At 43.3% G+C, this 144,179-nt stretch overlaps 2 protein-coding genes across 2 annotated transcripts; one reads left to right on the forward strand and one right to left on the reverse strand.

Moving 5' to 3' along the window:
- Window positions 1-7,239: 7,239 nt before the first annotated feature.
- Window positions 7,240-73,089, reverse strand: LOC115478741 (glutathione hydrolase-like YwrD proenzyme). Its single transcript, XM_030216310.1, has 12 exons — window positions 72,978-73,089; window positions 72,645-72,782; window positions 66,853-67,006; window positions 64,732-64,885; window positions 60,640-60,846; window positions 54,818-54,970; window positions 42,032-42,119; window positions 40,399-40,570; window positions 34,123-34,285; window positions 15,399-15,569; window positions 10,978-11,062; window positions 7,240-8,031 (listed from the first exon to the last, which is right to left on the reverse strand). Exons 2-12 carry the CDS (start codon window positions 72,742-72,744, stop codon window positions 7,787-7,789), a joined length of 1,692 nt encoding a protein of 563 aa, XP_030072170.1. The 5' UTR covers window positions 72,745-72,782; window positions 72,978-73,089; the 3' UTR covers window positions 7,240-7,786.
- Window positions 73,090-89,082: 15,993 nt separating this feature from the next.
- Window positions 89,083-123,510, forward strand: TM4SF4 (transmembrane 4 L six family member 4). The gene is made up of 5 exons (XM_030217074.1): window positions 89,083-89,558; window positions 98,918-99,007; window positions 104,384-104,520; window positions 118,389-118,575; window positions 123,194-123,510. Exons 1-5 carry the CDS (start codon window positions 89,385-89,387, stop codon window positions 123,209-123,211), a joined length of 606 nt encoding a protein of 201 aa, XP_030072934.1. The 5' UTR covers window positions 89,083-89,384; the 3' UTR covers window positions 123,212-123,510.
- Window positions 123,511-144,179: the final 20,669 nt, after the last annotated feature.

Raw genomic sequence — 144,179 nt, forward strand, 5'->3', positions numbered from 1 at the left:
GGATCAAAGGCTGTAGACAGCTATTATACACGCAGCTTGTCTGCGTGTATGAAGCCATCTGTGGCATGCGCAGAGCAGCCACGCTTAATGTATGGCTGTTCTGCGCATGCTCACCTGACCGACTAGCTGGAAGGAAATCGCATGCAAATGTGCTAACAGCGAGCAGCTCATTTGCATCCCCGCTGTTTTCCAAATCGGTAAGCAGCAACCGGGGGGGGGGGGGGGGGGTTGGTAAGGGAAGGGCTTTTAGCGTGTAGTTAGTGCATCTAGCTCACAGAAGGGCAGCATGTATCAGAACATTACAAACCACCCTTTCTTATCTCTGTAATCTATATTATCCATCCATGAGTAAGAGTTTTCCTATACCAGTAAAGTACACCAATGATACCTCACCAGGTGAAGCCAGCTTTTCCCTTACTCATACCATAATGTATATAATCACTGCACTGCTTCAGTGGCCTTATAACTGCAGTGAACACATCAATGAAAGGCAGCTAGGTCAACCCTTTTCTGGAGGCACACATAGCCAATCAGGTTTTCTGAGATACCACACTGAATATACATGAGATAGACTTACATACAGTAGATCTCCAATATCTGCTAAGTTATCTCATACATATCCAGTGTAGTAGTCCTGAAAACTCAACTTGCTAGGCGTGCCTCCAAGAAAGGGTTGAGAAGCACTGAGCTAGGTTATATACAAAGGGAAACAAAGTCTCATTTCTCCAACAGGAGTCCAGTTCTATTTCACCAAGGGGCCGATGTAGTAAGCCCACCTCTTTAACATTGCTTTTGACTCGTAACCACTTGTAACCACTCGCCTCCACCTACCCTCCTCTCTTCCTTCCCGTTCACATTAATTGATTTGATTTGCTTACTTTATTTTTATTTTTTGTCTATTAGATTGTAAGCTCTTTGAGCAGGGACTGTCTTTCTTCTATGTTTGTGCAGCGCTGCGTACGCCTTGTAGCGCTATAGAAATGCTAAATAGTAGTAGTAGTAGTAGTAGTAAGCTGTGCTATCCTTACTGGTCTACTCCTAATTTTCCTATTCTAATCTTACTCCAAATAGCCCCAGGGAGAGAGAGGGAGGTCTTTTTTTCCGCCTTAGGTAGTCTAGAGGTTAGACCCTGCCATTTTGGAAGATGGCGACACCAGAGGCAGGAGCAAGTGGGCACTGTTCCTGTTTTCCAAATCCAGAGCTGTGTCAAGAGATGAGGGAATCAGGGGCCCGCTGGGCTACCAGAGATGTGTCAGGGGTTGGAAAGGGTAGGGATCAAGGGGTCCAGGGCCCACTGGGCTAGCAGGGAATGTCTGCAGGATTGGGGAGTGGGGATCTGGGGCCCAACGGGACTGCCAGGGATTTTTTATTGGGCTTTTTAAAGTCTCCCTTCTTGTCAGTGCATGAGCCACTCACACACTGCTAAGGAAGGGAGACACCTTCACCTGATACAGGAAACCATGGCAGATTACTGCAGTGATGTGTGCTGTTTTTAATGTCAGAGTACATTTTTTAATACTACAGTAACCTACATGTCAGTAATTTACTGCATAAGGGGAATTTTTTTCAGTGTTTGCATCAGAATTCTGTATGCTGAAGCTCAGTTCACTGTTCTAACACAGGCCTATTACGTTAGCCCCCAATTCTGTAGAACTTCCTGTGGAGAAGGCCCACCAAATCTAATTTCATTCTGTCCTAATTAGATTGTAAGCTCTGTTGAGCAGGGACTGTCTCTTTATGTTCAAGTGTACAGCGCTGCGTACATCTAGTAGTGCTATAGAAATGATAAGTAGTAGAGTTCTGGCTTTAGCTATGCCAGTTCAACCAGCGTCTACTACTACTACTACTTATCATTTCTATAGCGCTACAAGGCATACACAGCGCTGTACACCATACACAAAAAGACAGTCCCTGCTCAAAGAACTTACAATCTAGATAAGACAGGTAAACAGACAGAACACAACAAGCTTTCAGGATATCACTAATGAATATACATGAGATTTATCAGCAGGCATTCTATCCCCAGGGTATGCAAATCCTGAAAACCTGCCCTCTTTGTGGCTCTTACGTACTGAACTTGTGCTCCCCTGATTTAGATACTTGTGTACCTCACCTATTTACCCAATTAGATTGTGAGCCCTCCAGGGGGACAGGAAAATGCCTCCTTTACCTGAATATAACTTGACTTGGGAAAAGGTGTGAGCTAAATACTAACATATATTCTGAGGTCTGTACAGGGATACTGCACGAGAGACATGAACAAACTAAATGGCACATCTGGAGATACTGCCACCCATTCCTCCTTCCAACAGGATGCTGATCACTGAGAAAGAAATAAAAAAAAGGATACTTGATGTTCCATACTGGGTCTGACCAATACTCCACTGAGCCCAGCATTCAGGGCCAGTGAAGGGGTTTTAGATGCGGCCTAGGCAAAACCTTCAGTTTTGCACCTCCTCCATTTAACTTCCCCCCCCTCCCCCACAAGAATTTGATAATTAAACTAGCATAGGACATACGTAATGAGGTTAACAGGCAATTTGGAATCCGCCCATTTTCCCTGCAGGTACAATTACAGGTAGTTGGCTCTGAGTGTTGTGTCAGGCCTATTATTTTGCTTTGACTACAGCTGCTCTTTGCCACCCCTTAGAAGCTGCTTCCCTGGGCAACTACGTGGTTTGCCTAATGGTTAAGCCAGCCCTGCCAGCATCTTGTGCCTGACAGTAGCCCAATGCGCAGGTTCCAAGTGCCCACCAGGATCCCAAAGAGTAGATTTATTTTATTTTTTATTACATTTGTACCCCGCGCTTTCCCACTCATGACAGGCTCAAAGCGGCCTACATGGGGCAATGGAGGGTTAAGTGACTTGCCCAGAGTCACAAGGAGCTGCCTGTGCCTGAAGTGGGAATCAAACTCAGTTCCTCAGTTCCCCAGGACCAAAGTCCACCACCCTAACCACTAGGCCACTCCTCCACTCCTTTTGCTTTTAACTGCACCAAGTAATCACAAACAGATGTGGCTTTTTTAAATGCCTGTGATGCGCATGGTACTAGACAAAGAGCTGCCTCTTTCTCATTATCTGACTGGGGAAACCTGGCCAGCAGCAGAAGCCAGAATCCACCTACCTGCCTGCAGCTGCTCTGGAGATGATGCGAGGACACATTATTTTCCTGCCCTACCAAATAAATCTGTCTCTGCCCTGAATATCTTCCAAATGAATCATTTTATAACGTCAAACATCTGCTGTTATTAGCCAAAGGGAGGCCCAAAGTAGCAGGTAAATTGAGCCCAGTGCTTTAACCAACCCTTTCCCAATATATACAACTGACAGTTGTGTCAAACAAGAGGCAGAAATGACAGTTAAAGTTGCCTAATGAAGGGCAATACACATCTCCAAACTTTTTGTCCATTTCAAAGGTATGTGAATGGACTTGTCCATTTCTCGGTAAGCACCTAACAAACATGAGCTCACTACATCTGCTTGTAATGGTACATTTATGTATCAGATAATTCCATGTCTTTAACTTCATCACCTGGCTGCAGAATTAAGGCTGTATTTGAGGAAAATAGTGAATCCCAAAAGAGCCTTAAATAAACTTAAAAATTAGGAATTAGCTCAAAGTACTTTAACATAAAAATTAAGTTGCAAATTTTTAAAAAGTATATATACATAACTCCATCTTTAATCATCATTCTACAATGAATGATGACATTATCTTCTGCCGTCACACTATTTAGGAGGCAAATAAGAACAGAAGAATAGTCTGTTTCCAACAGTGGCCAATCCAGGTTACAAGTATCTGGCAGAAACCCAAATAGTAGCAACATTCCATGCTACCAATCCCAGGGCAAGCAGTGGCTTCCCCATTATCTCAATAGCTGACTTTTCCTCCAGGAACGTGTCCAGACATTATTTAAACACAGACCAAAAAAAAAAAGCAACACTGGGCCTTCAAGATAGAGATAATAGCCATCCTTTATTCTGAAAAAGGATGGCTATTATCTCTATCTTGAAGGCCCAGTGTTGCTTTTTTTGGTCTGTGTTGCAGTGGCGTTCCTAAGGGGGGAGGTGGGTGCGGTCCGCCCCGGGTGCATGCCGCTGGGGGGTACCACGCACCTGTCGGCTCCGCTCGTTCCGTGCTCCCTCTGCCCTGGAACAGGTTACTTCCTGTTCCGGGGCAGAGGGAGTATGGAACAAGCAAAGCCGACAGGCGCGCGGCACCCCCCCCCCCTCCCCAGCAGGTAAAAATGCACCCGGGGGGGGGGGGGGGAAGTGTTGTTTCGCTGGGGGGGGAGAGGTGTCATTTCGCTGGGAGGGGCGCATCGGCGATCCGCCCCGGGTGTCAGCCGCCCTAGGAACGCCACTGCTGTGTTGTATACTTGTATGCTGTATTACCCTCTCTTTTGTGACTGTGCAGACATTTTTTAAACCCAGATATGCTAACCACTGTTACCATATCCTCTGGAAATGAGTTTCAGAGCTTAACTATTTGTTGAGTGAAAAAATATTTCCTCCTATTTGTTTTTAAAGTATTTCCATGTAACTTCATTGAGTGTCCCTTAGTCATTGTACTTTTTGAAAAAGTAAATAATCAATTTACTTTTACTCATTCTATACCACTAAGTATTTTGTAGACATCTATCATCTCTCTCCCCCCCCCCCCCCCCAACCATCTCTTTTCCATGTTGAAGAGCCTTAACCTCTTTAGTCTTTCCTTATATAGGAGGAGTTCCATCCCCTTTATCATTTTGGTCGCTCTTTTTTGAATCTTTTCTATTTCCACTATATCTTTTTTTGAGCTATGACGACCAGAATTGAACGCAATACTCAAGGTGGGGTCATACCATGGAGCAATACAGAGGCATTATAATATTCTTGGTCTTACTTTGCATCCCTTTACTAATAATTCCTAGCATCCTGTTTGCTTTTTGGCTGCCACTGCACACTGGGTTGAAAATTTCAGTGTATTGTCTACAGACACCTAGACATTTTTCTTGGGTGCTGACTCCCAAGGTGGACTTTCTAGCATCAGGTAACTATGATTTGGAATATTCTTCCCAATGTGCATCACTTTGCATTTGTCCACATTAAATCTCATAGGTCTTCCTGCAATCTTTCATATTCCGCATTTGTTTTAACAACTTTGAAAAGTTTTGTGTTGCCTGCAAATTTAATCACCTCACTTCTTGTTCCGATTTCCAGATCATTTATAAATATGTAAACAGCACCAGTCCTAGTATAGATCCCTTCTGCACTCCACTATTCACCCTCCTCGATTGAGAAAAATGGCCATTTAACCCTACCCCCTGTTCAATAACCAGTTCCTAATCCACAACAGAACACTGCCTCCTATCCCGTGACTCTAATTTTCTCAGGAGTCTCTCATGAGGAACTTTGTCAAAAGCCTTCTCTGAAAATCTAGATATATTACATCAACCGGCTCACATTTATTGACATGTTTATTCAAATTGGTGAGGCAAGCCTCCCCTTGGCTGAACCCATGCTGAATCTGTCACATTAAACCATGTTTGTCCATGTGTTCAGTAATTTTATTCTTTATAATAGTTTCCACTATTTTGCCCGGCACTGACGTCAGGCTTACTGGTCTATAATTTTCCAGATAATCCCTGGAATTGTTTTTAAAAATTGGCGTTACATTGGCCACCCTCCAATCTTCAGGTACTACGGACAATTTTAATGACAGGTTACAGATCACTAACAGCAGTTCATGCTACAATTTAACAATTTGGGGGGGGGGGCAGATTTTTAATTGCACATAAAGGACCAAATTCTATAAATGGCACCTAAAATATCAGCGCTGACAAAAACCACAGCGCTATTCTATAACGGCTTAAGGGTGTGCCTAAGCCGTTATAGCACAAAGCTACATAGGTAAACCAAAAGGTAGGTATTTATTTATTTCCCACATTATCCCAATGACAGGTCAATGGCTGGCACAAGTGCACCATGTAATACACACAACTGACAGCATTACATAAATTGAGTGTGTTGTTTGGCAATGTGCTCATGCATATGCTCCCTGGTGGTTGCACTGTTTATAGAATCCCTGTGTTTATGTGTGTTAACTGTCAATTATTGGCACCAATCATGCATGTAAAGGAAAAGGGTTGGAACTTGATATACTGCCTTTCTGTGGTTACAATCAAATCGGTTTACATATTATATACAGGTACTTATTTTGTACCTGGGGCAATGGAGAGTTAGGTGACTTGTCCAGAGTCACAAGGAGCTGCAGTGGGAATTGAACCTAGGTTCCCAGGTTCTCAGGCTGCTGCACAAACCACTAGGCTACTCTCTCACAGGTCTGCTGAGAGACATAGCTGGGCAAGAGGCAGAGCCAGACCGCCGCAAGCCCCCCCCCCCCCCCCCCACACACACTCACGTCACCTCACTACTTGCACTGCACTCCCACCCAACCACCCCCTTACCTTTCTGTCTTTGCCTCCAAGGGGGTGCCTGGCAAGCCGGTTCCTGTGTGCCTGCTCCCACAGTCTGTCCTCTCCTGCTGCTGTCCGTGCAGGGAGTCAGGACCCAGATGACTGCACGAACGCGATATCAATTATCTGGGTCCTGGGCTGCATGCAGGATCAGGGGAGGACAGACCTGGAAGCAGGCAGTAGGAAGAAGTTTGCTGGCACCTTGGAGGATGGGCCTGGGGAATTTTGCCCCCACCCCTTGGCGGCCCTGCTCCTCAACTCCATGTAAGCACTACTGTTTTATAAACTGGCTGCACCACTGGCACCTAACTTTAGGCACCAGCTTATAGAATTGTCTTTCATATCTTTATTTTTATATGGTGCTATTCCCAAACCAGTGGCATAGCTATAGGGGCCATGGGGGCCTGGGCCCTCCCAAATTGGCTCTGGGGTCCCTGGTGTGGCTCATTGGGATTGGGGACCCCACCAGCTGAGGCATTTGTCCAGTACTGGTCTCTGCCACATTGCCTGCCCTGCTCTTCTACTCACGTCATGTGCACGGTTGTTTTAATAAAATTGAGCATGCGCTAAGTGTCGCACGTGCGCAGTTTCACTACAACGAGCATACATGCGCCATGAGGGAAATAGCAGGGCAGGCAATGCGGCAGAGACCAGTGGTGGGAAAATGATTCAGCTGGCGGAGGTTGGGGATCCCCGCCAGCCAAGGTATGTGAGGAGGTGGCGGCGGGAGGGGGCAGTGGGGAGGTGGGCCAAAATATGTCGTCGTCCCCCCCCTCTGACTACACCACTGTCCGAAACCAAATTAAGTCATGTACCAGCGATCAAAGATCCGTTTCCGACTTGTTATAGTACAAACTGTCTCACTGGTTCTGCAAATATCTACAATGTTAATTGGCTCATCAGACCACTGCTGAAATTTAGGCTGTAGCTCACAAAAAAAGCCTACAGCTCCCAGAAACCATACCACTCTTCTTGCAGGTGAACACACTGCTTTGAAACATGCTCTTTGTCCCTCAATTGTCTGGATGAGTTTGCAGCATCTGGAGATTGGCTACGCAACTTATTAGTATATGAGCGCATGAAGGGACTCATAAGTGTCCCAGGTACTGTTCATAAATCTCCCTCACACCTCCAATCTCCACCCCAACAACAGTGAGACAATGTCACCAGAAGAACAAGGATATTTGGATGCTGCTGCTTCATATCAAGTAAGCGGTGGGCATGATTTTTTTTAGGCCTTTTTCATTATAACCAGAAAATCTTCATTGGGACTGTTTGATTCATTATAAGTGAAAATCAGAGTCTTAATCATATCATATCCACCACGTTAATAGCCCATAGCACATCCATCTCCTCGAGGATCTGATCCTGCCCACAGCGTACCACAAATCTTATTAGTCATTGGGGGACACCAGGACTCCCACCAGGCTCCATTTGTAATGATCTGGGCACGTCCGAATTTGCTCCTCTCAAATCCAGTTACTGGCCACTGGACCACGTGACCTCTAGCTTTCAAATCTTCTGCCGCTTCCTCAGAAATGCCATCTTCTACAAACAACCGCCAAACATCTTCTGCAGGGAATACAAAGGTTGAAATTCAAAATGATTCACCCTGTTAATGGAGTTGATCACATCAATCTTTATGTTAATTGGGGCCAGTAAACGTGAAACTATTGGCTGGACATTTTGATGTCTGGCAGAAAGTTAATCAGTTTGGAAAAGGCATTCTGGGCCTATTCAGTGCTGTTCTCTTCTGTTCTAATCAATTCTCCTTTTGTTTCTCAGTAGGTACCACTTGAATACACTCCTGTTCCCTGCTACTGAACCCTACCAGTGCCATATTTGTTTATTTTCTGTTTCCCTGGAATTCCCCAGCTTTTCGATACCTTTTTCTCTGTTGAGACTTTTCCTCTTGCCTTCCCTGAATCTACTATGAATGCTGGGGTCATAGATGACCGTTCTCACATTCTGTATTATATTTAACCTTTAACTGCATAAAGCTGCTCCTTGTGATCTTGGGCAAGTCACTTAACCCTCCATTGCCTCAGGTACAAACTTAGATTGTGAGCCCTCCAGGGACAGAGAAATACCCAGTGTACATAAATGTAACTGACCTTGAGCTGCTAATGAAAAAGGTGTGAGCAAAATCCAAATAAATAATAATAATAATATTTAGGATGTTCATTCTTGCTTTCTGACACTTCTATAGAATCCTGTTGGCAATTTTAATAAGGCAGTATGTCCCTGTAGCAAGGTCATACTGAGAACCATAAAGAAGAAGATTTTACCATCTTTGGGAAGTTGCTGACGTTGTTGATTCCTGATTCCATATTAGCCAAGAGACACACTGGGTCCAATATTCGGTGGGATTATCTGGATAGTAATGACTCTTAATTGGACAAATCAGCACTTTCCTAGATATTGCCGCTGAAAAGCTGGAAAGGCCACTTTAACACTATCTGCCTAGAGCCCTTAGATCTGCACAATTTCATCAACTCAATGTGCCATCTTACACAGAGATCCATCATGAACAGGTTAGGCATGCCGTTTTTTCAGTACAGGCCCCAGAACTCTGGAATTCCTTGTCAAATGACTTGAGACATTCTCAGTCCCTTGACACGTTTAAAACTGACCTTATAACATTTCTTTTAAGTACATAAGTATTGCCACACTGGGACAGACCAAAGGTCCGTGAAGCCCAGCATCCTGTTTCCAACAGTGGCCAATCCAGGTCACAAATACCTGGCAAGATCCCAAAAAGTACAAAACTTTTTATGCTGCTTATCCCAGAAATAAGCAGTAAATTTTCCCCAAGTCCATTTTAATAATGGTCTATGGACTTTTCCTTTAGGAAGCAGTGCAAACCTTTTTAAAACCCCACTAAGCTAACTGTCTTTAACACATTCTCTGGCAATGAATTCCAGAGTTTAACTACACATTAAGTAAAGAAAACTTTTCTCCGATTCATAGTAAATTTACTACTTTGTAGCTTCATTGCATGCCCCCTAGTCCTAGTATTTTTGGAAAGAGTAAACAAACGATTCATGTCTACCTGTTCCACTCCACTCATTATTTTATAGACCTCTATCATATCTCCCCTCAGCCGTCTTTTTTCCAAGCTGAAGAGCCCCAGCCTTTCCTCATAGGGAAGTCATCCCATCCCCTTTGTCATTTTCATCACCCTTCTATGTACCTTTTCTAATTCCATTATATCTTTTTTGAGATGCAGCAACCAAAATTGAACACAATATTCGAGGTGTAATCACACCACGGACCGAAAGAAAGGCATTATAACGTCCTCATTTTTGTTTTCTATCCCTTTCCTAATAATACCTAATATTTTATTTGCTTTCTTAGCCGAAGCAGCATATACTCTTACTCCTGAAATCCGGTAAGATCGCTGCAGAGCTGAAAGGCAGTGTGGAATACTTTTCATTTTTACCTATCCCTATTTTACTATCATAAAAGTGTTCTCCCTCCTTTCCTAATGTATATAATAGGTTTTTGTCTGGAAATTGTCTACCTCTTTTCATTTTATATTGTAAACCACCTAGATGGAATTCCTATGTGTGGGATAGAAAATTTTAATAAACTTGAACTTGAACTTTCAGGGCTGTCCGAGGGTGCAGTCTGGGCAAAGCCAGGCATTACTTGGTTAGCAGCAACATTCACTTTGGTAACTGGGTATCTAGATAAAGTTAGGACAGCCATTAGGACAAAAAAAAAAGGTTGTCCTAACTTTATCCTGGTAGTTATCCGTGTACTGACCTGGATATCACCAGTATCCAGTTAAGTGCAAAGGGTCACATTATCTCCCTAATTCTATAAAAGTCACTACAAATTGCGTGCATGGGTACACGTCAATTTGAACCCACAATTTTAGTGAATAATGAACTAATTAGCACCAACAATTGGCTTTTTAACGAGCAATTATTGGCACTAATTAGATTGAATTGGGATAATCACATGTAAATTTAGGGCAGGATCCATGTCTAAATTTTACACATGAGTTCAAAGAAGGGGTGCAGAAATGGGAGGCTTATGGGCAGAACTGGGGCATTACTAAAATGAACATGAATAGCTATAGAATAAGGGGGAACATGCCTAATTTAGGCACAAAGATTTGCATCACGTTTCAGTTGGTGCAATGGCTGCGCCTAAAGTTAGGCACAATTCCCAGGTGTAAGCACTATTCTATAAACTGCACCTAACTTTAAGCTCGGCTTATAGAATAGCGCTTTGCTCTTTGCCAATTTTTTCAGCACCATAGATAGAATTCACCCCTGTACCCGAATATTCAGCGTCAATATGCAGGTGTGGCTTGGCACTGAATATCCGAGTACAGAAAGTCCACGGTGGTTGGCATTTTATAAAATGCTGACTGTCACGGTCTGAATTCTGACCTGCTAGTAACTGTGTACACATTTTAGATTGATTTGGTGGAGGCAGGATCTCTTTTCTGTTTCCCAACTTCAATTCAGAGTGAGCATTAATTTAGTTTGGAAAGGAACTATTTACCTCTTATGGCATATTCCACACAGAAGCGTGGCGCATCAACAGCTTGCTGGGGATTCATCCCAAACTCAGCCATATTTAAAAGCACCTATTTTAACAATAAAATAGAACATGGTTACAGTCAGAATCCAATAATGCCATAATTTGAATTCACATTGTATCTTTCCAAAAACTGAAACATCGGGTGATACTCGAAGTATCTTGATCATAGGGCCATTAATGTCGGGGGGCTGCTCCAAACACGTGCCCCACGGAGGTGTTGCCTTGCTGTTCTTTAAGATGTGTTCTGGCCTATTTCATCCCTCTTCACCTTATCTTACTCATGGGGGAATTCTGCACAAATGTTTTGAAAATTCTGGGCACGATATTTTAAAACTCTGCAAAATTTGGCATTGTTTATTTGTAGAGTTTTTGCTCAAAATTCCCCAGTCATTAGGCCACCCCCTCCTGCCTTTTCCCTCCTCAGGCTCCAGTCTTCCAAGTTCCATCTCTCACTCAAGCTGCAGTTCTCCTCCCTCTAACTCCCCAGCAAGACCCCTAATTCTGTCTGCTCCCAAAGTCTTCTCCTACGTGCAATACCCCCACCTCTTATTCTTCCTTCCTCCTGGCACACACCCCCACCTCTCATTCTTCCTCCTCCCCTCTCCAGCTATCATTGTATATCTGGCACACCCTTAAACTTGATCTCTTCCCACCCTACCCCCATGGCACAATCTCAGTTTTCTCTGTCCCCCCATGCCTCCATGGTGCAGACTCTGTTTTCACTGCCCCCTTCCCCACCCCCATGGCATTCTCAACATTCTCTGGCCCTCCCAATCCCCATGGTACAGTCAGTTTTCTCTGTCCCCCTCCCATTCCCATGATACACTTTCAGCTTCCCCCCCCCCCCCCCCAAACCCTATGGCACACTCTCACCTTGGATCTGCCTGCCCCGAACCATTGCATATTTTCACCTTGCTCTGCCTACCCCTTCCAATCCTCATGGCACAGACTCACCTCGCTCTGCCCCCTCCCCCAACTCCATGGCACACTCATCTTGCTCTGTCCCCCTCACCCAATCACCGTGACACACACTCAACCAGCATCAGGCCTCTTCTCAGACTCTCCCCCTCATTTGCAGAGATCGAGCGGATAGAGAAGCAAGAAGTGAACCACTGCACATCGGGCAACTTCCTCCTCCTCTGCCAGCCCTGACTACTTATGTGAACTGCAGGACTATATGGAGGCCCGCGTGCAGTGGTGTGCTGGAGCAGGATTGCACTGGCTCATGCGAGCCGGTTATTGTTTTTTCTCAAAATTTTGCGAGCCAGTTGTTGCACTAATCAGCTGGGGCAGGAGCGATCCTCCTAAGCTCCTGCCCATGCAATCTCCACTCTCCTCCATACTGAAAGTGTCTGCCATAAGTTTCAGCAGCAGACTCGCGAGATTGCCACGGGAACTTGCAAAAGTCTCGCGAGATTGCTGTGGGAATTCATAGCAGCCATTTTCAGTATGGAGGAGAGTGGAGACTGCTTGGGCAGGAGCGTAGGCGGATCGCTCCTGCACCAGTTGACCACTGGACTACCATGGCTGTGTAAGGTAGGAGCAGGGAGCGGGAGGCAGTAGGGGGAGGGGGTTTTGAGAAACATGATGTGTGAGGGAGAAGACAAGCTGCGTGGATGAGAGGGACAGCGAAGAGGACAAGTTGCATACATATCTACAGGTGGGTTTTTGTGGGGGGTTTTTCTTTTGTCAGAAAGCCTGTTGTTACATTTAACAGCACACCACTGCCTGCATGGTTCACATAAACAGTCGGGTCTAAGCCACACAAGGAGGAGGAAGCGGCCTGATATGTGGTTGCTCACATCCTGCTCCTCTATCTGCATGATCTCTGTGGAAGAGGGGCAGAAAGACTGGGGAGATGTTGGTCGAGTGTGTGTCATGGTGATTGGGTGACTGGGACAGACAAGGTGAGTGTGCAGCGAGGTTGGGGGGAGCAGAGAGAGGTGAGATTGTGCCATGGAAATGGAGGGGGGGGGGAAGAGCAAGGTGAGTCTGTGCCATGAGGACTGGAGGGGGCAGGCAGAGCAATGGGGTTGGGGGGGGGGGGGCAAGTTGGCCTCCTTGCAGAGTTCTGCTACTCAGCACCCATAAGGCACAGAAAAAGAATGTCCCCCAGCATATAAAAATATTTTTGTGTCTTGGTCTATGAAAATCTGACAGCCTTTAGCACTAAAGAATTTGATGTAAAGCAAAGTCCAACTACTTGGAAACAAAAAGCATTTTGCAAATAATTACATAGATCATTATTCAATAGCACTTATCCAACTAACAGCACCTGTGATTGGGTATTTTTATTTATTTATTTTTTGCTCACACCTTTTTCAGTAGTAGCTCAAGGTGAGTTGCATTCAGGTACTCTGGATATTTCTCTATCCCAAGAGGGCTCACAATCTAAGTTTGTACCTGAGGTAATGGAGGGTTAAGTGACTTGCCAAGATCACAAGGAGCAGCAGTGGGATTTGAACTGGCCACCTCTGGATTGCAGGACTGGTGCTCTAACCACTAGGCCACTCCTCCATGTATGCAGAGTCAGTATCCGGATAGTGCCTCTGAAAATCTTTACAGATTGCTTCTGCGCTATGGAGGTAATTCTATAAGCGTGTGCTTAGAGTTATGCGCCACTTATGCACGTGTAAGGCACTTTAAATTGGTGGTGATGTTAAATGCATGGAAATGCAAGGGGCTGCATAACTTTCAGAATACTATCAGTTATGTGCGTTCTTTGGTGCACTTACGCATGGCCATTTACACCTGCCACTGATATAGCGTAAGTGGTCGCACCTAAATTTTGGCACACCAATAAAGCTTTGTGCTAGTATTCTAAAATGACTGAGGCATGCCCAGTGGTGGTCCTACCATTAGGCCACCTGAGGCGGGGGCCTCAGGCGGCACTCTTCCGAGGTGGCATCACCCCCCCTTTCTTTCCTTCTCCAACCCCCCTTCCCCGAACTTACCTTTTTTTATTTTGTTGTTTTTTAAAAGGCGGTGGCGACAGTGGCAGCAGCGATTCCCTTAGGTTGCCCTGCTGCCAGACCCGGCTCCTTCTCTCTACAGCCCTCCTCCGAGGTACAAGTAGAGAGAAGGGGCTGGGACCAATGGCAGCCTATGAGAATAGCCGCAGTCACCACCACCGCCTTTTAAAAAACAAAATAAAAAAGTAAGTTCAAAGAAGTGGGTTGGAAAACGAACAGAAGAGGGGAATGTCAGATACTGGCAGGGGGCGGCAGAGGAGGAGTTGGGGCGGAAACTCATTCCTTGCCTCAGGCAGCATACTGCCTTGGGCCGCCCCTGGGTGCACCTATGTACTGATAGAGAATTGGTGCTCAGCATGCCCCATTGTAGCGCTTACAGCGAGGTGCCAAATTCTAGAATTGCCTCCTATGGTCATAGTGCCAGGGCAGAGGGTGGCAGATATAAGGCAGTCTCAGAACATCAGCTTCAAGTTTATTAACAGCTTGATATACCGCCTAAGAGAAAATCTACCAAAGTGGTTCGCAATACAAGAATCAATAACTAATAACAGGGGTGGAAAGGAAGGAATTTCATAGAAGCCATAGACAAAAGCAGGGAGAGCGCCATCATGTGGCCACAACCAGGCTGACAGGTGAAGTATGGCAAGGGTCAAAGGCCATGGCAAATAGATATGCCTTAAGTTGAGCCTTAAAAGTAGGTGGAGAGGTTTCTAACAGAAGGGCAATTTGGATATTAACAATATTTTTTTTATTTTGGATTTTGCTCTCATCTTCTTCAGTAGTAACTCAAGGTGAGTTACATTCAGGCATACTGGGTATTTCCCTGTCTCTGGAGGGCTCCTGAGCTAAGCTTGTACCTAAGGCAATGGGGGGGGGGGGGGTTAAGTGATTTCTGCAAGCTCACAAGGAGCAGCAGTGGGATTTGAACTGGGTACTTCTGGATGTTAAGACCAGTGCTCTAACCACTAGGTCACTCCTCCCACTGCATGTATCATGACAAAAGTCTGTCCTAGGTTATCCAAATGGCAGACTAAATATTGCCACCATCCAGATAAGTTCCAGTTCTGACCTCCTTATCTGATTACAGTGCCAGTACATTAACCCAATATTGTTTTATATCTCAATGTCGGTTGAGGTGATATAATTTATGGCTAATTCTCAGGGACAGAGACTCAGTGCATTGCACTCTCACCATGGCACAAACATCACATCACACTGCAAACAGCAAGAGCAGTAAAGAAATGGTCCATCGCTCTCCTAGGATTCAGGATTATTGACAAGCGTTCAGCATGTTCTATGGCTGTTTCATTAACAGATTTTAATTATGGCTACCAAAGATTCTAAGCCGACAAGTACCCACAGGAGTAATGTAACATCTGTCAGCCTGCACTAGAGAAGCTCCTACATTACCTGCACATGCCCTTGAGGCTGCATGAAGCCGCCCATCACTCCGAAAGAACACAGAAGGTCCTCAGTATCCTCTGCAGTAGCCATAGAAGGGATGATGGTATGGAAAGGGCGTTTTCCAGGTGCTAGACAATTTGGATGGCCAGGAGACAGGGAGAAATTAGCCCCTCTGCACTGAAAATGCAATTTTTATGGTTGTTAATAAATACACACCATAGTTTCTTTAATTACAGAGCTCCCATCCCATAACCAGTGGCATAGCCAAAAGGGAATTTTTGGGGGGGTGTCAACAGGTAACATGGGTGGGCACTCATTTCCTCATCCCTCCCCCATTCCCCACCAAACAATTAAAATGCCTTAGTTGGCGGGGATCCCCAAACCCTGCCCGCTGAAGACATCCAGAATCTGCTGCCCCCACTTAGAAAAGCATGGCAGTTAGCAGTAGAATTTTGCAACTCTGATGCTGGCTTTGCAGGAATCCTCAGTTCTCATGTGCTTGTGCTGGTGCTGGTGGTTCAAAATGCAGCTGCCTACTGTTGTGCTTTGCTGATTGAGGGCAGCGGACTCTGAATGGTGCACCAGTTGTGGGGTGAGCCTCAGGCTCACTGCCCGTAATAGAACTATCCCATCAATGTTTTAATACAATATCCCTCCCCCATAACTATTTGTCCCACCTGTTAACAGTAGAGATTAGTGGAAATATAAGCTGTTTGATTTCCCGGGTATGTATCACGTAACCCTGGTCTCATCACAGTCAAGGCACCAGCTAGCTCATCGTGGGTCAGCACCTCAGACCATGGTAGGGTTACCATATGTCCGGATTTACCTGGACATGCCCTGCATGCATCCTTCCTGTTCATGATCTCGGTGCCGATTCAAAATGGCCGCCGAGAGTTGAAGTGACCTCGCAAGACTTCAACTCTCGGTGGCCATTTTGAATCGGCGCCGGGATCACGAACAGGAAGGATGCATGCAGGGCAGCGCTCTGGCCAGGAAAGAGGGGGCTCTTTCCTGCCCCGAAGAGGTCACTAGACCACCAGGGCAGTAGTAAGATAAGGGGAGGGGGGTGACGGGGAGGGGGAGTGACAGGGTGTGTGACAGGGGGGAGGGGAAAATGTGACAGGGGGCGGAGCGAGGGCATCAAAGGGGGCAGGGCGGGGTGTGAAAGGGGGCGAGGTGGGGTGTGAAAGGGGCGGGGCATGTGTCCTCCTTTTTGGGGGACAAAATATGGTAACCCTATGCTATTTTTTGCTTCCACACTCAGAGTTAGTAGTCTGGAAGGTAGTCTGCAAGATTGTCCAGTTGTCAAAGTACGGTCATGCTGAGGGTCCCCCCGTTTGCCCCTGAAGAAGCCCTGTGGTGGTGAAACGGGTCCGTTGGGCAGGGAAGCCCGATGGCGACCGCTTTGCAGCTAAGTGATGTTTAACATTATGGGCAATGTAGCTTTTGATATTTAATATTTGATTTGTTTGTTACAAAATTTGAGCACATAGGAGGATGGTGAGAAAGTGACCAGTGATTGATTTGTAGTGACGTTCATGTAGAGCACAACTTGTTCAGCATTATTGCTGTATGTCACTTATCTGAGGTCCTTTCCACTTTTCCTTATCACTGTTTTTGAACAGGGTTCCCATTCATATAAACCCGCTCTTTTCTTGTTTGATATTTTGGATTTTTTGAGCGGTAGTTCCCCTACTGTGTATTGTTAACCCTAGACTAGGGCCACAAAGAAACACAACCAAAATCCTTCTTCCAAAGTGCTGCTGCTTTTCTAGTCACACACACACACACACACACACTGAACTTGGGTGCATGCTGGGGCCGGATAAAGATTCAGAAGGCTGTAGGGCTTTATTTCTTCTTACTCTCTAGTCTCTTTTCTTTATCAGTCTGGGAGTAAGTAAATTTCACTCTCGCTCAAAGAAAAGAATCCAGTCCAGAGACTTATGCAAAATAACCAAACATTTACTAAATATTCTGCAACAGGCAGTTCAAATCCTTCTTCAAACAGTCAATTTGTATTCTAACTTGATAGCAATGCAAACTGTAAAACCAGAGCAAACTTAGGCCCCTGTTTACAAAGGTGTGCTAGCAGCTGCCAATGCAGTTATGCATTATAGATGGGGCATTACATGTCATTTGTGAGATAACACAGTTTCAGAGATAGGAAGGGCCTCTATTTCAAGTCACGGATGCTGCAATTGCCTCATATAAATAAATGGCTACCTGTCTTTAAGCCCGATATTTGGTAGACTTGTCTGTTTAAGTCAGAGGACTGAATAAGCAGTCTTAAATTTAAATCAGGTCTGCTATTTGTTAGAGTTCCACTAAACAGATATAATTATCTGCACAGCAGCTGAATCTCTGAATACCGCTGCTGTATGGATAAATTTTGGCCCCACTTATGGAATGCCCTGGTTCCTCATTTTACTAAACAGATACATTCTGTACATATACCCCGGGATTCTATACAAGGTGCCTTAATTTTCATGCAGAAATTGAAACGTATTCTATAGCAACGCACATAATTTAATTGGTTAACTAGCTAACCAGAGCTGGTTCTATTCTATTCTATTTCGATACTTCTATACCGTCTCTAATAGGGTCTTCAAGGTGGTTTACAAGCAACAGAATATCCTAGATGGACATGACTGACATTAATACAATAGACTACTAATATACAGTTAGTTACACAGATAAGATTTTAATACTTTCTGAAATAGAATATAATTAACTATTGTCCGTATAGAAACTGGAATAGTATTCCAAACCTTTGGACCCTGGAAGTGAAAAAATGTTCCCAAACTGATTTCAACTTCAAATTCCGTACAACAGGGATATCAAGCATCAAATTTTCCAAGCTTCTTAAGTGCTCTCTAGCACCCACAGGTGGTAGCAATAGTCCCACCATAATAAAATTCTTCCCATAAACACTTTTATGAACTTGGCATGCGATTTTAAATTTAATACGCACTTATATTTTTAGCCAATGTAGTTGCTATAATAAAGGACTAGCCTTGTTATACTTTCTCAAGCCAAATATCAAGTGAGCAGAAGTTTTGCACAAGCTATAAATGGTTCAACTGCTATTTGCTAATATTAGTAACATGGAGGGGCATAATTGAAAGGGACGCCCAGGTTTTCCTGAGGAAGTCTTTGCAGGAAGTCGTTTCGATAATACGGTCGGGGACGCCCAAATCGCAAAATTTAGGTCGACCTTAAAGATGGTCATCCTTAGAGATGGTCGTCCCCAGATTTTCTTCTAACTCCAGACTCCGTTCCTTTTATCTTGCTGCACCATATGCCTGGAATAGCCTTCCTGAGCCGGTAAGTCAAGCTCCATCTCTGGCCGTCTTCAAATCTAAGCTAAAAGCCCACCTTTTTGATGCTGCTTTTAACTCCTAATCCTTATTCACTTGTTCAGAACCCTTATTTTATCATCCTCACTTTAATATTCCCTTATCTCTTGTTTGTCTGACCTAATTAGATTGTAAGCTCTGTCGAGCAGGACTGTCTCTTCATGTTCAAGTGTATAGCACTGTGTACGTCTAGTAGTGCTATAGATATGATAAGTAGTAGTAGTAGTAGTAGTAGCAGATAATGGAAACCAAGGATGCCCATCTCAGAAACGACCAAATCCAAGCCATTTGGTTGTGGGAGGAACCAGCATTCATAGTACACTGCTCCCCCTGACATGCCAGGACACCAACCGGGCACCCTAGGGGGCACTACAGTGGACTTCAGAAATTGCTCCCAGGTGCATAGCTCTCTTACCTTGGATGCTGAGCCCCCAACCCCCCCCCCCCAAAACCCACTACCCACAACTGTACAACACTGCCATAGCCGTTACAGGTGAAGGAGGGCACCTACATGTGGGTACAGTGGGTTTCGGGTAGGTTTTGAAGGGCTCCCATTTACCAGCACAAGTGTTACAGGTGGGGGGGATGGGCCTGGGTCCGCCTGCCTGAAGTGCACTGCACCCACTAAAACTGCTCCAGGGACCTGCATACTGCTGTCAGGGAGCTGGGTATGACATTTGAGTCTGACATAGAGGCTGGCAAAAAATATTTTAAAAGTTTTTTTTAGGGTGGGAGGGGGTTAGTGACCACTGGTCAGTTCAGGCACCTTTTTGAGGCTTGGTCGTAAGAAAAAATGGACCAAGTAAAGTCGTCCAAGTACTCATCAGGGACGCCCTTCTTTTTTCCATTATCGGTCGAGGACGCCCATGTGTTAGGCATGCCCCAGTCCCACCTTTGCTATGCTTCTGACACACGCCCCGTGAACTTTGGTCACCCCACGACGGAAAGCAGTTGAGGATGCCCAAAATCGGCTTTCGATTATGCCGATTTGGGTGACCCTGGGAGAAGGACGCCCATCTCCCGATTTGTGTTGAAAGATGGGTGCCCTTCTCTTTCGAAAATAAGCCTGATAGTAACATAGTAGATGACGGCAGAGAAAGACCTGTATGATCCATCCAGTCAGGATACAGTAAATTGCAATAATTGAGTAGAGGGATCAGAATTGCCTGTGCAATAGTTCTAAAACCAGATGGGCTCAAAGAGGATTTTATAGCTCATAATTTATTTAGATGGGGGAAAATAATTCCTTACTAGAACATTAATCTGGTACTTATAAGTGAGGTTAGAATCTAATGTTATTCTCAATACTCTGGAGTTTGATTCAATCTTTAATGAAGTTCTTGAGGAAAGGGTAATTGTCTCTGAAGCAATTATCAGAATTGGCATTCATTAAGATTTACGAGCACAACTCGCTAGTGTATTCTGTAATGTGACGCACTTAAATTCTAAGTCGCATAGTTGAAAAAGGGGTGTGGGCATTTCTAAAATCTTTGCACGTTGTTATACAATACATCCACTCTGCGCCTAATCTAGGTGTCAGAATAAAAGGAGGGGGAGAGATAGAGGCTATGGGCTGGGGGAGAAAGAAATAGGTGAGGAGGGGCAGAGAAACGAGGCAAAACTAGATGAGAGGGGAAGGAGAGAGAGAGAGAATGACAGAGATATGGGGCAATACTGGATAAAGGCGGAGGGCTGAAGAGAAAAAGGCTATGGGCTGAGGAGAGTGAGAGAAATTGGGCAAGACTGGATAGGTGGAGACATAGGAGTAAACTTTTCAAAATGGTTGGGGATGCTAAACCCAATAGAAATTACCATTCCCTAGACACACAGGGTTTGCTCAATATTGGGGGTGCTCAAGCACCCACAGCACTCACAGAGCTGGAACGGATCAGTGTTGGAGTTGGTTATAGTGGAAGAGGTGAAGAAGGCAGACGAAGAGAAAAAAATGACACTTGAACAGGAGACCCTTGGAGAGAGAATTAAAAGAAGACAAGAAAGCAGTAACCAGAGGTTGGGACCAAAAAATTAGAAAAATTAAATGACCAGATAGTAAAGGTAGAAAAAAGAATTTTATTTTTAAATTAGGATAAAGTAATGTGGTAACCATATTAGTCCACTTTAGAAGTTAATAACCTTAACCTTTATATTAGACTATATACATTTTTTTACTAACTTTCGGACAGCAAAACCTACTTCTTCAGGTCGGAACAAGTATACTTGTCCTGACATAAGGAGGGAGATTTTCACCTCCAAAAACTAGTCAAAAATGTAATGTTAGCAGTAGTTACTACAAAATGGTGGTCAACATCGGGGAGACTGATAAGACATGCTGACAAGCTAAATACCAAGGTTTTTGAAAATTTGAGGAAAAATCTTGAATTAAAACCTTAAAACTGAATTCTAAAAAAATGAAAAATAGGAAGGTGGAAGGTTATTTAGCCAATGATTGATGCTTACCGGGTATAAAAAAATTAGAACTCGTGTTTTATCTGAAGCTTTTCCTTCCTCTTAAAAAAAGTGTTTAAAAATAGCTATCTGTTTGGGAACTATTTAACTGAACACATTTGGTTGAGGTGGAGCATTTTGTTGGAACAATGCAGTGGAGGTAGTGGATGCAAATCTCACTCATGGATATTCATTATGGGTATCCTGGAAACCTGACTAGCTAGGGTGCCTCCAGGACTAGGTTTGGGAACCACTGTGTTAGTAACATTTTGTAAATAACTACTACTACTACTACTACTTAACATTTCTAGAGCGCTACTGGGATTACGCAGCACTGTACAGTATAATAAAGAAGGATATTCCCTGCTCAAAGGAGCTTACAATCTAAAGGACAAAATGTCAAGTAGAGGCAGTCTAGATATCCTGAATGGAAGTATAATAGTTACGTGCCGAAGGCGACATTGAAGAGGTGGGCTTTGAGTAAGGATTTGAAGATGGGCAGGGAGGGGGCTTGGCGTATGGGCTCAGGGAGTTTATTCCAGGCATAGGGTGAGGCGAGGCAGAAAGGGCGGAGCCTGGAGTTGGCGGTGGTGGAGAAGGGTACTGAGAGGAGGTAATGAGGGGCTGCAGATCGAGTGCATTTGTAATCACAATTCAGTCTGATATCGTTTTGTACCAACTTTGAAAGGGTTAAGTACAAAGAGGCCAATTTTGAGCTGGTGCAATAACCAGGTTACATTAAAAAAAAAAACAGCTGCGGCATTTATTTTTAACTGTATATTCCCCAGGCCTAAATTAAATGTATAACTTATCCAGACAGTAGATGACTATCAACTCTAGCTATATATTTGTTTTGCCTGCCCCCACCCCTTCCTGCCCCTTTTTTACATGGATATTATCAGGTCGTTTATCAATTTAAATGATAAGCACGTTCTATGTTCACCAACTGCTAGTAAAAGTATAACTTGCATTGCATATCGGCCTGATAACAACTAGGAAACTGACTCAGAGCAAAGTTTTAATTATCCCGGTATCCTACATTCAACAGCAGAAAAATGCAGTTTGTGCTCACTGGAAACTTGTTTAAAAAAAAGCATTGTGTACCGTTGTCCAGCCACTGTTATATCCTTCCAGTTTCTAGTAGTCATGATTCAGTGATACATTGAAACTGGGATGACATCCTAAACCGTTATGTTGAATAAGCTAGGGTTGGACCTAGCTTCTATTAATTTCTCTAATGCCCTGCTGAATCCATTCATAGATGCCAGCTCTGTGGGTGCCAGTGGGTATTGAGTACCCCCCAACATTGAGCAAGCTCCTTCAATGTGTTGAAGGAGGAATAATTTGCATTATATTTGCCACCCCTAATCATTTTGAAATGTTGGCGCCTATGACACCTTATTATATTACTGACCCTCACATCATTTTGTGCCTGTGAGTTTTAGATGTTAAACACATTGTGTGAAGACGACCTTCTGTGTTTGTGTTAAAGTGGCAGAACTGACTGACAATTTTATCACATGCTCACTATAGTCTATCCAATCTACATTCCACTGTCTCTTTCCAAGCTAAAGAGGCTTAGTTTTTCTCTCAGATGGAATTTATTTGATATCCCTAATTATCTTTGTTGCCCTTCCAATTATGAATATACTGGACAGCACTGATCCCAGCACAGGACCCTGTGAGACACCACTGTTCACTTTTAGTCCTACCCTTCCAATGAATGGACAGAAAAAAAAAGCCACAGGGATAGTCTAGGTAACTAGGTTCTTTGTCAGAAGTGGAGGAGGGAAAGGGAACTTGATATACTGCTTTCTGTGGTATTTTGCAACTACATTCAAAGTGGTTTACATATATACAGGTACTTATTTTGTACCTGAGGCAATGGAGGGTTAAGTGACTTGCCCACAGCCACAAGGAGCTGCAGTGGGAATCGAACCCAGTTCCCCAGGATCAAAGTCCGCTGCACTAACCACTAGGCTACTCCTCCACTCAGTAATCTAATGGTTAGAGACTGGGGAAGCAAATCACCTTCCATTCTCTCTGGTACAAGTTTAGGTCATGGTTTCCCAAGTTCTGTTAATGTTTTAATACATTTTGTCTTAATTCAAGTTAGTAAATAAATTTCATTGATTATAAGTTGGGTTTGTATGATTAAATGTGCATTAAATCACATTAACCACTGTTCCCGCTAAGGTGAGCGGGAGTCCTCCACCTATGGTCCTGGCCAGTGGGCGGTGCTGTTTCACTATCATATTTTTAATAGTAAAAAACAGGCAAGCTCTGCAGGACTCCAGGGAACCTGTCTGTCACTAGCAAGTGAAAACACAATATTAAAGCACACACCCCTCCCCCCCACACACACACACACACTGGCAGCAAACAGTGACGATAGCGCAGCTCAATAAATGAGGGCCTTAGACTGTAAGCGTTCTGGGGACAGGGAAATCGCTACTGTACCTGAATGTAATTCACCTTGAGCCACTGATGAAAAGGCATGAGCTAATTCTAAATAAATATGTCTTTATTTTGAGATCACCTTGAATGATTTACTTGATAATGGTGGTTGTTTCTTTGGCCACCACATCTCAGGCAGGTCTTATCTTGAATCAGAGAACCCTTTCATTGAATATAAAGTAATGATGCTGCCCAGGGAAACGTTTTACAATCTGAAGACTGTGGCTTAATGCAATAGAGGTAAACAATGAAATGAAAGATGGAGAGCAATGGGCAGGTTCCTGCTTGGTAAACTACAGAGCAGAACCATATGCTAGCTCATGCATCAAAAGGGATAATAACCTTAACCTTGCAACCTGACACATTGTGATGATCTTAGGTAAGTCTTGTTTAGAGAACAAGGGGCCCAGCATCCAGCATTTGATGTTTGCTTAGTTTAGGTACAAGTTGGAATGTTTCCCTGACATACAGCACAATAGGTGTCTGTTAAATGCATCAATGGTCAATCTCATGTGTTCTTTCACCATGCTAGTCTCCTTTCAACGGGGTGATTAATGAAGGTCCCCCCACCTCCCCAGTGCAGAAAACATTTTTTGATTTGGAAAAACGAAAATAGATTCATTTTTTCATTTAATACATTTAACTTTCATAATTTTCAGTTGCTACTGATAGTGTGCCTTTTGCAGTGGCGTACCAAGGGGGGGGGGGGGGGGGGGGGGGGGGCGGTCCGCCCCGGATGCACGCCGCTGGGGGGTGCCCGTGGTGCGCGCCTGCTCTGAGTTCGCTGACTTCGCGCGTTCGCTGCAGCTCCCTCTGCCCTGGAACAGGTTACTTCCTGTTCCGGGTCAGAGGGAGCTGCAGCGAACGCGTGAAGTCAGGGAACTCTGAGCAGGCGAATGCTGCGGCACCCCCCCCCCCCCCTCAGTAACATGCCCCCGGGGGGATCCGCGCTGCATCGGGGGGGTGCTGCACCCGGGGGGGCGGGGCGCCGCCCCGGGTGTCTGCCCCCCTAGGAACACCACTGGCCTTTTGGTGTGGTGGGCATTTATTCTTTTATCATTTATACTAGGGATTTAGGGCCCTGTTTACTAAGCCATGTGGGAGTCACCCTCTGGCAAATCTAAGGATTCAAATTCTATGCTCTCAACATCCAAGCCATGAGGGTCAGGGATTGGAGGTTGGGATGCAGAAGGGATACCTCGTTCTGCTTGATGAGGGTTGGAAATATTCCAATCTCCATGGACCTTCGGCAGACAACTCCCAAAGAAGAGGAAACCAGATCTGCCTCAGCCAGTATGGGGCAATTAGGATCATAGTTCCTTGGTCCTGCTTGAGTTTCAGCAAAATCTTCTCTATGAGAGATATTGGAGGATACGCATATAGAAGACCCTCCCCCCAATGTAGGAGAAAGGCATCGATGCTAGTCTGCTGTGTGATCTGAGGCCTGGAACGGAACTGGGGAACTTTGTTGAGATGACTAGAAAAAAGATCCACTGAGGGGGTGCCCCAATCTCAGAAGATCATATGGGCTATGCCCATGTTGAGAGACCACTCATGCAGTTGCAAAACCCTGCTCAGTCTGTCCACCAGGCATTTGTCCTTTCCTGCTAGGTATGTGGCTTGGAGGACCATTCCATGAAGGAAAGGGTCCACTGCCCTTTGCCTTCTGACACAAGGGGTAGGATCCTGTACCCTACCCCCTGCTTGTTCACATAGAACACTGCAACTTGGTTGTCCATTTGAATGAGAATAATTTGGTTCTGCAGCCAGTCTCTGAAAGCTTTTAGAATGTTTCAAATGGCCCTCAGCTCAAGAACGTTGATATGGAGATGTTTCCTGAGCAGACCAAGTTCCTTGGGTAAGAAGCCCATCCACATGAATTCGACATCCCAGATTAGATGCATCCATCGTTAGCACCTTCTGAGGAGATGGAATTTGGAATGATAGTCCCACAGACAAATTCAGATGAATTGTCCACCAGAGAAGGGCATGAATCAGCTCTGGAGAAATCTGGATTACATCCGATAGATTTCCAGCCACCTGAGACCACTGGGAAGCTAGAGTCCACTGGGCCTCTTTCAAATGGAGATGTGCCAAGGGAGTGACATGTGGCCCATCAATCTCAATATTTGTTGAGCTGTGACCTGCTTGCTGCTTCGGACCTGTGAGGCGAGTGTCATCAATTTCTCTGCTCTCGATTGTGGAAGAAAAGCCCGAGCCTCTAATGTATCAAGTAGGGCTCCTATGTGCTCCAATCACTGAACCAGGAGAAAGTGGGACTTAGGGTAGTTTATGACAAACCCTAGTAACTCCAACACCTGAATAGTTAGGCACATTGACTCTGTCACTCCGTCCTGCAATGTACTCTTGACCAGCCAATCATCCAGATAAAAGAACACATATACTCCCAGTCCACGCAAATATGAAGCAACTACCATTAGATGCTTGCCCCTGATATTCAGCGCTATTTAACTGGCCAGAGTGCCTGTTGACCAGTTAAATAACGTTTAACCAGTTATCCACCAATATTCAGCAGGGGATAACCAGATATTCCTCGCTGAATATCCCCAGTTAGCGACCAGCATATAGCCAGTTATATCCTTGTCCTCGGAGAAAATGGCCTATGGGAATTATCGGAGGACAAATAGAGAGGGTAATACAGCATACAACCAAAGTATACAAACAAAAAAAGCAACACTGGGCCTTCAAGACTAGGACAACAGGAGTACTTTATTGACGGGTCACCTGTCAATAAAGTACTCCTGTTGTCCTAGTCTTGAAGGCCCAGTGTTGCTTTTTTTGTTTGTATACTATGGAAATTATCCTCATTAGGTATATACTAAATAAATTTTAATATTTAAATGCAGGATGTACGACTGTGCAATTTTACAGGATTGTTCTGGGAAGGGTCACATTGAGGTGATCGTGATTGTTGAGTTTATCAAAATCTGAGTGGGGTGCCTAGTAAAAGAGGGGAAAACAAGTGACTTGCCTTCAGAAGTATCACTAGCGCCACATGTGCCCTGTGTGACATGCCCCTAACCCAGGGGTAGGCAACTCCGATCCTTGAGAGCCGCAGGCAGGTCAGGTTTTCAGGATATCTACAATGAATATGCAGGAGATAGATTTGCATACCATGGAGGCAGTGCTTGCAAATCTATCTCCTGCATATTCATTGTGGATATCCTGAAAACCTGACCTGCCTGCGGCTCTCGAGGACCGGAGTTGCCTACCCCTGCCCTAACCGATGCGGTGCACTCTTGCCCCACCTATTTTGGTGACATCAACGCAGGGGAAGTCAATGGACAGCTTCCCTTGCATTCTGTACAGCCACATCGGCCGCATATTGCTTTGCTATGGCCCTGCTTACTACTACTACTACTATTTAACATTTCTATAGTGCTACAAAGAGTACGCAGCGCTGCACAAACACAGAAGAAAGACAGTCCCTGCTCACAGAGCTTACAATCTAGTAGACAAAAAATAAAGCAAACAAATCAATTAATGTGTAGAGGAAAGAGGAGAGGAGAGTAGGTGGAGGCGAGTGGATACAAGTGGTTACAAAAGCAATGTTAAAGAGGTGGGCTTTCAATCTAGATTTAAAGATGGTCAAGGATGTGGCAAGACGTAGGGGCTCAGGAAGTCTATTCCAGGCATAGGGCGCAGCAAGACAGAAGGAGCAAAGTCTGGAGTTGGCAGTAGCGGAGAAGGGAACAGATAAGAAGGATTTATCCAGGGAACGGAGTGCACGGGAAGGGGTGTAGGGAAGGACGAGTGCTTGCCCTCTTTATCTTTTTCCTGCCTCTGCCTACCCACCTGGCAACAAGCAGGTTAGGCTGCCATACTATAAGGGGATAATAAAGAAAGAAGAAAAGGATGGAGTTATACCAGAGAGGCAAAGACAGGTACCTGAGCCAAGAAGCACTTCCACGTGGGAAGAAGAGCTGGACAGAGTAGGAAGAAGCAGCTCAAATCAATTTTCGTCAGCTGGGTTAGTTTTATACTATAGTATGAGAAGGACCAAAGTGAGCACACACATACACAAGCTTGAAGAGATGAGATGAAGGTAATGCAGAGATGCCAAGTTACCCAGTTCCAGGCTGGAGATTTTGGGCCAGTCCTGGATTTCTAACCACCCCATCCTGGTGCATTATGGAACTTGCAGCACTGATTTCAATGGGCAGGGTCAAGCACTATAAATCCCACACTGCTTTGGAATGTAAGTTCCAAACCTGGACTGGCCCAAAATCTCCAGCCTGGAACTGCATAATTTGGCATCTCTGGTAATGGTGACATACTATATACTCTTTTTACAATTTAATCTTGTAATTTATTTTTCCGTACAAGTACTGTGGGTCTACCCTTTGAAAATAAACAGTATTAAAAGAGGGGGGGAAACGTGCATTACAGTGTTAAGGGATTGGAATAAAGAGCATTAACTGTCTAGTAGTGAGAACAATCATCGCAGGAGTGAGTCATGAGCAACAGGTGAGCCAAACCTGCCTGGCCGGTTACTTCCCCAAAGCAACTGAAAAGTTTTCCACTATGAAACCTCTGAAAAGGAGTTTGAAAACCCAGGCCTAAATCATCTGTTCCTTATGGCTCAAACAAGCCTTCTTCCTGGTACTGAATATTTCATAACCAGTGCCCAATATACTCTACAACTTGTTCTAGTTATGAGATGCGAAACTTCCTTTGCACCATATCAAAAATTTGACTACTTCCTGTTACATGTCTAAAAGATTTTTCATGTTACTTCATGTCTGTCTTTTCATTCATTCATTTCTTCATGTAGTTACATGTATCAATCAGAAGCACTGTAGATCTTATTCTATAAGGCAGCAAAACTATAAATTGGCCCCAAGATGTAAGTGCTACAATGGAGTGCGCTTAGCACCAATTCTATAATGGCTTCAGGACATGGTAAAGGCGGTTAGCTTAGCGGAGTTTAAAAAAGGTTTGGACGGCTTCCTAAAGGAAAATTCCATAGACCATTCTTAAATGGACTTGGGGAAAATCCACTATTTCTGGGATAAGCAGTATAAAATGTTTTGTACATTTTTGGGATCTTGTCGGGTATTTGTGACCTGGATTGGCCACTGTTGGAAACAGGATGCTGGGCACAGTGGACCTTTGGTCTTTCCCAGTATGGCAATACTTATGTACTTATGTACTTAATATAGAATACTACTGTACAGGTACACTGGCCTATACATAGAAAAATGTAGGCGTAGAAAAGATAAAGACCATATGGCCTATCCAGTCTGCCCATTCATGTCATCTACTCTCCCCATCACTCCCTCAGAGATCCTATGTACTTATCCCAAGCTCTCTTTGCTATTCTGCTTATTTCATTGTAAACAATCCCAAATAGATAGCAAAATGTACACCATCCAAAAAAGTACATAAAAGCAATAACAATTAAAAGGAAAAATAAAAGCATGAAACAAATTTCACTTTGACAATATTGGCAGAAAACATCCCAGTTATCTGTCTGCCCACTGAATGTTCTAAAATGGAAATGGTTAGTAGATCTGAAATTACAGGTAACGAAGTTGATAAATTCCTGTAGCAGATTTTCTCTGAGGACAGCGGGACACATTCTCACATTTGGGTGATGTTATCTGATGGAGCCCTTGGCAGACATACCTCCCAGCGCTCCAACCCCCAGAAGCCCCTGGGATTGTCAACCATGCATGTGGCAAAGATATTTCCGCAGGGGGTTACTCGGTAATAATCGGGCAGTGTTGTGCGCTGCCCAGTTACTGCCGGGTTAGCACGTGAGCCCTTACTGTCAACCTCAATGGGTGGCGGTAAGTGCTCCCTCCGAAATGGCCGTGAGGCAAGGACAAACTTGCCGCACAGCCATTTCTTTTTTTTGGACTTTTTACCCGCTGCGGCATGCGGCAAAAACAACCACTGCCAATAATGCAGGGCCCCTTTTAACACAGCTTACTAAAGGACCCCCTAATGCATTAAAAAAAGCCTAATATGGGACATGCTAATGTGTTCAACATTAGTTTTGGATGTGCGCGTGCTAATTATTTTTTTGTATTTTTTTAAAGGGGGAATTGTCAGAGGCAGAAAGTGGTCATTTCTGCAAATAAAATAATGAGTGGAGTGGAACAGGTGGATGTGAAGCGTCTGTTCACGCTTTCCAAAAATACTAGGACTAGGGGGCATGCGATTAAACTACAGTGTAGTAAATTTAAAACAAATCGGAGAAAATGTTTCTTCACCCAACGTGTAATTAAACTCTGGAATTCATTGCCGGAAAATGTGGTGAAGGCGGTTAGCTTAGCAGAGTTTAAAAAGGGGTTGGACGGTTTCCTAAAGGACAAGTCCATAAACCGCTACTAAACGGACTTGGAAAAATCCAAAATCCCAGGAATAACATGTATAGAATGTTTGTACGTTTGGGTACTTGCCAGGTGCCCTTGGCCTGGATTGGCCGCTGTCGTGGACAAGATGCTGGACTTGATGGACCCTTGGTCTTTTCCCAGTATGGCATTACTTATGTACTTATGTAACCAACATAGGAGCCCTTAATGCCTACAAAATTGATGGTAGTAAATGCTCCTGCAGTAGTTTTTAAAAATGGCCATGTGCTATTGCCAACTTTAGTGCATGGCCATTAATGAAATAACTAGAAAATCAGGGTTTTTATGGCTGTGGTAAAAATGCCTTAGCACACGAGAATGACCCATACTTCATCAATAAAAAAAAAAAAACTTTACACATCTGAGGTGTAAGTAACTTTTGCAGTAATTTCTGTGTGAAATTAACTTTGCTCAAATTGCAAATGAGCTGATTTGCATGATTCTTCAGCTTACTAAAAATTTTGCATAAGTTTTGTTTTTGTAACCAGTAAATAATATACGGAAAAATAACAAACACAATTATGTGCACTATTTGAAATGGCAAACACATGTTGGCCTCCTCAAATAGAGTACAACGTCGATTATCTGGATATCCAATTATCTGGACCAGTTTGGCCAGAGTGGAACATGTCCACCCGCATCACCCCCATTTCATTTCCTTCGCCTGTGGCCCATTATCCGCCCCCCCCCCCCTTGTAAGCCTACCATATAGAATAGTACAGTATCTTCTCAGCCCATCATCCTTGTGGTCCGTGCAGTCTGCTGCAGGAAATGACGTAAAAGGGAGCGAGGACAGCAGCAGAAAAAAGCCGTCTTTTCCTTTTCCGGCTCTTTCCTTTTCCTCCTGACTCACACACACAGCAGAGAAATTGTAAGCTCTTTGAGCAGGGACTGCCTTTCTTCTATGTTTGTGCAGCGCTGCGTACGCCTTGTAGTGCTATAGAAATGCTAAATAGTAGTAGTAGTAGTAGTAGTAAAAGCCTTGTCCTTTGAGATTCACACAAGAATGAGAGTGGGGACGCAGCACTGTTAAAAATGGAATCAAAGCGAAAAAGGCATGTTTTGTCATTAAAAGACAAAACTGACATCATGGTGAAATTAACAAAGTGAGTGTAAGGGAAAAATTTGAGAGAAGAATATGGTGTAGGAACATCAACAATATTTGACATAAAAAGACAAAGCGATGTTATTGTAAACTACGTCTCAGTTCTTGAAAAAGAGGAAGGGAGTTGTTCCAGAAAAGCCATGAAAAGGTCACCTATTGAACAGGTAGATAAAGCTCTATATACTACTACTTAACATTTCTAGAGCACTACCAGGGTTACGCAGCGCTGTACAAATTAACGAATAAGGACGGTCCCTGCTCAGAAGAGCTTACAATCTAAAGGACGAAATGTCAAGTTGGGGTAGATGAGATTTCCTGATTTCCTGATTCCTGCAAAAAAGATTGTTGGGCCATCCAATTTCTGGGCCGCTATTAGCCGAAAAGGTGATGTTTTTCAATAAGCAGGGGGATTCAGACTTCAAAGCCGGCACTGGATGGCTTCGAAATTTCAAGCACTGCCATGGAATAAGACAAACTGAAATCCATGGTGAAAACCTTTCTGTGAATTTACCAGAAGCTAATGACTTTCTTGTTCAATTTCATGACCTTATCAAGAACTATGACCCTGATTGTGTTTATAATGCAGATAAAATGGGTCTGAATTGGAAATCACTCCCCAGTAAATCACTGGTTAGTCGCAAGAAGCAATCTGCTCCGGGATTCAAGTTATCTACAGAATGTCATACTGTTGGGTGGGGGAAATGCAACCGGTAGTGGAGGAGTGGCCTAGTGGTTAGGGTGGTGGACTTTGGTCCTGAGGAACTGAGTTCGATTCCCGGCACAGGCAGCTCCTTGTGACTCTGGGCAAGTCACTTAACCCTCCATTGCCCCATGTAAGCTGCATTGAGCCTGCCATGAGTGGGAAAGCGCGGGGTACAAATGTAACAACAACAAAAAAAAAAATTGGAGTTATTGCTGATTGGTAAATCTAAAAATCCACATGCATTCAAAAACATACATAACTTTCCACTGTTGTACAGAAGCCAAAAAAATCCTGGATGAGTTGCAAGGTTTTCCTTGATTGGTACGACACTTGCTTCATACCGGAGGTGAAAAGATGGAAATGTTGTTTGACAATGCGCCTTCACATCCTACAGGAGGAAGGCAGAGCCAAAGTACTTTTATTGCCACCAAATATGACATTTGTAATGCAACCAATGGATCATGGAGTTATCGTTTCATTGAAATGACATTACAGAAAACAACTTCTACAAAAACTTATTTTGGCTGACACAGAAAACAAATGTGGAGGAGTGGCCTAGTGGTTAGAGCACCGGTCTTGCAATCCAGAGTTGACCAGTCCAAATGCCACTGCTGCTCCTTGTGATCTTGGGCAAGTCACTTAACCCTCCATTGCCTCAGGTACCAACTTAGATTGTGAGCCCTCCTGGGACAGAGAAATATCCAGAGTACCTGAATGTAACTCACCTTGAGCTACTACTGAAAAAGGTGTGAGCAAAATCTAAATAAATAAATGTGGCATGATCCAATTCATAAGAGAATTGAACATAAAAGATTGTTCCTACATGGTTGCTGACGCTTGGAATCAGGTTAAAAACCAAACCCTGAAAAATGCATGGAACATAATTCTAAACGAATCAAAAAGACACGGAGAGGGAGAAGAAGACAATGATGTCCTTGAAAACATTGCAGATCTTCTACAGGCTCCTGGTTGCTCTGATTGTGACATTGAGAATGTCAGTGAATAGAGATGCAAATGATTCAGGGTATCAGATCATAACAGATGATGAAATCATCGAATCAGTACAGGACAAGGAGCACAAAAAATCAGAAACTGATGATGATCACCAGATTAATGCTGATGTGGGACCGACACTTGCAGAAGCCTTTGAATGTTTAAATATAGAGATGGCTTGGTTGGAAAAGCAGGAAGAAAGCAGTGGGATCCAGCTCTTTTGTCTGAAAAGACATATGTGATCTTGCAGCAGAACAACGAAAATCAGCCTTGAAGTAATTAAGAATCACTTCCTTTTTTAAACAGAAATACAGTAGTGTATATACAAGAAATACTGCACTGTACTTTACTTTTAAATACTTTATTACAGCGTATTTCCCTTTTTAAATACTATCCTGCTTATAATCGAACGAGAAAAACACCCAAGTTCCGACCTAAATCGGGAGATGGACGTTTATCTCACAAAAACGAATAACAAGGTTTAATCGAAAGCCGAACTTGGACGTTTTCAACTGCACTCCATCGCGGAAGCGTACAAAGTTGACGGAGGCGTGGTGAAGGCGGGACTGGGACATGGTTATCACCCGAACAGAGATGGTCGCCTTTCGCCGATAATGGAAAAAAAGTATGCGTTTGTAGCTAGAATTTAGGGCACTTTTCCTGGACCCTGTTTTTTCACGAATAAGGCCCCAAAAAGTGCCCTAAATGACCAGATTACCACCAGAGGGAATCGGGGATGACCTCCCCTGACTCCCCCAGTGGTCACTAACCCCCTCCCACCACAAAAAATGATGTTTCACAACTTTTTATTTTCACCCTCAAATGTCATACCCACCTCCCTGGCAGCAGTATGCAGGTCCCTGGAGCAGTTGTTAGGGGGTGCAGTGGACTTCAGGCAGGTGGACCCAGGCCCATCCCCCCCTACCTGTTACAATTGTGCTGCTTAATGCTTAGTCGTCCAACCCCCCCAAACCCACTGTACCCACATGTAGGTGCCCCCCGTCACCCCTTAGGGCTATAGTAATGGTGTAGACTTGTGGGCAGTGGGTTTTGAGGGGGGTTTGGGGGGCTCAACACACAAGGGAAGGGTGCTATGCACCTGGGAGCTCTTTTACCTTTTTTTGTTTTTGTAAAAGTGCCCCCTAGGGTGCCCGGTTGGTGTCCAACCATCTGGATTTGATTATCCGGAACACCCCCCTGCAGAAAACAGTCTGGATAATCGGTGTTGTACTGTATTGTAAATCTGCTTGCTTCCTGCCTTTATATTTGTAAAATATTTTCTTACGTGTAAGCTAAATCCGCAGCCTTCTGGTACCAGCCCAGTGCCAAAGGATATGTAGTTGCTATTAATGAAAGAACAGGCGTTGCCTTCTGCATCCATCACTGTGAAGTAAACGGTGTCATTTCCTGTGTGAAAAGGGTCTCCGCGATTATATTTAACACTGGCTCTAAAACAGAGAAAAGTGGTGGAGGGAATGGGGGAAGGGGCAAGAAAAGTAATTAGAAATAACCTAAGTAGCAAACGTGCCCTTACAAAAAGTTTTGAGCAACACGGGAGTCATATTTATCTAAGTTATAAATAGCACAAACAAGTTTTATAAAGGCAACATGTGACATTACAGCTGAAAGCTTCTAATGGTTGTATGTTATAATTAATTAATGATTACATCAAGAAGTAATTTCCATGATACACGTCATGTATAATTAGGTCTATGTGCAATACTGCCACCAAAGCTAAGTCAATATTGTTATCTAAGGTACACAATGGATGAGGAACACACACTGGTACTAAATGGAACTTTATAAAGCTATGATCAAGTCAATGGCATTTTAGATCTGGCAACCTTGCTGTTCAGTGCTAACAACAAAGGAAGGAATGAATTTAGAGGCGAATTTAAAGAAAAAAAAAACACACTGCAGCTATAATTTCTGCCTATTACAACGGGACCGATTTATGAGCTCCCTGTCCTAGATCAGGAGAAAGAAACTGGGAAAATATTGCAGTCCCAGTCACTGCTTCCAAATCCCAGGAGAATTTGAGAAAAATAATCTCCTTTAATTGGAGAAATACTGATGATCATTTCTGACACTAATCTGAATAATCTTGAACATTGTTTAGGCAGTAGGGGAGATCAAGGCTGGATATACCCTCTTAGCACCCCTAACTATGCGGTGGGGGGGGTTAAAAATAGGGCTCAATAAATAAATAAATACATTTATTTTCCAAATTTTTATACTGTTCCCTTCTGGGATGTAGGATCAGGTGAGGTTCCTTCCACATAAGCCCCTTTGTTCAAATAGCTGCCTCCTCTTCTGTTGGCATTTTTCACCAGCATCTTTCAGTAGGAGGGGCAACATTTCACTGGCTCCAACCCCTTAAAGGGTTCACTGAGGCTGGGGAATGTTGCCAGCCTACAAGTCACAGGGGCGTAGCTATGGGTGGGCCTGGGTGGGCCCAGGCCCACCCACCCACCTGCCAAGTCTGTCTTCCACATTCAGCGGGAGACTTCCGCTTTGGCGGGTCATCTCCCGCCAAAGATGATCCTCTGCCGCTACATCTCTGTGAGCACTCAGAAAAAGAAGAAAATGAAGCGCGGGGCCCAGGCATGCGCTGTCGGCTCTGCTGTCCTCTGCCCCCACTGACGTCAATTTCCTGTTCTGAGGGCTGAGGACCGGCAGACTAACAGCACATGACAGAAGGCTGCTGCAGTGGCGGCCCCGCGCTTCTGTGTGTGTGTGTCTCGTGCCCCTTTGGAGTTCAGTTGCCTCGCACAGTCTTTGTCACCTTCTGTTGAAGTGGGCTGGCGCACGCAACCGCTTTTCAGCAGGTGTCGCGTAGGCCTCGGCCCCAGCCTGGCGTTACGCTCTCGGGGCAGGCGGTAGTGGCGTTACCGGAAGATGGCTCCGCGGCTGCAGCTTGAGAAGGCGGCCTGGCGTTGGACGGAGACCATGAAGCCTGAGGATGTGGAGCAGGAGCACATCGAGATGGCCTACAGGATCTGACTAGAGCCCTGCGTCCGGGGGATATGCAGGTAACCGCGCGCAGCCTATACAAATGCGGAAAAAAAATCCCAAGGCAGAGACAAAAACTAGCCAGTGCAGCAACCCAGAGTTCCATCTATTCACTTTTCAAGAATGCAATTGAATGAATAAAGTTGACGTGGATGCCTTGTGCATCCAGAGAACCAGGGAGAGAGAGAGAAAGGGGACATGCTGGATGGAGGTGAGAAGCTGCATGGAAAGAAAGAAGAGTTGGGATGCTGGATAGAAGAGGGGTACAGAGAGGAAGATGAATGGAAAGATGGTGGGAGAAAGAGGGGACATGGAAAAGGGCAGGGGAGAGACAAGCTGTTGGGGAGAAGGAAGGGGAGCAAGGGGGGAGACCCTGGTTGGTCAGATGGAGAGAGAAGCAGGAGAAATGCTGGATGAAAGGAGGGAGAGAGAGGAAAAATGCTAGAAGTAAGGCACACTACTCATGCCTATATATATATATATATATTTATATATAGTGCCCACCCATATTAGCTCTGGGCCCAGCCAAAATGTCAGGTCTGGCTACCCCACTGCTACAAGATTCTACACCTTTAAAGGAGCAGGTCTGAAAGGACATTGCTGTACAGGCAGAGTGAAGCGTGTGAGAATGCGGGAACCTTTCAGCTGCCTATCCTGCTAATGGGCGATATGGGACTGATGATTGAGGATGACATACAGTTCCTACAACTGGCATCCATTTTCTGAGTCAAAGTAAAAAAAAAATGAAGTATTCTGATAAACCATTCTATCAAAAGAATCACAATTCAAATAATTTTTTAACTTTTAAATTTATTGAATTTTTACTAATTGTTTTTAAGACAAAACACTTGAAATTAGAAATCAGTATCATAGGAGAAAGTACAGAATTATACAAAATTGAAATAAACTATAAACATATCTATGACATCTAAATTCAAGTCCACAATAATGAGGGCAAGAGAACAAATGATAGTAAGGTAAAAAAATAAAAAAATATACCAAAAGAAGTAGAAACCTAGGGGTCCTTTTACAAAGGCGAGCGGAAAAATGGGCTACGGTAGTGTAGGCGCATGTTTTGGGTGAACACAGAATAATTTTTCAACGCACCTGTAAAAAATGCCTTTGGGGGGGGGGGCTAAAATGGACGTGCGGCAAAATGAAAATTGGCACGCGTCCATTTTGGGTCTGAGACCTTACCGCCAGCCATTGACTTAGCAGTAAAGACTCACATGTTAACCTTGCGGCAATGGTCTACGCACGTCCAAATGCCGATTACCACCCGCGCGCCAGAAAATAAAAATATTTTCTGATGTGCGTATCGGACGTGTGGAAAAAATGAAATTACCGCCCGGACCATGCGGTAGCCGGGTGGTAACTCAGAATTGGCGCACGTAGGTGCTTACGCGGCTTAGTAAAAGGGCCCCCCCTAGAGTTTGCGATTTTAAATTCTTAATACGAGGAAGACGATGTTCAACTTGGTGAGGCCTCTTCTATTTGGATAGGATTACTCTGGTCAGCTGCAACTCTTTTATTATTCAAGAGCATTATTATCTGTGAAAGTACAAAAACTTACAAGATTGATTCTGATATTTAATCACACATTTGTAAGGAAATTTAAGAAGAAATAAAGCACTCAAGGCTAATATTCTAGGATGCACCAACAAGCACTGTTTGCGACACTTTTGCAGAGCTTTCACTACATCAGAAAAACATTAACCTTCAAAGTACAAAAAGGGAAATTTTGGTGTCTAAAGTAAAGCTTTAATAACTAATCTCTGTCATAATCCAAAGTCATTGTCACTAGAAGAGGGGATGGAATAGCAGGCTCTACTTTAGAAGATTCTAGAAATGCAATCAAATCCAAACTATCTTGTGAAATAGGGGACAAAACATCAATCCACTCTCCTACAGATTTCTTTTTAATAAGATGGTAAATAAAAAGCCCTGGAAATTGGTAATAAGGATTGAGTAAGTAATTTGAACCCAAATAAACGTCACGTAACACTTTGCATAATTGACCACTAGAACTTGTTGCTTACTAAAGTTTTCTACTATGCAAGAGTGATATCAGTGTGATGTCATTGTTTACACTAAATGTGAAAATAGTTGTTTTATTTTATTTACACATTTGTTATACCACCAAATGAATAGAAGATATCAAGGTGGTTTACAAAATGAGATGAGGGGTAATTATCCCGTAACATTAATCAGACACAAAGACACAGAAGGGAGCGGTGTAGATCAACAAATTATTACCAAAATACAATACTTAAATATAAAAAGACATCTGAACACACAAGAGAACAGGAAAGGAGAGGTAGAAACAAAGAAATACAAAACAGGCATATCATCAAAGTAAAAACTCAAAGGCCTATTGGAAAAACTTAAATTTTGGGTGAGAAGAAATGGAACGTAGATCTGGGAGAAGAGCATTGTTATGAAGTTTTTGCGCCAAACTAAACATTACAGTACAATATGACTTCTTGCTGAATTTCCATCAAAGAACTGGACAATGGGAGTCTTAAGTTTCTGAAAAAGACAGAAGAAACTAGTAAATCAGAACTTCACTAGGGTAATGGCTGGCCACATGCCCCTCGTATGGTCGCAAACATCAATTGTGTTCAAGATCTTGTGTCAGGAACACCAGCCACAGACTCAGAGAACTCAGCGTGAAATTGTATGAGATCTTGGAATTTCATAGACATCAGTGAACCAAATTGTTCACCATGACCTTCACTTGAAATGCTACAAAAAGCACAAAAGAACTGAATTAACCAAGGCGAACAAGCAAGCTCGGCTGCAATTGAAGAAGATACTTCTGAGACGTTTTCCACCAAGCCTCGTCAATTTCTTCATCTTCATGGATGAAAACAGATTTACTGTTGCTCATCCAACAAAAAGCCAAAACAGTATGTCAAAGAAACACATTCTGGCCATTCCTGCATATCCTTCAGCAGTTCAGTCATGGTGTCTGTTAGAGCGTTGGCGCTCAGCAGAACATCCATTCTCTTTGTTGAACCAGGTGTAAAAATAGACAACAAATATTATTGAGATATGTTCTTGATGCAGGGCCTACCTGATATTAAACTGTCTGGATATTCAGCAAGACAATGCACCAACCCACTGAGCTCAAGAAGCAGTGCAGCTACTGACATAACAACACTGGACTTAATCTTGCCAACACTCTGGTCACACAACTGCCCAGACTTAAATCCGGTGGACTACAAAGTGTGGGCAGCAATGCAGGAAAAGGGGTACAAGATAAAGATTAGAAACATAGATGAACTCTGCAAACACATCGTGACCGCATTGGAAGAATTTGATGAAAGTTTGATTGGCATGCAATAAGACAGTGGCATACATGTCTTCGTGCTATGTGTCTGCTCAGGGAGGAATTTCTGAACAAATTCTGTGATTGAAATTAACTTTTTCATTTACTTTGCAGGAGTAGCTTGTGTTTGCTACTAATCTAAAAAGGTCGGATAAGTTTTTGCTAACTGTACGCTGGACAACTGTATCGCTCCATGGTGCGACCGCACCTCGAGTGTTGTGTTCAATTCTGGTCGCCGCATCTCAAAAAAGATGTGGTGTAATTGGAAAGGGTGCGGAGAGGGGCAACGGAAGTGATAAAGGGTATGGGACGACTTCCCTATGAGGAGAGGCTAAAGCGGCTAGGGCTCTTCAGCTTGGAGAAAAGGCGGCTGAGGGGAGATATGATAGAGGTCTATAAAATAATGAGTGGAGTTGAACGGGTAGATGTGAAACGTCTGTTTATACTTTCCAAAAGTACTAGGACTACGGGGCACGCAATGAAGCTACAGAGTAGTAAATTTAAAACAAATCATAGAAAATATTTCTTCACTCAACATGTAATTAAACTCTGGAATTCTTTGCCAGAGATTGTGGTAAAAGCAGTTAGCTTAGCAGGGTTTTAAAAGAAAAGTCCATAAGCCATTATTAAGATGGACTTGGAGAAAATTTTTTTCTATGATAAGCAGCATAAAAACTACTTTACTTTTTTGGGAACTTGCCAGGTACTTGTAACTTGGATTAGCCACTGTTGGAAACAGGATACTGGGCTTGATAGCCCTTCGGTCTGTCCCAGTATAGCAACACTTTATGTTCTTAATTTTTGAGTCTTCTATTTAACAAAGGTATGTGATAACAGCATTAGGGTGTTTAACGTATATTGTTATTGCCTTGTTTTCCATATATTTCTACACGTTTACTGAAAATTTGACTTAAATAGGTGCACAGTAACTTATTTTATGAAGTAAAATGCGTGGCTTCCCTTTTTTCTAATAAAACAACAAAAGGACATCCTAGCCTCACAGATATGCAACAGCAACTGTCGAAATAGTGAGGCAACGAAGAAAACATTCATTCATTGAATCTTGTTTTCTTAATTGCCTCACTACTTCCCCTGTTGCTGTTCCCTTTTTTCTATTCATCCTGTATATATAAGCAACTTACAACTGTCACATGCTTACAATTATAAGGGAAAGAGGAAACAAACAGAGGAAATTTTTAAAGAAAAATCACATCCTACCTCTTCATATTAATAAGCTCTGAGCGTTTTTTGCAGTATGTCTTGGAAAGCATCTCCTCTATTGGTACTGGGATGTAGCTCGGGTCAGCGCAGAACCATAAGGTATCAGAGAAACTGAGTTTCACAGCTTCAGTGAGAATATGCAAATAGTCCGCACTATTATGGGCCAAACCTAGGGTGAAGATAAGAAATGAACGCTGAGCAAAGAGTTCTCACTTGCTGTTCATAAACTTTGGTATATTATAAACTGGTAATTTTATAAATCATTTTCCATATGTAAAGCACAATTTACATGAAGTATTTGACTGTTATTAGATTGCATGCGAGTGTGAACTCATAAAAAATAGGTGCACCAAAAATTGCACCTACATTTATGCGATCCTTGAGGTGCCTTCTGAACAGATTGGGGGCAGAATAACAGTGTAGTGTATGCACATGTTTTATAAAATGGAGTAACCCAAATGCTAAGCTAGTATTCTATAACAGGAAATTTGTGCTCCTAATCCGTTATGGAATACAAGCAATGGGATTCCTAAATTTAGGGGCCACCACTTACACTTGCTCTATGGCAGGTGCCTAACTGGCAGTATTCAATAATGCACACCAGGGGCGGACTGACCATTTGGGGGCCCAGAGGCTCTGCCCGGTTGCCTACCACCACTACAAATTACAGCCTCCCCCCCAGCCTCAGTGGGCCCTCTCTGGTCCTAGTGGTCCAGTGGCCTGTGCGAGGGCAGGAAAGAATCACACTCTTTCCTGACAGCTGCTGCTATTCTGCCTGGTGAGACTGCCAAGCTTTAAAAATGGCTGCCGAGACCCATGAAACTACTGCGGGAAGTCTCAGCAGCCATTTTGAAAGCATGGCGGTGCCGGGCACATTAGCGATAGCAGGCGGGAAAGAATGGGGTTCTTTTCTGCCCCCGAAGAAGCCACTAGACCAACAGGACCCTTCAAGGTAGGACCGGGGAAGGCCCACTTTGGCTCGAGGTCTGTAGTGTAACACTGTGTGAACATTTGAATGTTACATTTTAGGAAGATTTGAATTCTAAATGGAAATTTGAGTGCACAATATATTTGGAGAAAATAAAATACAAATATTGTTTGGAGGTTTTTTAGACCAATGAGAAGACTGGAGTCCAATAAGATCTGGCACTAAGATTTTCTACTTGCTGCCAAGCAGGAACATTTGAGGTCTTTTTCCTCCAATTTTTGAAAAAAAAAAAAAAAAAAAAAATATATATATATATATATATATATATATATATATATATATATATATATATATATATATATATATATATATATATATATACTTTGAGTATTATTGGGATATTATTTGGAATAAAAGATATACAAACAGAGTGATATTTTCAGCTTATTATATTTTGATATATAAACGGATGTGCAACTGAAACAGTGTCTAAAGACTGGTTTTAAAATTAGCACATGGCCATTAATACCAAAAATAGGAATTTCAGCCATTTTACCCCAGCAGTAAAAATGGCCTTAGCGTGCAGGAATGACCTACACACGGGCACGATCAGAACACTTCTTACTGCTGTTTGGTAAATGGGCCCCTCAGAGATCTGTTATTTCACATTAGGTCTTTGAGATGCCTTGCAATAATTCATACCTTTGAGATTAAAGTTTTCTAGAATATTGAGAGCCATTAAAGCTGTTATTCCTTGTCCATTTGGAGGAATTTCCCAAACTTTTATACCCTAGAAAATCAAGAAACATCGAAAGTGCTTTTCAGTAAATTCCCTGCTCTATGAAAAATGCAGGCATGTTGGAATATAAACAGTATGTTTGTCAGTAACCAGACAAGATGCTATTGTCATTATTTCATCAGTCATATATTTACCTCAATATATGATGAAATAGTGAAGTTACTCACCTGTAACAGATGTTCTCTGAGGATAGCAGGCCAAGTATTCTCACATCTGGGTGATGTCATCCGATGGAGCCCAGTGCAAACGCTGACTAGTGAGATAATTGTAGAAATTTCTAGCAGCATCCCATTATGTATACGCTGGTGCCTTCAAGCCCTAAGCGTGAGCGTGGGTTCTTCAGTCATATAAAACAAGTAAAGAATACAACTCCAAGGAGAGATGGGAGGGTATGTGAGAATACTTGGCCTGGTGTTTTCAAACCAGGCTCAGTGAGGTGCAGGAGATATTCAAGCAGTTTTTATGTAGAACCAGTGAAGGGATCTAAGGTCTTGCTCTCACACCAGATGGCAAACCTCCTCCACTTAAATGAGTAACACCTCTTAATGGAGTCTTTCCTGAAAGACAGCAAGATGTGAGAGACACCCTCTGGCAAATCTAAGAATTCAAATTCCACGCTCTCAAACATCCAAGTCATGAGGGCCAGGGATTACAGGTTGGGATGCAGAAAAGATCCCTCATTCTGCATGATGAGGGTTGTAAAATATTCCAATCTCCATGGATCACTGGAGGACAACTCCAGAAGAATAAGAAACCAGATCTGCTCGGAGGAAACCTATACCTTTGAGAGTAGTAGGGTCATAGCCTAGGCCTACTCAAAAACCTCCTAGAAGAGGATGCTGAAGCTGGAGGCTGCCAAGACAGGGACTTGTCCCCAAAAACATTGTTTCCTCGGCAAGGTACGTCCACCAACCTCTCCTGAGCTGCTGTTCCAGGTCAGAGACACACAACCATGAGAGTCTGCACATCCTCACACCCATGGTGGAGAGTCTAGACACAATATCAAAAAAATCATAAGTGCTTCTGGCCAGATACTTTCTGAAATCCAGCTGCTTACTGGCCAACTGGAGAAGCTCTACAGCTTGAACCTGAGAGAATCTGCAAGACTAAATGTACTGGATGTTGGCAATAAGCACAGAGACCTGATAAACTTTCTTCCCAAATGAGTCTAGTATCTGAGTCTCTCTACCTGGGGGAGACAAGGCATGAGTCCTGGAGCTCCTACCTCATTTGAGGGCAGATTCCACAACCAGAGATTGGTGAGGCTGTTGTGCCCTCTCGAATATGGGAACCTTCTGGAAACAATATTGCGCATCCACCTTGTTGTGTGTGACCTGCACTGAAAAGGAAGATTACCATTTCTTCGTCAGTTCATCTTTAAGGATAGGGTGCAATGGTATCATGATGTCTTCCTTAGGAGGTGACTCATAGTGCAGAACAGATAACATCCCTGCCCTGGGCTCCTCCTCCATTTCCAAAAAATAGGATGGAAGAAGCCATCTCCATGAGAAAACCGATGAAAGAGAGACCCTGAGGAGGAGATTATCAGGCTTATTTTCGAATGAGAAGGGCGCCCATCTTCTGACACAAATCGGGAGATAGGCGTCCTTCTCTCAGGGTCGCCCAAATCGGCATAATCGAAAGAAGATTTTGGGTGCCCTCAACTGCTTTCCGTCGCGGGGATGACCAAAGTTCCCAGGGGTGTGTCGGAGGTGTAGTGAAGGCGGGACTGGGGCGTGCTTAACAGATGGGCATCCTCGGCCGATAATGGAAAAAAGAAGGGCGTCCCTGACGAGCACTTGGCCGACTTTACTTGATCCAGTTTTTTCACGACCAAGCCTCAAAAAGGTGCCCAAACTGACCAGATGACCACCGAAGGGAATCGGGGATGACCTCCCTTACTCCTCCAGTGGACACTAACCCCCCTCCCACCCTAAAAAAAAAAACCTAAAAACTTATTTTTTTCCAAACTCAAATGTCATACCAAGCTCCCTGAGAGCAGTATGCAGGTCCGTGGAGCAGTTTTAGTGGGTGCATTGCACTTCAGACAGGCGGACCCAGGCCTATCCCCCCCCCCCCTTACTTGTTACACGTGCTGGTAAATGGGAGCCCTTCAAAACCCACCCGAAACCCACTGTTCCCACATATAGGTGCCCCCCTTCACCCCTTAGGGCTATGGTAGTGTTGTACAGTTGTGGGGAGTGGGTTTTGGGGGGCTCAGCACCCAAAGCAAGGGAGCTTTGCACCTGGGAGCCCGTTTGGTGTCCTGGCATGTCAGGGGGACCAGTGCACTATGAATGCAGGCTCCTCCCACGACCAAATGGCTTGGATTTGGTCGTTTCTGAAATGGGTGTCCTCGGTTTCCATTATCACCGAAAACTGGGGACGACCATCTCTAAGGTTGACCTAAATGTTGGGATTTGGGCATCCCCAGCCGTATTATCGAAACGAAAGATGGATGCCCATCTTGTTTCGATAATACGGGTTTCCCCGCCCCTTCGCCGGACATACTTAGGGATGGGCGCCCTTAGAGATGGTCGTCCCCATTCGATTATGCCCCTCCACATGTCAATGAAAATGACTGGTTAGCCCCGAACAGGTGATTTAACCAGTCAGGAGCCATTTTTGGCACGTTAAATCTCTTTGAATATCAACCCAAAGTGGTAATATTCATGTTAATTTTGATATTTATCCTTTAACTGTATTCAATTTGGGCAGCTCTACTGTTTGTATCCTGAGCTAAGGACTTTGGGGTCACTTCAAACATTTTAGTTCTGTACATATGCCAACTTTCACAATCCTAGGATTCAGTTCACTAAATAGAGCTTCTTCACCTCAAACTGGTTCGCCAGTGTATTCTCTCCTAGTATGTAAATTCCACCCTTTACAATGAAACATATTGGGTTTGAATCAAGTCCAAATGTTTGTCTCTTTCTCTGCTCAGAGTTTTTATGGGCTCAATGTGCGGTGGCAGCAAAGGGGTCCTTTTATCAAGCTGAGGGAAAAAGGGTCCTGTGATACCAATGGGGGCCATTTTTCCCGCACGCCAGGGCCCTTTTTACCGCAGCAGGTAAAAAGCCCCCAGACACACATGGCCATTGGCAGTAGTCCCACCCCAAGCACACGCCATTTCTGGAGGAAAAAGAAGCCCCCTCCTCCCGGAATGGCAGTGGTAATCGGGCATCACCACGCTCTGCCCGGTTACTGCCAGGTTAGTGCAGGAGCCTCAATGGGTGGCGGTAAGGGCTCCCTGTCGCTTGGGGTGGGGCTACCGCCAGTGGCCACGTTGGTCCGGCGGTAGTCCTGGAAGAGCGAAAGATAAGCCTGAGTTGGGCTTACTGCTGCTCTGTAAAAGGGCCCCTAAGAGAGCAAATGGAATGTTAGGTATTATTGGGAAAGGAATGGAAAACAAAAATGAGGACGTTATAATGCCTTTGTGTCACTCCATGGTGCGAACACACCTCGAATACTGTGTGCAATTCTGGTCAATGCATCTCAAAAAAGCTGTAGTGGAATTAGAAAAGATACAGAGATGGGTGACAAAAATGATAAAGGGAATGGGATGAATTCCCAATGAGGAAAGGCTAAAGTGGCTAAGGCTATTCAGCTTGAAGAAAAGACAGCTGAGGGGAAATATGACAGAGATCTATAAAATAATGAGTGGAGTGGAATGAGTAGACATGAATTGCTTGTTTACTCTTTCCAAAAATACTAGGACTAGAGGGCACGCAATAAAGCTACAAAGTAGTAAATTTAAAATAAATCAGAGAAAATATTTCTTCACTCGACATGTAATTAAACTCTGGAATTCGTTGCCAGAGAATGTGCTAAAAGCAGTTAGCTTAGCAGGGTTTTAAAAAGGTTTAGACAGCTTCCTAAAAGAAAAGTCCATAAGCCATTATTAAGATGGATTTGGGGAAAATCCACTGCTTATTTCTAGGATAAGCAGCACAAAATGTATTGCACTGTTTTGGGATCTTGCCAGGTACTTTTAACCTGGAATGGCCACTTTTGGAAACATAATGCTGGGCTTGATGGACCTTCGGTCTGTCCCAGTATGGGAACACTTATGTACTTATATACTTATGAGACAGACATGGGGAGGATGTTGCTTGCCCTGGGATTGGTAGCATGGAATGTTGCCATTATTTGGATTTCTGCCAGGTACTTGTAACCTGGCTTGGACACCGTTGGAAACAGGATACTGGGCTAGATGGACCATTGATCTGACCTAGTATGGCTATTCTTATGTTCTTATGTGTCTTACCAATTGAATATTGCATTCCCATTCAATTTATTTCACAAATGTCACAGCATTAACACTTGACACAGGTTGCAAGGGCAAGTTCAAGCATCAGCTTTCATTTGCAATGACATGGGAATCCTTTCCTTATGTTATATCTTTGCCGCACCTGATTTCAAATTCTACAGAGCCACATCTCATTTATTTATTTACATAACTTGTATCCCACCTTTCCTATGAAACTACCAAAGTAGAATACAACATTTGTATACAGAAATACAACAATAGCAAAACACACAAAAAATAAAACAATAAATGAATAAATAAATAAAACATCTTAAAGTTATAGTTGACTACAATATTATCTAAGAGCCATAAAAAAAATAAAACATATCCCTATCAACCAATGCAAAAATAACAGAAAAAATAGTTAACTTAATATTATAACCAACATCTGTCTTTTTGCTTAGCTATTTCAAGACAGGTGTGGCATCACAAGAATTCCATTTATATCCACTCAAAAAGCAGCTTCCATCTATAAGTAACCAGTGTTCTACTGAAGCTTGGCCTTCTGTTTCAAAACATTTATGCCAGATGCGCAGTGACTCAAGAGAAATTGATCTCTGTTCCTTTTACGTCTTCATTTTATAGCTAATTAGTTCAAGGGTCAGTCCTCACCATGTCTGCAATTCAATACAGCAAAAATAACATTATGAGTTCTTACTGATAAGATTATCTGGACTTTATTCACATATATATATGACTAACTTACTTGTTGGCGTATTTTCTCAAAAGGAAAGAAGGCTTATCAGATTACCTTATTTGAGTGCATGTGTGTTTGTGCTTGGAATCCTATCCATACCAAATTTTTAGGGCATGTTGGGGGGGGGGGGGGGGGACATCAGTTGGATTATTTTGGACCACAGCCTTGCCAGGTTCTGGGTGGAACTTTTTCTTTCAGTCTGGTGTGTGTTTCTGTAGGAGTCTATGTAATATGCATACAGAAGGCGTCTACTTTCCTTTTATAGAATACTAGATAAATGCATAAAGTTAGGTGTGAACACTTATGCCAGTCAAATGCACCTGATGCTGGTCACACAGGTGCACTTAACATCACCTAAAAATAAAAACCTCACCTTTATCTGGATACTTCTGGCTCTGCCTATTATACCCAGAAAACTGGATACTGGTGTTGGATATAACTCACCACAGCAGCTGAATATCAGGTAGAAAATGCTTGAATTCCATAGCATTGAACAGCTAAAGGCATGACTTGTTTACTATGATTTTCTATTTTCAAATGAAATTCCAAAAAAAAGCTTATAAAATAGGAGGCCTGAAAGGCTTTGCTTAACATGAGACTATCTCTACTTCAGGAAGCAGGTGAAAGCTTGGCTCTTCAACCAGGCCTTTAAAGGAAGAAGTAACTAACTTGCTAGTCACACACAGACAAGGAGTGATGCCAGCCGCACATACTGTAGCAGGACAGGTTTATCCAGTCCTACCTTAGCTGGCGTGGAAGGGCATTTTCGATATGATGTCTAAGTCAAAATGTCCAGAATACAAATGCCGAATAATGTGATTTTTGAAATAGCAAAACTTCTATCTTTTTTTTTTTTTAATGGCTACTTGCTAGATGTTTTTGTACTCTGTGTGTTTATCTTTTTGGTCCATTTTTGAAAAAAAAATGTCCAAGTGTAAAATACACAAAATCAACCCACTGGGATGTAGGTGGAGTCAGCATTCTTAGTAGACTGGCCACACAGACATCCCAGCAGAGCAGTGGGTCACCCTAGACAGAACTGCAGTGGACTTCACATAAAAAGTCCCAGGTACACCATTACCCCCTTATTTTGTAAGGGGAGCCCTTCAAAACCCACCAAAAACCTACTGCACCCAACTATACACCACTACAATAGCCCTTATATCTGCAGGTATCACCTATATGTGGATACAGTAGGTTTGGGGGGGCTGACATTTTCCACCACAGCACTTAGAATGGATTATGGGCCTGGATTCCCTTCTCCACAGTGAACTGCATCAACCAGAAGCCCTAGGACCTGCTTGCTGTTCTAATAGAACTGGCTATAACATTTGAATCTGTCATAGAGGCTGGTATGTACGGTTTCTTTCACATCTTCAGGGGATGGGAGAAGGTCAGTGACCACAGGGGGGTTATTCATTTATTCATCCAGTGGCCATCTGGTCATTTAGGGTGCTTTTTGTGGTGTGGAGGGGCATAATCGAAAGGGGCGTCCATCTTTCGTTTCGATAATACGGTTGGGGATGCCCAAATTGCGAAATGTAGGTCGTCCTTAGAGATGGTCGTCCCCGATTTTCGGCGATAATGGAAACCGAGGACACCCATCTCAGAAACGACCAAATCCAAGCCATTTGGTCGTGGAAGGAGCCAGCATTCGTAGTGCACTGGTCCCCCTGACATGCCAAGACACCAACCGGGCACCCTAGGGGGCACTGCAGTGGACTTCAGAAATTGCTCCCAGGTGCATAGCTCCCTTACCTTGTGTGCTGAGTCCCCCAAACCCCCCCAAAACCCACTCCCCACAACTGTACACCACTACCATAGCCCTAAGGGGTGAAGGGGGGCACCTACATGTGGGTACAGTGGATTTTGAAGGGCTCACATTTACCACAAGTGTAACAGGTGGGGGGGGGGTGGATGGGCCTGGGTCCGCCTGCCTGAAGTGCACTGCACCCACTAAAACTGCTCCAGGGACCTGTATACTGCTCTCAGGGAGCTGGGTATGATATTTGAGGCTGGCATAGAGGCTGGAAAAAATATATTTTTTTAAAAAAATTTTGAGGGTGGGAGGGGGTTAGTGACCACTGGAGGAGTAAGGGAAGGTCATCCCCGATTCCCTCCGGTGGTCATCTGGTCATTTAGGAAACATTTTTGTGGCTTGGTCATAAGAAAAAAAGGACCAGGTAAAGTCGTCCAAGTGTTTGTCAGGGACACCTTTCTTTTTTCCATTATCGGTCGAGGACGCTCATGTGTTAGGCACGCCCCAGTCCCGCCTTCGCTACACCTCCGACACGCCCCCGTGAACGTTGGTCGTGCCCGCAACAGAAAGCAGTTGAGGACGCCCAAAATCTGCTTACGATTATGCTGATTTGGGCGACCCTGTGAGAAGTACTCCCATCTTGTAATTTGTGTCGAAAGATGGGCATCCTTCTCTTTCGAAAACAAGCCTGCAAGTTGTTATTAAAACAGTTGTAGCTCAAAACATCTTAGTTTTAGTTGTGGACATTTTGGTTTTGTTCCATTATGGCAGAAAATCGGCCAAGTGTTAGGAATGACCTATTCCCCCCCCCCCCCCCCCCCCCCCACCAACATGCCTCCTTGTGATTTGGATGCACTGCAGACGAACTGCATAGGTAAACATCTGCAGCACAGGTTTCTACAATAACGATCTGAATGTTTTTGCAAGCAAAATGTCCAAATGCTGATTTAAATAAGTCCTCTTATTTTCTTACTCCTGTTACTCTATATCTTATCCTATATAATAATTCTCACCTCCAATGTTCTGACTTGCCTGGGACTGTGGCTCATTCCAAGTTGGTCTGCTAGGCTCCGTAGATCAGGCTGACATCACCGTAGCCATTATGATGTCAACTTCAGAACCCGGGGGGGGGGGGAAACATGCCTCACAGCTGATCCATGTCCAGAGGAGGGTCGCTGGACATGGGTGGCTGGAGGGGGGGCAGGAGAGACAGGAGGGTCGCTGGGCATGGGTGGCTAGAGGGGGGCAGGTGAGAGAGGACAGTCGATGGACAAGGGTGGTTGCAGGGGGGACAGGGGGTCGCTGGACATGGGTGGCTGGAGGGGGGGCAGGGGAGAGAGGAGGGTCGCTGGACATGGGTGGCTGCAGGGGGAGAGGAGGGTTGCTGAAGATGTGTGGCTGCAGGGGAGCCGAGGAAAACCTTGCTAGCGCCCATTTCATTTGTGTCAGAAACTGGCCTTTTTTACTAGTCTATCTATATGTTCCATCATTGCTGACACCCTATGCTGTCTATTAAAATGTTTATTACATATTATGTTGACATTGTAAGTAGTATACTATAACTACACCTTGAATTGGTCTAACAATAAGTTAATCCTCAGGACTTCAAACATATATGTGCTGATGATCAAAACCTGGTGCTATTCAGGATATCACTCTCAAAATACCGCCATTCCACCGCTGTAGCAGCGCAGATAGCAGTGCGGTCATGATCAGAGTTAATATACGCAGATATGAGCAGTGTTGTAGTAGCGCTAACCCCCTCTAAACAGCATGATAAAATATGCTAAGCAGCCAGGATGCACGCACACTAATCTGATGCGCTAAAAAGAAGCCAGGAGCAATGCTCACGAGCATAGGTGTGCCGCACGTCCATTTTGGGTCTGAGACCTTACCGCCAGCCATAGACCTAGCGGTAAAGAATTTAGGCAGTAATGACCTACATGTGTCAGATGCCACTTGGCACGCGTTTTCTACGCGCCAGAAAATTAAACATATTTTTCAGACATGCGTATCGGTCGCACACCAAAAATGAAATTACCGCAAGAGCCACGCGGTAGTCGGGCGGTAACTCCATTTTGGCGCACGTTGGGCGTGAGTAGGCGCCTACACGGCTTAGTAAAAGGGGCCCTAAGTGACTACATTTTTTTGCTGTGCACGTTTTTTTCAATTGCTGATTATTTGTTCCGGTGGTTAGTTTTCAAGGGATATGTTATTAACTTAGTACTTCACCTACTAATTTAAAAATATTCCTCTGATTTTTTTGGCTGCAGTGTTATTTTCTCCATTAGGGAGTTGTTTTACACTGCACTTGGTTTCAGAGGTTTAAATTGAAACCTATGATGTGAGTCTGTTAAAGGGAAGGCCATCTCTGTAGGCGCCCTAGACTCTTCAGGTTTCCTTTATTATTTAAATTCACTATGGGGCTCATTTTCAAAAGAGAAAAACATCCAAAAAGTGACATAAGTCACAAAAACGTCCAAATCAGTATTTTCGAAACCTCTTTTTAGACATTTTTCTCTGAAGTCCGACAGAAGGACGTCTAAATCTCAAGGGGGCATGCCAGGGGCGTGTTCAAGGCGGGACTTGGGCGTTCCTAAGACTTAGATGTTTTTCAGCCATAATGGAACAAAACAAAAACGTCCAGGACTAAAACTTAGATGTTTTGAGCTAGACCTGTTTTTATTACGAATAAGGCAAAAAAAGGTGCCCCAAATGACCAGATGACCACTGGAGGGAATCAGGGATGACCTCCCCTTATTATTATTAGCATTTGTATAGCGCTACCAGACGCACGCAGCGCTGAACAACTGACAGAGACAGTCACTGCTCAATAGAGCTTACAATCTAAAAATACAGACAGACAAGACAATTAAGGGCGAGGGAAGCACTGGGTGAGAAGGAACAAGGGGAGGGCAATTGAGTAGTGGCTAGTTGCCAAAAGCAGTGGTGAAAAGGTGGGTTTTCAGCATAGATTTGAAAACAGGTAGAGATGGAGCTAGATGTACAGGCTCAGGAAGTCTATTTCAGGCATAAGGTGCCACGAGGGGAAAAGGAACGAAGTCTGGAGTTAGCAGTGGAGGAGAAGGGGGACGACAAGAGAGATTTGTCCAGTGAGCGGAGTTCACGGGGAGGAATATAGGGAGAGATGAGAGTGGAGAGGTAATGGGGGGGCTGCAGAATGGATGCATTTACTCCCCCAGTGGTCACTAACCCCCTCCTATCCCCCCAAAAATGTGATTAAAAATATTACCTACCAGTCTCTGCCAGCCTCAGATGTAATATTCGGATCCATTAGAGCAGCATGCAGGTCCCTGGAGTAGTCTAGTGGTGGGTGCAGTGCACTGTAGGCAGGTGAACCCAGGCCTCCCCCTACCTTTTACACTTGTGATGGAAACTGTGAACCCTCCAAAACTCACCAGAAAACCAGTGTACCTACATATAGGAGCCCCCTTCACCCATAAGGGCTATTGTAATGATATACAGTTAGGCGTAGTGGGTTTTGGATGGGTTTAGGGGGTTCAGAAGACAAGATAAGGGAGCAATGGTGAGATGCGTACCTGGGAGCATTTATATGAAGTCCACTACAGGGCCCCCTAGGGTACACCATTGCTCTCCTGGGATGTCTGTGTGGCCAGTCTACTAAGAATGCTGGCTCCTCCTACATCCGAATGGCTTGATTTTGTGCATTTTTCATTTGGATGTTTTTTGGGGGGGGGTTTCAAAAATAGACCAAAAAGAAAAATGCACAGAGCACAAACACATCTAGCAAATACCATTTTGGGGGGAAAAAAAGAGACATTTTTCTGTTTTGAAAATGGCTATATTCCCCACTTGAATTTTGGATGCTTTTAGGAAAACGTCCAAAGTTAGATTTAGATGTCATATCGAAAATGCCCCTCTATATACATTTGGGCACCGATCCAAGATGAGTACCCAAATAAATAGACTAAATGAGCCAATTAGTGTCAATAATTTGCCACCAATATGAATTTGCTGAGCGCTATTCTATAACAATGAATATAAGAACATAAGTGTTGCCATACTGGGACAGAGCGAAGGTCCATCAAGCCCAGCATCCTGTTTCCAACAGTGGCCAATCCAGGTCACAAGTACCTGGCAACATCCCAGAACATTAAAACAGACTTTATGCTGCTTATCCTAGGAATAAGTATTGGATTTTCCCAATTTCATCTTAATAACAATACTGAGCCAGCTATTTGTGGATCTTGCTACAGTACCTGTAAACCCACTTTTGCTGCAATGGCAAGTGAAAAAAAAAAGTTGTTCTTGCTGCTGAGTAGAAATTTGAAGCACTAAAAAGAATAGACAAGGGCAGGTCCAAGCAAAAAAAATATTTGGGGAGTTCCCAAATTTCATTTGTATTTGCCAACATCATTATACTTAATGGTGATAAGTGCCTTAGCCCAAACGTCAGCTCTACCACATTTAAGTGGATAAATAATTTATTCCTTTATAAAGTGGCATTATGTTTCTTAGGTATGATTGCTTTAATTTCTGCCAGGAAGTCATATTACACTGTTGGGATCTGAATCCTTTATTCAACCAGAGAGACTCTTTTCAATTTATTGGGAGATGGCTATTTTATTCTTAAAACGGACAGGCAGAAATCCAGTTTATGTGTCGTCATGTCTTTAATTATTACAAAATTCTTGATACATGAATGAGTTTAAAATCTTGTAAAGAAGACTTCTGAGGAAGAAGATGGACTTGCACTGCTATAAGGACAATTTTCAAGGCCTCTGACCTGGTTAAAGGCTATTTAACTGGGTAAAACGGGAATGCTGAAAACTATCCTCTTCTCCTCTCTCCCCTACCAGCAAAAATAAGTATGCGTGGGTTCACGAGTACTTTTAACTGCACTGATAAGGAGTATTCTCGGAAACATGATTAGATTGGAGGAGTAAAGTACGTAAGTAGATTGGCGTTTTTGAAATCTCTCTATGCAGTTTTGGCCCCATTCTTCTGCTCACAGGAAAAGACGGTGTAGAGTCCACAGTTCCTTTTACTCCTCAAAGAATAAGTACATAAGTAATGCCACACTGGGAAAAGACCAAGGGTCCATCGAGCCCAGCATCCTGTCCACGACAGCGGCCAATCCAGGCCAAGGGCACCTGGCAAGCTTCCCAAACGTACAAACATTCTATACATGTTATTCCTGGAATTGTGGATTTTTTCCCAAGTCCATTTAGTAGTGGTTTATGGACTTGTTTTTTAGGAAACCGTCTAACCCCTTTTTAAACTCTGCTAAGCTAACCGCCTTCACCACATTCTCTGGCAACGAATTCCAGAGTTTAATTATGCGTTGGGTGAAGAAAAAGTTTCTCCGATTTGTTTTAAATTTACTACACTGTAGTTTCATCGCATGCCCCCTAGTCCTAGTATTTTTGGAAAGCGTGAACAGACGCTTCGCATCCACCTGTTCCACTCCACTCATTATTTTATACACCTCTATCACGTCTCCCCTCTGTCGTCTCTTCTCCAAGCTGAAAAGCCCTAGCCTCCTTATTCTTTGGTGGAAGACCGCAAGATTCATATAAGAAGCGAAATGAGCAGAGAATAAGCGAGCTACGATATAAGCTAAGTAATCTATAAGATTTGTTAAGATTGCATGCTCACTTTTGCAACTACTGGGCCGATGATGAAGAAGTCCAGCCCCTGAAGCTATAATTGAGCTGGGGGCTTCTCAAGGCCTTTTCCTCTTAAAACACGTCTAGCGCCTAAGTAAAAATTGTTTCAACTTGACAGAAATATACTTAACAAGAGAGTTTCCTTACTTTTCTAGTTATAATGAAGTAATACTAACAGCAGTTAAGATTTTCATTTAACCCAAATACTCTTCCATTAACAGAGGAATAATAGAAATGTTTAAGAATAGGATATAGAATCCTGAATGATTTTACCTTGTAAGTCGTGAAGATGGGCTTTACTTTCTCGGTGGTATGGCTTTTCAGGTCATCTAATGTCAACGTTCCACCATTCTTCTGCACTGTTTCTACAATAGCTTTTCCAATTCGACCTTCATAAAATCCTTTCTTACCAAATTTTGCGAGTTCCTGGAACAGTGATATTTATTATTTGGATTATCCTAATAATATAGGTATGCATGGCACACAGTATTTGGCATAGAGATTGACTCACAAATCTCAAGATGGAAGTAGCAGTAAAAAAAAGTCTTAATTGAGGCTCCAAAGTGAGACCCGACATGGGTCTGTGTTTCGGAGGACAAGCCGCCTGCTTCAGGGGTCACAGAACTCGGTTAAGTCACTGCTCTGTGTAGGGTACCTTATGTATCATGCATGTGTATGTGTACACAGTAAATGCAGTAGAGTAAGAGAGCTGTAAGATCCAATGAAATGTCGATACTGTGTTGGATCTTGCAGCTCTCTTACACTACTGCATTTGCTGTGTACACATACATATGCATGATACTTAAGTTACCCTACACAGAGCAGTGACTTAACCAAGTTCTGCAACCCCTGAAGCAGGCGGCCTGTCCACCGAAACACGTATCAGGTCTCACTTTGGTGCCTCAATACTTTTTTTACTGCTACTCCCATCTTGAGAGTTGTGAGTCATCTTCTACTCCATGTTGCATTTTGTTTCCTCATAGATGTTTTTTCCTGTTTCTCTTGTTGGCACAATATTTGTAAGCATGACTCCCTTCTCACCACCCCATAAGGGCTAAGGCAGCTATTTTGACTGAAGGAGTTACTAGGGCAGAAGCACCTTGGGATCATTCTTGCCCCCCAGTTACCCTGCAGAACCTTGCAATACTACTACTACTACTACTTAACATTTCTAGAGCGCTACTAGGGTTACGCAGCGCTGTACAGTTTAACAAAGAAGGACAGTCCCTGCTCAAAGGAGCTTACAATCTAAAGGACGGAATGTCAAGTTGGGCAGTCTAGATTTCCTGAATATGGTATGGTATGGTATAGAAGCACCTTGGGATCATTCTTGCCCCCCAGTTACCCTGCAAAACCTTGCAATAGCTGTTGGCAAGGGTTCCAGGATGGGCAGGTAAGGACTTTTGACAAGGGATTGGGGTGGGGGGTGGATTCTGGAATGGGGAATATTTTTTATTTGCTACTGTTGTGGCCTTTCAAAGATAGTAAGCCCAACTTGTAGCCTGCAGTCCATTATTCCTATGGACTGCATGGCATTTAGTACACGCTAAACATTAGCAAGCGCTAAATCCATTAGCGTGACTTAGTAAAAAGGACCCCTAAGTGTTCCACAATATTTCCAGCTGTAGCCCCGTAAAAAAATATGTGCCACAGGATTGACTCATCACGGTACTGAGGTACTACAGGTTAGTGAATCCCGTGATAAATTATTGTACAGTAGAATAGCACAACTACTATTTTACCACAGCTCAGTAAGGGGTCCTTTTACAATATGGTGGTAGAGCTACCACCGCTTTGCAGCACACCAAATTGGGACGACTGCAGGAGCCTGGCAGTAGTTTCCATCCCCGGCGCGTTTCTGACCGAAAACAACCTTTTACCTGCAGCAGTAAAAGGGGGCCTTGGCACATGGCAAATCCAAACACCAATGCTACCACAGGCCCCCTTTTACCACAACTTGATAAAAGGGGCCCTAAATAGAGCCCTTAAGAGTGGAGGCGTGGCCTCATGGTTAGAGCATCAGTCTTGACATCCAGAGTTGGCCGGTTCAAATCCCACTGCTGCTCCTTGTGATCTTGGCCAAGTCACTTAACCCTCCATTGTCTCAGGTACAAACTTAGATTGTGAGCCCTCCAGGGACAGAGAAATACCCAGTGTACCTGAATGTAATTCACCCTGAGCTACTACTGAAAAAGGTGTGAGCAAAATCCAAATAAATAACAGTAGTAAATAATGTGTCATTTTATATTTGTTCAACAATAAGGTTTAACTGGCTATTGTACTTGCTCAGGATGCTGCAAATGATGGTGAGGTTTTTCATGTCTTAACATTTCCTTTCATTGTCCATTCATTAGTCTTCTAGCATCTCAAAGTGAATTAGCTAGGAAATGGAATTGGTTTCTGTACTCTGTACAAACACAATAAATTGAATCTCGGTTTCTGCAAACCCACTATGCCTTCATTAGTGTTTTAACAAGAGCACTTCTCCTTTCATTTAAATGCATCTTTCTCACTGGAACAGCTATAGACACAGCGTGTAACGTTGATCTAAGTATTTTTATATATATGTAGTGACAAAACACATCCTAAGTTGTACAAATTCTTTACTGAATAGTTAACATTTTCAGACTCTTTCAGAATACAGCAGTTATGCAGAAGAAAAAGCAGGCAAAACTTCGCTCAAAGCTACAAATCTGGCAGACCACAGCAGCCAGGCTTATATCGAGAATCAAAAGATCACACAGTGCTTCCGCCGCTCTCATTTCTCTTCATTGGTTGCCACTCCAGGCCCGTTGTTTGTTTAAACTGGCCTGTATTATATTTCAAATGCTTGATGGTTCTGTTCCTGCTTATATTCTTAATTTATTTTTCATTTCCTACCATCAATATCAATGCCTTTATATCGCTCCATGGTGCGTCCGCACCTTCAGTATTGTGTTCAGTTCAGGTCACCGTATCTCAAAAAAGATACAGTGGAATTAGAAAAGATTCAAAGCGGAGCGACCAAAATGATAAAGGGGATGGAACTCCTCTCGTATGAGGAAAGGCTAAAGAGGTTAGGTTTCTTCAGCTTGGAAAAGAGGCGGACGAGGGGAGATATGATCGAGGTCTACAAAATCCTGAGTGGTATAGAACGAGTAGAAGTAAATCAATAGTTAAGCTCTGAAAGTGTTTGCCAGAGGATGTGGTAACAGCGGTTAGCGTAACTGGGTTTAAAAAAGGTCTGGACAAGTTTCTTATTGAGGCAGACATGGGAAGCAACTACTTGCACTGGGATTTGTAGTATGGAGTGCTGCCACGATTTGGAATTCTGCCAAGTACTTGTGACCTGGCCTGGCCACTGTTTGGAAAACAGGATACTGGGCTAGATGGACCATTGGTCTGACCCAGTATGGCTACTCTTATGTTCCTAATAGTATTAACAGAGCAGAGATCCTTTTTGTTTGTTTCTACCTTATTTTTCAGGAGTTAGGTATAAACGTTATCTTGAGGACACTTTCACTTACCAAGCCCCTCATTTTTCGTTATCTCTTCCATCTGTTTGGCGTTCTTCTATTGCTTACTCTTCTCTCCGTAAAATTTGAAAACTTCTTTAAGACATTTTTTTTGGTTAATTTTTCTTCCAGCTTTTTAGTTATTTTATTTTTCTGATTTGTTTCCCGCTCTGAACCACTTTTGTGAGAGTTAGTGGGATACAAGAGCCACATTACATTAACGATAAATATAGTTAGCAGCAACAGCAGTTTTAGAGTCTGAGCAGATAAAGGATGAGGCAGGGCAGTCACTAGACAAAACAGCACCAAGGGCAACCTGGTTTCAGCATTCCCCCACCCCGCTTCCCTCTCAGAATCAGGGTGAGTCCCTTGTGGCAGGATGGTGGTTGTAATGAGGGTGACCCTTTCTTGCTCTTACTATTTGAAGTACAACGTAGTACGATTGACGTGTTACTCCAATTTAAAGGTAATAAATATAAATGAAACAAAACATAACAAGGAAAATATGATGACACCTTTTTATTGGACTAACTTAATACATTGTTTTACTAGCTTTTGAAGGCCAGAACCTTCTTTCTCAGGTCCTGACCTAAGTAAGATTCTGGCCTTCAAAACCTAGTCAAAATGTAATTAATCCAATAAAAAAGGAATCATCATTTTCCTTTGTTTTCAATTTATATTTATTACTGTTTGAAGTAAAGGAATTGAGGGGCCATTTTACTAAGCCGCGGAAGCGTCTACGCGTGCCCAACGAACACCAAAATGGAGTTACCGCCCGACTACCACGTGGCTCTTGGGGTAATTTCATTTTTGATGCATGTAATGGACATGAGTTAAGTGGCATTTGACGCGCATAGGTCATTACTGCCCAGATTCTTTACTGCTAGGTCAATGGCTGGCGGTAAGGTCTCAGAGCAATTGCGCGGCAATTTTGATTTTGCTGCATGTCCATTTTCGGCAAAAAAACAAAAAAGGCCTTTTTTTACAGGAGCGCTAAAAAATGGAGAGGTGCACGTCCGAAACCCACGCCTACACTACTGCAAGTCATTTTTCAGCGCGCCTTTGTAAAAGGACCCCTGAAGAAAGTATTTTAATGCTAGCCTTCACATTGGCCCCGTTGTGTGTAATGATAAATGTACAGAACACAAACTACTGTGTCTCTGCAGAACCTTAAGTAGTGGTTTTTCATTGCCACAGTGTAAATAAGAAATCCTGGACACTAGGCCCCTGTCTAGCAGTGTTAGGCTCCTGTTTAATTTACAGTTCAGTCAATATATTCCTCAGTTAACCTTTTGATGGTTTCTCTTCTACAGGGTTTTAAACCTTTTCCTGTTTATTTTCTTTCTGTATGCACTAAAAATGTTATGCTAATTCATGCTAATTTTTTTAAACTAAGGTTTAATCCTCCAGGGTTGGCCATGGTTGTAAAGATTTTTGTCCTCTATGGAGTTGGGTGGCAAAAGACTACGTAGGGGGCAGGGACCATCTCACCTCACAGCTCATGGTTCAGACTCTCCATTTGATCTTGGTCAAAAAGGGCAAGAAGTATTCCATGTTAATTCAGGCTATTTTTTTTGTGCAGATGGTTAAATCTTCCTTATATTAGCAAGTTCCTAAGGTTTACATAGCAGGGTATCAACCCCTCACAAGCGGTTCAGGTTCTCATTCTCAACCAAAAGACAAGGCAGGGACCACTCTCAACTTAGAACTCCAAACTAGAGAGCTGCACAGGTACAGGGATAGTGGGAATCCTGCGGGGATCCCCTCCAGGTTGTTTCCATGACATGGGGGAGGGGGAGAGCTCCTGCCCTCATGAAAATGAAACTTCGGAGCTCCTGCGACTGCCTGTGGTGGTGGTGGGACCTGCATAGAAAGTTTGGACAGCGGCGGGGGCTCGGATGTGTGAAGCTGAAGCTGAACAAAGGTCAGCAGGGTGCCGATAGGTGGGAAGGGCTCCCTGCACTAGGCCGGGGGGGGGGGGGGGGGGGTGTTGATCAGGAGGCAGAGGCTGAAGGGAAATGGGAACTGGGCAGGGGATCAGCCCCAGAGTTGCCAGCGTGGATGAGGAGGGCTACTCTCCAACAGCTCCTGACCTACCGTAAAAGGTAGCACTTTAAAGTTAGGCTCTCCTTTCTGAGTATCACACAGAATGCTCATTATAATACTAATGAGCTTGCAACTTGTAATACACTTCCATGGGATTCTCAGAGGCTGCTATGGCACACAATTAAAGCCATGCAAATCTACTTTGTGCATTAGACGCTACATAACATTTGATTTAGATTGACTCCAACTGGTCGAAAACAAATGCTGTGACCATAGTAAGCTTTGTGCATCAGTCCCTGAGTAATGATTTGATTTTTGGTTTACTGTAAGTCCAATCAGCAAGAGATTTAAAAATGACTTTTTTTGTCATTTAGTAAATGGTACTTATTTTCGCACAAATTAATCTACATTCAAGTTTGATTACATAAAGGAAAAATGTCCCCTTCCATCACCAAACAAATATTACTTAGTTGTGTAAAGGGAAACATGCTTTCTTCTCTCTTAAAAAAAGAAGGAAGGAACCAGGATCTTACAATCTTCAAATATAATCCTTACCTGAAAGGTTTGTGCTAAGAAAGGGTTCCTGAAAATGTGCCCATGTCGAGGTGCCTGGCCTTGGTCCAGCAGATCTTTTCCATGGGGGTTACTGGAGGCCTGAAGGACAGAAACATCTTTCTTCCAATGGTAGGCAGTAATCTCCGATACTGGAAATCCTTGCTCTGCTATTGTTATAGCGGGTTGTAAAACTTCTCCCATGGACAACTGGGTGGAATCATTAGAAAACAGAAAACACAGGTCACTTTTATTTGTATTTAAATGCAGTTTGCTTTTCATGTACTCTAGGTATACTGAAACAAAGTCATGTTTTCTTTATCTATGCAAATATATTATATTGATGTACAGATGCAAAAAAGTGAAACACCAATAGTTAAAGATAAGATCACTACATTTGGTAGAAAAGTACTTTGAGGGTTAAAGGAGCAAAATTAACTTTTAGGGACAGGCTTACGAACCTCAACATGTACACGCTGGAAGAGAGGAGGGAGAGAGGAAATATGATAGAGACGTTTAACTATCTCAAGGGCATTAAGTGAGCCTTTTTCAACTGAAGGAAAACTCTGGAACGAGGGGGCATACAATGAAGTTAAGAGGGAACAGGCTTAGGAGTAATCTAAGAAAGTATTATTTCACAGAAAGGATGGTGGAAGCGTGGAATAGCCTCCCAGTGGAGGCTGTGGAGTCGAAGACTGTGTCAGAATTTAAGAAGGAATGGGATAAGCACATGGGATCCCTTAGGAAAAGAAAGAGTTAGGGATTACAGAGGATGGGCAGACTGGATGGGCCATTTGGCCTTTATCTGCAGTCATGTTTCTATTTACTTCTGCAAAAAAAAAGAAAAAGAAATTTTAAGATAATATATACAGAATATTAAATTAAGGGGCCCTTTTACTAAACTTAAATGTAAAATTTAATGTGCAATAAGTGCAAAGTCTGTGTGTTAACTGTTGAGGATATTCCCAGCATGTTACCACACAGTTACACACTCCCCTTCCTTTCATGTATAGTATTTGTTGTCTTATCTAAGATAAAGCATTACTGTTGATTTGTCACTATAGGCCATATTTACTACAGCTTAGTTCATGCTGTGCAGCCCATTTTATTCCTTAGAGTACTTAAGGCACACTGGGGCGTCTTTTACAAAGCGGCGATAAGCCCAACGTGTGCTTACCGCTCGCTAATCCAGAACTACTTCCAGCACTATAAAACTATTTTTAGTTTTGTAGCGCTGGTGTTTACCAGCTACTGCCAGGTTAACGCGGGATCCTTACTACCAGGCGCATAGCCAGACTTCGGCGGGAGGGGGGTCCAGAGCCTGAGGTGAGGGGGCACATTTTAGCCCCCCCCCGGCGCCGCCGACCCCCCTGCCGTCACCGATGCTGACCCCCCCGCCATTGCTGACCCCCCCGCCGCCATCACCAACTTTGACCGCCCCTGCCGACGACCCTCTCGACCCCCCCTCCCGCCGCCAACCCTCCCCTGCCGTCGCCTACCTTTGTTGGCGGGGCACCCCAACCCCCGCTAGCTGAGGTCCTCTTCTTCCTTCGTTCTGTTTCTGAGTCCGACGTCCTGCGTGCAGGACGTCAGACTCAGAAACAGAACGAAGGAAGAAGAGGACCTCGGCTGGCGGGGGTTGGGGTCCCCCGCCAGCAAAGGTAGCAGACGGCGGGGGAGGGTTGGCGGCGGGAGGGGGGGTCGAGAGGGTCATCGGCAGGGGGGTCCAGGGCCAAATCTATGGGGGCCTAGGCCCCCATGACCCCACGTAGCTACGCCCCTGCTTACTATGAACTCAATGGGTGGCGGTATGTGTTCCTCCCCCCCCCCCTTGAAATGGCCGTGCGACAAGTGGTTCACTTGCCGCTCGGCCATTTCTTTAATTAAAAAAAAAAAGACAGCCTTTTACCCGATGCAGTAAAAGGGGGTCTCAGCGCATGTCAAAAACACCAGCTGACACCAGTGCAGGCCCCGTTTTACCGCAGTTTGGTAAAAGGACCCCACTAACCTTTAGTAAACATAGACCTGTGTTCCGTCAACCTTTTTTTGTTGTTTATTGCCTTGATGGATTCCGAATGGCAGTATACCAAATTGCTTAAAGAAATAACTACTAATTTGGGCTCTGATCAGCCATCATAAAAGCGGACAGTCAGGGGCAGTACAGGGGGGTAGCATTAGGGATGAGTCAGCAGTTACACGGGTGCCAGCAATATTTAGAGCTGGTAGCCACATAGTTAACTGGACAAATTTAAAATAGCTCAAAAGCTGTCCTAAATTCAGCTGGTTAGCTATGGAAATGCTAGCACTGTCAGGTCCCAACCCAAGCAAGCCAGTCTCCTTCCTTTCACTCCACTCCCCTGAAGCATATCATGAGTCCCTCTCACCCTCCTTCCCAACTCCCCCGAACCACATCATGACCTTCCCGCCCCCATAGGCTCTCCCAGGCCTACTTTTTCAATCATTGGTGGTGTGATGGGATCCTATGGGCAGGAGCAATGCCCACTTGCTCCCGTCCAGTGCGACTCCTTGGAGAAAAAATGGCTACCGCAACATCTAGCAACAGCCTCGCGGTATTTCAAAGTCATGATATGCTTCGGGGGTTGGAAGGGAGGGGGATGGAGATCTGGAACGGAATCGGGGGAGAAGAGAAATACTTTGTACTTATGCAGGTCCCGGCTGACATTCAGCCTGGGCCCACATAAGGTCCAGCAGCCTCTGCAATTTAACTTAGCACTGGATATTCAGTGACCCGTCATTGAGCTGTGCGTGAGTAGTAGTTAATAAGTTAAGTCCATTATACACAGATATTTTGAAAATACATTGAAAAGTGGAAAGTGAAAAATAATAAGTTATGCATTTTATAACAGAGGTCGATATCCTAACCCATATATGGCCTTGCAAATGAGAATGTCAATAAACACTATTGGCTTTTGGACTATGCAAAGTTTTGCTTTTCTGAAGCTATTTAGCACAATTAGACAAAATTTGTAAAGAGCTGAAGAATCATGCAACTCAACTCATCAGAAGTTCTATCACAGCAAACTTACATGAGGAAAACTGGACAACACTATTGCTTCTTTTTGCAGCTTGACCCTTAGTGTAGCACCATAAGGTTACTGCCAGGGATCAGAGGTGTAATTTTAAAACCAGGTGCCGACAAGGCAGGAGCATCTGGAGATTGCTCTACCACCCTCCCACTCCCCCAACATACACACAATACCCACTAGGGTGCCCCTTGGTCAGTGCCAAGAGGGGTATACTGGGAGGTTGGGGTGTGTGGTTTCACGAGGGCCATTCAGAGAGGGATCTTTTTCACTAGTTAGGTTAAGTGAATTCCCAACAGCGCAGCTGTATCTGCTTAATCAGCAATGCACTTAATATGTGGTAAATGTATGTGAGTTAATTGCATGGATAGATGCACGGCATGCATCCATCAGTTATCACACAGTCTTTCCACTTACCACGCATTAATTTTTACGTTTAATATGTGGCAAGAGCAAACCTTTGCTGCACTTTAGTAAACATAAGAATAGCCACATTGGGTCAGACCAATGGTCCATCTAGCCCAGTATCCTGTTTCCAATTGTGACCAATCCAGGTCACAAGTACCTGGCAGAAACCCAACTAATAGCAACATTCCATTCTACAAATACCAAGGCTAGCAGTGGCTTCCCTATGTCTGTCTCAATAGCAGACTACGGACTTTTCCTCCAGGAACTTGTCCAAACCTTTTTTAAACCCAGACACACTAACCACTGTTATCACATCCTCCAGCTACGAATTCCAGAGCTTAGCTATTCACTGAGTGAAAAAATATTAACCCTATTTGTTTTATAAGTATTTCCATGTAACTTCATTGAGTGTCCCCTAATCTTTGTACTTTTTGAAAACAGTAAAAAAATTGATTCACTTTTCCTCATTCTACACCATTCAGGGTTTTGTAGACCTCAATCACATCTTCCCTCAGCTGTCCCATTTGTTTATTTTCTGTACCGTCTCTCCTGAACAAAATAAAATTTAAAGAAAAAGAAAAGACAGGTGGAACAAAAGTACATTGGTAAATGTAACACACAACTCTGAATAGAAATACTTCACCTTTGTACTTCCAAACAGAGATAACACGTCGCACCAGAGAGCTGCTGCGCCTGGCACAGTGACGTTATGAGCATGGGAAAGAGGTGGAGGGTTTGTCTCATCGAAACCCTGCTGCTTCAATAACTCAAGGGTCAGCGCCTTTGGAGACCTGCCACTGAACAGAGTCAATGAAACCACATTTGTGAACACTGATACTAGCTCTAGGACAAGCTAGGAGAGGGATGGGCTGGTTGCCATGCACCTATGTGCATGGCAACCATCAGGACATGATAGCTTCAGTCACTCACTGATCACTTACACACTAATTCTATACAATTCACCAAAAATTGTGCATGAAAATTTGGGCATGCGTCCAATTTGCATGTACAATTTAACTGGATAACGAGCTCATTAGTGCCAATAATTGGCTTTTTAACAAACAATTATTGGCACTAATTAGATTCAATTGGTATTTACGGACAATGTGAAAAATGAGGCACAGAAATGGGACAGTCATGGGCGTAATGGGGCATTCCTAAAATTAATGTCTGTTGTTATAGAATAAAGGGGTGTGTGCCTGATGCGCAAACATTTGTACATTTCAGTTGGTGGAAATGGCCACACCTAAAGTTAGGCGTGATTCCCGGGTGTAAGCGCTATTCTATAACCATGCCTAACTTTAAGCGCGTCTTATAAAATAGCACTTTTTTCTGCGCCAATTTCTATGGCATCATTTATAAAATCTAGCCCTTAGAGGGCAATTGTATAAAACATCACTTGGATTGAGAGGGCAGGAAGATGCTCATTTGAAGCCTATTTTATAAGGCGACACAAAAAGCAGAAAAGATGAAGAAATCTATATGAAGATGAATTTATTCAACCAAAAATGCCCGACACAGGCCGTGTTTCGCCCACGCATGGGCTGCCTCAGGGGCAAATTATGTTGAGAACTGGATACCTCTTCACATACGTGTTGTGACTCATGACTGCAATCATATGACAAGGGAATCCACACGATGGCTCCGTGAATCCTCCAGCATCATATCAGTCACAACACATATGTGAAGAGTTATCCAGTTCTCAACATAATTTGCCCCTGAGGCAGCCCGTGTGTGTGGGTGAAACACGGCCTGTGTCGGGCATTGTTGGTTGAATAAATTCATCTTCATATAGATTTCTTCGTCTAGGCTGCTTTTTGTGTCACCATCTTGGATCTTGCAGATAGACTGCCCTGTTGTTTTCTTGGGCCTATTTTATATTGACTTTCCCCAGTAACTCTGATTACTTTGAATATTTAACAATTCTTTATTTGTTTATTACACCATCACAAAGTTACAAATCTGTAAAAACTCCCTTGTCCTCACTGCTTCAATCATTCATCCCATACACCACACTACACTCTAACAATAAATACACAGTGTGAGCAATTCAAACTGTATGCCACCGATTGAAATCCAGCCTGTGTGCTGACAAAGCTGACAATACTGATGTCACTACGGACTCTATGTTTTATCCACTGAGCACTTCTGTGCAAGCAATAGTTCTGAAATGTTCAGTCTAAAGCCTATGAGGCTCTCCCTTGTAGAATAGTCTCTTATCTTGTGTTGTTATCTTTTCTCAATTTTAACTAGCAGAAGAGAATTGCTTTGATACATAACGTCTAGTTGGATTAACATTTTTACTGGTTACTATTGTTCCCTCTCCAAGACATTTTGCCATAAACCAGGCTCCATAACAAGAAAAGCCCAGCATGGGGGGGAAAAAATGACCAGAAAGAAAGAAAAAATGTCCTGGTCTTTTTGAAAATTAGTAAAATTCCCAGCTTGTGTAATCAAAACACTGAAAATATTTAATGCAAAAATGATTTCAGTTCAGGGACCGCTGCACTTTGCCCAGCAAAGATTGATTCTATGCCCAGTGTCTCCTGTAATCTTCTCAGGCTACAGGCTTTAACTTTCCCTGGTGATGTGGAGGGGGAAACTCACGGAATTCTGTTATTCTAAAGTTCAATTATCTTCATATAGGGAAATAGAGGCATGCCCAAAATAAGTCGTAATGTAATCGACACCTAGAAGAAATGCAAACATTCTGACAAACATCGTTTCTTATTGGATTCCTCTGCATGCTGTCAGTACATCTTACCTTCCATTGAGGCCATAGACCTGTTTAGTCTTTTTTTCATAATAGAGGCAAAAACAGTCTCCACCTATGCCAGTACTACAAGGTTCGGTGACATTCAACACAGCAGCCACAGCCACAGCTGCATCTACAGCATTTCCACCCTTCTTTAAAATGTCTACAACACAGAAGCAATATACGTCATTGATTGAAAGCTCGCATTTCTTCACTGAAACAGAGCCAGCACACTCACGACTGAAAGACAGTATAGCGCCATGAAGTACCATGAACCCACTCTATGGAACAAATATGTGTCGTACCCTCCTTACATGTCCAACGGACTATGGAAAAAGCGCTGCTACATCCGCCACTCCAATACAATCAAAATAGGCGCTTATGTATCTGACAGGGTGCCAGGTTTCATTCTGATACAAGGATCAGTGTTCATCTCATATCTTTTTGTACTTGATGATGAGTCCTACTACTTTCCCTTGGCTACAAGCCCTCAACAGGCTCTTAAAATGGCCCCCAGTTCCTCCTTTTCACCACCCCCCACCAGCACTCCAACAAAGCATAAGGCTTCTCAGCCCCCAAAATCCATCCTCACCCTCGATCAAAAAACAGATCAGTAGGTCCTAATCCCTCCTCATGGCATAACCCCTATGCAAACTTAAAGTGTAAGGTCAAACAAACAAACCAAACACAGCAAAGGTGAACAATAATAAAGGGCTGGACAATGTTTAATAGTAAAAAGGTTTATTCAAAACATCCAAGACTCGACACAAGTCGTGTTTCTGCCCAAATGGCCTGCTTCAGGAGTCTTCTAGCGGATGTTTAAGCTGCTAGCTAACCTTGAGATAGTAACTGTATACCTTGTTGCAAATCTCTTGCATAATTGCTCAAAATACATCAGCGTTTGGCCGCAAGAGATTTGCAACAAGGTATACAGTATTACAGTTACTATCTCAAGGTTAGCTAGCAGCTTAAACATCCACTAGAAGACTCCTGAAGCAGGCCGTTTGGGCCGAAACACGACTCGTGTCGAGTCTTGGATGTTTTAAATAACTCTTTTTACTATTAGACATTGTCTAGTCCTTTGTTTTTGTCACCTTCGCTGTGTTTGGTTTGTCTGTGAAACTGCAAGGGCCCCTGTTCTTTTGTTCATAGTGTAAGGTCAGCCATCACCATTTTGAATGTAATGCTTTTGAAGCAGGTTGGCACACTACTTCCTGCCTCAATCAGATTCTAGTGATTTTGGAAGGCGTAAGCATGTCATAGACTAGTTTTCTTGGCTGTCTTAGGAGGGTATGTCAGAGGATCCACTGGCCCCTTGGTTTTTTGGGAGGCTAGAGCAGGGGCTTAGCCAGACAATAGATTTTGAGTGGGCCTAGGCAAGTGTTCACCAAGTGTTCTCCCCTTCACCCACCAGCAAAAAAAAATCTCAGCTGGTGGGAAAACGCTTCTTTCCACCTTAGCAGTCTGCAGCAGGCACGCGCTGAAAAATGAGCATGCACAGGTGCTGGTATCCTGGAGAATAGCGTTTTCATTACCATCAGGGGGAAGTCTTCTGCTGGCGGAGCTTGGGATCCCCACCTGCTACCTCTAATACGTGTGCTGCTGTTGGGTGGGCCTGAGCCCTAATGGGCCCACCCAGGCCCACCTGTGGCTATGCGACTGGGCTGGAGATCAGGTCAAAGTCACAGAGGCCCCATGTGATGGGTTCAGGGAAGGGGCTAAGAAGAAATTGAGCTTGTGTTAACCCGACTTGGTTAAAGGAAAAACTTTACTACACCTGACAAGTCTTGTTTTTCGAGATATCTATAATGAATATGTATGACATATTTGCATACATTGGAAACCACTGTATGAAAATCTATCTTCTGTATTTTCACTATAGCTAACCAGAAAACCAGACCAGTTAGGTATGTCTCTTGCTCTGGGTTGAAGCATAGCAACGGTATTTGCTTAAAATGATTTTGACTGGACAGAATGATTATGTTTGTGTGTTCTTATCTACTATAATAAAACGCAGCCTCAACGTTCTGAAGACACTGACGTCACTGAAGTCACTCACACACCGGTTCGTGGTTTCATGGTGGTGAAGTCACCACAACATCTTCATGCCCCGCCCTCGTGTCACACGTGATGACGTCAAGGGCGGAACATGAAAACAAATTAACGCACGGGGAGCAGTAGGGAAACACGCGGAGCGTGTTTCCCTACTCCTCCCCTTCCAACAAATCCCAGCCGCCGCTGACGTGCACATGAACCCCACCCCTTTTGCCACATAGCCCCGCCCACGGTAGCACACACTTAACCTCACCAACCTCCCTCCCTCCCTGTCACCTCCCCTCCCCTTACGCGTGTCTCCCTGGTGGTCTAGAGGTACCTGTTCCGTCAGCCCAGGAAAGAAAGAGCCCCCTCTTTTCTCCCGTAGCGGTGGCTTCCTTGCTGCATGGTGTGGGAGTCCGGCTCTCGGCGTTTCAAAATGGCCGCCGAGAGTTCAAGCTGCCTCGCGAGACTTCAACTCTCGGCGGCCATTTTGAAATGCCGAGAGCCGGACTCCCACACCATGCAGCAAGGAAGCCACCGCTACGGGAGGAAAGAGGGGGCTCTTTCTTTCCTGGGCCGACGGAACAGGTACCGTAAGGGGAGGGGAAGGGAGTCCCGTGCCCGCTAGCGCCCGTTTCATCGGCGCCAGAAACGAGCCATTTTTACTAGTGTATCATAAATGCCTTCTACACATCCAGACAATATTTGCTGTAATATGTCCATCAGTCTGGACATGTTCTGTTACTATGATCACAATATACACCACAGTTTAGTCCTGTTCATTCAATATCAGTATTACATGATTATTACATGATTATTACATGATCCAGGCCACAAAGTAAAGCCTAACTTAGTCCTGCTTATGGCACATCTCATGAGTTTACAGCTCTGATATACTTTAGGAAAACAGAACTATAAAGCTAATGTATGCAAAGGGAAACACCGTGTCTGACTCATCTGCTCTGTAATGACTTGGAGGCATTTGGTAACCCTCCTGTAAAGTGATGACCTAGCTGGCTCAAGGAAAGCACCAAACTAACTGAGCATACACACGTCTGGACTTAGGACATGATAAATCTCAAGTAAAAACGATTGACGAACTAATGAACATCCACAAACTGCTGAAGACCTATCTTTTTAACAAGGCATACCACAAAGATCAACCAATGTAAACATACACAACTCCTCCAAATATACTCAGCATTGCCTTATAATATCTGATTGTTATACTACTATCATGTTTCTTCATTATCATGTTGCCAAATGATCTTTCTGTAACACTACATGTCTATTCTCTATGTAATTCCACTATTCATGATGTATTGTAAGCCACATTGAGCCTGCAAAGAGGTGGGAAAATGTTGGGATACAAAACATTTGTTACACGCCCTTAAGCAAACAAATCAGAAGTAGTAAGGGAGTAACTCTGAAAAGGTTGCCGAAATTTAGGAGCTAGGATGCTGTGCACTAAGGGTCTCTTTCACTAAGGTATGGTAGCAGATTTAGTGTGCGCTAAAAATTACTGTGTGCTAAACGCTAAGACACCCATTAAATTCCTATGGGGTCTTAGCATTTAGCACACGCTAAATCTGCTACCGCATCTTAGTAAAAGAGGCCCTAAGTGCAAATCCTGTATTGGCAATTACATGTATAATTGGTGTTATAAAATATTAGCTTAAGTTGGCATGACGGTAAGGGCTCCCGCGCTAACCCAGCAGTAACCAGGCAGCGCATGGCACTGCCCAATTACCACTGAGTAAGCCCCGGCGGTACAAAAATTTAAAATATTTTTATCGTGCTGGAAATGGTGCACACTGGGGGCAGGAACTACCACTGGGCTCCTTCGGTAGCTTGGTGGTAGTCCTGATTTGGCATTCAACAATGTCACAGTAGCTCTACCACGGCTTTGTAAAAGGGCCCTAAGTTTCTAGAATAGCAATTAGGTGCATTTACACACATAACTGTAAATTAGCGCTAATTAACTGCAATTATCAGCAATTACTGGTTGTTAGCGTCAATTAGTACTTAATTTGCCAATTAATTTATGTGTATAACTGACACTATTCTTACAATCTGTGCACATAATTTTACATGCTAAAGTGTTAAAACATGAGCACAAGATTATAGAATAAAATGTGTTGCTATGTTTATGGTATAACATTTTTATTGATGACAAATTAACATAAATACATCCAGAATCTGAGTAAACATAGCTTCAATTGTCAGAGCATGCATAAGAGTACAAAAAGTTATAAGTTGTCATCAAACTTTTAACAATTTCCCCCCTCTCTCCCTTCCCCCCTCCCCCCCCACCCATTAATTATATGTCAATTCCTGATATTGGATTCAGGCAAACAAATATCCTATATAATAATTTGCACCTCTGTCTAGATGCCTGGGTTCGTAACACAGTTCCCATTGGTCCGCCCTGGGGATGACGTCACAGGGTGGACCAATGGGAAGTGAGAGGGAAGGGAACCCAGCACCAGCAACCGGAGGTGAGTACAGAATCGCCCCTCCGAGTTCCATGACCCCCTACCTCCCTCCCTCCCTCCCTCCTTCCACTCGCGTCCGAGTTCCACGCCCCCGTCTCCTCTGAGTTCCACCGCCCTGAGTCCCATGCCCCCTACCTTCCTCCCTCCTTCCACTCCCGTCTGAGTTCCACGCCCCCCCCCCTCTCCTCAGAGTTCCACCGGCCCGCGCAAGTTCCACCACCCCAAGCCTCCCTCCCTCTCTCTCTGTGGCCTCTGAGTGCAAGCAGGACGTGTGCGGCTGCCCCTCCGCTTAGTAAGTGCCAGCTGTTCTTTAAAACGTTTTATCTCCTGGTCTGTCAGCAACAGTGAAATCGAGCAGGCACAGCATGGCGTTTCACACTGCCTTCGCTTTCGCTTCTGTTTCAGCTGTGCCTCTGGTCCCGCCCTCATTTCCTGTTTGCGGAAGGGCGGGACCAGAGGCACAGCTGAAACAGAAGCAAAGCGAAGGTAGTCTGAAGCGCCATGCCGTGCCTGCTTGACTTCACTGTTGCCGGCGGACCAGGAGATAAAATGTTTTAAATATCAGCTGGCACTTACGAAGCGGAGGGGCAGCCACACACGTCCTGCTTGCACTCGGAGGCCACAGAGAGAGAGGGAGGGAGGCGCAGGTTTGTGCAACTCGGATGACAGTGGGTGCATGGAATTCGGAGGGCACGGGACGAGAGAGGGGAGGAGGGGGCTCGGAACGATAGAGGGGGGAGGGGGGTCCTGGAACTCCACCGTAAGGGGAGGGCCAGTCCTGGAACTGGAAGGGGAGGGGCGGGTACTGGAACTGGAAGGGGAGGGGGGAAGGGGAGGGGCCAGTCCTGGAACTCGAAGGGGAGGGGTTCCTGGAACTCTTAGGAGAGGGAGGGAGGCAGGTAGGGGGGGCATGGAACTCTGAGGGTAGGGGAGGGGGGCTGGAACTCAGAGGGAGGGAGGGGGCCCTGGAACCTTGCTAGCGCCCATTTCCTTTCTGTTGGAAATGGGCCTCTTTTACTAGTGGTATATGAAAGTGTCCCCATTCACCATACTAGACAATGATATACCTAACTCCTCTCTCACCTACCCCTAACTTATCATATACCATTTTTATGTTTAAACAATTTTTATTGATGAATCAACAAAGTATACATTAGTCAGCAATAGATTGAACAGTGAAATAAAAGTGTCATTACTCAGGAAGCGAACACAAATATGTTGCTATGTTTAAATTATCCACTCAGTTCAATAACTAAGGAATGCAGTTACCGAGACCGCTGTTTGTTGCAAGGGGTTGACTTGAGGCCACACATCCCCCAGTACAGATGACTGGTGATCTTCGGGACTGGAACAAAAGACTAGAAGACATTGTAGTCTCTAACAAGGAAACTGTGACTAATATAAAGTCTGCCAGAAATTAAAAAAAAAGAATATTGTACAGTTATGGCTGTAAACTAATATATATAACCTTCACATTTACACAACTATAATTTTAAACCAATTCAACCAAAGTACTTAAATTACAGAAATCAGAGATACTACCATTCTTAATTAAATATTCTTGCAAACAGTATAATCACAGAAATAGAAATTCTTTCTCACCTGTACTCCTAACTCAAGGTTTAATTCATACAGGGATCCTGTTAGAAATAGAGGTCACCATGTCAGGAGGAATCAGATCAGCGAGATAAGAAAGCAGACAGGTGCCATGAGCATATGCACCAACATTTCAGATTGATGGGGGGGGGGGGGGGGGGAGTGGCAAACAGAATACAAGGAAAGAGAAATTGCTCAATATTAGAGGTGTCCAGCACCGAAAGGCACCCACAGTACTGGCTCCTATGGCTGTGAGAAACTACAGACTGCTCTCCATGGGCAGGCAAAACGTTTACAGATGGAATGTTCCACTTGCAGACAGACTGCAGAGGTAAATTGGAACAAGCCACTGTTGAAAGCCATACAGAGCTATAAACACATAAAAGATGCTGAGTGATTATAAAGGCTGCATTTAATACAGAACTACCAGGAGTGCAGCCTGAGGTTTAAAATTCCAGCATCCAGATAAGGAAAACGGCAACAGAGCAGACTATGCTTTTTACTCTTAAAAGAACATATGAGTAGCCATACTGGGTCAGACTAATGGTCCATCTAGCCCAGTATCCTGCTTCTAACAGTGGTCAAGCCAGGTCACAAGTACCTGGCAGAAACCCAAATCGTGGCAACATTCCATGCTATAAATCCCAGGGCAAGCAGTTGTTTCCTCTGTCTCAATAGCAGATTATGGACTTTTCCTTCAGGAACTTGTCCAACCCTTTTTTAAACTCAGATATACGAACAGCTGTTACCACATCCTCTGCCAAAGAGTTCCAGACCTTGTACAGAAATGTACAGGCAGGCTGATCCCAAATTTGTGATGCAAAAGATGCATAAAATATCAGCCTTGGGATTTGCAAATTGCCTTATTTCCATCTGAGGTTCAGGGATAGTGCTGCTGACAGTACTTCACTTTCATACCACCTCAATAGGAGAAGTGCATCACACAAAGGTAAAATGCCATCATCAAGGCATAGTTGCTTTTTATTCTGTGTAAAGCAGAGGAACAGGCTCCTGAACACTGAACATTTTTATAGCAACTATATACAGACAAGCTTCTGCAGCACCGTGAGCAGGCTATCACGTGAGTGAAACTGGATGAAATGAGTTCCTTTGGTACGTATTTCCTGGTATGGCAAGCCCGAGTGGCCAATATACATCCTTGGAACTTAGCAGTCATAGGTCAGCTGTACTTGGAAACTCTCCAGGAACATCAGAAGGAGTGGGAAGCTAAGGGCAGGGGCCTCTGGTTACCTGTGTACAGTACCAGCTCCTCCCCTTCAGGCAGCAGCCAAAAGAGGGGAAAGGCTGGGGAACAGAGCAGAGCAATTGCTTTCGGCTGCACCCTGTCAAGAAAAAGTCCTAAAAGCTCTGGACAAATTCAGCCCACAAATAAAACTGCTATTAAACTATTAGATAGCATCATTCCACCAATCCTTTTATATAGGTGTGAGGTTTGAAGTCTGCCATTGATTAACCCCATACTTTAGCAAATAGGACAGAACCAACCAGAAATCCTACATGTCCAGATCTTCAAATAGGCACTCCTTTACCACAGGATAGGGCTATCTTTTCCCACCTCCAGTTCTGCAAGTAGATACACTTTTTCCACAGAAACGCCCCCCCCCCCCCCCCCCCCCCCCCACACAATAAAGATAGTGAGCCCACTAGGGACAGGAAAATGCATACCTGAATGTAACTTTGGCCTTGGAAAAATGCGTCAGCTGATGCATAAAATAAATAAATAAATGCAGAGCAGAATTAGGACACTTCCCTTTATTACGCATCACAAAAAGAATATGCAAATTTTGGTGTCATTAACAGCAAAACAAAATCTTTACTAGGCATTATGTGAAGCAAAAAATGTGAAAACTGTAGAATATGACACTCGACACATATGAAGCAAACCTGCACTAACACCCAGAACTCAAGCAGCTACAACCTGATTACCTGTTGGGGCAAACTGGACCACGACAGATCCCTATAGAGAAACTATGCACTAATTACTAACAGAACACCTCACTTTTGGGCACATATGCAAGACAAACACAGACTCTCACCAAGTACAGAAAAGATACCGCAGACCACAGAAGTGGAACTGACCAGAGCCAGCTGCTGATTGCCAGCAGCATAATCCAGATAATAGAAACAGAGAAATATGAAGGCAGATAAAGACCATATGGCCTATCCAGTCTGCCCATCCATGCATTTACCCATCCATGCATCTACTATCCAGTGGTGTAGCCACAGGTGGGCCTGGGTGGGCTGGGGCCCATCCACTTAGGGCTCAGGCCCACCCAACAGCAGCACATATTTAGTGCTAGCTAGTGGGGATCCTGAGCTTTGCCAGCTGAAGACCTCCCCCTGATGGTGCTGAAAACACTGCTTTCTACTTCAGCAGTCTAAGCTTCCTAAGCTGCTGATACTGGCTTCATTGCATTGGGGGGGGGGGGGGGGGGTGAGGAGAACACTTGGTGCCCACCCACTTCTTGACTAGGCCCACCCAAAATCTGCTGTCTGGCTACGCCCCTGCTACTATCCCTTCCTCTCCCATAGAAATATTATGTACTTGTCCCAAGCTTATTTGTATTCAGATATAGAGGGGCATTTTCGAACAGGAATGCCCATCTCTAAGGGTGCCCATCTCCAAGGACGGCGCCATGAAGGGGCGGGGCCAACCGTATTTTTGAACGCGATGGGTGTCCATCTTTTGTTTCGATAATACGGTTGGGGCTGGCCAAATGTCAGAGATGGCCGGGTTTGAGATGGCCGGCATCGGTTTTCTCCAATAATGGAAACTGAGGTCGGCAATCTCAAACCCGGCCAAATCCAAGGCATTTGGTCGTGGGAGGAGCCAGCATTTGAAATGCACTGGACCCCCTGACATGCCAGGACACCAACCGGGCACCCTAGGGGGCACGTCTAAAAATTAAAAATTAAAAAAAAAATAGCTCCCAGGTGTATAGCTCCCTTACCTTGGGTGCTGAGCCCCCCAAAACCCACTCCCCACAACTATGCACCACTACCATAGCCCAAAGGGGTGAAGGGGGGCACCTACATGTGGGTACAGTGGGTTTTCGGGTGGGTTTTTGAAGGGCTCCCATTTTCCACCACAAGTGTAACAGGTAGGGGGGGATGGGCCTGGATCCGCCTGCCTGAAGTGCACTGCACCCACTAAAAACTGCTCCAGGGACCTGCATACTGCTGTCATGGAGCTGGGTATAACATTTGAGGCTGGCAAAAAATGTTTTTAAATTTTTTCTTTTGGATGGGAGGAGGTTGGTGACCACTGGGGGAGTAAGGTCATCTGGTCAGTTCGGGCAGTGTTTTGGGACTTGGACCTGAAAAAAAAGGGACCAAATAAAGTGGACCAAATTCTCGCCAGGGACGTCCTTCTTTTTTCCATTATCGGCCGAGGGCGCCCATCTCTTAAGCACGCCACAGCACGCCCCTGTCCCGCCTTCGCTACCCTTCCGACACGCCCCCGGGAACTTTCGTCGGCTCTGCAACGGAAAGCTGTTGGAGCCGGCCAAAATCAGCTTTCGATTATACCGATTTGGCCGGTTTCAGGAGATGGCTGGCCATCTCCCAATTTTTGTCGGAAGATGGCCGGTGATCTCTTTCAAAAATAAGCTGAATAGTCTTGGTCTCCACTATCTCCACTGGGAGACTGTTCCATGAATTCATCACCCTTTCTGTGAAGAAGTATTTCCTTAGGTTCCTCCTGAGTCTGTCCCCTTTCATCTTCATCCTATGCCCCCTCGTTCCAGAGCTTCCTTTCAATTGAAAGAGACTCTCGTCCTGTGCATTTATGCCATGAGGCGTTTGAATGTCTCTATCATATCTCCCATCTTCTTCCTTTTTTCCAACATATACATTTTGAGATCTTTAAGTCTTCCTCCATATGCTTTATGATGAAGACCACTGACTATTTTAGTTGTTACCATCTGAGCCGACTCCATTCTGTTTATATCTTTTTGAAGGTATGGTCTCTAGAACTGTACACAATATTCTAAATGAGGTCTCACTAGAGTCTTATACAGGGGCATCATCACCTCTTTTTTCCTACTGACCATTCCTCTCACTATGCACCCAAGCATCCTTCTAGCTTTCGCCATTGCCTTTTCTACCTGTTTGGCCACCTTAAGATCATCACATACGATCACACCCAAGTCCCACTCTTTCATGCACAAAAGTTCTTCACCCCCTAAACTGTACCATCCCCTCGGATTTTGCATCCCAAATGCATGACCCTGCATTTTGTAGCATTAAATCTAAGCTGCCAAATTCAATACCATTTCTCTAGCTTCGCTAAGTCCTTCCTCATGTTATCCACACCCTATTGCAGATTTTGGTAACATCCATAAAGAGGCAAACCTTACCAGACAGCCCTTCAGCAATATTGCTCTCAAAAATATTAAAAAGAACAGGACCAAGAACTGAACTTTGTGGCACACCACTGGTAGCATCCTCAGAATGAGCTCCATTTACCACTACCCCGTGTCGCAGTCCACTGACCCAGTTCCTAACCCAGTCGGTCATTTCAGAAACCCATACTGAGGGCACTCAGTTTATTTATTAGATATCTATGCGGAACCATGTCAAAGGTGTTACCCCTGGCATCCCCCTGCACTCTCTCTCAGCAGTCCCCCAAGTTTCACTCCTCCTCTCCCAGTGCTTCCCCTAGCTTCACTCACCCTCCTCCAGCAGAAGGTAGCTGATAGAGCAAGTTGCAGAAACAATGAAGAAGTACATAAGAATATAAGAATAGCCATACTGAGTCAGACCAGTGGTCCATCTAGCCCAGTATCCTGCTTTCAACAGTGGCCAATCCAGGTCACAAGTATCTGGCAGAAACCCAATTAGTAGCACCATTCCATGCTACCAATCCCAGGGCCAGGAGTGGCTTCCCCCATGTTAATCTCAATAACAGACTATGGACTTTTCCTCCAGGAACTTATTCAAACCTTTCTTAAACCCAGATACACTAACCGCTGTTACCACATACTCCGGCAATGAGTTCCAGAGCTTAACTATTCTTTGAGTGAAAAAATATTTCTGCCTATTTGTTTTAAAAGTGTTTCCATGCAAATGTGAATCCCCATTGGCAAGCACCCTAGCAAATACGCACCAAACCAGTTAAGCATGCCTGTTTAGTTGCTTAGCACAATTATGTGCCTAACTGCCAATTTTTCTTGGCAGTGACATACATAAGTGGAAAATACCTATACCCACCAATTTATAGAATTGGCTCCTTTATGCTCAACTGGAGCCAGGCTTGGAATCTGGTGCCCTCAGCCTTCATTCACAACTACCCAGAGAGTTTTCTTCCCAACTCACTCTAGCCATCGTTTTAGTCTTGTCATCGCAACGGCAGTCCTTATTCATAAGCCACGCACCAGGGCTTTCTCTGGAACCCTGCAAATCATAAACCCTAAATCTGGTCATTGGATATCACAATTCATGATGGCTATTAGCCCCTCTGCAGCATCTACAACATCCACAGCCCTGATGCACTTTGGGAGTGGAAGTCCTGAGTCAAGAATCACCCCAGGTCCTTCTATTTGGAAAAGCACTGCACTCCTACTGAGAGTCTGACACCCCTGTTTACTAAGCCATGCTTGCAGCTGCTGTGCACTAATGCTGACACAGCCCATTCACTTTGAAAGGGCTGTGTTGACATTGCCACACGACTTTGTAAACAGGGGTTGAACCAGTACAATCCATTTTCTAACATCGTTATAAATGGGGCCTATTTTAGAAGCATTTAGACATATATGTTGCATACACATCTAAATCCTGATTTTACAAAGCATGGGGGTACACATCTAAAATCCCAAAACATGCAAATGAAAGAGGATGTGGTCTAGGCCTGTCTAAGCAGGACTAAAACAGGCCAAAAAAGAATTAGACATGTATTCACCTTTTCAATAAGGGGTTGCAGGTCTATGTCCAAGAACTTGAACAATGGGATTTACATCTACTCCCCAGGATGTCTAAATTTTTTTAAAAAATTGCTCCTATGAAGCAGCACTCCACTAGAGGAATTAGAGGAGGTTGCCCTCTTAATCCCCCCACTATTTCATGAACCCCTCCCCCCCATTTGAAAGCATTATCTCCTCATATAAAAAGACACTTTGGTCAAAAGGTCATTTGATTTTTTAAATTTTTTTATTTATCATTTTACTTAATAACATTCACATTTATCACGTAAATGTAAGGAAAAACAGAAATTAATATAAGGAAAAAGAAAAAAACATTTTCTCTCAACAATATATATAATTGTCCACAATTGGGGGATCCAAGATCAGGAAAACAATCTCAAAGAAAATAAGAAAAACACCAAGTGGTTAATCTTACAAATTCATATTGTCTGAGGGAGGAAGGTTAATCGGTAATTGCAGCCGGTACAGTGGTAACTAAAGGAAGTTGCTGCAGAGGGTTCTTCATCTGTTCTTTTAACTCCACAAACTCTTGTAATTTCTTGGGTTCAACAAATAAGTAATAAGGAAATAAAACACTTACAAGGGAATCGCTCTAGGAAGGTCCCACCTAGGGCAATGATTCTTGGCTTAAAAGCCAAGAGTTCACACCTCCTAGTCTGCGATTCCCTTGATATATCAGGAAATATATTTATCTTTGAACCCAAAAAACTATCAGCCATGTATCGGAAATACAATTTCAAAACATTGTTCCTATCTAAATCAAAGGCAAAAATCACTAGTAATATAACTCTATATATAGGGTATTTTAGGAAGATTTATCATTCTCAAGTTATTTTTCCTTAATTGGTTCTCCAGAAGTTCCACTTTTTTACAAGAAACATAACTGTCCTTCATTACCAGATTAACTGATTTTTGTAGAGAAACCATTTCCATAATCAAAGTCTCTATTTTTATATCTTGGACTTCCACTTGGTTAGATAAGTATTGATATAATCACATATTTATTCCTGAAAATTTTTTGACATCTGAAGAAGAGAATTATTCACACTCTGCAGCACTTCCCATAGTGCATCCATTATGACATTTTTTGGCTTCACCAGGTCCAATTTCTCCACAGAAACCGCTCCAGATATCTTCGGGGGGAAGAGCTCACTCTCCAATCCCCCAGTTGGTTTATTATCCGGAGTCAATGCTGCGCCAGGACCTCCTCGGATTGCGTGAGAATCCTAACCCACTTCGGGTGTTTCCACTGTCGACCTCCATAGCGAAGCGTTACTGTTTCCGGGTCTTGGAGAGGTCATGCCAACAGGGGGACTCAAAATCACTCCCTCTCCACTGAGATTCAACGATAAAGCCTTGCTGTTCCCCGAAGCAGGAACCGATATCCCCGACGTTATGACCCCGAATCTCTCCAAAGTAGACTGAGAAGTGGTGGGAACCCCAGCCGTGTTCGAGGAGGACAACACCACAGCTTTGCCTTTTTTCTTCCCCATTCTCTGGGGAGCGCGCCTACTTCTTCAGGTATTCTGGTGTAAAACAGGAACTCAACTAACGTATGTCCTCCCTCAACGCCATCTTGGATCCTCCAGTTTGGGACACTCTTTGTCTGGTTTCTCCTCAGAAGCCTGTCTGATATGGGTAACCCTTCAGCATAGCCCTCTAAGTCATTGAAACACGGAAGCCCCTCCACCACTTACAAGGTGGTGTCCCTTCGGAGGGGAAAAGGTCATTTGATTTTGAGTTTTCCTTCTTATAAGAAAATGAATTTTAAGAGAATGTTTGAGAGTTCCTTTTCTAATCAAGCAGTTTTATATTGGAATATGATTCTTTTATGTGTCGAACAATTACCTATTTATACATTTTTTCAGAAACATTTGAAATGATTCCTTTTTTAGAAATATTTAAAGTAGAGATATATGATTATTATTTTTTTTTTTTTAGTTTTGTTGTTGTTGTTATTTGTTGATATATGATGGTAGGATGTGGTCTTTTCTCTGCTTCTTTGTTAGCCACATAGAAACAGTCTTATGAGATTGGCGGGTTATACAGTGCTGTAATTGTAATTGTATATCAGGTTATGTGACAGCTTTGGCAACATCGATGTGTATATTTGTAAAATGGCTAATAACTACGTGTATGTTCTAAAATACCGGCGCATTCACATTCATGATGCCATATTGTGCCCATTGACATTATTAATGCTGGTGCACCCAAGATGCATGGGCAACTTAATTAATTAACAAGCCCTTAACTAGCAATAATTGGGCACAAACAACCAATTATTGCAGTTAATTGGCTTTCATTAGAAGTTGTGCATACATCTGGCTGTGTGCTATTCTATAAGGATCAGTGAACTTTTCTAGCTCGTGGGCATGGCTGGGGATGTTCCAAAAGGTTATGTGTGGAATTACAGAATTTAGCCTAAGCATGCTGCCATTTATACCTAGTTTCAGCAGGCAAATGTCCAACACCCAAACATTAAGTTGTGGAACCCATATCTAAGTGCTATTCTATATAAAGTGTGCACTCTTTATAGAATAGTGCTGAATCTTTTGGTGCTGTTTATAGAATTTCAAAACTTGCTTGGGAGGTCCTATTATTGTAAGGTTGTCTGGGATCAATCCCATCAACCTGTAAACCAGAGGTTGGAGATTTGTGGCTGAGTCTCAGAAGCCCCTTAGCTGTATCCCAAGTTTAAGGAAAGATTAGGTCTACTTGGTGAAAGCAATGTCTGCCCCCTGCAGGAGCCCACTGGATCAGCAAGTGTGTCTAATCATTGATCATCTACTGGAGGAGCCAGCCAGACACACCCTTACAAGTATAACATTTCTTGCTGGCCTGGGCCTGTGCTGTGGGCCCAGTTCCTCTTTACTTTCTAGCCCAGTGATTCTGAAACCTGTCCTCGGGGAACCCCCAGCCAGTCAGGTTTCAGGATATCCACAATGAATGTTCATGAGAGAGATTTGCATGCAGGGGAGGAGGTGCATACAAATCTCTCATGAATATTCATTGTGGATATAATCAAAACCTGTCTAGCTGGGGGTTTAGAACAGATTTGGAAACTACTGACCTAGCTCTTTCCTGTTGTGCTTTGAGCCTATTTCCTGCTTCACAGTTGGTTTCTGCTGCATGCCCAGTCCCTGCTCTGTACCTGTTTCCTGATCCACACCAGTTCCTGCTTGTCTCCTGTACTGCTCCACCCTGCCTGGGCCTACCTGCTCAATCTATGCACTTGGCCAGGGAAAGTCCTGGCAGTCATACAGACTAGAAGAAGACTTGTTGGTTCAGAAATCAAAGGATAGTCCATGAAATCTGGCAAGCTATCATAGCCTAGTACAAAAAACTACAGCAAAGGAGTTTTTTGGGAAGATTCAATGAAGAGGATTTGGACACCATCTGCGAGAGGTTCTCTTTCGTCTCCTCTACTGTTCTGTACTTGGATGCTTCGTCTGTGGAGGTTGTTTCTTCTGTTTGTGACTAAGCTATCATGGCCTATCATACTCTCCATATAATTAGCATGCATGTTCTACTATTTTAAGAATATATAACTATCCATAAAGTTTTATGGAATTTGGCTTCATAATAAAGTACATTTTGCTGATTTATCACTCTCACATAGCTATTGAGCTTAAGAATATCACTATTATTTGGATCTATAAATATTGTTCCAAGGTGATGGTTTATAATTCACTGAGCTGCATGCCAGGATCACAATGTCCTTGTCACAGTGCATGCCCCAAGGTGAGTTGTGGTCACCAGGAGTCAGCTCTGACTGAAGGGCACATTAGAACAAGTTCAGATGTGCCCTTCAGTCAGAGGTGACTCCTGGTGACCACACAATGAGTTTTATTGCTCAATAAATGATTGTGTCATCTTGTTCTCCGACTACATATCCAGAGACAGGGTTGTTACTTTTTAAAAGTACTTAAGTAAAAAGTAAAAGTGCTGGCTTCAAAAGTAGTGAAGTAAAAGTTGAATGTCTTATCCAAAAAAAAAACCTCAAGTAAAAGCAATAAAGTACAGCTCTTAAAATTGTTTTCTTACTACAAAATAAAAAGTATTCTTAACAAGTTGGACAACAGAATCCAGTATGTTTGCAAGCAAACTTCCAGGGGGTCACACAAGGTCCTTCCTAGAAAAAAAAAAAACCACCCTGAGCATTGCAGTGGACAGGAGAACATTAATACACCTATTGGAAAACAAAACAAATTGGATTAGTATAAATCAGAACTACACAGACACTTGACGCTAACAGAATAGCTGGCCTTTTTCACACAGTCCTGGAAGTTTACATCAGAGGAGGCGAGCTTGGTAGTTTATTAGTGGGAGCCCAGCAGAGGTGCAACAGGGAGCAAACTGTGCTGCAGGCCCATAATGGATGGGAGAGGAGAGGGACTGGGCCCCGCATGCAGTGAATGATGCGGTTCAGGCCGGGGAGGCAGCTGAGCTTGGCAACTACAAAGTAATAGCCAATCAACAGCTGTTCTGGGCAGGTGTAGAGGGTGGGAACTAGGGTTTCCAGGTGATGTCAGACCCCGGCTTGCATCTGATTGGGCCCGAACGTCTGGCTCAGTTGAGCTGTTTTGGGGATGGGAAGCTCGGGCCCAATCAACTGCAAGCCACGTCTGATATCGCTTGGAAAGCCTGTAGAGGGTGGAAACAGAGGGATGGAAAATACTGTTTTTAAAAAAAAACCACTTTCCAAATTTGTACTTTGTTTCTAAATACAAAAGTGCAGCTTAAATGTAACTCATTACAAGTAAAAGTATTGCCAATTGTACTTAAGTACAGTAATAAAGTACAAGTACTTCGTAACTACCCATCTCTGTGTATGTCAAGTTATTAGTAACAATTCCTGAACTTATTTAGCACATTTGTCTAAATGATACTCAGTGCAGCTTACAACATTATTAGAATTCAAATGCCATGCCTCAGAGAGCTTACAGTCTAAGTGGATAGCTGAAATAATGCGAAATAAAGCAAATCGCTTTGGGCTCCTTTGACAAAGCAGTACTACTGATTAGCATGCGCTGAATGCAAAGAAGCCCAAGGGAACTGAATTGGCTTCTTCACGTTCAGCACACCGCTAATCGATAGCGCTGCTTTATAAAAGGAGCCCAAAGTGATTTGCTAGAGGCAACAAGGGATGTTAATGGGGAATGTGGGATCTGAATGCTTGCTTCCCTAGGTCTCTGCCACTCCTCCTTATGCTGGTCTTTATTGCTCCTACACGGGTGAATTTTCAATTTCTTTTTGAGTAGAGAGGTGTGGTAGCCGTGTTAGTCCACTTTTAAAGGTAATCAATAGAAATAAAATAAAATAAAACATGGAAAAAAAAATAAGATGAATCCTTTTTTATTGAACATAACAATGCATTTCTTGATTAGCTTTCGAAGGTTGCCCTTCTTCGTCAGATCGGAAATAAGCAAATGTTGGTAGATGACAGTATATATAAGTGAAACATCAAAGCAGTTCAGTGACAGTCTAACAGGATGGGGTTGGATAGGTGAGAGACAGGAAGAGTCAGGTGGATGAGGGACACTTTTTGAAATCATGCTCAAGACCAGCACAGGGCGTTGGTAAGCAGGACACTTCAGTACGAAGGCAGGCCATGCTGGCTTTTTGAGCCAGTTTGTGAATCTGTGAACATGTAATCCTGAAAGAAAGGGGGAGGGGTAGGAGCTGCCAGAATCAACCTTTGCCCTGGAAGCTGTTTGCCAATGACTACCTTGATGATACTACTGATTGAACGTGCACACAGGCTATCTGTTCCTATGTTTGCAAGCCACTAAGCAATCAGTGAAAGTGCTCTGGACATTTGGAACTAGAAAGCTAATCAGCACTGGCAAAAGAATTCTGTAAGAGGCCAGAAAGCTGCTCAGAATATGGTCCCCAGAATCCAGTCCAAAATACAGAGGAAAATAGCTCAGAAAATGAGTGAAAAGATACGTTTTCTAACCCATTTGCATCAATTTGGTTAAATTTGTTCTACAAATAGTCAAGTATTATGGAAGTTCATCAGCACAAAATAAATTTCCTGACATTTATGACTTTCAGACTATCAGATATTCATAGTTCCAATCTCTCCCCGAATTGTCCTACAATGAGGCAGATCATTTTTTTTACAGAGCCCATTTGCATTTCTCCTGCTTATTCCTGTGGATTCATACCCATATGCTAAAATACAACAGGGTTAACCATCTACATTAAAAGTACTTGGTCAGGGCCAGTGGTGGTCTCCACCTTCTACTCCAGCTGCAGTGGGAAAAGACAGCAAGGTTCCAGGTTAATGGTGTGACAAGTCATAATCAGATTTCATTTCATTAAAAATGGCATTTATAATATATCACGCGTTTTCCTCATACTGAGGTTCAAGGTGGGTTAAGTAAAATCATTATAAGTATACAGTCGTCAAGATGGCGACGGTATAGGAAGCGTCAACAGACACGCTCCTAAGGCAGACCGACTATCGCTGGAACGAGCACCTTACCCCCTCCCTGTGATGGGAAAAAGGCGAGGAAAAGATCGGGAGGCTCCCCTTGCCCCGAGCGGAACTCCTCAGCTCAAACAGACGACGTTGGACAGCTTTGCTGCAGTGCCTGTTTCCATGTCGGCTTCTACTCCCTCTGCTCGGGTCAGCGTTTCGTTGCTGAACAGCAGTGGAGACAGGGCTTCCCTGAGCCCTGTCGTACGTGTGGCGCCTCCTTTTCATTTAGGGAGATGCTGTCGTGTGCTACCTATGCTGGTTTAAAAAAAAAAAGAAATGCTTTTTATCCTTGCTCTGATATGCAATTTGTGAGTAAGTATCATACATTTATTTATTTTTATTTTTGTTATTAATTTTCATTTTTCATTTTTTTTTCAATTTTTATTTTAATTTATTATTTGATTATTTGTTCTATTTTTTATCATTTTTATTTTATTTTTTCAAAATAACCACATACTTTATATATTCGTTCTCTCTTTTTTAGCTATTCGTATTTAGGAAAGACACTAACTAGGTAGATGCCCTTAATCTTTAGTGTCTCAATGGTTTTGCACTAACCCCCTCCCACCAAAAAAACCCCACTTTAAAAACTTTTTTTCCAGCCTGTATGCCAGCCTCAAATGCCGTACCCACCTCCATGACAGCAGAATGTGTTCGATCCTGTCACAGCCTTTCCCTGGGTCAGATGTGGCTCTCGTGTGCACTACAGGGTCACATCAGCATTGCATTGTGGAGGGTGGAGGGTATTGGGCTCCGTGATTTCATTAGCTTGTGTTACAGTCTCATGATGTTGGTGGTTGGTAGGCTCTTCTCCCATGGTGCTTTTCCCCCTGCCTACTGGGTCAGAGTGTGCCCTGTTGTGTGTCCATGCGGTAGTGGCGATTTTTGTAAGCCAGTTTTAGTTCCCTTTCCTGTGTTAGCCACGTTAGACAACTTAGTTCTTCCCTTGAATGTGGCTGAAAGAGGGCATTGTACAGCATTCTGCCAGCTCTGACCTTCTGCTCATATCAGTACCAGGGAGACTTGTTGCCAGTGGGGCACAACCTCTGATCTGCAGTTAACTGTGAGTAAACACGGTTATTCCAATAAAGGACGTTTTCGGAGAGATTAGTCTTCAGTTGTCAACTGGTGTGCCAATGTTATATAGCAGCAACCAGTCCTAGAGGCCTGCGTGTATGCAGGTCCCTGGAGCACTTTTAGTGGGTACCGCAGTGCACTTCAGCCAGGTGGCCCCAGGCCCACCCCCCCCCCCCCCCCCCACCTGTAACACTTGTGCTGGTAAATGGGAGGCCTCCAAAACCCACTGTACCCACATGTAGGTGCCCCCTTCACCCCTAAGAGCTATGGTAGTGTTGTACATTTGTGGGTAGTGGGTTTTGGGGGAGGGGGTTGGGAGCTCAGCACCCGTGGTAAGGGAGCTATGCATGTGGGAGCTTTTTCTGAAGTCCACCGCACTGACCTAGGGTGCCCAGTTGGTGTCCTGGCATATCAGGGGGGCCAGTGTACTACCAATCCTGGCCCCTCCCACGACCAAATGGCTCAGATTAGGACGTTTTTGAGCTGGGCATTTTTAGTTTCCATTATCGCTAAAAAAAAACAAACGCCCAGCTCAAAAACGTCCATTTTTCAAAAATACGGTTCGGCCCGCCCCTTCACGGACCCGTTCTCGGAGATAAACGCCCATGGAGATAGGCGTTTCTGTTCGATTATGCCCCTCCACATATACAAACATATACATAAATAGATCCTATTTTCAGGCATTTGTTATAATTTTTGCTTCTGTATTTTAGGCTATTTATAACCTCATTATTGTTCAGCTGTGTATAAATTAGGGTACAATAGTCCAAATTTGAAATAAAACTTGCCTGAACAATTTGTCATAAGTTCTTCTCAGTTAAATAAGGTTAAATTTGACATATGTGGAGGAGCATTTTCAATGTCTGAATCCAATTTTGGAAGTCCAAAAGTCGTGGCGAACATAGCAATTTTCAAACCAGAAAAGCGTCTTATCTTTTTGTTTTGAAAATAGCCATCTCCCAGATGTTTTGTGTTCAGCGCATTTTCCTTTTACGACCATTTTTGAAAAAAAAAACATTCAAGGGAAAAATGCACAAAAAGAAGCCATTGGGGTATATGGGTGGGCCAGCATTCTTAATAGACTAGCCACACAAACATCCCAGCAGAGCAGTCCCTAGGGGGAGCTACAGTGGACGCCATATAAAAGCTCCCAGGTACACATCTCACCATTACCCAACAAAAACCTATTGTACCTAACTGTACACCAGTACAATAGCCCTTATGTCTACAGGTGTCACCTATATATGGGTACAGTAGCTGTTTGGTGGGTTTTGGAGGGCTCACACTTTCCACCACAAGTGTAACAGTTAAAGTAGGGGCCTGGGTCCCCTTCTCTACAATGCACTGCATCGACCACTAGGCTACTCCAGGGACCTGCTTGCTGCTCTAATGGTACTGGCCATAACATCTGAAGTTGTCATAGAGGCTGGTATGTACTGTTACTTTTACATCTTTGGGGGATGGGAGGGTTTCAGTGACCACAGGGGTCATGCCTTAATCCATCCAGTAGTCATCTGGTCATTTAGGGCACCTTTTGGTGACTTAGTCATGATTGAAACAGGTCTCGACCAAAATGTCTAACTTTTAGTCCTTGACGTTTCTGCTTTGTTTCATTATGGCAGAGAAACGTCCAAGTTTTGGGATGCCCAAATCCTATCCCCCAGCGCTGGATATTCACAAAATGGAATCCCACAGTCTTTGGTAAAAAAAATCAAAATATATTAGTACATAAGTAATGCCACACTGGGAAAAGACCAAGGGTCCATCAAGCCCAGCATCCTGTCCACGACAGCGGCCAATCCAGGCCAAGGGCACCTGGCGAGCTTCCCAAACGTACAAACATTCTATACATGTTATTCCTGGAATTGTGGATTTTTCCCAAGTCCATTTAGTAGTGGTTTATGGACTTGTCCTTTAGGAAACCGTCTAACCCCTTTTTAAACTCTGCTAATCCTATCCCCAACATGCCCCCCGACACACCTCCTTGTGATTTGGATGCACTGCAGATGAACTGCATAGACATCTTTAAAATGGGTTTCGAAAATAGCGATTTGGATGTTTTGGACAAAAAAAGGTCCTTCTGCCGCTTTGTGCCACTTTTTGGAAGTTTTTCTGTTTCAATAAGGAGCCCCTAAATGTAATGATGTTACTCGAAATGTGGAATTCAGGTGAACTCATTGTTTGAGTTCTCCCCTCACTGCTACACATTTCTGAACATTTTTCAGTTATGACATCTAAGTTCTTACCCTACAGTACAGTGTTCCTCTGTGCCTAACAGTCTACAGTGCATGGATAGTACATATTGACCTCCCCTATAGATATGCGCATGCTATGGGTGCTCACTAACTCACGTGGCATGTTTCTAGAGCATTCTGCTTGCTTTCACCTTTTAAATACCACACATCTGGGTAAATGTCTCTACAGGGCAATGAGAAGAACCATGTTGTAACCTGCAACTAGTCCATACCAGCTAATTCTAAATTCCGTCATACTTTATTTATGAGGGTGTGGATGAAATGAAAAGGTCGTAAAACAGTGATAACCCTAAAGTGGGAAGGGGTTATTGTATTTTTATCTATCAGTAAAAGACATACCAGCCAGAGTGTCTTGTCCACACTAGTAGAATATTAACAGGGGTTATTAGTTGTCATGGGAGAAGGAGAAGTTGTACAGCATATAATCTCATTTAGAGGTGCTTAAGATCGACCTCATCTTCTCCAGATCCTTGTAGGAGCAAGGAGCTTTGCTGCTGATCTGCCTGAAGGGTTCTACATCGAATCCTCTGAAAGCCAAACAGGATTGAATTCAGCCCCATCAACTAGGTCACTCCATTTGCTTCTCTCCTGATATCATCTAAGAACATCTTCCATTGACTTGGTTTTCTTGTGCTTTTTCTTGGAAATTGCCATGTGTTCTGGAGGTTGTGCGAAATGCCTGGGGATCTCTCTTCTCCCTCTGGCTGTGCTGTGCACACTGGCCAATATTTTGCTGTTTTTCCCTGGGGGACAGGTTGCAGATGACAACTCACATATCACCAATGAGGTCTGGTACTTTGGAGGCATCCTGGGATCTGGTGTGTTGGTGAGTAGCTCTTGCATTTAATTTTTTGAAACCTTTTGCATTGCATCTACAAACTATATTTCTTAAACGTATAGCTTAGTTGCTACTGTATTCATACAAATCAAAAACTGAATACATAGCTGGAATAATAGTAATCCTTTACCTTCTGCATAGTCTGATCTTATTATCTGGAAAGTGCCAAAAATTCATTACATGATATTTCATTTCACAGCTTAGGAAACAGGCAGAGACCCGTGGCTCAGTTTACCTTCTGAAAATGTCTACTTATACTGGAGGGAAGAATACTGTCAGATTTCTATTTGGCTTGCATCTGTGTCAGAAGGACTGCATTTTGTGTGGCATGCAATGTGTACTTTAACTTTGTAAAAACACACATCAGTGAGCAAGGTCCAGATTTGATAGGGCAACCTTCCAAATGCATTCAAAAGAGTGGATGATTTTTCATTTATGAGATTCAGTCATTAATTCACTGTTAAATTGCACGAGGATGATAACATTGTGAGGAACTCCGTGTTACTATATATGATGGTTATATATTAAAATGCAATCATATCTTCCCTCTCTAACCGTATCCGTTTTCATTCTTACAGATCTTACAGGGTCTTGTATATTGAACTAGGTAGCACACTTCCTTATCTTATTGCTACAATGTTACTTGTTGTATGTTCCATCTTTGCTACTGAAAAGCCCCTGTCCCTAACTTCCCTCTCTCATATCTTTTAGCCACTCAGTGGTGATTAATACTTACTCTCTCAAAAATTGTATGAGTCCAATATTCAGTCTTGGCAGCTAGAGGGTTTTTTCAAGTATCAGCCACATTGTTTAAAAAAAAAACATTTATATTTAATGTCGATACATATACAGTCAGCAGCACAGAATACACAATTATGCTGCTGACTGCCAGCAACTATGTGAATCTAATTACTTTAGCAGAGGGACAATATCAAAGGTGGGGGTAATCTCTTATAGACTCACAAATCCAAACATCATACAAAATTCAATGTAGAAAATACCACTAAGAACCTCAGCGACGACATTTTTTCCCATAAGCCGTCCACTTATGACTCACTTATACTCATCATTGGTTCTAAATAACAGAAGTAGTTCCTTTGAAAATTCATACGTTTTACTGGTACTTCTACAAGTTTAAATATTTTGCAGCGTCAACATTTTTTTGTTTTTCGAAAAATATATTTAATCATCCTTTGATGAATAATAAATATAACGCACTTATCTCAGTTTGATGGACCAACTGCCCGACATGAGCCATGTTTCGTAACCTGCTTCAGGAGAAGGTCCTGCAAAAAAATCAAATTGTTACTCAATAAGCTAAAAAAAATCTTGCAAACATTACAGCTTAATATCGCCAGATGCCCATTCTTACCAAGAATTTAACTGCAACGATGATGGCGTCATAGCCTAGAGCATTTTCCATATTGAATTGTGTATGTTGTTGGGATGTGTGAGTCTATAAGCAGCTATATGAATGGCTGTAATGTCTACCTTTTTGCTGGCCTAAATGTATTTATTTATTTATTTACTGGGATTATTAACTGTCTTTATGTCAAAGAGATTCACCCATTATTATTATTATTAACATCTGTATAGCGCTACCAGATGCACGCAGCGCTGAACATCCAACATAGAGAGAGACAGTCCCTGCTCAAAAGAGCTTACAATCTAAAAATAAGACAGACAGACAAAACAAGGACAAGGGAAGTACTGGGTGAGAAGGAACAAGGGGAGGGCAAATTGAGTAGTGGCTAGGAGTCAAAAGCAGTGGTGAAAAGGTGGGTTTTTTTAGCACAGATTTGAAAATAGGTAGAGATGGAGCTAGACGTATAGGCTCAGGAAGTCTATTCCAGGCATAAGGTGCAGCGAGGGAAAAGGAACGAAGTCTGGAGTTAGCAGTAGAGGAGAAGGGGGACGACAAGAGAGATTTGTCCAGTGAGCGGAGTTCACGGGGAGGAATGTATTCCTTAAGAATGCATAAACCTCCCAGATTCTGTATAGCATGACTTAAGTTGCACACACAAATCTGCTCATATTCAGGATTTGTGCATGCAATTTAATTAGCTAATAAGCCAATCAGCACCAATAATTGCTAATTAACAAGCAATTATTGACACTGATCGGCATTAATTAGAATTTATGCATGCAACTGTCTAAGCGTATTCTGTAAAGTGATGATCATAAATTCTAAGGCACAGAGCTGAAAAGTTGGTGTGGCCATGGGCATGCAATGGGTGGGTCATAGGCATTTCTAAAATTTATGCGCGTTGTTATAGAATACACCTGGTCCACGCCTAATTTAAGTGTCAGTATTTATACCAAACTTTATTTGGCATAACTGCCATGACTAAATTTAGCCACACAGATGAGTGCTTGACGTATTCTATAAACTGTGACAAACTTTAGGCATATTCTATAAAGTAGCGTCTATTTTTTTCGGCGACAATATTTTAGGCATGATGTATAGAATCTAGCCCAAAGGGGGTAATTCTCTGTAGCTCGCCTAAAGTTAGGTGGCAGGATGACATGCGCTGAGTAAAAATTCTGTATCGCTTAATTGCCATTCTAGAATACTAGCATAAATCCGTAGTTACACACCTAATGCCTATCTCAATGGCTGATGTAAACGCACACACCTAACTGCTGTCAGTTAGATGCACAACTGATAGCATTCTTTAACCTGCATGCATAAGTGCTAGATACACCCCTGACCTGCCCATGCCCTTCCCAGATCCATGCCCTCTTGCAGTTGCTCACAAGACCACGGGATGCAGCCCATATAAGTGCCGCAATCAATGCTGACCCTGGAGATTCAGTGCTGGGTTGTTTCCATTGACTGACATTGAATATTCAAGTTTATTTCCGCTGGCTCAAACTTAACCGGCTAAGTGACTATTCAGTACTGGCCGGTTAAGTTTATAGTGGCCAAACATAGGACTGCTACTTAGGAAGTCTGATTTAGTCACTAAACTTAGCCAGCCAGCGCTGGAATATTTGCGGATAGCTGGTTAGCTGCTATGTGCTAACCACCAATATTCCACAGAAATAATTCCGTTGAACATTAGTGGTTAGCTGGCTAAATGCTATTTAACCAGCCCGGAGCCGTTCCTGGCTAGTTAAATAGCACTGAATATCAGCCAGTATGGATATGGTGCACTCAGGGGGTCTGTTACTAAAACTTAGCTTCAGTTATCTGCAGCAGGGCCCATTTTATTCCTATAGGCCCTGCTGCAGATAACTCAAGCTAAGTTTTAGTAAAAGACCCCCTCAATTTATAGAATATTAACTAAAGGGCAGTTATGCACATTACTACCGAAGGCCATAAAAACAACGCAAGACCTAACTATCTTCCGAAGACTGCTGAAAACTGACCTGTTCAAGAAGGCATACCATAAACATCCATCCTAAACACTAAATAATAAGACTGAACATGAACTAAACAAAACCGAACTCTTATCAATTGACTGACTAACCTCAATACTATTAAGGAACAAGCACTAACACTTTAACTCTTATGCCTTTATAATTGATGACCTAACAAATGTTACAATCCAATCTATCACTCAGGAACCTATATGCAATACCATAATGTATTCTTCTTTACCATGTATGTATGCACCTTAATACAATACCATTTGTAATTCTGTTACCCGGAAAGGCAACCGCCATTGCGGTAAATGTAAGCCACATTGAGCCTGCAAATTGGTGGGAAAATGTGGGATACAAATGCTACAAATAAATAAAGAAATAAACACTACAAATTAGTGCCAATTAGGACCAATTAGTACTAATTATAGCCAATTATTTGTTTGTAAACTCAATTAGCAGCTAATTTAACAATTAAGTTATGCACGCAACTGTCAATATTCCAAAAAGCAAAGGGAAAATCAAAACTTCCAACACCAGCGCATGCAAATCTCAAAAGTGGAAGGAATAGGAGACACCAAGACGTGGTGAAAAACACTTCGCCCGATATTCAGCGCTACTTAACCATCCAGAACGGCTGCTGACTGGTTAAATAGTGCTTAACCAGCTATCTGCCAATATTCAGCAGTGGATAACTAATAATACTAATAATAAACAGTGAAAATCACAGTAATAAAAAAATAAATGCTGAAAATCACAATGCTATAAAGGTGAATATTTATTTATTTATTTATTTGTAGCATTTGTATCCCACATTTTCCCACCAATTTGCAGGCTCAATGTGGCTTACATTTGCCGTAATGGCGGTTGCCGTTCCCGGGTAACAGAATTACAAATGGCAATTCGTTTAGGTGTATACATACATGGTAACATACAAGGAACATGATATATATGGAACAGATCATGGAATATATATATACCATGTGCATACATACATGGTAAGGAAGAATACATTATGGTATTGCATGAAGGTTCCTGAGTAATAAATTGGATTGTAACATACATTAGGTCATCGGCTCTAGAAAGTCCCTATTCGACGTAAGGTTTAAAGTGGTAGTGCTTGATCAATAATAGAAAGGGTTTAAGCAGTCATGTGATAAAAGGTCAGTTTTGTATAAATCGTGTATAATGTTATTATTTAATATTTAAGATCTTGAAAAGATCTGTTTTCAGTAGTTTTCGGAAGATGGGTGAATATATATATATATATATGTTGTGCCAGACACCCTACCTGTTTTTATCAAGTCTGCATATGCAGCAATCAATAAACACAGTGTTTTTCACCACATTGGATCATCTTGGTGTCCTCTTACTTCCACTTTTGAGATTTGCTCACAACTGACAATCAAACATATAAACGGCGAGTGACCGACTCACTCGCAAATGCGCAGTAGAGACTTCCCTCTCTGTCCCGCCCCCGCGTCAATACGTGATGTCGAGGGCGGGACAGAGAGGAAAACTGCGCCGCCGAGGTTGATACCGCTCCCACCGCCGTCGGCCTTCCTTCCCTGCCTGTGTCCCGCCCTCGCTGACGTTACGTCACAGGAGGGCGGGACACAGGTAGAGAAGGGCCGACGGCAGCTCAGCTGATGTGCGTGCTGCGTTCCGGCGAATGAATGTGTAAGTTTAGTAGCGGAGAGAAGGTCCAGGCCGGGTGGAGGGATGGCGGCAACTCCAGGGGTAGGGGTGGGGGTGGGGGTGGGGTAGGGGGGGACGGTAGCGGTGGCGACCTCGCGGGGAGGGGGGAGGGAGAGGGAAGGAAAACCCCAATACCAGCCTGTTTTTACGGGCTCAACGGCTAGTATTCTATAACTTCTCATGCTAAGCATTAAATCGTGTATGCGAGTTTATAAAATTAGGGGGCTAGTTTTTATGTTTATTATAAAATGCAATATGCTGCCTGGCTTACACAGATCACAGCGGTTTACAAAACTAACAATAATTTTTTTTAAGAGAAAAGAACTCCAGAATATTAAAAGGATAGACCTGACTTCAATCTCTCAAGGCACTCATTCACCTAAAAATAATTATTAAAAACAGTTATTAAAAATATTGTCCTCACATCACAGATACCCTATGTCCTCTTTTATCAGTAAAATCAAATGCCTGCTGAAGATAAAAAAATTTAAAGCTTATCCTTAAATTTCATTAAATTCATTTCTGCACATAAGTCCCTGGGTATATTATGGTATATTATTCCATAAAGAGAGTGCTAGACAAGAGAAAGCTCTTTCCCTCACCCAGTCTTCCTTTCTGTTTCTTGGGGGGGCACTACCATTCTGTACCCTGCATCAATCTGACTACTCTACCTGGAATATCGTTGCTAACTGAACAGTATAGATTGGAGAAATACCCTCACTCTAGCCCAGGGGTTCTCAACCCAGTCCTTGGGACACACCTAGCTGGGGCCATTGAGCAGTGGGGTGGGGGTGGGGATAGGGTTACCATATGGCTCCAGAAAAAGGAGGACGGATTGAGCCAGCCGGGTTTTACTTCCATTGCTTTCCAAAGCAATGGAAGTAAAACCCGGCTGGCTCAATTACTTCCATTGAAAGCAATGGAAGTAAATCCCGGCTGGCTCAATCCATCCTCCTTTTTCTGGAGCCATATGGTAACCCTAGGTGGGGAGCAAGATTTCACGGGCCCGGCTTCCAAGTGGAACCCGGCACTAGAAGATTCTGCTCCTTTGATCTGTCTCTCTCCTGCTCCTGTGTGTCAGGACCCGGGTGATTGCATTAACGAGATAATCCAGCTCCCGCTCACAGGAGCAAGAGAGTGATAGACCAAGGGAGGAACAGACACAGAAAGGTAAGGGGGCAGGGTCAGTGGGAGCCTGAGGGGATGGGGTGGTGGCAGCCCGAGTAGAGGGGCAGCGGCGGCCCTGCCCTGGGCCCAGTTCTGTCTCTCAACAGCCCTGTACCCAGTGACGATCCTAGGTCGGCTGCCACCCAGGGCGGATTGCCGATGCGCACACCCCTCCCCCTGGGTGCAGCACGACACCCCCCCCCCCGGGTGCATGCTGCTGGAGGGGTGCAGAGAGCAGCCGCACGCCTGTCGGCTCCGCTGGCTCCCTGCTCCCTCTGCTCCAGAACAGGAAGTAACCTGTTACGGGGCAGAGGGAGCAGGGAACCAGCGGAGCCGACAGGCGCATAGCCACTCTCTGCACCCCTCCAGCGGTGTGCACCCGGGGCGGACCGCCCCCACTGCCACGCCCTTGGTACGCCGCTGCCTGTACCCAGCTAGTCAGGTTTTCAGGATACCCAAAATGAATATGCATGAGGTAGATGTGTATGCCCTACCTTCATTGTATGCAAAGATCTGCACTAAGCCAATCTAATATAACAATTTTCTCCTCCAATATTCCAATGTGTCTCACTGGGATCGTAACCACCTGCTGACACCACTCCTCCAACGTTCTCCTCAAACGTTCCAATGTGTGTCACTGGGATTGTAACCACCTGCTGACGTCAATCCTCCAACATTCTCCGTCCCCCCTCCCTCCCAGTTTCATGGTACCCTGGAACTGGGAGGGAGGGACAGAGGGAGGGGGACCCTGGAAATGGGAGGGAGGGAGGGGGGCCTGGAACTCGGAGGGAGGTGGAGGAGGCAGGGGAGAGATGCTGCACATGGATGGATGGAGGGGGCAGGGCACAGAGGACGTTGCCTGCATATGGATGAATGCAGGGGAGGGAGGGGACCCTGAAACTCGGAGGGAGGCAGGGAGGGGACGACCCTGGAACTCGGAGGCAGGAAGGGGGACAACAACCCTGGAACTTGGAGGGAGGGAGGGAAGGGACGACGACCCTGGAACTCAGAGGGCGGGAGGGAGGAGGGACCCTGGAACTGGGAGGGAGGGGGGACCCTGGCACACGCTCTCATGCTCACACACACACACACACTCTCTCTCTCACAGACACACTCGCACCCAGTCTCACTCTCTCTCTGTCACACACACACACTCGCACATTCATTCTCTCTCTCTCACACTCTCTCACACACTCACACACTCTCACACACACACTCTCTCAAACATACAAACTCCGAGGAAAACCTTGCTAGCGCCCATTTCATTTGTGTCAGAAACGGGCCTTTTTTACTAGTATTCTATAAAGGGCGCTCCGTGCTGAGCGCCTTTTATAGAATGCTAGTTTAACACAGATTTCATGCCTAACTTTGGACACCAGCCTTGCAAAATCTGGTGTAAATGCTAAACGTTTTTGGACTGCTTTTAAAGTAAAATTTACAAAATTTGATAACATTTAACAAAAAGCCAGTTACTACATTGAAGGGTGAATTACTAAATTGAAAGTTGAATTAAAAAGTAAGTGTGATAGATTGATGAAGATTTGCACATTGTTGCTCTGGAAAATCTAGTTAAAGCAACGTTGATGCTGTGAACTCTTATGATCCTTATAAGAACAATATTAAAATGTTGGAAATATGCTATAAAATTTTGTAAAACAGTTGGAGAAGCACATGAAGGCATTTTGAAATTTGAATACTTCTGCTGCTGCATTGTGTATAAGGATGCACATGCCTGGGACAATTATTAAGGTGCCTAATTTTTCACAGCTGCACACGCAAATGACAGTATTTGATAAAATTGTGCCTAACTCCAAATTGTTGTCAATTAACAACAATTATTGATTGTTAATGGCTCAGTAACTAATTAGCTTGTGCACAGATCTGAGATCTGCACCTAAATTTAGGCCCCCAACTTTGGGTGACCTGTATAGAATCTGGGAATTAGTACCACTGAAAATCATGGAGAGGGTAATGGGGGTAATTTTATAAGGTAGGCGCTGATTATGTGAGTAAATGTTTACAATAAAGGCATATATGCTCGTATCTGTGCACATACATATGTACACACCTTAATTCTGCCTAAATGTATTCATATCCCCGGATTTGTATGCGCAATTTAATTAAACAAGCCAATCAGCGCCAATAATTGCCACTTAACAAGCAATTATTGACAATAATTGGCATTAATTTGAATTTACGTGCAAAACTGTCTAAGCATTTTCTGCAACATGATGCAGTTGCATAGTTGAAAAGGTGGCATGGAATGGGTGGGTCATGGTCGTTTCTCAAATCTATGCGCATGGTTCTATAATGCACCCAATCTGCGCCTAATTTAGGCATCAGGATTTACACCATGTTTTACTTGGCTTAACTGCCTGCAACTAAATTTCGTTGCACAGATGGGCACTCGGCATATTCTATAATCCACATGGAAATTTAGGCTTATTCTACAAAGTACGCCTAAATTTAGGCGTACTTGATAGAATACGACTAGGTGCATGGATTTTTTTAGGTGCCATTTTTAGAATCTAGCCCATAAAGTACAGGAGCAGAATCTGGGTGGGGCATAGGCAGGATCCATACTTAAACATGTAATTTACAAGTTACGCATTTATTTCTGGCATTTTCGTGCAAGTATTTACACCAGGTCTGTGGCCGGCTCCCCCAACCCTGAGCCATCATGATCTCCCCAATACTACCCTTCTCAGAATAATCTGGGTAAATGGACTATTTGAAACTACTCCCTTCCCTGCTGGTAAAAATACCTCCTGTCATTTCTTTCACTTATTTGGTATCACATCAGGATCTACTATTTTTCACCCTCCAGAAGCTGCTGCCCTAGGCAACTGCCTGGTTCTGCCTAATGGTTGAGCCAGCCCTGATTTTTATGGGATTGTTCTGGGAGGGATGGTGTTGTGGTGATCTTAATTTTTGAGTTAGCTTCTCAAGATCTCAGTGGACGGGAAGTAAGGAGCTGAAAATTAATTGAAGGGGGTGCTGTATGACTGAAAGTTTGCCCCTTGCACCAGCCCTGAATTATCCTACAGTCTGATTTTGGATCACTTATCATTACAAATCTTCTTTTTTCTTTCCCCCCCCCCCCCCCCCTCCAAAAGATGGTCTTTCCTGCTCTGGTGTTCCTGGGTCTCAAGAATAATGATTGCTGCGGATGCTGTGGCAATAAAAGCTGTGGAGAGAGATTTGCGGTAAGTTAAGTTATACTTCTAGTTATATTTGATTGGATTTTCTAAACCACTTTAGCTGCCAGGGCAGAGCAGGGTGGTGTGCGTAACTAAAACATAAAGAAAAAGGAAAGGAACTGCAAATGTTGACAGGAAAGTGATACAATCACACAACTCTTCAGCGCATGCACCAGACACAATCCTCCTACAGAAGTCCCTAATGCTCAATGTTATGACCAGGGGCGTAGCCAGACCTCGGTGGGAGGGGGGCGTCCAGAGCCCAAAGTATGGGGGCACATTTTAGCCCGCCTCCCCCAGCCACCACCCCTCCCCCACCGCTTCCGACCCCCCCCCCCCCGCCACCCCGCCCCAAGGTACCTTTGCTGGTGGGGGTCCCCCGCCAGCTGAAGCGTTTATCTGTCCCACACTGGTCTCACACTTGCTTCCTCTTCTGTTTTCAGCATGCCGTGCACTGCACTGTCGTTTCCAGCACCCTTAGTGGATGCGCATAAAAAATGAAATTACCGCCCAGGCCACGCGGTAGCTGCGTGGTAGTTCAAAATTGACACGTATAGGACGTACGTACGCGCCTACACAGCTTAATATCACTTATAATGTTCTATTACGTATTGTGTTGACATTGTAAATAGGGTTGAACAGCCGGTGATACTAAAGGGAACAGAACACTACAGCAATTGGATTTAAAGCTAAGTGGTATCTGAGTACACCGGGGCTGGAAATATAATGGTCATTTGGTAGATGAAATCTATTATATAAAAGAGATAGCAAATAATTGATCTAAAAAATTATAGACACATACTGTCTGGATTGATATTGAGACACACATACCCTGTTATGAAAATTTAGTAATTTGGATGACAAACATTGCATTTAGGGTGATGTGTGAGTGTGATGGAGTTTTTTCTAAGCCATATGATGGCAAGCCGAGCTCAAACCTTATAGTCTGCAAGTTCAGGCTGGTTGGGTGGCTAAACTGACTTTTTTTCTCCATCAACATATGTGGTTATATGAAAATTTGAAAGCAGTGTGAGTGGCAAGCATTACTTCTACGCAGCTGGTGTGAGGCTGGGTTCTTGATTTTCAATTATGAATAGTATACCATGTCATACTTAGTATTGTTTTTGAATATTTTTACTGCTGTAATTGTCTATTTCTCATGTTTGATCTATTCTTACTGTACACCGCCTTTGAGTGAATGCCTTCAAAAAGACGATGAATAAATCCTAATAAATAAATAAATAATTAAAGGGCCCCCTTAGTGTTTTCATTCTCTGTACAAGCAGCTATACACTGTACACTCCTTTCCTTGTGCACAGCCAAAATTACAGCAAAGCCCTACCCTTTGTCCCCTGAAGATGCAGCTTTTCAAATATCATTAAACATAATCAAAAGTGGCAATCATGTAAGTTAACCAACTTTAACTAAATCCACTTAAAAATATAGATCAATATCACAACAGCTACTCAATTCAAACTTAATACATATTCCACTGATCGAAACTAAATATGCCAATGAGTATAATCAATATTTAAATATTACATATAAATGTAGCAATAATATACAACAGCTTAATATGCATTTACCCAAGCGGTTAGCTTGGCAGAGTTTAAAAAGGGGTTAGACGGTTTCCTAAAGGACAAGTCCATAAACCGCTACTAAATGGACTTGGGAAAAATCCACAATTCCAGGAATAACATGTATAGAATGTTTGTACGTTTGGGAAGCTTGCCAGGTGCCCTTGGCCTGGGTTGGCCGCTGTCGTGGACAGGATGCTGGGCTCGATGAACCCTTGGTCTTTTCCCAGTGTGGCATTACTTATGTACTAAATCACTATCATAAGTAAACAAAACCAACCCCCCAAAATAATCGATATTTAGCACAATTCATGTTCTTCTCTATTCACCAAAAGTAGTGTGCAAACAAAACACCTCATATTTGTTAGAAACTTGTTTTAATATATACAAAAGCCACAGTATTCAGTTACTTAGACTTCTGCAAAGTTCAGGTAGTAAACAGTTCCAAATGGCAGCCCAATATGTGCTGTGTGTCATTCTTAAAGAGACACATTAGCAGGAGGAGAAATTTATATGTACAGAGACAGAGAAAGAATATTATGGAACATGAGATTTCAAAAACACTGAACTCCAATATCTCCTGGCTCAGCGAATTGGGCTACTGGCCTAGATACCACAGACAGCACGGCGGGATCAAAATGTCCAGGCAAACTCGCTTCCATCCGTCTGTGAAAATAAACCAGGAATAATTCAGTGGTTTTCATTCTCTGTAAAAGCGGTTATACCTCGCCCTTCTTCTCCTGGGGAAGTAGCTTTCCAAATGTCGCCAGGTGCAGAGTTTTTAATCCTGCATTGGGGAGCTGAAAATGTTCTTGATTCCATAGTCAGCTCCCAAAGTCCTGCTCTCTCTCTGTCTCTCCAAATACAGCAGATGGAAATCCCACAGAAACACAGGAAAGCCAGCAAGCCAAGTATTACTCAAATGATTTACAGCGGAGGATGAACAGCTTGGAGTCCATATCCACTATCCAGTGACTTCTTAGCTAATTCCTGGCTACTCATCCAGATCTCCTGACCTAAACCAGATCAACTAACTGTCACAGCTTTCCAGAGAAAAGCCAGACAGATCCTGGCAGAACTAAGCTCTCTCTGTCAGTTTCAGATCAAGTCTAGAGTGGAACACAACTGTAAATTCAAAGCAAGAAGACAAAAGGGATAATTCTGTACAGGTTGCTTGAAGTTAAACACCGGGATCACGTGTGCATAGCGTGAATTCTATATCGGCAATCACACATGTAATACAATTCTAAAGTATATTTGCAGTTATGGGCCTAAATTTAGGAGCAAACACACTACCTCAATGGCTGATGTAAATGTTCACTCCTAACTACATTCAATTAGGTGCGGCACCCCTGACCCATCCACGGCACTCTCAGGTCCACACCCCCTTGCAGTTGTGCACTGCAGATTTTGCATGCACACGTTGTACAATCTTGACTAAGGGCAGTTACATATGTAACTGTGACTCTGGGCAAGTCACTTAACCCTCCATTGCCCCTGGTACAAAATAAGTACCTGAATATATGTAAACCGCTTTGAATGTAGTTGCAAAAACCTCAGAAAGGCGGTATATCAAGTCCCATTTCCCTTTCCCTATTTGAGATTCTACGTGGAATGTTGCTACTATTGGAGATTCTAGATGGAATGTTGCTACTATTGAGATTCTGTTGCTACTATTTGAGATTCTACATGGAATGTTGCTATTCCACTAGCAACATTCCATGTAGAAGCCTGCCCTTGCAGATCAGCAACGCAGCCGCGCAGGCTTCTGTTTCTGTGAGTCTGACGTCCTGCACATACGCAGGCTTCTGTTTCTGTGAGTCTGACGTCCTGCACATACGTGCAGGGCGTCAGACTCAAAGAAACAGAAGCCTGCGCGGTCGCATTGCTGATCTGCAAGGGCAGGCTTCTACATAGAATGTTGCTAGTGGAGGAGTAGCCTAGTGGTTAGTGCAGTGGACTTTGATCCTGGGGAACTGGGTTTGATTCCCACTGCAGCTCCTTGTGACTCTGGGCAAGTCACTTAACCCTCCATTGCCCCTGGTACAAAATAAGTACCTGAATATATGTAAACTGCTTTGAATGTAGTTGCAAAAACTTCAGAAAGGCGGTATATCAAGTCCCATTTCCTCCTTCCTTTTACAAATTAGTGCCAATTAGATTTTCCCTAATTATATTAAACTTTCAAAAACAGTTCTGAAATTGGTTTACTAAAAGTATACCTATGGACACACAGGTTGACAGGGATCCTTTTACTAAGCTAAAGAAAGCACTAGCGCGCTTAGCGCAGCTTAAAATGGCCTATAGCGGGACACGTTCAGACATCCTGCAGTAAGTTCCAAGTTTGAACGTGCTACCTGCGTGCTAAAAAATCTTTTTTTATTTTTTGTAGATGGGGGGCAGAGATTAGGTGTTCCTGCACTCGTCAGTTAGCATGTCTGCATTGCCGTGTGCTAAATGGTTAATGCAGGATTACCACTTGAGTCCTTACTGCCTACAAAATAGGTGTTGGTAAGTGCTCCTGCGTTAATTCTTTTTAATGGCCATGTGCTAATGGCAACATTAGCACATAGCCATTAATAGAAAAAAAATAGGAAATTGTCCATTTTCTGGAAAAATCTGCATAGGGGTGCAGTAAGGGGGAGATGCATTCAACTCCCTGCAAGAAACCTGTACCTTTTCAATCCCTGTTAAAGCTGAAGGATTCTGAAATAGGGAGCCATGAAGGAAGGAAATCGCATGCAAATGAGCTGCTTGCAAAAACAGCAAGCAGCTCAGTAGGGAACAAGCCAGTCGGTAAGCTGCACATGCGCAGAACAGTCAATCATTAAGTGTGGCTGCTCTGCACATATTAGCTTACGATTCCCGGTGTCTGCTGCAAACAGTAAAATGGCTGCAGAGCCCTTTTTTGCATTCATGGCTGGTTTCCATGCTCGCTAAATCAGTTGAACCGGTCAAAATCTCACGTTGTTGGCCCAGAAAGTTTTATGCATCTCCCCTTAGGGCCACTTTTTACCACAGCTTAGTAAAAGGACCCCATAAATAGGTAGATATACATAGAGCAACAGATAGCTAGGATATCTATATAGTTTTTTTGGTATCCATAAGATCAAATTAGGCTCCTTTTTAGTATTTGCAGAACATGTGATGGTACAATCTTGTGATGCTGACTTTCCTTTGTTTACCTGCAAGCAACAAAAAGAGTCCAATTCTCCCGTAAAAAACAACAGAAAAAACAAAAGAACGGAAGATATCAAAAAGACCAGACTCAAAGATATGAAAAGCCAAATTTATTGCACAAGACCCTACACGGTCCGTGTTTCGGCCAAAGAGGCCTTCCTCAGGGGTCTATGAATTGACTTATACAAATGTTCATATATTCATCCAAAGGTTGTCTACAGTGTCGGGGTGCCGCATTTCAGCCAGGTCTGACCTCTGTGCTGGACCTCTAAACAGATTTGTCCGAATTTGAATGAACCTTTGGATGAATATATGAACATTTGTATAAGTCAATTCATAGACCCCTGAGGAAGGCCTCTTTGGCCGAAACACGGACCGTGTAGGGTCTTGTGCAATAAATTTGGCTTTTCATATCTTTGAGTCTGGTCTTTTTGATATCTTCCGTTCTTTTGTTTTTTCCTTTGTTTACCTGCAACATGCACTCTGACATCATCCTCTACTGTTCGCGTAACAATGTGCACTTTTCATTTAGGAGATGCACTTCTAGGACTCTAAATTAAAATGAAATAAGTCCTTTCCAGATAGGCAAGCTAATCGCTAATGCCTTTGTCTCTTTTCTCTCCAGATGTTTTCTTCTATAATATTTGCTGCTGTTGGCTTTGTGGGTGCTGGATACTGCTTCATCATATCAGCAGTTGCAATACATAATGGCCCCAAATGTCAACTTGACAGTGGAAACTGGACATATCCATTTTCTAATGGGTAAGATACATTTTTCTCAATCTGGAAGTCAATGATATGATCAAATGTTACACATAGCAAGTTTCTAATGTACATGCAGTAAATCTGAAAGCTCAGAGGTGGAAGGCTACCTGATGTCAGGATGAAGAATGAAACACTTTTGACTTTGGGGACATTTTATCTGTAGGGTAGCTTTTTGGGTAAGTATAAACAAGTTATACTGTGATAGTTGTGCTTATTCATCTTCTAAGGTTAATACCATCAGATGTATGGTACCTTCATTAAGGGGAAAGTATTACTATGTCTTAGAGCCCAGAGCAGCATGCCTGAAAATCCCACTGCTCCCTGTGTGACCTTGAGTAAATCACAGAAATTTAAGCTGACCTCAGTCTGAAGCAGGAAGTAATGTTCTGTTTAAAATGATCTTTACTATTTTGTAATATGGGGATTGGTGCACAGTTGAGAGATGGAAGTTTCTTCTGCAGCACCATTCCCCAACTTTGAAGAACCTCCCAAAACTTCGAGCAGCATTCAGGAAATCTGGTGAGAGAGAACCCTGGTGTGCAAGCTTAAAGTTACAGTTTGAAAGATATCTTGAGAACCAAGACTGTACGAGACCAGAGATCTCACCTGCAGAGAAGGAGTGGGTGATCTACGAGGTCAAAGGCAAAGGAGAGATCCAGGGAGACCAGAATGACAAACTGCTGTTGGTCAAGTGGGGGTCAGGAGAAGAGACTCAGTGATATAACCGTGACAGAAACCAGCTTGAAAGGGATTAAGGGCATGAGTGTTTTCAAGAAAAGAGTCTAACTGGTAGAGGACAAGTTTCTATAGAATCGTTGAAAAGAAAGGGAGGTTGGAAATTGAGCAAAAATTAGAAGGGACCAAGGGGTAGAGATGAGATTTCAGAAATGGATTGATGAGAACATGCTTCCAGGCATGTGGTACAATGCCTTGAGAGAGACTACTATGAAAGAAGGAATAGACAGAACGAGGAAGAGAAGTGTTTGACTAGGTGGGTAGGCAAGGGGTCCAGAGGAGAGGAGGAACGATTGAGTGATTGAAGGGTGCAGCAAAGAGAAGCTTGCACGGGGAGATGAAAAGAGGCCTTTGTAGAGATGAGAGAGATAGGGAGAAGGAAGATATTGGACTGGGGAGGTGAGGAATGATGATGAGTTCGGGGAGCAGGACAGAAGAGATTGACGCAGGGAGAGTGTCTTGAATTGCTAGACATCTGCAAGAAAAGACAGAGATAGGATAGTAGGGTCACAGATAGGAGCAACTATAATGGAGGGGGAGAGATGGTCAAGGATCTTGAAAAGGGTCCAGGAACAATTGGTGGCAGACAAAATAAGTCTGCCAAAACAGTTGCATTTAGCTAGATGGAGCAGTTCGAAACTCATGATTACAAGCCTAGAAGAGTTGAGGAGAGATGGGAGAGCACTCTTTCGGCGCATGCCTGTGGCACAAGCGCCTAGGTGGTAGAATGGTGAAGTACATTTCTGGAGATGACATCACTTTGTGCTGGATCAGGAGCCATAAACAGAAGCAAGTAGCAGCAAGAATACTAGGAAAGTGCTTACAAAGAGGACAAAGAGAGATAGAAATGAGCACAGTAGTAAATCCATCATCGGAGAGCAGTTACAATCAAGCAAGCGCATAGGTGGTAGAGTGGTGAAGACAGATGATGTCACCTTGTGTGAAATAAACAGAAACAGAAACATAAGTGCTTTTGCCTAAGCCCATATGCACAGGTAGTATTCTATAAAGAAAAGTAGACGCCTTGGTGCCCAAAAATTATACAATTACCCCTTTAGAGCGTAAGCCCTCTGGAGACAAAGAAATGCCTACTGTACCTGAATGTAACTCATCTTGATCTACAACTGAAAAAAGGTGGGAGCTACATCCAAAATCCCAGATAGCAGGAATGTATGTGGTACTTGCAATTTACTATACTACCACTAGATGTCACTATACTTTTCCAATCAACCACTCTCTGGCGTGATATCACATAAGTACATAAGTACATAAGTAGTGCCATACTGGGAAAGACCAAAGGTCCATCTAGCCCAGCATCCTGTCACCGACAGTGGCCAATCCAGGTCAAGGGCACCTGGCACGCTCCCCAAACGTAAAAACATTCCAGACAAGTTATACCTAAAAATGCGGAATTTTTCCAAGTCCATTTAATAGCGGTCTATGGACTTGTCCTTTAGGAATCTATCTAACCTGAGGAAAAGACTAGACGAAGTTCGTATTTAATATATAAAAAGTTTATTTACAATTGTACTGCATACCTTTTATGAGGTATGCAGGAAGCATGTTCAGACAAAGCAGTCAGAGAATGCTTAAAGGCACAGATCTCTCATTGGTCTTATATAGCTTTCTTTGGCATCTGACTATACAACATCCCTGTGCAAGTCTCTGAATACCACAAACTGTTAATCATGTGCAGAACATCTGCTTTCTATTACCCCCCTACCTTCTATCCCACAGACTTTCTGGAGCCTGCCTCTGGCTAATGTGGGCCCCATCATGTCCCAGGAGATTTTAGTGTTGAAACAGCTAGCTCTGCATGTTTTTTTGAAGCATTCCACTCCAATTTTTTTATGCTTTTATTCAACATTTTTATGCTTTTATTCAACATCCTCCCTTTGAGGACTGATATTCCAGGCCTCAACACATCTGTTTCAGCTCCAGTCTGTTTTCTTACCTCCTTTCTAAATCTCCTCCCCCCTTGTTTGTGGCATTCAGTTTCTGCACGCTTTTTCAATATTTTTGGCTGACATATTAAAGTTCTATTTATTCTGAATTTCAGTTATCATTGTTAATTTTAAAAACATCCTGGCACATCTTTGCAAACATGCTAATACACATGTTACACTGCATTAAACAGATTCAATTGTACTAGGGTACAAAATTTATATCTCTTGAGGTATATAATTTATAGGACAGTGAGCTTCATCAAAGGGAAGTACACTGTCATTCATTCTTACTTTTCATTAGCTGATGTGGCATTAAAAATTACACAAATTAAAAGCATAACATTCATTGAATCAGTTGTTACAACATTCTGCGTGTAAGTGCACTTATCGGGGGAATGTGTTCAGTTGTCATACTATTAATCAGACACCAACATGATGTCTGTGGGTACTTGTCCATAAGCAAGGCTTGCTTATAAATAGTCTCATTTGTCCAATGAAGGTTTTCATCATCTCTTACACAGGTATTATTGGGATAACAGACATGATTTTATCATTGTAGTCCCATATATCATAGTTGGCAAGGACAAGGATGATGTCAGTCAGTGGGCACATATGATACAATCAGTCAAATTCAACATCTTGGCCACTGTAACAAGTCTATTATCATATGTGTTCATTGTCCATTAACAAACAACAACAGTCCAATACCATCATGTTTAGGGACATGATGTTTGTTTATTCTTTGTCCATTTCAATGTTATTAATTCGTCGAATATCTGCTAAATGTATCCAAGAAGTATGACCTTCCAGACAGGCAGCGGTCTGAGTAAGGGCCGTGATAGCAAAAGGCCCTACATACACAGGATCTTTCCATGTTTTATGTGTAAAGTTCTTTCGCAGTACTAGATCACCTACTTTAAAAGCACAAACATCATTAGTAGTTCCTGCCTGTGATGCTACATTTGTTCGGATCATATCACTTGTCAGGTTTAACATAGGTTGTAGCTTTTGCCAGTACTGAGCTGTGCTATCAGTACTTGCTGTCTGCATCGGGAAGAAATGACGTCCTGTCTGAATTTGGAATGGGGTCAATTTAGTACGCCCATTAGGTTGGGCCCTTATAACCATCAAAGCTAATGGTAACAAATCAAGCCAGGTATATGGTTTACCTGCTGTTTCCTTGTTTAAAGCCTTCAGTAATACTCTCAATTTAGTTTTTAAAATACCATTGTAGCGTTCCACCAAACCATTGGAGGTGGGGCGATACACTGATACTTTTCTGTGTGTTAAACCCATAATCGTTGCCATTTCTTTCAAAACACTGTTATTAAAATGTGTCCCGTTATCAGAAATTATTCTAGATGGACACCCATGTCTTGGCATAATATGAGTTACCAGGCATTGTACCACTTCATGTGCTGTCTCCCTTTTACATGGAAATGCTTCTACCCACCTTGAAAAAGCATCCACCCAAACTAACAAATACCTTTTTCCCTGCACTGGAACAATCATATCAGTGAAATCGATATACCATTCTTTTGCTGGGCCTTCTGGTATTGGAAGTGTCCCAGGCGATATTTTAGGACCTCGTTTAGGTATGTTAATATTACATACCATGCAATTCTGCACAACCTGTTGAATCAAGTTATCAATTTTTAAGGTCCAAAACCTTTGTTCAAACTGTTGTCTCATTGTTTCCTTATTCCAATGCATGGTTGCATGCCAACCAGCCAATACCTTAATCGCCTGGCTCATTGGCATACAAGGTAATCCTTCTTCTGCATTAAACCATTCACTTCCCAATTTCATACATCCTCTCTTCAACCATTTTTCACTTTCCTGTCCCTCTGGCTGCCACATTTCAATCTTATCTACATTCGTAAGTGGCCCTTCCTGTGTCTGTCTAGTATTATACAAAATCTTTTCACTTTGCTTAACCACCTCCGTTGCTGCTGCATCAGCCATTGCATTACCTAGTGCCTCAAAGGTTGGCTTTTCAGTGTGGGCCGGGGTCCACACAACTGCAGTTTTTCTACCTTCACGTTCCCTTCTTGCCAAAATTTCAAACAGCAATTTCCAATATGTGTAATGTTGTAAATTTTTACCTGCACTGGTTATCATCCCCCTACGCTGCCATTTTAATATATGATACTGTAGTGAACTTGCAACGTAACCACTATCAGTATATATAGTGACATTTTGAGTCATATCAGTGTGTTGTAAGGCCGTAATAACGGCTAAAAGTTCAGCATGCTGTGCAGTATGGTCAGGAGGGGTTTTATATTGTACTTGCATTATCTTTCTTAGATTCTCATCCACCTGCACGCAGGCAAAGCCTGCAACAGTCCTTTCACAAGCTCCATCTGTAAACCATATTAATCCATCTGATAAGGGTTCAAAAGTAAGACAGTGAAATGTAGGGATTTCTATAGTATCAATCTCAATCTCTTGATCAACAGGAAAAAGCAGATCTATCTTATTTCTCTGTTCTTTAGTTAATGTTATATTACTGCTAACGGTCCTGGAGATAACAAATCCCTCACAATCTTAGCCAATATTATCTTATCCTGCTCTTCCAATACAATGAGTGTATTCTTTGGTGTAGCTGCGGGCAGTTTCAAATGTTTATACAGTCTCATTACTTTTTGTGTATAGTTTGGTATCCATTGTCTGCAGTAATTTAACATTCCCAAAACAGCACGTAACTGGGTAACTGTTTGCGGTACCGGAGTTTCATTTAAAATAGATATAACTTCTGGTATAATTACCTTATGTTCTGCTGAAACATTTTGTCCTAAAAAGGTGACAGTAGACTGAGCTATAACACATTTTTCCCTGTTACATTTATATCCTAACTCTCCTAATAACACAAATAATTTTGTAGTCCAATCTAGGCATTCTGCTTCAGTCTCAGCAGACAGTAGAATATCATCTACATAGACAAACAATGACACCGTGTCAGGCAATTGACTCCTGAAATCCTTTAAATCCATCATCAGTTGTTTTGAGAATACCGATGGACTATCAGTAAAGCCTTGAGGCATCCTAGTCCACCTGTATGCCTCATTCTGTACTATAAATGACGTCAAATCCCTAGACTCTGGATGAAGAGGTATTGAAAAGAATGCATTAGACAAGTCAATAACAGTTTTATATGCATATATATTCTGAGTGTGCAAAAGTGTAGCAGGATTTGCACAAATCGGAAATTGATTTTTTGTAACCTCATTTAGCTCTCTTAAATCATGTACTATCCTTACATTGTTTTCCCCTTTTGGGACAGGAAACAATGGGGTATTGTACGGGGATACTGAAGGTTCAATAATACCACATTTCAATAATTTATCAATGTGCTCCAGGGTTTTGGATACTAATTTAGGTCGTATGGGGTAAGGGTCTTGCTTCGGCCCCTTTGCCCCTTCTATTAATTCTATCTTATGGGGTTTTGCATTTATGGCTAGTCCATATGGTGAATCACTTGTACTCCAAATATGTTGCGGTAATTCTTCCATAACCCTTACTTTATTTTCATTATTCAACTGTTGAACCATGGTGAGCAAACTTGGTATTTCTTTATTTCCAAAATCTAAACACAATCCTAATTGAGACAATAAGTCTCTACCACACAAATTTACTGGGCAATCAGGTGCCACTAAAAAGGGTACCACAGCCTCCCTTGAACCGTGCGGTTGGCATTCCAAGCGCACCAGAGTGGGTTCTGTTAGCCTTTTTCTTTGTTCTATCCCCGTAAATCCCACTGTTGTTCTATACTGATTTGAAAGCTTAACTCCCAGTGGTTTTGCACACAACACAGAGGTACTCGCCCCTGTATCTATCAAAAATCTCACAGGAGTTCCATATTTGCCAATTGTCAATGTAATAAAGGGTTCCCTTGTGTCTAACCTGAAAATCATTCCCTCCTCCTGACACTGGTCTGCTTCCAGTCAATAGCATTGGTCTGGAGTATTCTGCCAAGTTGGAAAAGCATTTACAGTACCCTGTCTCTGTACTGCAGCCCCTGGTCCCTGTGATTGCGTCGCTGGCTGCTGTATTGCAGTCTGCGGGGCACTCACAGGCATCCCTATTACTTGTGGCATCAATCCTTGCTGCGTCTGCATTTGTACTTGGGGCATTCCTGCATTCTGATAACATTCTGAGGCATAGTGACCAAATTGCTGACAAATCATATTGTTCAGATGTTATTAAAGATTTTAAATCATCTCTTTCACCTAGCCCTACACACAGAATTTCTAGGACTGTGACTAATTCAAACCAGATGATCTCTTAACACTGCAGGAATCTCACTTAAAAAAGGATCAAACAAAGTTAAATTGCAAAGACATTCCACATAGAGAACTAGAAACAAAATAACACATATTTTAAAATAAACAGAGATCACCTTATAAGACAAAATCAAACTTATTTAAATCTAATCTAAAACAATCTTTTAAAAGGAACAAAAAAAATTTCAGTTCTTCCTGACCTGTCTAACCTAGCTTAGCAACAGCCAGACACCGAGAAATCAAAAACAGATGACATTCCTCAACCTTCAGGCTGAACAAAAGGTTGCTTTTCCCGCTCTTGCTGTATTTTTTCAAACGATCCATACTGAGACCAGCTCAAAAAAGAATCTTTGCATCATACCATTTCTCATGTATTTTTTCAATCTGTTTTTTTTCTAATGGGAATAATTCTATGACATGCTGCAAAGGGGAGCATTTTTTTGAACTATCTAAATCTAAATACATAGCATATACAGGAGGCTGTTCTTTCTTATCTGCCCCTTTCCCTTTCATTTTATTCTGACTATTACAATTTCTCCTATAGAGCCACAATCTACAAAAATATACTAATGCACTTAAACAAAGAAAATATACAAAACAGAAAACTACAAAGCTAAACAAATATACCTAAGTCCACAATGTAAGCTTACTCAAGCGTCTTCTTATTTCTCTTTAGCAAGCCCAGGAGTCGTAGCCTATATGTCCAGTTCAGCAGTTTGATCAATCCCACATCAGTGGAGCACAGAAATTAGGCTTAAACAACGCTTGCTCTCTCAAAATCCTGTAAAAAACTTCATTAACAACACACACTTAATTTGTTCTTCGTCTCGCCTTCTCTTTTCCGTTTGCGGCCTACTCCTGGCTGGCTCGCCACTTTGAAGAAAAGACTAGACGAAGTTCGTATTAATATATAAAAGTTTATTTACAATTGTACTGCATACCTTTTATGAGGTATGCAGGAAGCATGTTCAGACAAAGCAGTCAGAGAATGCTTAAAGGCACAGATCTCTCATTGGTCTTATATAGCTTTCTTTGGCATCTGACTATACAACATCCCTGTGCAAGTCTCTGAATACCACAAACTGTTAATCATGTGCAGAACATCTGCTTTCTATTACCCCCCTACCTTCTATCCCACAGACTTTCTGGAGCCTGCCTCTGGCTAATGTGGGCCCCATCATGTCCCAGGAGATTTTAGTGTTGAAACAGCTAGCTCTGCATGTTTTTTTTGAAGCATTCCACTCCAATTTTTTTATGCTTTTATTCAACATTTTTATGCTTTTATTCAACAAACCCCTTTTTAAACTCCGTCAAGCTAACCGCCCGTACCACGTTCTCCGGCAACGAATTCCAGAGTCTAATTACACGTTGGGTGAAGAAAAATTTTCTCCGATTCGTTTTAAATTTACCACACTGTAGCTTCAACTCATGCCCTCTAGTCCTATTATTTTTGGATAGCGTGAACAGTCGCTTCACATCCACCCGATCCATTCCACTCATTATTTTATACACTTCTATCATATCTCCCCTCAGCCGTCTCTTCTCCAAGCTGAAAAGCCCTAGCCTTCTCAGCCTCTCTTCATAGGAAAGTCGTCCCATCCCCACTATCATTTTCGTCGCCCTTCGCTGTACCTTTTCCAATTCTACTATATCTTTTTTGAGATACGGAGACCAGTACTGAACACAATACTCCAGGTGCGGTCGCACCATGGAGCGATACAACGGCATTATAACATCCGCACACCTGGACTCCATACCCTTCCTAATAACACCCAACATTCTATTTGCTTTCCTAGCCGCAGCAGCACACTGAGCAGAAGGTTTCAGCGTATCATCGACGACGACACCCAGATCCCCTTTCTTGATCCGTAACTCCTAACGCGGAACCTTGCAAGACGTAGCTATAATTTGGGTTCCTCTTACCCACATGCATCACTTTGCACTTGTCAACATTGAACTTCATCTGCCACTTGCACGCCCATTCTCCCAGTCTCGCAAGGTCCTCCTGTAATCGTTCACATTCCTCCTGCGACTTGACGACCCTGAATAATTTTGTGTCATCGGCGAATTTAATTACCTGACTAGTTATTCCCATCTCTAGGTCATTTATAAATACATTAAAAAGCAACGGACCCAGCACAGACCCCTGCGGGACCCCACTAACTACCCTCCTCCACTGAGAATACTGGCCACGCAATCCTACTCTCTGCTTCCTATCTTTCAACCAGTTCTTAATCCATAATAATACCCTACCTCCGATTCCATGACTCTGCAATTTCTTCAGGAGTCTTTCGTGCGGCACTTTGTCAAACGCCTTCTGAAAATCCAGATACACCTTCTACTGATTCCTTCATATGCATATCTAATAGACACTCAATTTAGACACTAATTTTCCATGCATGCTACTCAACCATAGCTACAACAGATGCGCTCCTACAGCTGGAAAACAAAACATTACTTATAAATGAAGTTGTCTTGTTTATTTATTTGTTTATTTCATATTAGTTTTAGCTCCCCATGGGCAGAGATTATCATTGATCATGCCATCCTGGGGATCTGCAATTGTTTCAACATACTTTAGTAAACCTTTCATTCAAAGAGAGATACCAGGTATCTCTAGTGAGAGAAACACCCAATTGCTTCATTAGATTGCTTGTTATTTTCCTTTAAATATTCTTCCTCACGGGCTTTCAGGTACTGTGGTCTAAAATAAAGACAACACTTAAATGCACAGTCTAATTTTGTCACCAGACAAGAGAAAGTAATTGCCTGGGTGGGAAGGAAAAAGGAATACGGAAGGTTTGGAGAAAGAAGGTGGGCAGAGGGCTTTGAAAGGACAATGAGTAGGGAGATTAAAGAGGTACAATACGGGGAGTTTAAGCAAAGTGCTTCTTTTCATTGCTGTGTGAAGGAAGTATATTTTCAAAAGCAGAAATGTTTCAAGAAATTTACGAATGCTGATTTGAATATTGCAGGGGCATTTAAGCCAAGCTGGTGACAATGAAGAGTGATATTGAAGATGTTTCATATTAAAATTCAAAATTATTTGGAGGTTTTTGGTCTTAGTTATAAGGGAGGAGATTCTATATATGGCGCCTAAAAAAATCAGTGCTGAAATCAGTGCCAACTAAGCATATTCTGTAATCGGGTTAGATTTATATGCCAGTTATAAATACACTTAGTTTATATTTCAGCGCCTAAATCTATCTGTATCCATTTACACCAACGAGAACTCGGTGTAAATCCCTGTGTTTAGATTTAGGCACACTAAGCCATATTTTTTTTTATTTGTAGCATTTGTATCCCACATTTTCCCACCAATTTGCAGGCTCAATGTGGCTTACATTTGCCGTAATGGCGGTTGCCATTTCCGGGTAACAGAATGACAAATGGTATTGCGTTAAGGTGCATATATACATGATAACATACATGGAACATAACATATATGGAACAGATCATGGTATATATATATATATATACCATCTGCATACATACATGGTAAAGAAGAATAAATTATGGTATTGCATGAAGGTTCCTGAGTAATAAATTGGATTGTAACATACATTAGGTCATTGACTATAGAGAGACCCTATTCAACATAAGGTTTAAAGTGATATTGCTTGATCATTAATATCAAAGAGGTTAATCAGTCATGTGATAAGAGTTCGGTTTTGTATAGATCATGTACAGTGTTATTATTTAGTATTTAAGATGGATGTTTATGGTATGCCTTCTTGAAAAGATCTGTTTTCAGTAGCCTTCGGAAGATGGTTATGTCTTGCGTTGTTTTTATGGCCTTCAGTAGTGCGTTCCATAGCTGCGTGCTGATGTATGAGAAACTAGTCGCGTATGTGGATTTATATTTTAGCCCTTTACAGTTAGGATAATGGAGATTGAGGGATGTGTGTGATGATCTTTTTGCATTCCTAGTAGGTAAGTCTATAAGGTCTGACATATAGGTTGGGGCATCCCCGTGAACGATTTTGTGGACCAGGGTGCAAACTTTGAGCGCAATTCGTTCTCTTAGTGGGAGCCAGTGTAGTTTTTCTCTTACGGGTTTGGCGCTGTCTTATTTTGCTTTCCCAAATATGAGTCTATAACTAGGTGCATAAATTTTAGAACACCCATGAAATGCCCATTTCCCCACCCATAACCGCACCCCTTTTTGCCTGCGCTTGTTAGAAGTTTGACGTACTTCGTTACAGAATACACTTGGCGAGTTGTGCACCTTAATTTATAATCAGTGCCAAGTAGTGCTCATTATTGCTTATTAAGTGCTGTTATCAGTGCTCATTAGCTTGTTAAGCTTGTTAAATTACACGCATTGTTATAGAATCTGCACCAATTTCAGCACTGATCTTTAGGCTCTCTATATAGAATCCGGGGAAAGGTGCTGCAGTTGTGAAAATGACACAAAGTGGGTTAAATTAATTTTACCCTTCTTCCATGGCAATTACCTTTGACTGCTGAGGCTTTTTTTAACCTCCTTTTTAAGACACTAAAAATTGAAAATTAAGAAATTAAAAGATTAAAATATTTCACAATATCACCATATAATTGTGTGGGTTTTCCACATCCTATGATTTTTTTAGCTGTTCAATTCTTGTCGCCATTTCTCAAAAAAGATGTGGAGGGGCATAATCAACAGGGACGCCCAAGTTTTGCTGAGGACGTCCTCGCAAAATGTCCCGATGGAGGGGCGTGAAAACCCATATTATTGAAACAAGATGGACGTCCATCTTTCGTTTCAATAATACGGTCAGGGATGCCCAAATCCTGAAATATAGGTCGTCCTTAGAGATGGTCGTCCCTAGACTTGCTCGTTTCTGATTTTCGGCGATAATGGAAACCAAGGACACCCATCTCAGAAACGACCAAATGCAAGCCCTTTGGTCATGGGAGGAGCCAGCATTCATAGTGCACTGGTCCCCCTGACATGCAAGGACACCAACCGGGCACCCTAGGGGGCACTGCAGTGGACTTCAAAAAGTGCTCCCAGGTACATAGCTCCCTCACCTTGTGTGCTGAGCCCCCAAAATTCCCCCCCAAAACCCACTACCCACAACTGTGCACCACTACCATAGCCCTTACGGGTGAAGGGGGCACCTAGATGTGGGTACAGTGGGTTTTGGAGGGCTCACATTTACCACCACAAGTGTAACAGGTAGGGGGGGATGGGCCTGGGTCCGCGTGCCTGAAGTGCACTGCACACACTAAAACTGCTCGAGGGACCTGCATACTGCTGTGATGGACCTGAGTATGACATTTGAGTCTGGCAAAAATATTTTTAAAGATATTTTTTGAGGGTGGGAGGGGGTTAGTGACCACTGGGGGAGTAAGGGGAGGTCATCCCCGATTCTCTTCAGTGGTCATCTTATCAGTTCGGGCACCTTTTTGTGCCTTGGTTGTAAAAAAAACAGGACCAGGTAAAGTCGTCCAAGTGCTCATCAGGGATGCCCTTTTTTTTTCCATTATGGGTCGAGGACGTCCATGTGTTAGGCACGCCTAAGTCCCACCTTCGCTACGCCTCTGACACGCCCCTGTGAAATTTGGTCATCCCTGCGACGGAAAGCAGTTGGGGATGCCCAAAATCAGCTTTCAATTATACCGATTTGGGCGACCCTGTAAGAAGGACGCCCATCTTCCAATTTGTGTCGAAAGATGAGTGTCCTTCTCTTTCGAAAATGAGCCTATAGTGGAATTAGAAAAGGTTCAAAGAAGAGCAACCTAAAAGATAGAGGGGATGGAACTCCTCCCATATGAGGAAAGGCTAAAGAGGTTAGGTCTCTTCAGCTTGGAAAAGAGATGGCTGAGGGGAGATTTGATTGAGGTCTACAAAATCCTAAGTGGAGTACAATGGGTAAAAGTGAATAGATTTTTTACTCTTTCAAAAAGTATAAAGACCAGGGGACACTTGATTAAATTACATAGAAATACTAACAAATAGGAGAAAGTATTTTTTCACTCAATGGATAGTTAAGCTCTTGAACTCATTGTCAGAGGAAGTGGTAACAACAACAGTTAGTGTATCTGGATTTTAAAAGGTTTGGAGGAAAATTCCATAGTCTGTTATTGAGATGGACATGGGGGAAGACACTGCTTGCCCTGAGATTGGTAGCATGGAATGTTGCTACTAAATGAGTTTCTGCCATGTACTTTTGACCTGGATTGGCCACTGTTGGAAGCAGGAGAGTGGGCTAAATGGACCATTGGTCTAACATTTGGCTATTCTTATGCTCTTAAGTAGATGCATAGGGCAGAATATGGCTTAGAAGAAGAGCCAAGCTTTTGTCTGCTTCCTGAAGTAGAGATAGTCTTACAATAAGCAAATCCTTTTTGGGAGTGCATTCAAGAGTGTAGGTATTACTCTGGAGAAGACCCATTAGCAGATTTCATATCACATGATTTCATTTGGAGACAGTGTGGTTTGGGATATGCCCTATTAGGACCTTAGCGACCTTGGAGATGCATGAAGGGAGATCCTGCTCTTTCTTCTAGCTCATTTCCTTTAAGAGTATTGAAGATCAGACATTATAGGATTTGGGGGCCATGGATATTTTAAACAATAGAAATATCTTGTACAGTGCTGTGTGTTTTATACATATTTATATTCATATTTACCCTGTCACACACACACAAAAAAAAATCATGAAGTTGTTGTCGACAATGCCATTCTAAATTGCCCCATGGTGTTTGATAACAGAAAAGAACTTTGGTTATTTTAATTCATTTCCTTATTTGCAGTTTGAATACTCTTTTTGATAGCCACTAGTCTGTGACAGAAATGACTGTTAGATATATGACTTTGATAATCACAATTTATTGTATGGCAAATGCAAACAACAGCTGTTAATGAGGAACATTATTTGATATGCTTTTTCTTTTCCTTGTTGTCACACAGGGATTATCTTGGAAATAGCACCCTTCATGACCTCTGTATAAAGCCCAAGGATGTCATTCCCTGGAACCTGACTCTCTTTTCTCTACTCCTGGTGATGAGTGGAATTCAAGCCGTGCTTTGTGCTGTTCAGGCCATCAACGGGCTAATGGGAACCCTCTGTGGGAGATGCGGGAATGGGTGTTGTGGGGTAAGTTAAAATTTCCTATTGCTGGATGGATGAAATGCCCCTAAATGTTATTTATTGCCATTGTTCCAATTAACTTTTTATTATTTAACAGGGGCAGACTGACCATACGGGCAACCGGGCAATGCCCGAGGGTCCAGGGCTGTGGGAGGCCCAGTGCTTCCCTCCCATGTGCCTGATGTGCAACGTCTTTCTTTCTCCTCCAGATCTAGGACCAGGACACCCCAGTTTCCTCCCCCTCCTGTGCTTTCATCCCAGGCTGAGCCTCCACCAGCAGCTAAATCGGCCATCTGCTCCTTATGCCGGAACTTCAATCTGCCGTGACCCACCCCCTGGACCACTTCTGACATCACTTCCTTCTTCCACAAGCGCAGGCTGCAGCAGAGGGAAGTTCCAGTGTCAGGAGCAGATGGCCGATTTAGTTGCAGGACTAAAGAAAAAGGTCATTGGCAGGGGGAGAGGGAGGCAGCAGGTCTGGGAGGGGGCAGCAACAGGACCAGGAGGGGGGCAGCAGCATGGGGGTAGCAGCAGGACCAGGAGGACCCAATGGTCCTCATTGCCCGGGGTCCCAGACCACTCTCAGTCCGCCCCTGGTATTTAAAATCCCATTGCATTTTTAGAACCGCTTAGAATTGCCCTGCTAGGTATGAGCATGCCCGTGAATCAGGCACAGATCTGCACAATCCTACAGGTCCCAAATCATGAAGGTGGGTAATTTTATAACAGGTTGCCTAGGTTAAGAAGGTAAGAAGGCATCTATTTCTGGCCTCTTTCATAAGACACAGGAAGTAAACCAGCAGGAATTGTGGCTAGACTGAAGAGACACAAACATCTGTCTTTCATTTGTGTTGGATAAATCATACAGAGAGAAAGACCTTGACAAGTAAGTATTAAAATTCTACATATTGGCTGAATTTTGACCAGTGCTAATCCTTCCGTAAGGACCATTCAGCCTATTAAATTTGCATTTTGCTTGATACTTGTGAAAGAGAGAGGAGATGATTACTTCTATAGGGTATAGGCTGCAGCCCAGAAGCCTAGTCAGAAAACAATGCTTGGGTGGGCCAATGGATAGGTTTGGTAAGCATGCATTTACTCTCCCCATCACTCCTGCTTTCTGCCCCCCCTGCTCCTTTGCCCCCTCCCAACTTAAAAACTATCTTGGCTGGCAGAGATCCTCAAGTCCCAACAGCTGAAGACTCAACAGCCCACCACCCCCCTTTCAGAAAATCACAGTAGTCAGCAGCAGCCTGCCGAGCCACTGACACCAGCACCCTATGCATGCTCAGTTCTCATGCATGGCTGTGGTGCTGATATTGGACTTGTATCACTGCCACTGTCTGCCATTGGTGGGCTACTGATTCTTCAGCTGGCAGGGTTTGCGGATCCCTACCAGCTACATGAATGGTGCACCACTGCTGGGTGGGCCTGAGGCAAAAGTGGGGTCCAGGCCCACCCATGGTTACACCCCTGCCAAAGCCTTGGAGAAGATTTCCCAGGACAGCCCTGTCCATTGTATACTGAACAAGTTGTGAGGGTTTGGGTTCATGATGTGACTGGCCCATGCTTGCTTAGAGAACCTGTCCTGAATCCCGTAGTCAAAGTGGTTCATTATTCTGAGAAATATGTAAATATATTGCTTTTTCGTTTAACATAATTGCAAAAATAACTTATGCCCTGGTAGAAAGGAACTCTTTTAGGGATGGAAGTATAATTATACTTCTGTAGGCCCTTCCTAACAGAAACCACCATATTATAGCTTTTTAAAATCATTAACAATGTGTACAAAGTGATAGCAGGGAGAGAGAGAAGAAAGGAGGGGTATAAAACCCCCCTCCCCCCCCCCCCAGCAGACAAGCTTACCAGCCAAGGTCACATCTGCAAGATAACTATGAACAAAGAAACTACAGAGAGGAAGGAAAGGAGGGGGGAAGGGGGAGAAGTTTAGAGCTGTTGTTACACAGAACTCTAGCAGACAGACAACCAAGGGCCAATGTGTAAATTATTTTAATGGGCACGTGCTAATGGCAACATTAGCTCATGGCCATTAATGCAAAAAGTACAAATGGCAGTAAAAATGGCCATAGGAATATCTGCATAAGAGCACGCTAAGGCCACTTTTCGATGTAGCTTACTAAAAGGACCCCTTAGAATCTGCCACCCCTGAAAGTTTCAGTCATGGACAGCTCTCCTGAGCCCCGGTACCTTAATTAGGATTGTGGCATAAGGTACAGGTGACCACATCAGTGGCGTAGCCAAGGGTGGGCCCGGGTAGGCCCAGGCCCACCCACTTTGAGCTCAGGCCCACCCAGTAGCAGCACACCTATGATGTGGCTGGCAGGGATCCTCAAGCCCCACCAGCCGAAAACTCCCAACAACTGTCCCTCCTGCATACCTTGTAAATAGAAGAACTTGGCCTGCAGCGAGCAGCGACTGACACATACTGTTCACACCAGCCCCACAGCCTTCCCTTTGATGTATTTCTGCATACTAGAAACAGGAAGTTGCATCAGAGAGAAGGCTGTGGAGCCAACATGAGCAGTGCATATTAGTTGCTGTTTGCTGCCGGTGAAAATCTGCTATTTAAAAGGTACGCAGGGAAGGGGGGATGTTTGAGAGACCATATCGCATGCAGGCGAGAAAGGGAAAGACCAAATCACTCACAGGAAAGGGTGGAGTTCTGCCCACCTATCTTGGACCCAGGCCCACCCAAGGTTCGGTGTCTGGCTACGACCCTGGACCACATAATGTCAACATGCACAGTTCAGTCTATAGCAAGGAACGTTTCCATCCTATTATGAGTGGGATAGACAAAAGGATCAGGAGCCACTTATTTCTCTGTGTTCCTAGGTCACTCTCTCTCTCTCACTTTCTACTATGTGCCTTAAATCAGTGTTTCCCAAGTCGATCCTGGAGTACTCCTTGCCAGTCAGGTTTGTAGAATATCCACAATGAATATGCATAAAATTGATTTGCATACACTGCCTCTATTATATGCAGATCTCTTACATGCAAATTCATTGCAGATATCCTGAAAACCTGACTGGCAAAGGGGTACTCAAGACTGACTTGGAAAACACTATCCTAAATAAACCATTGTTGGCTAGTTTGAAAAATAATTCAGCTAAACTATCATAGTTATGGTTTATTAGTTTTTAATATACCACCTTTCAAAGCAAGCATCAAGCATCGAGGTGGTTTACAATACTTCCATAAAAGGTAGAAAATTACTCCATTGTATAGATAGGCTAGCACAGTGTTTCCCAAGTCCGGTCCTGGAGTATCCCTTGTCAGTCCGGTTTTCAGTATATCCACAATAAATATGCATGAAAGAGATTTGCGTATAATGGAAGCAGCGTATGCAAATCAAGTTCATGCATATTCGACAAGATGGTGGCCTGAAGAGAGTACTGTGAAGTTGCTCCTGGACTCACGCTGACTAACTTAATTTAGAACATTTCCGCTTAATCTATGCCTAATCAGAGAGGCAGACAACGTCCAAGCCCCACAGTACCTGTCTTGCCAACAGTAGGGCCCATGGACCACTTCGCTATTCCAGGAACTCCAGGACACTGTGAATCTTCACTGCGTGTGGGAGCGGCGGGAGGTGGTTGACCTGATGGTTCATCTACAAAATAATCTGTTTTAGATATATTTCTGTGATTATCCTCTCAGGGCTCTAATTGTGAATTATGATTGATATTATTCTTTTTTCCCCAGAGTATTGTGCCTTGTCCCCGGTTTGGAATTGTGGACTAAAATATATATATTTTTTCCTTGTTATAATTGATAATTGTTATAATTGATACATGTAAAAGTATTGTGATAATATTCCTCCTTTTTCTGCACAAGAGTTATTCTTGGAATTGTAGCATTAAACTTGAAAATAAAATTAAAAAAAAAAAAGTGCATGCATATTCATTGTGGATATCCTGAAAACCTGACTGGCAAGAGATTCTCCAGGACTGGACTTGGGAAACACTGGGCTAGCACACAGAATACATTAGAACAGTGCTTTTCAACTCAGTCCTCAGGGCACACCCAGCTAGTCGGGTTTTCAGGATATCCTCATGCATATGCATGAGAGAAATTTGCAACCCAATGAGGTAGCACAGGCATCTCTATTTCATGCATAGGAATTCTGCACGTCCTGAAAACCCAGCTGGCTCGGTATGCCCTGAGGACTGGGTTGAGAAGCACTGCATTAGAGGACAAAAACTCAAGAATATTGAAGGAACTACAAGTAACAAAGCTCATAGTCTAGTTAAAACTCATAAAATCAAACATAAATAAAAATCAAACATAAAACATAAATAAAACAAACAAACATAAAACCCTTCACCGGAATAATTAAGGAGACAACAAAGTGGGTAAATAAGCAGCAATCAGGACCCACTCTGCACCAGCGCTATCATGATGGCACTTCAAATGCCTTGCTATATTAATATGTTTTCAAAGCAGTTTTGAAATTTAGGAACAAAAGTCTAAAATGACGAGGCAAAGAGTTTCACAGAATTGGAGTTATACAATACAACACAGGTGAACATGTAGAATCCAGTCAGGCACGTGACACTGGAAGAATGTGGATATAAATTAAATAATCCTTTCTTTTGTTGTGCAGGGCGATGGACCTGTTTAACCCTTCCAGCCCAGACCTTTCAAGTATCAGGAAAATGCACAACTGTATCGCTTCCCCTGCAACACGCCTCATCACTGCATCCGCCTGCCCAGGAATGAGAGAGAGACTGCATGAAGGGCCGTCTTCCTGGCACATGACCTCTCATTTAACCTCACCTTTCCAAAATCTAAAATGAATGCAAATCATATATTTATTTTTCTAACTTCATTTCGGCTAGGAAGCCTTTTCTTCAGAGCAGACCCGGGGGCTCGTTTTCAAAGGTTACTGTGGTACTTTGTATGTCTAAGGACCCTGTTTACTAAGCCACGCTAGAGGCATGTTAGTGTAAACTAAACATTAGCGTGCACTAACCGTGTAGATGCCCATAATATTCCTATGGGCGTCTACACGGCTAGCATGCGATAAAATTTAACGCGCTAAAAACACTAGCGCACCTTAGTAAGCAGGGCCCTAAGTGCTTTGAAATGAGCCCCATAGTGTTTCCTCATGAACAGTTACCAGCGCATGAACGCAGATGATTAGCACATGCTGCTGAAATGTTAATTTTACTCTGATTTCTGCTGGTGAGTGTGGAAACACCGCTAGTTTTGTATGTACAGAAAATGTCGTTTCCGTGTCCTTTTTGTATAGCAGAAAAATAAGCTGTGAATCATATGGAATATTGTAAACAAGGAGTTTCTTATACACAAGATCGCAAAATCATTCTTATTTCTTAATGGATGTCTGTAATTATAGACTGGCACTTTTAAGGAATTATTTGTATATTTTCCCCTTAGTCTTATTTATTATGACGGATGTTTGGTATGGAAGGAGAATTGGATCAATTCAATAAAAAATGAACTAAAAATATATGACATAAACTTTCAATTGAGTCACAAAAATTAAAAAGTGTGCACTTATACTGTGACACAATGGCACATTTTTCATTCGTTCATTCATAGCCACAGGCATATCTGTGGGAGACTCGGAGTGAAGAGTCATGGCAAAGTTTCTTCTTTGCAAAGGAGGGGCTATATGGGTGGATGGATGGGGAAGACTATAAGTGGAATGTGGGTGGATGGATGGGGGAAATTGTAAGGGGAGTGGAGGAGTTGCCTAATGGTTAGTGCAGTGGGCTTTGAGCCTGGCAACCTGGGTTCAATTACTACTACTACTTATCATTTCTATAGCGCTACTAGACATATGCAGCGCTGTACACTTGAACATGAAGAGTCAGTCCCTGCTCGACAGAGCTTACAATCTAATTAGGACAGACAAACAGGACAAACAAGAGATAAGGGAATATTAAAGTGAGGATGATAAAATAAGGGTTCTGAACAAGTGAATAAGGGTTAGGAGTTAAAAGCAGCATCAAAAAGGTGGGCTTTTAGCTTAGATTTGAAGACGGCCAGAGATGGAGCTTGACATACCGGCTCAGGAAGTCTATTCCAGGCATTTGGTGCAGCAAGATTAAAGGAACGGAGTCTGAAGTTAGCTGTGGAGGAGAAGGGTGCAGATAAGAGAGATTTATCCACTGAACGGAGTTCCCGGGGAGGAGTGTAGGGAGAGGTGAGAGTGGAGAGGTACTGAGGAGCTGCAGAGTGAATGCACTTATAAGTCAATAAGAGGAGTTTGAACTGTATGCGGAAACGGATAGGGAGCAAGTGAAGTGACTTGAGGAGAGGGCTAATATGAGCATAGTGACATTGGCGGAATATTAGTCATGCAGCAGAATTTTGAACAGATTGAAGAGGAGAGAGATGAGTAAGTGGGAGACCTGTGAGAAGCAAGTTACAATAGTCTAAGCGAGAGGTGATAAGAGTGTAGATGAGGTTTCTGGTAGTGTGTTCAGAAAGGAAAGGGTGAATTTTGCTGATATTATAGAGAAAGAAACAACAGGTTTTAGCAGTCTGCTGAATATGTGCAGAGAAGGAGAGGGAGGAGTCGAAGATGACCCGAAGGTTACGAGCTGATGAGACAGGAAGGATGAGTGTTATCCACAGAAATAGAGAATGGGGGAGGAGGAGAGGTTGGTTTAGGGGGAAAGATAAGAAGCTCCTTGTGAACTTGGGCAACTCACTTAACCCTCCATTGCCCCAGGTACAAAAACTTAGACTGTGAGCCCTCTGGAGAAAGTACCTGCATATGATGTGTACAGTGCTGCGTAAGTCTAGTAGCGCTATAGAAATGATTAGTAGTAGTAGTAGTAAGGGGGATGAGGATGGATGGGGGACACTGTAAAGGAGTATGGGTGGATAAACAGGGGAGACTGCAAGGGGGTTGGGGTGGATGGATGGGGAGACCATAAAGGGGTGTATGTGGATGGATTGGGGACTGTAAGGGGGTTGGAGGTGGCTAGATGGGGGAAACTGTAGGGTGTGGACTTTTCCTGAGTAATATAATGAAGAGTGGCATATATCTGTGGGGATGTGGAGTGGTCAGTTTTGTGTACACACACATATTATATATATATATCTCAGAGAAGGGAGATGAAAATGAAAAAGGGGATGGAACAACTTCCCTATGAGGAAAGGCTGAAGCGGCTAGGGTTCATCATCTTGGAGAAAAGATGGCTGAGGGGAGATATAATAAAGGTATATAAAATAATGATTGGAATGGAGAAAATATTTCTTCACTCAATGTGTAATTAAACCCTGGAATTCCTTGCCACAGAATATGGTAAAAGCTGCTTAGTGGGGTTTAAAAAAGGTTTGGATATCTTCCTTAATGTCTTTCCTATTCCTGCAGTGCTCCACACTGTACTCACATCCTCTCTCTCCCCCAGGGCTCTGCGAAGGGTCTCTGGCATCCCCCTGCAGATCATCAGTTGGCGCCCCCCCCCCCCCCGCGCAGACTATCAGTTGGCACGCGTGCGCCCCCCCCCCTCCCGGACCTGCCCACTCCATCCCCGATTCCCCAGCGCTTTAAATTTACCTCTCTCCGCCTCCAGCTCCAACGTCTGTGCAGCGTCAGTGAAAGCGCTGCCTGTCTGACGTCTCTCCACCAGCCTTCCCTTCGCTCATTCATTCTCTCTGTGTCCCGCCTTCTTCTGCCGTCATTTCCTTGAGGGCAGGACACAGAGGGAACGAACAAGTGAAGGGAAGGCTGGTGGAGAGATGTCAGACAGGCAGCGCTTTCACTGACAATGCGCAGACGTCGGAGGCGGAGCGAGGTAAATTTAAAGCGCCGGGGAATCGGGGATGGAGCGGAGGAGTAAGGTTTTTTTTTTTTTAATACAACTCGACGGCGCGGCTTACCATGTTGGCACGGCCCTGCTCTCCCCTCTCTTCCCTGCCACCATCACCTTTGCACTCTCCCTCTTTGCAATCCTCCATTTCCCTGCACTTCCCTCCTTTCCTTGCATTCTCCTCCCCTCCCTTCCATCTTCTCCTGCATTTCCAACCCGCACCTACTTGGGTTGCCAGTGGGTTCCTCCACTAATGCCACAGCTCCTCCTCCCTGTGCCCTGCTGGAACACTGGTTAGCTTTTCCTTGCAGTTATATTGTGATGTAATTCAGGGCATAGCTGGACAACAGATTTTGGGTGGGCCTAGACAAGAAGTGGGTGGGAACCAAGTGTTCTACCCCCTCCCCCACCAACTTAAAAATATATCTCAGCTGGCGGAAAACACTGCTCTCCACTTTGGCAGCCTGCAGCAGGCATGCGCCGAAAACTGAGCATGCACAGGTGCCAGCTTAGGAAGCTCAGACTTCTGAAGTGGAAAGCAATGTTTTCAGCGCCATCAGGGGGAGGTCTTCAACTGGCAGAGCTTGGGATCCCCACCAGCTACCACTAAATGAGTGCTGCTGTTAGGTGGGCCTGAGTCCTAAGTGGGTGGGCACCTGCCCACTCAGGCCCACCTGTGGCTATGCCACTGATGTAATTGCAAGTATAACTGCAGTATAACTACAAGACTACTGCTGGATATTGCAACAGCCATTGTGCTACCGGAGCCACTGGAGGCAGGAGTGAGTGGAGTTTGCTCCTGCTCCAATCACCCACAGTACAATGTTATTACAGCAATGGTTGCTTGATAAGATTATATTGTGTAATAATCAAGGTAAATATAAGAAATAAGAGAGTACACCAAGGATTGAAACCTTTTTAGAGACCATTAAGAAATAAAGCATGGTTGACCTGATGGTTCAGAAGCAGAGCCGTACAAAACCAGGTAAAGGGACTAGGATTCAAATCCCACCTCACTGCTTCCATTCTCCAAGGTCATCCTAGGTTAGGGATGCCGCAGAGCCCCGAGAGAAAGGGGGCTCCTAATCATCACATCTAGTGGCTGGATTTTAGTTTTGGAAGGAGCCTTGGTACATCGTAAAATGCTGAAATGAAGATGGGCGGGGATATAAAATAGGGGGCAAAAGTTTATTAGCATAATGACTATACCACTGTTCCCAAATCACAAACATTCTTAAAAGGAAAGGTACAAGTTTTGCTTGTTGTACAATAAAGAATAAAAGATGATGATGGGGCTGAGGGGAGATATGATAGAGGTCTATAAAATTATGAGTGGAATGGAACGGGTAGAAGTGAATCGCTTGTTTACTCTCTCCAAAAATATTAGGACTAGGGGGCACACGATGAAGCTACAAAGTAGTAAATTTAAAACAAATCAGAGCAAATTAGCTACAAAGTAGTAAATTTAAAACATGTAATTAAACTCTGGAATTCATTGCCAGAAAATATAGTAAAAACGGTTAGCTTAGGGGGGTTTAAAAAAGGTTTGGATGGCTTCCTAAAGGAAAAGTCCATAGACCATTGTTTAAATGGACTTGGGGAAAATCCACTGCTTATTTCTAGAATAAGCAGCATAAAATGTATTATACTGTTTTGGGATCTTGCCAGGTACTTGTGACCTGGATTGGCCACTGTTGGAAACAGGATGTTGGGCTTGATGAACCTTTGGTCTGTCCCAGAATGACAATACTTACGTACTTATGATGTGACTAGAGGCTTATGCTGTCAGATGCCAGCCCTGATTCGAACTGACCTGGAGACCTAGAGGTGCAGGAAAAGCTATCAGGTAAAAAAAAAAAAAAAAAAAGGAAAATTATTGTAGAATTCAATCTGAGCAAAACAGAACTGTGGAAAAAAATAGACACATAACAAACAGAGTGTAGATGGCAGAATCTCCACAATCATTAAAGTAACAGTGAGAGGTGACATCTCTAAGCCTAACCAAGCTATCACTGTCATATAACGTCTGATAGATGTAGATACCAGGAAATAATAACATTTAGGTAATCCCCTCATCCCTCTGCTCTGTCACCGACTGTCATAAAGTTTTGTACATTGCACTCACTGAGAGCAAGATGAGGGTAATTAAAATCAGTTGTCTCATTATCATGATCAGAAAAAAAAAACCCTAGAGGCAAAGGTTACAGTTTTAGTGATAAATTGTTATATCTGTATAAATAGAAAGAGCTATACAGATATATTTCCAGGGAGGTTGGGATGAATTTAAGTTTAGATTTTTTTTCTTTGCACGTTATCGCCAAACTCCCAAGCCAATAGTTTCCTCCAGAAGAGCAGCAATCACCATTGCAGTCCCAGAGAACGGATTGCACAAAACTCAGAAGACGGAAAGACTGAATAGTTCCAAGAAAATTTGCAATTACATCACAGATCTTAGACCTTGACCCTGAGATATACAGTTCTATGTTCTGGATCCCCATTCTATCTCTTGCAGCATTTGGCCTATGCTCATCCCAGTCTCAGTTATTGCAGATCCCTGCATTCCATCAAATATGATACAACCCTGTTCATTCTCTACCCTCCTGATTATGAGTGGTGCCTATATATTCAGACTTTCAGTCTGCGGTTAGAACCCACCTTTTCAGGGATGCCTTTGTTCACTAATCCCTCCTTTCTAGGAGTCTCCTTGTTCGCTTCCCTCCTGGCCTCCATTGCCTCCCACTGGGTGAGGCACCAGCACCATGTTATGTTCCTCATGCTAGGGCAGCTCTGGATATTAGGTATCATCACTTTGCCTTCACGCTACCCTGCCTCGCCTAGCTTTGTCCTATGCCAAAAGAGATCCTGTTTTTCTCTCTCTCCATTCTCTTTGTTTTCCTTCTTCCACTGCTTCTTTAGTTCTTCTCTTATAATTTTACTAGCTGTCCCTGCTGGCGTTGCTTAGACATTGGATAACTATTTCAGTGGTTCTGGAGGAGCATTCAGTATAGGGACTTTACCTCCTGAGCATGCTGTCATTTGGCACAACCTGTAAAGATTGTCGTCGCTTCAATAAAGTGTGAGAGTGGGTGAGTGTGAATGAGGGTGTACTGCTGAGGGGTGAGTGAGAGAATGAATGAGTGTGAATGGGGGTGTACTGGTGAAGAGGATTTGAGTGGGGGTTTTCTGCTGAGATGTGTGTGAGAATGGGTGACTGAGTATTTTGCTGAGGGGTGTGTGATAATGGGTGAGTGTGAGTGGGGGTATTTTGCTGAGGGGTGTGTGAGAATGGATGAATGTGAGTGGGGCTGTGCTATTCTGTGGTGTGAGTGTACTGCTGAGGGGTGAGTGTGCATGGAGGTTTGCTACTCTGGTGTGTGTGAGAATGGGTGAGTGTCAGTGGAGGTGTGGTACCGAGGGGTTAGTATGAGTGGGGGGTGCTATTCTGGGGTGTGTGATTGGGGTTGTTTTGCTGAGAGGTGTGTGAGAACAGGTGAGTGGGGTGTTTTGCTGAAGGGTGAGTGAGAAAGGGTGACATTGACATTGAGTTTAATTCTAGAGAATGACACGGGGATGGGTACCCACGGTAACCGTGGTGACGGGGACAGTGCCTGCAGGGACAGAGCCTGAGGGACGGGGACAGAACCCAATTCACCTGCAGTCAAGCTTGGGAGTGGAACAATGGTGTAGAATACAGATCCAGGGTGTTGGAGCTTAAGAGAGACTTACTTGTGGTACTCTCTTCTCAGCCCAGGAGCAAACATGCTCTCACACCAAAAACCATTCCACACTCCAACAGCTGTATTTAATGCAAAATAACTTTACTGGAACTTCTGCAATCAGCAAATAAACTCTTCAGGACTCTTTATGTACACATTGTCCACCCAAGACTATTCGTGATAATCTTAGCCATTTCACTTCATTCTTTGAGTATTCCAAAGCTGTACATATTTACACAGGTTCCTGCCCTTTACCCATCCTGTTGTGCCAGTAATAAACCCAAGGCTGCTTCTGTTACTCCTGATACCGATCCAACTCCTTCAGGCACAGACCCTTTAGGATGTCCTTCTTCCAGCGATGCATCCTGCAGGGCTGCACCCCAGCCTTCAACAGGCTTCCCATGCTCTGGTTCCTGCTTCCAAGCTGGATTCCCCTTAGTCATCTGAAGCTCTGTCTCCTTTCTCTTTTGCAACTTATAGGGGTAGCAACTACTTCTTTACTCTGCCTGCATTTATTTCTTTCACTCCAGGATCCCCCAATGCTTCCAAGGGTCCCGGCGGGAGTATGGTCAACCAAAGAAACCAAAAGACACCAAGAAAAAAACCAAATGATATTACTAACTACCGCCCAGTAGCGTCTATCCCATTAGTAGTCAAACTCATGGAAGGACTGGTGACCAAACAACTCAATGACTACATAAACAAATTCACTATACTACATGAGTCACAATCAGGATTTTGACCCCTACACAGCACTGAAATAGTACTACTCACTCTCCTAACCAAATTCAAGCAGAAAATAGCAATAGGCAAGAGCATTCTCCTCCTCCAATTTGACATGTCAAGTGCATTCGACATGGTCAACCATAACATATTGCTAAGACTCCTAGAATACTTCGGAATCAGTGGTGGCACCCTGAATTGGATTAAGGGCTTTCTAACCACAAGAACTTATCAAGTGAAATTAAAAACAAACATATCATCACCGTGGAAACCAGGCTGCAGAGTACCGCAGGGTTCACCACTATCACCGATCCTCTTCAACCTCATGATGACCCCACTAGCCAAGACCCTATCCACCCAAGGCCTCAACCCATTTATCTACGCTGATGACGTTACATTCTACATCCCATACAAACATGATCTGGCGGAAATCACCAACGAAATCAAACTAAGCTTAAACATCATGAACTCATGGGCAAATGCATTCCAACTAAAGCTCAATACAGAAAAAAACACACCGTCTCATCATCTCATCCCAATACAATACACACAAACTCACAAACATTAACACCCCAGGATACACCCTCCCTGTCTCAGACAGCCTGAAAATTCTCGGAGTAACAATCGTCTGTAACCTATCACTAGAGACCCAAGCGAAAACCACCATAAAGAAAATGTGTTTCTCAATGTGGAAACTCAAACGCGTAAAACCATTCTTTCCGAGGGAAATATTTCGTAACCTGGTTCAGTCCATGGTATTAAGCCACGCAGATTACTGTAATGTAATCTATGCGGGATGCAAGGATCAAATCATAAATAAACTTCAGACCGCCCAAAATACAGCAGCCAGGCTTATATTTGGAAAAACACGTTTTGACAGTGCCAAACCACTCCGAGAAAAACTGCACTGGCTACCAATCAAAGAACGCATCACCTACAAAATCTGCACGACTGTTAACAAAATTATTTACAGCGAGGCACCGGGATACATGACAGACATCATTGACCTGCCAACCAGAAACACCACAAAATCTGCACGATCATATCTAAACCTCCACTACCCAAGCAGCAAAGGACTCAAATAGAAATCCACCTATGCAACCAGCTTTTCCTACCTAAGCGCACAACTATGGAACTCATTGCCTAAAGCAGTAAAAGCCACGCTCGACCACCTACATTTTCGGAAAGCACTAAAGACAAACTTGTTCAGAAGAGCATATCCCACTGATCCAACATAAAAATACCGGTCACTTGCGACACAATATAACCAAAGACTGTAACGGACATTACCTGACTCTTCTTCCCCCTTTCTCTAAGTTCTCCCCAACTGTTTCCTACCATACATATACCTCATTATACCACAATATTACTTTGTATTCATTCATACTATGTGTTTGTTCAAACTGTAACCATCTAGCGCCGTTAACGGTTATATGTAAGCCACATTGAACCTGCAAAAGGGGGGAAAATGTGGGATACAAATGTAACAAATAATAATAATAATAAAAAGACCTCATGGACCTCACTCCAATCCCTTTTATTATTTTCCAAATCCACCCCTGCTGTCACTTACCACAGGGAACCACTTTATCTCTGCAAATTCTCGGTCAACCCCTCCCCTGGTCTAGCCTCCTACTTTCTCTTTTCCACTGGCAGGGACCTCCCTCCTCCCACGGCATCTGGAAAAATCTATCACTGCTGTCTTAGTAATACCCATATTCATCATGGGTGTCCTGAAAACCTGACTGGCTAGATGTGTAACGAGGACTGGATTGAGAGCCCCTGATCAAGCCATTCCCAACCCAGTCCTCGGGACACACCTAGTCATATCAGGTTTTCAGGATATCCACAATAAATATGCATGAGATAGATTTGCATACACTGCCTCAATTCAATTGCATCAAATCTAACTCATGAATATTCATTGTGGATAGGCTGAAAACCCGACTGGACTAGCTGTGCCCAGAGAACTGGGTTGGGAATGGCTGCTCCCTGATCTAATCTAGTAACATTGAACCTACTGTAACAGAAGATAATTGATTTGCTTATACTGCCCTCTTGTGTTAGCTGGAATTTTCAGACCTCTAATCTAGTCATTCTCAACCTGCTTGTGACACATCTGAGAGATGATGCTCATGTGTGTGTGAGCAAAAAAGGGCAAATGGACCTCCAAGAGCACAGACAAACTTATGAAGCTTATAAAACAATATTTAAGAAAACATTTAGAATAAACAAAATGTATGTGGACAGAAATAATAATAATCGAATAACATTTAAATTAAAAACATGCAAGTGTAATGTTATTCGATTATTATTTTTTCTGTCCACTTGCATTTCATTTATTTTAAATATTACTTTAATATTGTTTTGTAAAACTTTGTGCGATCTGCTCTTTGTCTGCACTATATTGGATCTTGTGGATTGTCTGCCTTCTTGTTTCTTGGGACTTATCAAAGCCCAAGTCATTTTATTGGAGAATGTTACAATTCTATGCTCCAGAAACTCCCACAAGAAAACTGAATCATAAGAATATTTACAAAAGCAATTAGTATTAAAATCTAATGGCTGGAGGCAGGGGGGACATCACCTTCTCCCCACCCCCTGCTCCTTCCTATGGGGTACCCATGCTGTGTATCACTGGGGTGGGGGATGCAGAGCAGAAAACAACATGATAGAGGCGGTTCAGTGCACTGGTTTTCTTCCACAAAATTTATGTGAGAAATTTTCCACTGCCATGGTGTAAGCAATGAGCGTGCAAATTACTACTGCATTTAAAATGTGCACCAATCCACAGCTCATTGCAAAATGTCACCTATACTGTCAGTGCTTGAGAAGTGATTGGCTCAGGTACTAACAGGAAAGGTGATATTTTAAAAAGCACTCACAGTGGTCTGCATTGCCCCACCCCTATCACATGCCCAAACTGACCTCCAACTTAAAATGCATCCTTGGTGTCTGGTGCACCCTCCTCAACTTTCCCTGGTGTCTAGTGTACCCCCTTCCCCACTGATCCAACCCCAGAGCTGCCTCAAATGTAAAACTAGATCTTTCCCTAGTATCTAGTACACATCCCACCCCACCTCGATCCCCCTCGAACTGTAAAGGAGACAGGAGTGCATGCATCACAATCTCCAAAAACAGCAGTTCCCCAACCCCACATTGTGCATCCTGGAATGTACCAGGCGTGGTCAATCTGCCATATAAGTGGATTTTTTCCTTAATTGGCAGCTGGGCAGAGTACCAAATAAAGGAAAAATTCTCTTATATGGCAGACTGACCCTGTCTGCTACATCCCAGGATCCCCTACACAGGACTGGGCACCACCATTTTTGAAGATAGTGGCACCGGAGGCCAGGCATGGTTTTGAACTGACATCCCAAAGCCGTCTGGGATTTTTAGTGCCTGATCCTTCTGCAAGTCTGATAATGCACCAGGATGGGGTGGTCAGAAATCCAGAACTGTCCCAAAATATCCAGCCTGGAACTGGACAACTTGGCATCTCTGGCACCTGCTTGCTGCTGAAGGTGATCATGGTCTGCTGTCTAACACCAGGAAATGGAACAATGGTTCCCAAACCTGGTCCTGGAGGCACCCCAGCCAGTCAGATTTTCAGGATATCCAGAACAAATATATATGAAAGAGATTTGCATACAGTGGAAGCAGCGCATGCAAATCTCTCTCGTGATTATTCATTGTGGATATCCTGAAAGCCTGACTGGCTGGGGTGTCTCCAGGACCAGGTTTGGGAACCACTGCTTTGGAAGGTAGGCACAAACATTTCCTTTGAATTTCAAAGGCATCATTAGGAAAATAAAAATAATCAAAAAGAAAAGAAACTGCAAAGCAGCAATGCAGCGCTCCCTCACATGCATGCCACCTCTCAGCTCCATGCCTTGGATCCCTGCTCATCAAGACACTCATTCAAACCAGCTGAAGGATCTGCTGCCATAAACTAGGGATCCATTCAACAGCTTAGACATCATTTTATAAAGGACTGAGTCATGTTCTTCCTGGAGTGGTTGCATGTTGATAAAGCATCTTCCATGAAACTCTTTGGAAAATAAATGGGCACTTTTGCCTGCCACTGCTAAATAAAATTGATACAGATGAAGGCTCATAATCTATGGGGCATTCCAAAGATAGTATAATTTACAGTTATTAAACTGTTTTAATGTTTTCTAGCATATATCCAATAGGGGGCAGTGTAACATTATTTTAAAGAGCCGCGTTTTGTTCAGAAACTCTAAGCTCAATATGATTTCAGTTTCTGAGCCTAATTAGTGCTGTTCACCTTCCTGCTAGCTTCAGGGTATTCATGCAGGTAAATCCACTGTATTTTTGTCTTCCTTCCAGCCACATCCTTATCAAAAGTATAGGTACCAGCCCAAAGAAGGATGTGATTGCCAACCTAGGGTCCTGAAAGAAGCTACTGCAATTATTGTGGGGGAGGGGGGGGGTTGCTGGCTGGTAGTTTTAATTTTCTCCTTTTTCTTCCTGCCTAATAAGAATCCAGCCTGGCATAGTGAACCAATATTCAAAATTACCTGAGGAGTGTTGCTTTGTTTTAATAGACATTCTCTCCTATTGCTCAGATTGAGTATTACAGGAATAGTCTTGAGGATGAAAGTAATGCATCTGGGCTCCATCTGGAATGCTATGTAATGAACTTTAAATCCAACCACTAGGTGTCGCCTTTGTTAATGATCATGACACCCTTCTCCCTTGGGGCAGCTCCAGCCAAACTGAAGAGTGGAAGACCTGATCCAGAAATCAAACCAGGTACCCTTTGCATGATAATACCTTTACTGGGTTTGTCCACTGCAATTTGATTTTAAAATATACAGTTCTAGGGAAAACAAGATGACCGATTAACAGGAACATGCAACCTGACTCTCTTACATTTGAGTTGAATCATCATGGGTAAGGAGAAAGTAAAGGTCTCTTCACTGACCACTCCTGGCCAATGAATACATTTGTGATGATGAGGGATGGTAGTGTCTTGGGTGTAGAGGGTCTGTGCGTTGGATCGAGAATCAACCTTGAGCCCTGAAGATTGACATTTGCCGACAGTTTCTGTGAGCACAGAATCTAGCACTAGAGTCAATTAACATTGGACTAGCGCTGGCATTAATCTGCACAGAATGTTGAGAGGGCTGTTGCACAGGAAGCAACATGCATGCCAAAGATAGTGCAAATAGTAGTTAAATGTAGTCAAATGGATGTTAATGCGGTAATTTTCTATTCCCTCTCCAATACTCAGAGAATAGCATACAAAACAAAAATGTCCTTACTGCTGGAAAGCTAACACCAGCTCAAAGCTGGTGATTGGGTGTTTAAAGAGAAGATTTCCCATGATTTTCTCCTTAAAATCTGCAGTTTTGCTTGAACTTGGAAGCGGAAGGAAGCTCCTGCATGCCTCTAAACATTGGGAGTGAGAAGCACATGTCTGCAATTCCGAGCAAAGCCAAAAACAAAAGCGCATATTGGAGCCTGTTTTCTGCGCATAAATATAAGCCTTCCAGTGAAAAATTTTTTGAAAGGCTTACATTTAAAGGAGCAGAGAAACAGCATCAATGTATGCTTCACTTCTGGGTTAGCCTGGCCGTGCGCACAAGAGGCGTGCTTACTGCAGAACTCTTGTGCGCATGTGCCAGGCACATTCCCTCGCCCCCTTACTTTCAGCCTCAAAGCACACAGATTACATAAAGTATTGCCATACTGGGAAAGACCAAAGGCCCACCAAGCCCAGCATCCTGTTTCCACAGTGGCCAATCCAGGTCACATATACCTGGCAAGATCCCAAAAAAGTACAAAAACATTTTATACTGCTTATCCCAGAATTAGTGGATTTTCCCCAAGTCCATTTAATAATGGTCTATGGACTTTTCCTTTAGGAAGCCATCCAAAACTTTTAAAACTCCGCTAAGCTACCGCCTTTACCACATTCTCTGGCAACGAATTCCAGAGTCCTAATTACACGTTGAGTGAAGAAAACTATTCTCCGATTCATTTTAAATTTACTACATTGTAGCTTCATCGCATGCCCCCTAGTCCTAGCATTTTTGGAAAGCGGAAACAGACGCTTCACATCTACCGTTTCAACTCCACTCATTATTTTATAGACCTCTATCATATCTCCTCTCAGCCGCCTTTTCTCCAAGCTGAAGAGCCCTAGCCACTTTAGCCATCCCCTTTATCATTTTCGTCACCCTTCTCTGCACCTTTTATAATTCCACTATATCTTTTTTGAGATGCGGCGACCAGAATTGAACACAATATTCAAGGTGCGGTTGCACCATGGAGCGATGCAAAGGCATTATAACATCCTCATTTTTGTTTTCCATTCCTTTCCTAATAATACCTAACATTCTATTTGCTCTCTTACCCGCAGCAGCACACTGAGCAGAAGGTTTCAACGTATCATCAACGATGACACCTAGAAACCTTTCTTGGTCCAGACTCCTAACATGGAATCTTGCATGACATAGCTATAATTCGGGTTCCTCTTTCCCACAAGCATCACTTTGCACTTAAACCTCATCTGCCATTTACACGCCCGTCTCATAAGGTCCTCTTGTCATTTTCACTATGGTCCCGCGATTTAATGAGTTTGAATACTTTGTGTCATCAGCAAATTAATTACCTCACTAGTTACTCCCATCTCTAGGTCATTTATAAATACGTTAAAAAGCAGCAGTCCCAGCACAGACCCCTGAGGACCCCACTAATTACCCTTCTGCGAATACTGACCATTTAAACCCTACTCTCTGTTTTCTATCTTTTAACCAGTTTTTAATCCACACTAGAACATTACCTCCTATCCCATGACTCTCCAATTTCCTCTGGAGTCTTTCATGAGGTACTTTGTCAAACACCTTCTGAAAATCCAGATACACCATATCAACCGGCTCACCTTTATCCACATGTTTGTTCACCCCTTCAAAGAAATGTAGTAGATTGGTGAGGCAAGATTTCCCTTCACTAAATCCATGTTGACTTTGTCTCATTAATCCATGCTTTTGAATATGCTCTGTAATTTTGTTCTTTATAATAGTCTCTACCATTTTGCCCAGCACCGACGTCAGACTTACCAGTCTATAATTTCCCGGATCTCCTCTGGAACCTTTTTAAAAATCAGCGTTACATTGGCCACCCTCCAATCTTCCAGTACACGCTCGATTTAAGGATAAATTACATATTACTAACAATAGCTCTGCAAGCTCATTTTTCAGTTCTATCAGTACCCTGGGATGAATACCATCCGGTCCAAGAGATTTGCTAATCTTCAGTTTGTAGAACTGCCCCATTACATCCTCCAGGTTTACAGAGAAATCATTAAGTTTCTCGGACCTCGTCAGCTTTGAATACCATTTCTGGCACTGGTATCCCACCCAAATCTTCTTCGGTGAAGACCAAAGCAAAGAATTCATTTAATCTCGTCTGCTATGGCTTTGTCTTCTCTGATCGCGTCCTTTTACTCCTCGGTCATCTAGCGGACCAACTAATTTTCTTTTGCCAGCTTCCTATTTTTAATATACCTAAAAAATGTTTACCTATGTGTTTTTTGCCTCCGTTGCAATCTTTTTTCGAAGTCCCGCTTAGCCTTCCTATCCAGCACTTTGCTTTGACTTGACATTCCATATGCTGTTTCTTATTATTTTCAGGCGGTACCTTCTTCCATTTTCTGAAGAATTTTCTTTTAGCTCTATTAGCTTCCTTCACCTCACTTTTAACCACGCCGGCTGTCATTTGGTCTTCCGTCCTCCTTTTTATAATACGTGGAATATATTTCGCTTGGGCTTCCAGGATGGTGTTTTGAACAGCATCCCGCCTGATGTAAATTTTTGACCCTCCAGCCGTTCCTCTAAGTTTTTTTTGTCATCGTTCTTCTCAGTTTATCATAGTTTCCTTTTTTAAAGTTCCAGTGCAACGTATTTGATTTCCTATGTATACTTCAAAGCTAATATCAAATCCGATCATATTATAAATCACTGTTATCAAGCAGCCCCAGCACTAAGGACTAGGTCCTAGAAATGTTCCTTCTCTCATTGGCTCCTGTACCAGCTGCTCCATAAAGCTGTCCTTGATTTCATCAAGGAATTTTATCTTCCTAGCATACCCCAATGTTACATTTACCCAGTCATATCGGGGTAATTGAAAATCACCCATTATTATTGTGTTGCCCAGTTTAGTTTGCGTCCCTAATTTCCTTAAACATTCTGCATCCGTCTGTTCATACCTAGCCAGGCGACAGTAGTACACTCCTATCACTATCCGTTCCCTTTACACATGGAATTCAATCCACTGTGAGTCCAAGAAGTGTTTTGTTTCCTGCAGAAATTTCAATCTATTGATTTCAAGGATCTCCGTAATATACAATGCTACCCACTCCACCAATTTGATCCACCCTATCACTAAGATATAATTTGTACCCTGGAATGACAGTGTCCCCACTGGTTATCCTCCTTTAAGGACACCTGATCTACTATAGTCTCTTTTGCAACTCCACTATCTTCCCTGTTTGCTGCATTAGTGTTGAGCGTTAGGGAGCTATTTTTCTAAGCTGTTCCTGCACTATTCCCAAGCACTGTTTGCTATGGTGGTGAAGTTCTGAACATCAGTCTGCTGGTGTGCACCAGTTCTCCTATTGTTGCAGGCATCGCATCAGTGAGACGGGTGACTGAGGTGGTGGCCAAAGGAATTTCTCCAAGTTAAATTTTTCACTGGGCCCGTTGGGGGCAGGGACATTGGAGTTCAGTAAAGATTTGCTTCAGTTGCAGGGGAGTAACACTGGTCTGATTTTCATGTCATGTGGCAACTGGAATGCACTGCCTTTGAGAGTCATTCTGAAGGAGATCCAATGTGGAAGACAAGCATCCTGTGTGTAGATATAGGAGCCAACTCTGTAGTGTAGTGAGTGCTGAACCTCTCCAGTATTCAGCAATTCTTTATTGGACCCAAGGAAGGATCCTTTGTATTGTAGTTGGCACCTCCCAATCAGTGGCGTAGCCAGACTGCCAATTTTGGGTGGGCACAAAATTTTCTCTCTAAACCCCCCCCCCCCCCCCCAGCAAAATTTAGTCACACTCAGATGCAGTTGTCACACAAGGTAAAGTGCTGCTTTTCAGTGCATCCGATTTCAGACAATTTATTTAATAGCCTAATCCTTTTCAGTGAGCTTTCAGAGGCCAAAACCTCCTGCCTCAGGTCAGTATAATGCTGTTACGGTATCCTCTCCTGACCTATGGAAGGAAGTATTGGTCTCTGAAACTTTATTAACACCATATTACTTTATCCTAAATTAAAAATAAAATTATTTTCTTTACCTTTGTTGTATGGCCATTTACTTTTTTCTCATTGTGTTGCTCCCAGTCTCTAGATTCTGCTTTCCTTCATTTTCGCTTAACTCTTCTGCCAGGGTTTCCTGGCCATTTGTCATTTTTCTCTCCTTTTTCTTTGCTTTCTTCAATAATTTTTCTGCCTCCCTCTGTGCCCAGATTTGTTCATTCTTACTATCCATTCTTTAATTTCCTTCATCTACTTATGCTTTTCATCTTTTTCTCACCCTTGTTCTCCCATGCCCCTTCCTCGTACTCTCCAGTCTTTCACTACTCCCCTTTTCCATCCAGCAGCTCTCCTCTTTCTCTCCCCATCCTTCCAGTGTCTCCCCTCTCTCTCCCCATCCTTCCAATAGTCTCCCCTCTTTCTTTCTGCATCCTTCCATCCAGTGTCACTTCTTTCTCCCTACCCTTCCATCCAGCGTCTTCCCTCTTTCTCTCCCCATCCTTCTACCCATCTACCCTCTCTCCTGATCCTTCCATCTAATGTCTCTCTCCCTCCTTCTAAGCAGTGTCTATCTCTCTACCCTTTTCTGTTCAGTGTCCCTTCTCTCTCCACATCCTTCCAGTCTCTCCCCTTTTTCTCTGCATCCTTTCATCCATCTCCCCTCTTTCTCTGCCATCCTTCCATCTGTTTTCCCTCTTTCTCTCCCCATCCTTCCATTTTCCCTCTTTCTCTCCCCATCCTTCCGTTTTCCCTCTTTCTCTGCCATCCTCCCATCTGTTTTCCCTCTTTCTCTCCCCATCCTTCCATTTTCCCTCTTTCTCTGCCATCCTCCCATCTGTTTTCCCTCTTTCTCTCCCCATCCTCCGTTTTCCCTCTTTCTCTGCCATCCTCCCATCTGTTTTCCCTCTTTCTCTCCCCATCCTTCCATTTTCCCTCTTTCTCTGGCCATCCTCCCATCTGTTTTCCCTCTTTCTCTCCCCATCCTTCCATTTCCCTCTTTCTCTGCATCCTCCCATCTGTTTTCCCTCTTTCTCTCCCCATCCTTCCATTTCCCTCTTTCTCCCCATCCGCCATCCATTTTCCCTCTCTTGATTCAGGCCCACCAGCCCCAGCTCCCATTGCCGGCCACTGCTTCTTTCCTGATGAGCAGCAGGGCCGGCGTTACAAAAAGAAGAAGCGCTCAGCTGACTGAGCTGAGCGCCAACGCAAATGACGACTCACTCGACGAGAAAAAATGTTTTTAAAAAAAAGCGGCAACGCAGGCAGCCTCAAAGCATTGCTGCTGGCTCTGCAGGCTCCGCCCGTCTCTTACATCACTGCCTCTGGAGCGAAGCAGGGCAGTGACGTAAGAGACGGGCGGAGCCTGCAGAGCCAGCAGCCAATGCGTCGAGGCTGCCTGCGGTGCCGTGTTTTTTTAAAACATTTTTCTTGTCGGGTTAGCGTTGGCGCTCAGCTCAGTCAGCTGAGCACTTCTTCGTTTTTGTAGCGCCGGCCCTGCTGCTCATCAGGAAAAGCAGCAGTGGCCGGCAATGGGAGCTGGGGCTGGCGCCGGCGCAGGCCTGAAGGAAAAGTGGGTGGGCGGGCCACAGCTGAAATTGGTTGGGCCTGGGCCCACCCGTAGCTACGCCCCTGCTCCCAATCATTTTCTAATATTGGTGCCTATGCCTGTAGAGTCTTCCACTGAATCGGTTCAGCCCTGAGTAGTTTGGTAAGACCTAAAGTTGTTGCTCTCAATTCCATATAGTTGACTGTAGAATCCTCAAAAACTGATGTTACTAAATGTTTGAAAGAACTTACAATCTCCTGCAAAGATACCAAGACAAAGGGGCTCATTTCCAAAAGAGAAAAATGTCCAAAAAGTGTCATAAAGAAGCATTTGGACATTTTTTCTTCAAATCAGTATTTTCGAAACCTGTTTTGGCAGACGTCTATCTGTGCAATTCGTCTGCAGTGCTTCCAGATCACAAGAGGGGCATGTCAGGGGTTGTTTTGGGATGGGATAGGGCAGGCTTAGGGCGTTCCTAACACTATGGACGTCTTATAACCATAATGGAACAAAACGAAAATGTCTAAGGTGAAAATCTAAACACTTTGGTCTAGACCTGTTTTTAGAACGAATAAGACAATAAAAGGTGCCCTAAATGACCAAATGACCACTGGGGGATTCAGGGATGACCCCCCCTCCCTCTTACCTCCCTCAGAGGTCACCCCCCCACCCCTAACAATGTGAATAAAAATAGTACTTACCAGCCTCTATGACAGCATCAGATGTGTATAGCCAGGTCGATTAGAGCAGGAGTACAAGAACAAAAAAAAAAAAATCTTTGGAAGAACCTACATGTATAGCTATTTCAATCTAGCTCAATATATTATTTAAGAATAGCACTTCCCTTCTGTGTTTTTTTCTTTATTTACTTTTCCTGTCTTAAACATGCTGCACAAAGAAAGATACTGCCATAATAAAAGGAAAATATGGTCCCTACATTTTTTAAGTGAAAGGGGGAATTCTCAAGAGATATAACTCACCCATGCAAGGATATCCACTACAAAACGTGGCTTACCACCCTAAAAAGGTGGACAAGCTTCTCAATCATTGAATACTCCCCCCCCCCCCCAATTTTATTAAAGCATACCCTGTGCCATTATAAGCTTTCTCAGTGTGTAATTCTTTACAAACATGCAGCAATATAAGACAAAGAATAAAACAAAAGCAATAATCAATATATGAGCCTCAAAATATTGTCTTAACTATTGAAACTTCAAACATATAAGTAACCTGAGCTGCTGAGCCACTATCATCATAGCTACTTATCACTGTTTCCCCCCAGCATATAGGAAACTGCGTACACAAACCACTAATGAAATAATGCAAAATAATAGGTTTTTGTCTCGTTTCACAGCCTGTATAATAAAAAGCACCTCCAACATTCTGAAGCTGACTCTGTGGCACTGTGCCGGTGTAGGGTTCGTAAGTCTGTAGTTCAGTGTTTCATTGGCTCTCACTGTCCCCGCCCTCACGTCGAGGAAACGGAACGCTGCATAGTTGCCAAGCAAACAAAACGCGACATCACAGGAACGAAGAACCAATCAGACAGAACGGAACTTGGAGGAGGGAAGTGGAGTGGATTGAATCTCTAACAAACAATCATATACAGGGAGGTATGAACATCAGTGGAGGCAAGTGCACAGAACGGAAGGGAAGACAAACATTTAATCACTTTGTCACTCAAACACATACACACACAGAGAGACATCACACACACACACACACACACACAATCACTCTGTGTATCTCTCTCTTACACTATCTGTAAAACACACTGTCACTCTCAGTCTTTCACATGGGCTACTGTATGTTGCATTCTCACGAGTAAGAGCTCTTCTGATGTGATTGTTAAACTGATTGAAGGGCCTGAACAAGGGAAAACTTTTACCACATTGTAACACAGTTTACACAAAAAAATATTGTATATAAAGAAATCTTACACATGTAAACAACAATTATATTCAGAATACAACCGTGGAAACATTAATGGCAGGAACTCATTACATTGCTAGCGCCCGTTTCATTGCGTTAAAAAACGGGCCTTTTTACTAGTATGGAATAATGCAAACAATAAGTCATTTCTCACTGCTCATTTCACATATTATTCTTTCACACTGCTTAAACTGAAACCACTAAGGTACAGGCACAGCACTTAACTCATGAGTGCTGAGTGAATTAGGGGTCCTTTTACTAAGGTGCGCTGAAAATGGCTTGCGGTAGTGTAGGTGCAGGTTTTTGGGCATGTGCCAATCCAGTTGTCAGCATGCCTGTGAAAAAGGCCTTTTAAAATTTTGCCGAAAATGGATGTGCTGCAAAATCAAAATTGCCACGTGTCCATTTTGGATCTGTGACTTACCTCCAGCCAGTGACCTAGCAGCAAAGACTCATGCGGTAACCGGGTAGTAATGACCTACGTGCGCCAAATGCCACTTGGTGCACTCCGAAAATAAAAATTCTTTTCAGATGCCCGTATCGATGCGCACCAAAAATGAAATTACCGCAAGAGCCACGTGGTAGCTGGGGCGGTAACTC

This window comes from Microcaecilia unicolor, chromosome 10 (assembly GCF_901765095.1).
Source record: "Microcaecilia unicolor chromosome 10, aMicUni1.1, whole genome shotgun sequence".
Classification (NCBI taxonomy): domain Eukaryota; kingdom Metazoa; phylum Chordata; class Amphibia; order Gymnophiona; family Siphonopidae; genus Microcaecilia; species Microcaecilia unicolor.

What these genes read in the sequence shown, in the direction of transcription:
- LOC115478741 (XM_030216310.1), bottom strand. Translation starts at nt 72,744, where the DNA reads ATGTCTTCTAGTCTTTTGTTCCAGTCCCGAAGATCACCAGTCATCTGT. An exon ending in CTCTGTTTGGAAGTACAAAG is followed by an intron (nt 60,847 to 64,731) that starts GTGAAGTATTTC and finishes GATTCCACCCAG; the next exon opens with TTGTCCATGGGAGAAGTTTT. An exon ending in TCTTAGCACAAACCTTTCAG is followed by an intron (nt 54,971 to 60,639) that starts GTAAGGATTATA and finishes TCACTGTTCCAG; the next exon opens with GAACTCGCAAAATTTGGTAA.
- TM4SF4 (XM_030217074.1), top strand. Translation starts at nt 89,385, where the DNA reads ATGTGTTCTGGAGGTTGTGCGAAATGCCTGGGGATCTCTCTTCTCCCT. An exon ending in TCCTGGGATCTGGTGTGTTG is followed by an intron (nt 89,559 to 98,917) that starts GTGAGTAGCTCT and finishes CCCCTCCAAAAG; the next exon opens with ATGGTCTTTCCTGCTCTGGT. An exon ending in ACATATCCATTTTCTAATGG is followed by an intron (nt 104,521 to 118,388) that starts GTAAGATACATT and finishes GTTGTCACACAG; the next exon opens with GGATTATCTTGGAAATAGCA.